Source organism: Hibiscus syriacus, unplaced genomic scaffold (genome assembly GCF_006381635.1).
Source record: "Hibiscus syriacus cultivar Baekdansim isolate YM2019G1 unplaced genomic scaffold, ASM638163v2 tig00111402_pilon, whole genome shotgun sequence".
Taxonomy (NCBI): domain Eukaryota; kingdom Viridiplantae; phylum Streptophyta; class Magnoliopsida; order Malvales; family Malvaceae; genus Hibiscus; species Hibiscus syriacus.
In genome coordinates, this window is record NW_024063082.1 from 6,395,742 (window position 1) to 6,504,304 (window position 108,563).

Below are 108,563 nucleotides of genomic sequence, written 5' to 3' on the forward strand. Positions count from 1 at the left end.
TCCTGCCAGATGAAGTAGTTAAATGCATTCCAAGAAATCTTCAATAAGGTGATGATAAGAGACTTCCCTCTCCAAGTAGTGCTAGCCCAAGACACCATATTTTCCCAAGTAAGAGGAATAAAAGTCATATCATTCAATTGCAAAACAGCTTTCCAAAGTCCAATAGCAAAAGGACATTGAGAAAAGAGATGATCCCTCGATTCTTGATCTTGGCAGCAGTTAACACATGTAGAATCAGAACATAAACCCAGTTTCTACAACTTGTCTCTAGTAGGTAACCGATTCAATAAGGCCATCAATGAAATCAAATTGTGTTTTAGAATATGCAAAGGGTACCATATAAGTTTGTGCCAACAAACCTTCATGCGTTGTATCCGAATCTTGTCCCAATCTTCCATGATCGGCTGAGGAGCAGCCGAGACAATAGGGAAAGCAATTGATCTCAACTTGAGAATTCGTCTAAAGCTCCAGCTAACGTTAGATCCAGCTAACGTTATATGTTATATTAGTACTAGGGTAAAGTACACAAATGGTCCTCAAACTATAGCATACTACTTTGTTGAGTTCATCGACTATTAAAAGTTACAAAATGGTCCCTCGATTATATGTTGTTGCTTTGTTGAGTCCCTCGAATATTAAAAGTTACAAAATGGTCACTCGACTATTCATTATGTTCCGAACTCGTCCTTCTCCGTTAAAAAATTAACTGTCTTTTGAGTTTGACGTTAACCTGCTGACTGAGATATGATAAAATCTGACCTCATAATCTCAAACGAGTATTGTATCTCAGTCAGCATGTTAACGTTCAACTCAGATTGCCGTCAATTTTTTAACGGAAAAGGAATAGTAGAGGGACTCAACAAAGCAATACCTTTATAATCAGGAGATCATTTTGTAACTTTTAATAGTCGATGAACTCAACAAATCAATATACTACAGTCAGTGGATCATTTGTGTACTTTACCCTTAATACAAACCTCTTATTTTACGGTATATTTATTAATATAATTTTCTTGAACTGAGATTCTAATTCTGTCATTGAATGAGATTAGTGAAATTAGTGAAGGAAAATGAAGAAAGAATCTTCACTGTTTGCGATACGGTGCGTGCTGCAGGAATCTGAAGACGTATCTGAAACTTGAACAAGAGGGATCTTAATTCTTTCGCAAATTTCGATGGTCGACCTTCCACACACCTGTACAAGGTTCATGTAAACAAAAGAATATGCGTTTTTTTCCTTCTCTTCTTTTGGTTCATAAACAAAACCATATGTTAATGTAAACAAAAGCACATCTTGTTTTGTTGAAGACAACGCCGGTTCTTATAAATTTTAGAGAAATTTAATAACAATCTCTTAAATTTTTGAAACATTAAATCAAAACTAACTTATAAATATTTTATAAAAAATCTCATTTTAAGCTGAAAACTTTAGTAAAACAGTCATATTTTCTTTAAAAAATATATGTATGTGGTATATGTCAGAAATATGTAATTATCATACTTTGTAAAACATTCAAATTTTATTGTTTTACCTTTAATTTTTATATTATGTTTCTTTTCCTTTTTGACTTTTTTGTATTTAATAATTTTATTTTTATGACATATTTTTCTCTTTTATATGAATTTTTTTTTCTATTTTTATAATACGTTTTCTTATCGTTTGGTGACTTGGCCGTTGTTTTAGTTTATTTTTTCTTGAAGGTTGGATTTGACATCCCTACAACTAATCAATATGAAATTTATTTGTTATCATGTTAATATTTTTTGCTTTGGACTATTAGATTAGCATTGGAATTGTGATTTACATTAGTGGATAGTTGTACGTTTCTCGACTTTGGTTAGTGGATATGTGGACTTGGTCATTGTTTTAGTTTTTTTTACGTTAGTGGATAGTTATCATCTTTTGTGGTTCATTTGTAGATATGATTAGATATGTTCGGATCTATCTTTTATTCAAATTTTTTGGTTAGATTTTTAACATTTTCATTGTATAGTCCTTAAGTGACTAATTTTTGTATTAATGATTATAAGAAAATGTACTAATTATATGTTTAGTTTACATTTATGATTATAAATTTTCATTATAATTTTAAATATTTCTTTTCAATAGTACGTATGCGAGAGACATTTTACATTGCTCAACAAGAAAGTGAAATTAAAGCTCTATAAACAATGTGGGATAACTAAACTCAACCTTTATATTTATAAAACAAACTAACTAACTAACAAACAATGAAAGTTGCTGTAGTGGTAATAATTTGGGTTATTGACTATATATATATTTCATGTAATAAAATATCATAAAAGTAACTAAATGGAAATCACTCACGTTAATATTATAACTCTCATTCTTCTGTAATAAAATATACGATGATGTTGACACGTTCAACGAGCACGGATGAGGACAGTTAATGATGATCACCATTAACTTAATTTATAAAATATTAAAGTATAAAGTACTAACCATATAATTAAAAATTAGTTAAAAATTTAAATGTAATTTAATTAAAATACAGTATTTAAAAAACTTTAGTTTTTAGGATAAACTTTACCATTTACAAACTAACTATTTACCCTTTTTACATTAACTGCCGATTTTTTAATTTTGTTCATCAGATCACCTAACTATTTAAATCTTATCAATCAAGCCATATATTATTAAATATTAATGGAGGAGATGATGTGGCAGTTAATAAAATTTGTATAATTATACATTTAGTTCTCGTTTCTTACCATTCTATTAATTGGTCATAACTTTTATTTAATTCAACAAATTTAATCCTCAATATGATGGTGATATGTGTCACTGTGTGATTGGATTTTTTTAATATTTCTATTTAATAAAATTTTCATCCAATCAAACGGTGTCTTGTGTCACCAATTAAATCAATAATATTTGTTGGGTGGGGTTTGAACCTAAGACTCAAGCAAAAAAAAAAAAATTGAGTGCCCATATCACTAAGCTAGACCACTAAATTTGTCTAGTATACAAAACATAATCTATATAATTTATAATATAGTTAATGGTAATAAATGACCTTATAAGGACTCAAGCATGAAATAATTGAATAGTATAAAATATAAAATAAATATAAACATATATTTAATTTATTAATAAATGAATATGTTTTATTTATATTTTAAATCACATTTAATGTAAAAATTAAAATAAAAGTGAATTTAATATGTTATAATTGAAATGTATCATTTTACATATTTTAAATCTATAAATTGTTTTCATTATTCTAATTTTATTGAACTAAAATGTATCATATCTTATATTTTAAAATATTATAATGTCGATATGATTTTAATCTTATTTAAAATTTCTATATTAAAATAGACTAATTCAATAAATTCAAGTTTCCCCTAAAATTTCTTCAAATATATAATGAATAAATAAAAAAATTCTTACTCCAACCAGGATATAAACAATTCAATGCATAAGTTAAAATGCTTACTACGATAAGTCTTAAACTATCAGGAAAATTCAAGTCAATGAAGCTCTTCGTTATATTTCAATTATAATATATTAAAATTATTTTTATTTTTTATTTTTTATTTAAATGATTTAAAATATAAATAAAATACATTCACATATTAACCAGCTATAATATTTCTGTGTGTATATATATATATATATATCATATTATCATATCATTCAATTATTCTATGTTGGGGTTCTTATTAGGTCATTTTTCCTTTTTTTATTGTCATTAACTATATTATGTTGTGATAGATTTTTCATTTGAATGATGTAGCCTATTGGTTGAGGCGTTTGTTTCCCCTTCACACACCACTAGCAGCGGGTTATTGATTCAATTTATTTTTTATTCATTCAATTGGTGACACGTGACACCATTTGATTGGATGAAAATTTATTAAATTAAATAAAAATATTAAGAAAAAATATTCAATCACATAGTGACACATGTCACCATCGGATTGAGGATTAAAATTATTGAATTAAATAAAAGTTATGACCAAATTAATAGAATGTGTAAGTAATGAAAGACTAAATGTGTAATTATACAAATTTTATTAACTGTCATGTCACCTCCTCCGATAATATTTAACGGCAGGTGGCTTGATTGACTAGATTTAAATAGTTAGGTGACCCGATTAACAAAATTGAAAAATAAGTGGTTAAAGTAAAAGGAGTAAATAGTTAGGTGATCAATGGTATAATTTATCCTAAAAACTAATGTTTTATTGATATTATATTTTAATTAAATTACACTTATATTTTTAACTAATTTATAATTTAACGTTTTATAAATTAATTTAACGATGTTCATCGTTAACTGTGCTCATCCATACGACGAGTATTGTAATTTTTTTCTAAATATATATATTAATATCTTTCGTAAGAAAAAAATTTATCATATTAATATAATAACTCTCGTTCTTAATATTATAATGTATATATAAATATATTTGTAATTCACATCTTGATCTCAAGAAATATATATTTAGTAGATGATTTTTTATCTTATGTGCTTGGTAAAACGAATCGAAGAGGTTTTGCAGCGAAAGATCAAAGAAGGAAACAGCTCTGTAGGGGAACTTGATTGAATAAAAGCATTTCTTGTTATATGACATAGTTCAATTGACCTATATATTCAATTTCCATTCACAAACTATAAACAACACAGGACAATTGGGTGCTAGGTAGAGCGGTGTAGAGGAAAAGCGAGTTCATATATGGTCGGAGTCAATTCTTCGCCTGCATGCTGATGATCTCTGATAAACGAGTTGCATGGAAATTGGCAAAGAAAGCTGAAGCTGTCCTGTCAATACCAGGCTCTGCAACCACCCTGAGAGTACTGTCTTCCTCACTTGGATACACCTTCCTTATGCCACAAGGATCTTCCTCCTGATCATAACCATTACGACCCTTCTTAGCTTTGAAGAAACCCAAGAAGAAGGATTTCTTGTGTTTGTTTCCTGCCATGGCTAGAGATTTGTGTTTGAGTTTGCAGCGCTGCAGTCTGATAGTATGGGTGGACCTGATGCCGGTTTTATAGGGGACGGGCAGCCAAGCATGTAGGAGGGAAGGAATCGATAATCATAATAGAGGACAAGTGTATGCGTTGGGGAGGCTAAACTTCTCATCCCCATGTGCTGTGGTCCGTTGCTTGCTTGGTTTGATTGACATCAGAAAAGCAATGGTGGAGAGGGAGTTTACTACCTCATTTCTTGGGTCTTTGCCTGCATTATTTTATTCCTTAGCTAAATCATTCACAAGGTTGCATGCAGAATACACCTTGCCTTGTCGATTTGTTGTTCAAAATAGAAATAAGAGTCATACAGATATTTTATAATATTAGAAGTGTATGTGTTTCAAATTTGGTTATAAAACAGATTTAAGGGACAGAGAAATCAGAGATAGGAGGAACAAAGGATGAATATTTGAGGGTTAAATATACAAAAAAAAATGTGTCTAACATATGTTCGTTTTTTTAGTTTAGCGTCTAACGTTTTTTTCGTTCTAGCTTGGTGCCTAACTTTACATTCCGTTACTCAAAATGGGTCACACTATGATGGACTGTTAGTTTTCTCCGTTAAGTGACACGTGTCACAATATGGTAATTTTAAAAATTTATTTTTAAAAATAAATATTAAAAATATTATTATATTTATAAAAAAAACTCTTATTTTTTTTAAACTACAAAAAAGCCCAAATCCTAACACCGATGCTTACCCACGGTAGCGGACAGCGAGAACGACGACTACGACGTGACCCACTGGTTGGGTTTTGAGCGGATGACGACGAGGAAGCTAAATATGGTGGCGATGAGGCGAACTGAGGTCTAAGGCGGTCAGAATCGTCCAAAATCCGAGGCGTCGGGTGGGTTTCCGACGAACGGCGACGGCTATCCATAAATTGTTTTGGGGGGCTTTGATCATGGCGGCGAGGCGCTTCGATTGGCCTGGGCAGTGATAGGCAAGGACGAGCGGCGGCGCGGCGGCGGTGGTCGGTGTGGGTTTAGGGGTTGAAATGAAGGTTTTCAAAGTTTTGTGGTTATTTCAAAATTAATGTGTGTATATATGTTCTTACATGTAATGATATATTGCATATGTGTTATAGGGATTTGTTACATGAATAAGGGTATGAGTGATAACAGTAATAGTTCATGCATGATTACAAGTTATAGTTACATTATATGTTTATTGCCTCACTAAGTCATAGACTTAGCGTGTGATTGTTTCACGCGTAGGTTACAGAAGCGAGAATAGAAGCGAAGAAGAGTAAAAAAAAACAGGTCAACATCTCCCTTACAAAGTTTCAGATCAGAAAAATAATGATTTAAATGCATTTGGTTATTAAAGATATAGTTGGCATGTACTAATTGATTGAGTTGAATATGCTCTGATCGATTTTGATTATTTTGGTCAATTTATATAAATAAACCACTTTTATTTTTAAATGAAAGTTTTAAATTTTCTTTGAATTTTGTCAAGAGTCAATGTGACACCTCAGACTCGTATTCAAGTCAGGTACGGGTTGGGGGTGTTACATTTCATGGTATGATAGCTAAGGTTTAGCCGATTCTAGGCTTAAAGTCAAATGAGGTTTAAAAATATGTATATGCCAACTAAAAGTGAAAATTTATGATATGATAGTGTAAGGAGTATGTTGTCTTGCTAATAGAATAAGATTTGTATGATATAGAAGAAATTTATTATAGACATTATCGAAGTGAATCGATAACTGACAAATTTGATGGTGATAGCAATTCACCTGCCCTGGTCAGGCAGGATGAAGAGCAGAAACCTCAGAAAGTGTCTTATAAGATTAAAGGTTGATTTCAGAAAGTTGAAATCATATTAGAATAGTGGTAAAAGGATTTCACTGTTTCGAATCGAAAAAGTGATATGGAGAAGTTTTGTTATAAAGTGAATAAGATAGAATATGGTGAGCAAGTGTCACCATAAAGACGTTAAGAGATCAAATGATTGGGTTAGAATTGCAAAAGAGTTTAAGGATAAGTGCATCAGTATAAGGTATATGAAGCCAGAGTTTATGAGTTTGATACAGAGGGAAAACGTACTGTATGGACAAGAGTACAGTTTGATGAGTAGAGTGAAAGGTTATGAACCTAATTTAAATGAAATTGATGCATGCAAGTGATGTGTAAAGGGTTGATGCCTAGATTAAAAGAGTGCTATAGGTGTTGAAATGGTTCCCTTTTCAAAAGTGGTTATTATGTTAAGGTTCTGGAGAGAACTCAGAATGATTAAGGGAACTAGAATTTCATAAATCAGCACAATCAAATAGAGATAGAGATTATGATTTTTAACTACAAACTTGGTTGGAATTGGTTGTATTCCAAGTTAAAAGATCAAATTTGAGGAATGACTTCAGAGTTTTGCTAGAATTATACAAAGTGAGGAATAAGAAGTCTTTTAAATGGATCAAGTGATGTAGATACTGTTTTGTATTCTAGAAGGAAAAAGTTAGCGTTGGCTAACAAGAATATGTGATGGGAATGTACTGGAAGTATAAGATTATAAGATATTGTCAGAATATGATAACCAAATCTGAAATGGATCTGGATACAGTTGTATATTTGAGTAAAGCTGAGGATTGATAAGAAGAATTTGAGAATGTGTATATCGATAATTAGTTTATAAGATAAAGGAAGTCATAATGTTGAGTTTGAACAATGGAAATTTTAGGATGCATGAGAATAGAGGTGAAATTGACAAGTTAAGTAAACGAATTTTGAGATAATTTCGATTGGGAATGATGTATATGATTGGTTGACTAGGGCTTGTGCCCTAGATTGGACAGATGTTATTGACTAGCTATCAGAGTAAAAGTGATAGAGTTATAAGATTGGAGGAAAAGATAAAGTTGAGTTGATCAATTATGATGTGAATCTGAATATAGTTGTGTATTCTGATCAGATAGCTATGATGTAGAAAAGGGGATAAGTATTTGCATAAAACCTTAAGGAAGAAAAAATACAAGTATAAGAAATGATAAAGAATGAAGTTCTGTATAAGAAATAGGTTATCAAAGTTATGAAGATTGATACATAGAGATGAGTATAGGTGATAAGACAAGAGTATATGAACATGAAAGGAAATATATGATTTATGTATAAGGAGATTTCAATTTGTAATGAATAAAGGAATAATGGAATAAAGAAATGAAAATGGATGTTACTGTCTATGTAATGAGTGACATTATATGGATTTTAGAAAGGTCAAAGGAAAATGCAGAATCGAATGAGAGAAAAGACATAGATGGATGGAGGTTATGGGTTACTGTGTATATGATAAGAGAGGGTATAATATATGTTCTTATTGATATGTTCAGTGAAAATTCGAGGATGAATTTTCTTTAAAGGATGGGAGATTTGTAACATCCTCAATATCGGGTTAGTGATCAAATTGTAAAGTTTCAGAATTTGGTGAATATAGTAGAACAATGGATTAGTTCAATGATTTATTTCCAAATAAATCATAAAAGTTGTTAGTAATTATTAGATGAATGGAAGGGCAAAATGGTCATTTGCAAGGAAAATAATTAAATATGGTTATATATACATGTGGGTGGCAGGGAGAAGACATCAAAAAGTTCCAGAGTTCTCTTATCTTCTCATCTTCCTTCTTCATGCGTAAAGGGCTTGAATAAAAGGTGAGTCTTCTATTTAGATAATTTCTGGTTAAATTTAAGGTCGGGTTATGATCATTAGATGATAACTAAGCTTAAGGAAAGCTTAGATTATCTTAAGACCATAAGATGAGGAGTACATGAGGGATTAAAGAAATGATATAGAAAAGTGAAATCTTGGAATAGAGTTCTTAACTAGAATTGGAAGTTAAATTTGACTTGTCATCAATCTAATTAAGAGATATGAAGTAATAAAATTTGATTTAGAACAAGCAGAAAATTTAGTATGATTCTTGGATTTCATATGAAAGATAAAATTTTGAGTTTAAAGAAGCGATTATGGAGTAGAAATGAGTTTAAGTATGTATATGAAAGTTAGGAATATTAAAGGAGGTGAAAGATGAAGAGTTAAGCTGAAAGAGAGTGGATTTCGTGCTTAAAATGTAAATTTTGGGTTGTGTGCACCGATGCATCTTGAATGTGTATCGATGCACTCTCAAATATTGAACATCGAATGCCAATAGTGCATCGATGCATAAGGAGTGCATCGATGCACCCGTTTAAAAGACAAACATCGAATAGGATTTGTGTATCGATGCATGGGTAGTGAATCGATGCACATGTTAAAGGATGCATCGATGCACTGTAGAATGCATCGATGCACTTCAAGGGGAAATTGAAATAGACATTTCTTTTGGTCTAAGAAATGATAGATTATAGTATATCAATGGGATACTGATAGTATAAATATATGATTGCGTAGATATCGAACATGAACAAGTTCCAGAACGATTATCAAGTTAAGATTCGATCGGAAGAGATGAAATCATAAAAATGGATTGGAACTTAGTGAGGCCAAGGTGAGTGCGTATTATTAGATTGTGCATATTATTATATGGAAATTAGACTTGCGATAAGTCTGTTTCCAATATTTTATATGTTTGCATGAATAGAAGCATGATCAAGTTTGTATTATGTGTATATGCTTTGTTCATATTATATGTTATGAGGTGTGAATTTATATGATATGGGTTATACGGAAACGAAATATGTAACTATATGTGAACCTTATGAGTTGTATGAATATGTGAAATAAGTTATAAGGTCACAAATCATGTATAATAGTAAATGTTGTATGTGATAATCATAGAAAGACAATAAGTTAAGTGATCATGAACATGTAAATATATGTTTAGATGAAGATATAATAGCAAAACATAAAGTACATGAGTCAAGTTTATGGAAACTATTATAATTTACTTATAGAATTAAATAAAAAGTGAGATAAACTAACTAGCATTGATTTATAGGATAATATGAAAATAGAATATCAATTAGGAGATTTGTACATAAATAATAATAATAATCATATGAGAGATAAGCTGTATGAGAAAGATTTATGTGCTTAGATGAGCTATGATATAGAAATTACATGGTAAAGATCTATGAAGTCATAGGAAAAGGTTATAAGAGTAATGTATATAAATGAATTAAGAGAATATAAGAAATTTGTATATAAATGAATTTATATAAGTGATATATGTTACTATGCTACAATATATGTTATAGGATCTATGTAAACATAAGAGAACAAAATATGAGCTAGGGGTTATGAATATAAATGATGATATGATTATGTACAATAAATTGGGGAATTATGATCTAAGTGTTTATATGTCTATAAAAAGATATAAGAACAATATATAAGCTATGAAATAGGAACTGTGGGATTTTAATGCTTTATAACATTATCTATGTGATTAAGTACAAATGTGATATCCATATATGACAATGAATTGTGAAATTGTATGAAAATGTGATATGATCTACGAGATAATAAATCATCATGTGAATTATATGGAAGTGATTTGTGTGTACATGTCTAAGATGTCTTACATGATATGTATGATTTCACAAGAAATGACATGAGCTATGTGATTACATGATTATAAGAGATCAGACATGCAATAAGAGATAAGTGTTATGAATGTGTGAATATGAAATGACATAGATAATAATGCCCATGTTATGTGTCATGAGAGCTAGGGGTATAGTTGGCATGCCAAGAGTCGAGGGTCTACGCGGTCCTTCGGGACATATATGTATTCCTTGGAACATGTGTGATGTCTTTTGAGACACATACTTGATCCTTTGTATATGTATATGATTCTTAAGGAATTTTCTACGTGGTCCTTAGGGACATTTTATATGACACTTCGGTGCAATTCTACGCGGCACTTCGGTGCAATTCTACATGGCACTTAGGTGCATTTATACGAGCTGTGGTGACAACATTTGTGCACAACCTCTATAGACTCATATATCTATAGTTCTCACATGTGTACATGGGCTAATAAAGAAATAACAACAAACATATTACATGTGATTTGTATGCTTTTGTGCTATGAATTATATTATATGATTTTATATGATGATATGTGGATTGTATGATTAAATAAGTCAAATGTGGGGTAAAATACTATGTATAAGAGGATATATACGTAGTGAGATAAATAATAATGATATTGATAATGAAATGAGGCTACTGATGGAAATGATGAGTATATGTGTGTATATATGTTCTTACATGTAATGATATATTGCATATGTGTTATAGGGATTTGTTACATGAATAAGGGTATGAGTGATAGCAGTAATAGTTCATGCATGAATACAAGTTATAGTTACATTATATGTTTATTGTCTCACTAAGTCATAGACTTAGCGTATGATTGTTTCACGCGTAGGTTACAGAAGCGAGAATAGAAGCGAAGAAGAGCAAAAACAAACAGGTCAGCATCTCCCTTACAAAGTTTCATATTAGAAAAATGATGATTTAAATGCATTTGGTTATTAAATATAGTTGGCATGTACTAATTGATTGAGTTGAATATGCTCTGATCGATTTTGATTATTTTGGTCAATTTATATAAATAAATCACTTTTATTTTTAAATGAAAGTTTTAAATTTTCTTTGAATTTTGTCAAGAGTCAATGTGACACCTCAGACTCGTATTTAGGTCGGGTACGGGTTGGGGGTGTTACAGGTCAGGTCAGGTTCGGGTTTAAGGTGAAAAAAATCCGACCCGAAAAAAATATATAATTTTACCCTATATTTTCAGGGATAATTATAATAATACCCCTCTATATATAATTTTTTTTCAATTAAGTCACTGTTTTTATTGAATAAAAATAATTTTTTTATTATTTCGGGTCGGGTCAGGTCGGGTTTCTATGTCATATATTCGGGTCGGGTCGGGTCGGGTGAAACCTTGTTTTGGTCGGGTCGGGTCTCGTGTGGAGGCTCTCTTGTTTTCGGGTCGGGTCGGGTAGACCAAAAACCCGACCCATGCACATCCCTAGGTGGGTCACGTCTAGGGGTGTAAACGAGCCGAGTCGAGCTCGAGTATTGATGAGCTCGACTCGACTCGAAAACTCTGAAATGGAGCTCGACTCGACCCAAAAACTCGAGAGCTTAAAATTTTTAAGCTCGACTCGAACTCGAAATCCTGAACTGAAGCTCGTGAGCAGCTCGAAAATGCTCGAAATAAAAAATCTTAAACTTAACAAGATTGAATCATCAAACTCAAACTCGAACCTGAATCTTAAATACATGAAAGCCTTATTGTATTTTTTAAAAAAATCAACACATAAATATATTATTAATAATTTATTTAAAAAAATAATTCTTAATATATTATATTTCGAGCTGCTCACGAGCTTTTCGAGTCGAGTATCAAGTAGCTCGTTTCTGCTCGTTAAGAATTCGAGTCGAGCTCGAGTTCGAGTCGAGTCCATTCGATCCGAGTATTTATCGAGCCTTGACCGAATCGATCTCGAGTAGCTCGCGATTTGTCTCGTCTCATTTACAGCCATAGTCACGTCGTAGTCGCCGTTCGTCATCGTGGGTAAGCTTCGGTGTTAGAATTTGAGTTTTTTTTGTAATTTAAAAGAAATAAGGGTTTTTTTATAAATATAATAATATTTTTAATATTTATTTTTAAAATTAAAATTTTAAAATTACCAGATTGTGACTTGTGTCACTTAACGGAAAAAACTAACGGTGCGTCAAGGCGTGGCCCATTTTGAGTAACTGAATGTAATGTTAGGCATCAAACTAGAACGAAAAAATATTAGACACTAAACTGAAAAAACGGACATACGTTAGGTACTTTTCGTATATTTAAGCCAATATTTGAATTAGTTGAATTCATTCGAGTTAGTAATGTTGATGAGACATTTTTTATCATTTTTTTATTTTTCTAATCGAGTTAATATTTCGAATCAAATTAAATTAAAATTTACTCATCCCTAATCATAAATAAAAAAATCAATATAATCAATAATAAGAGATTAAAAAAACCCCATAATACTCCTATAAGCCTCCAAGGTCTGAGAGACTTCACCTCCGCCACACAAAAAATTAATTTTAATTTGTTCATCAAGTGAGTCATACCATAAAATGTTTAAGTCAAACCAAATGAAATTCAAATAATATATATATATATATATATATATATATATATATATATCAAATTAGAAAATGAAGATGAATATTAAAAAGAGTTACGATACACTTAAACCTAGTGTAAAATTTTTAGTTTTATACTTTTTTAGGATCGTTGGATGAAGGGAAATCAAAAATTATTTTTTTTCCAGTGAATATCTTTACATTTCCAACTATTACTCTTAGACTTTGATAGTGGATCTTGTAGATGACATTATCACTGATACAAACATCAAAATAGAAAATTTAAAAGAGTAAAAAGACAATAACAAAAGAAACTCTTAACAACACAAAAATAAAATAAAATAAAATAAACAAAAATAGAAATTTCATGTCTTACTAACATATAAATAAAAGTGACAAAAATAAAGATTCTTTGCTTCACCGATCCATGAAGAACAAAAATAAAATGAGAACAATATAAATTTTTTTCTATTGACAGTGAAAGATCTAAAAATATTTTTTAGGGCGGACATGCATGTATTAATAATAGAAATTCTTTGTATGGAAAAGGCACAAATAAAATTTTAGGGTGGTCACCATCAACAAAACGAACAACGAACATAAAGAAATTTGGATTTCAAGATGTATACGTGTCCACCCTGAACTACATGTACGTTCGCCATTGTCTATAGAGGCATGAAAACAAAAACAAAATAACACAATAAAAATTCTCTTGTACATTACAAAAATAACAACATAATCCTTTATTAAAAAAAAACTCTACTTTCTTATAAAAAGATACAACTTAACAATGATTTTGACGTGTTACAATTATTATTAAAAAAATAATAAAATATCGTGTCAACGGTTATGTTAATTTTTTAGTGACATATACTAAATTAAAAATTAAACTAAACGTTAAGTGTGATTTAAAAAAAATCAAAGTGAAACAAAAATAATAATTTAATATGTTTACGGGAATATGGTTATGTAAGTGATTAACTTATTTCGACTTAAACCGGAGGAGACAGACGGATTAAGCAATATATAAACAAAGGAGGAATTTTAGGAAATTTTATTCACATATGAAAGAAACAAAATCCATTATTTTATTATTTACCTTATCCAACTAACTTAATTTCTCCTCTCTCTCCATGTAAATGTATAGATATGAACAATTTTCTTTTTCATTTTTCCTGACCCAGGAATTTCATCAAAAGGCTGCTTCAATGGAATCTCGTGCACAAATGGTAAACGGTTGCATCTTCTTCTTTTTAACTATATTTTCCATCACTTTGTCCTGAAACTAATTTGTTTTCTTCTTTTATTTCTTGCAGTCTTGTGTTTTGAAAGTGAACGTCAGTTGCGAGACATGCAAAAGTAAGGTGATGGATGTGTTGCAGAATCTCCATGGTAATTCATTTCCCATTCTTCAATGAATATTTCAGTAAAAAAAAAACTTTTTTTCCAGGAAAATGGTTTCCAAGAAAGTAATATCTTCCTTTTTGTTGTTGGATATAGATTTAGGGGTGTTTATATTCCGTTGTCATTGATGCAGAGAAAGGGACAATGAAAGTTTCAGGAAATGTAAATCCGTATATAATTATGAAGATCTTTGAAAAATATGGGAAACATGGAGCCAATGTGTCATCCCCACCATTTCTATTATGGGTTCATTCCTTATGGATCGGTTCATCCCTATCCACCTATGGGAGGGCCAGACCATAATTTTTTAGAGATATTAATTATTTCTAAAATTAATCCAACTATTTTCAATATTTTTATTTAAAATTTATAATAAAAAATAAAAATAAATAAACAAATGTTAATTCGCAACCAAACTTACACTTGACTCGTCATTGAGCAAAAGGATAAGCATGTCGCTCTATGGCCATGCCATGCACCCTGAGGCCCTCACTTCTATATCGTCTAGTTTTAAATATACCTCAATTAGAGTTAAAAATTTAATTTTTATTTAATTTGATTGAAAAAAACAGATTTAAAAAAATTTATCTCGACTCAAATTGATTTTAAGTTGTAATTTCATAATTTCGACTCAATTTTTTTTTAGTAATTAGTATATTATTTTTTAAGTTTGAATCGAGTACTTCGACTCTTATGATATATGTATATCTCATATAAAAAATATGAATATATATATATATATATATATATATATATATATATATATATATATATATATATATATATATATATATATATATTTACAATTAAATTTAAATATAAACTCGACTAAAAAAATTTAAAATCAAATTTAAATTATAAAATTAAACTCATCAATTCAAATTTTTTAATTCTACTTAATTTAACTCTATCTAAAACTCACCATTAATCCAATCAGTCGAAAACAAGTGTTCGTTGAAAACAATTTCTACATGTACGAGCAGCTATGTAGTCACACATTCGGCATCACTTCATCCTTGTTAATTTCCACTTCCTTCATCTTATCATTTCGCCATTTCAGTTCAAATATCATCGCCATGAACGCTACTTCTGCCCCCGCCGCTGCCCCTCCTCAACCCTTATTCATCACTCCGGCTGAAATCGTCTCTGAGTTCTCCCACCACACCCCTCTGTCGCTCGCATCAACAATGGCGGCTTTGGTAGATGTCCTTTTTCTCTTATTTCTTCCCAGCATCAAATCCAGCTACAGTGGCTACGACAGCCCGACGAATTCTTCTTCAACCAGCTCCAGCTCGGGATGCTCCGTTCCAGAAACGTTATCAAGGACCTTATCAACGCTGACCATGTTGATGAAGTCTCCATTGTCGACAACGCCACCACCGCGGTCTCCATCGTGCTTCAGCATATCGCATGGGGCTTCGCCGAGGGGAGATTCTACCCTGGCGATGCCACTGTCATGTTTCACTGTGCTTATGGAGCCGTCAAGAAGTCCGTTGAAGCATATTTCGTACGAACCGGAGGTTACGTGATCGAGGTCCCTTTGCCTTTCCCTCTTTATTCCGATGATGAAATAGTGCAAGAGTTTAGGCAGGCATTAGAGAAAGCCAAGCAAAACAACAGGAGGGTGAGATTAGCCATCATCGACCATGTTACATTCATGCCCACCGTGGTCATTCCAGTTAAACAAATCGTCAACATCTGTCGATCGGCAGGCGTCGACCACATCTTCATCGACGCAGCTCATGGAATCGGGTGTGTCGACGTCGATATGAAACAAATCGGAGCCGACTTCTACACTAGTAATCTGCATAAATGGTTGTTCTGCCCACCTTCCGCCACCTTCGATTCTTGTACTGTCGAAGGTCTAACGAAAGCTTTGCTTTGCATCATCCCGTTGTTTCCCACGAGTACGGGAATGGGTTGGCCACAGAAAGTAGTTGGATCGGGACTAGGGATTATAGTGCACAGTTGGTTGTTCCTAAAGTGTTGGAATTTGTCGATAGGTTCGAAGGCGGCATCGACGGAATCAAGAAAAGGAACCATGACGCGGTAGTCGAGATGGGGGAGATGTTGGCAAAAGCATGGGGAACTCATCTGGGCTGCCCTTCTGTGTTCGAGCATGGTTATGGTGGGTCTGCCTGCTTGTTTGGGAGTGTCGAGCGATCAACACACTTTGAAGTTACGAACATACTTGAGGGACAAGTTTGGTGTAGAAGTTTCGATATATTATCGAGCACCCAAGGAAGGGGAGGTCGGTCCATTTACGGGTACGCTCAAATATCTTATCAAGTTTACAACAAGGTTGAGGATTATTACAAGTTTAGGGACGCTATTAGTCAGCTCGTGCAGAATGCGTTCACTTGCGCATCTCTTCCCAACTCATAAGATTGATGTGTGCAGGTGCAGCTGGGCAATGAATGTGTGGTACTGGTAGGGATGAATCGAGGAACGGTTGAGGACAACAATGTCTCTTCAAAATACTAAATTATCATAATTTTTAAATATTTTTATTTCTTAAAATATTATAAGTTCACTCATCCTAAATTTTTCAAAAATTAAATGCTCAAACGTAAAACTTTACCAACGTACCGGTGCGTGATGCAATTCATGAATATGTTAATAAATTTGTTCATCATGTAGTATTTGCTTTTGTTTGACTTATCGAAATTCTCTCTCTCTCTGTATCCTCTCATTCATGTAAAACTGATGTCTAACAATCAATGATGTAAGAATCAGGGATTAGGGTAGAAATAATCAAGCTACCGGTTTTTACTCTTTAGTTTAACGATTATAAAATTAAAAGAAAAATAAGAAAATAGGAAATAGGAAATCCAGAAAATAAAAATAAACTCAACTCTCTACCATTTAAGCTATAAATCAGGGGGAAATAATAAAAAAAACATATCTTAAAATATTTTTGATCGATTTTCTTTATTTCAATCCTTGATTTTAATGGTAGAATGATGTAATGTAAAAAAATGATTTATATTTTACGTTGGTGTGATATTAACTCGATAAAAGGTTATATACCAACCTTTGTCCTGGGCGTGAAAACAAACATTTGCAGTGCTTTTGTGCAAGTTTAAAGAAAACCATCCCTTATTCATCACTCCGGCCGAAATCTTCTCTGAATTCTCCCACCACCACCCCTCCGTCGATCGCATCAACAATGACGGCTGTCCTCTTATTTCTTCCCAGAATCAAATACATCTGCAGTGGCTACGGCAGGCCGACGAATTCATTTTCAACCAGCTCCAGAAACGTTATCAAGGACGAATTGTTGCAGGGTGTTGTTTGAATTGATATGGAGGGATTACTTCCGGTTCGTTTCGATAAAACATGGGAATTCCCTTTTCCATTTACGTAAAGATCGAAATTATTCAAATTTCTTTAGGAGTGTATTACTAATATTTATGGTGACATTGTCACTGTTCCATTAGAAGGTCTGCAAGTAGGTTCTTTGATAGTATTAATAATTCTTCACAAACGTGGTTGAACCAATAGTCATATCATATCAATTGACAAATTTGGGTAATTAGGTGGTCCAAGAAAAGTGGAACAGAGGTGGCGTCAAGACCAAAAATCGTTTGAGGCCTGGAGAAATGGCTGCATTGGGTATACAGCAGATGCTTCGTTTCATTCATTTATATACTTTATCATGCATTTATGTGAATTTCACAAATTTGTAGCTACCCTCTAATTGATGCAAACATGAAGGAACTATCAGCCTCTGGATTTATGTCGAATCGAGGCTGGCAGGTAAACTTTTCATTTTTTTTCTTTCATGTAGAATATAATTATAATTGTTGCTTGCTTTCGAATCCTGCAAGCTGTTAAAACATGTTTTCAACATGATGAAATGGCATGCAGATTGTATGTTCCTTTCTTGTTCGAGACATGGGAATTGACTGGCGCATGGGTGCAGAATGGTTCGAGACATGCCTTCCAGATTACGACCCGTGTTCGAACTATGGAAACTGGACGTATGGTGCAGGTGAATTGTGAGCTCATTTGTTCAACCTTTGTTCTGGAATATGACAAGTCTTTACCTAACATGATATAACGTTTCTTCTTTTAAGGAGTTGGAAAATGATCCTCGAGAAGATCGGTATTTCAGCATCCCAAAGCAAGTAAGTGCACTAGGATACACTATGCATTTACACAAGTTTGTGAACATGAGACACTTTCAAGTAAAAACATGGCCGAGTAGCATGCAATATTGGTGTGGATGAACAATTTTTAAGGCGCGGACATATGATCCAGATGGGGAGTTCCGAGTACGTAGCATTTTGGTTGCCGGAGCTTGTTCCTCTCCCCAGAGAAAAAAGGATTTTTTTCCTGGAAAATCATATATTGAGCAAGTTGTACCTCTCAAATTTGGGAACACTTACAAGCCACAGACTCGAAGAAATAAATATGGTGGAAGACAATCCAGGCTACAGAGTAGATGAAAGAATTCAATTTAAGGGGTTTGCTTTAAATCTGATTCAATTGGGATAGCTTCTGCCTGCTTCTTCCATCCTATTTGTGCTACTTTTATTGGATAAAGTTACTAAATTAGTATCAGATTTTGTTTTTTATCAAACTAATAAATTTATGTTGAATCAACCAATTTGATTTGATTTTGATAACACTATGAACAATACGTTCTAACAACTTACCACATAAGAAAGGAGTTACCAAAAGAAATAGCCCAAAGTTATTATAAAAAATAAATGGAACAGCCCAAGCCCAATAAAGCGACAGTGCCAGCAAAAATAGATATAACGGTTGAGAGAAATAAACGGATCCACGCGGCAAGAATCCCTGGGCGAACACCAAATATTTGGATTTGCCGCGCTAGTCTTGCCTCGCTTAGGATTTTGTCATAATCACAACACAAAACACAGCTTAGGATTTTGTGATAGCCACAAAACCCCAGGTTCGGAAATCCCAACCAAGGCTAAATAAGTAATTAAATAATATCTCCCAAACTCAACATCAAACAAAACGTAAATAAATAAAAGTTTAAGTGAAAATAAATATTTAAACTCTAGTTTTTTATTTAGATATTTAACTTTTGAATCAAAATTTTTCTTTATCTTTTTACTTATTTATCTAAAAAATTAGAAGGAAAAAAAATAAATCGATATCACGTTTTATTTATGTATATATTAGATAAAAAGATTCAACAAACAATCTAAAAATAATTACGAAATAAAATATATATTTAGATTAAAAAATATATAATTAAATATTTATTTTTTAATTACGTCATAAATAAATAATATTAGGAAACAATCTGGATTCCATTAACAAATTCAAAGATCCAATCTCATCTCTTCCGATTTCTTCTCCACCATCTATCTTTTCAATTACTGAAAACAAAATCCACACGCAGATAACGACAAGCTTTTGCTTATTGTCAAATTCCCAGATTAAGCTCAGAGACATCTACAGAGAAGAAGTGAAGCTGCTGCCATGGCTTATTAGTTGGTAAACTCTCTTTCTCTCTATTCTGTTCTTTCTGATTCTCTTTTTTTGTCTCCCTTTCGTCTATTTGTTTTTCCTTAAAAAGTCAAAATATTTTCTTTTTATTCCTTTCTCTTTGGCTTTTTTCTCTCTTCTGGAGTTTGTTTTCAGTACGGCGTTTCAGTTTCTCTTTCTTTTCACTTTCCCTAGAAAATTCTCTTTCTATTTATTTTCAAATTAAAATAGAAGCTGTCTCTTTCTCTTTCTCTTTCTCTTTCTTTCTCTATGTCTTCATGAACAATTTACAAAGACTTTCATTATGGATAGTTATGGTTGTTGTTTATAGCACCTCTATATCTCCACCTGCTCTACTGCCATCTCATAGCCATTTAGCCTTCTCTTTGCTTTTACCAGATTCATTTCATCCATTTTCACTGCTTCCAGATTTCTCATCCTTCGTTTCAAATACCCTTTTCACTGTTTCAAAGTTACAAAATCCTTAAATCTTGCGAGTGGTATTATATTATATTATATTATATTATATTGTATTGTATTGTATTGTATTGTATTGTATTGTATTGTATTGTATTGTATTGTATTGTATTGTATTGTATTGTATTGTATTGTATTGTATTGTATTGTATTGTATTGTATTGTATTGTATTGTATTGTATTGTATTGTATTGTATTGTATTGTATTGTATTATATTGTATTGTATTATATTGTATTATATTGTATTGTATTATATTATATTATATATATATATATATATTTCAGACTTGTTTCTTTCTGTCCCACTTTAATTAAATGCACAACCACCATGTTCACATGCGGGTATCTCAGGGAAACACCTTCCATTTACTACATGCAAAGGCTACGAACCTGCCTCTAAGCCACTAGGTTTTTTTTATCTCCTTCAAAGCTCTTGCATTCACGATCAGATCTTTTAGCTACGCCTGCATATTCTCCTTCGGATCAAGAAGGTTATATACCTGATAGCTGTACTTACCGCTGGATCAAGAACGTGCAATCCTGATGTCATCCGTGTCGTCCTCATCGCCTAGGGATTTCGATCCTTTGTTGAAGGATTTGAATGAGAAGAAACAAAGTTTCCGGCGTAACGTGGTGTCGCTTGCGGCGGAGTTGAAGGAGGTAAGGAGCCGTTTGGCATCGCAAGAACAGTCATTTGCTCAAGAAACCCTAACGAGACAGGCATGCCTTCTTTTCCGTGTCTCTTTGTGTTTAACTTTCAGTTTTTAATTGAATATTTCTCCCTTTTTGGGTCTTTTGTTTGTGGGGTCAAATGGAACTTGTTTACTAATAGACTTGGTTTCTCTTTAAAACAAAAAATAAATTCAGGATGCAGAGACAAAGGCAAAGCACATGGAGGAGGAGATTTTTAAACTGCAGAAGAGGTTAGAGGAGAGAAATGGGGAGCTTCAAGCTTCAGCCTCTGCTTCTGAAAAGGTCCCGCCTAAATCCCGGTTCTTGAACTTTTATCATTTCTTTTGCATATTAATTAGCTTTATAATACAGTAATTATATTTCATTTTCATTTGTTAATGATAATTTAGAAAGAACCCATCATGCCCTTATTTTTTGCATCTTGACCTTTTAAAGTTATACGTCTCTAGGCTTTTCCTGTTTAGTTATTTCTTGGGGAGCCCATCAAAGGAAAGACGACCAAGTGTTTTTGATCTTATTTTAATGTCTCCTCTTTATTATAACTTGTAGAAGTTTGGAAATTTTTGTAAGAGCTTGGTTGGTCACAAAATTGAACTCTGTGCATGTTTTGCCAAGTTATAAATGTTCTTATTTCATGCATTATGGAGGAGTTGCTCTTCTTAACTTCTAATTTATTAGTTTAACTTGAGGAATGTTTATAATTATTCACAAAACATTATATTTACCATTTACGTAACTGATGGATTCTATTTATTATATATTTAAATGAATATGTTAAATCATTAAACCTTATGTTCCATATTGCACCAACTGTGACCTTTGCTGGTATCCATTCCCTGTACTAATTGCTGACATATTTATTGTTTCTGTATAGAAAGGCACCAATTAGACAGCAAATATATCGACGTCTTGATAATTTCCAACTTTAGAGAGATGTTTTTACTAGTGTGCTTTCAGATTATAATTGAATTTTCACTTGATCATTATTAAAGAAGCACAAGATGTCTGTCCATATTGAGAAGTATATGATCTTATGTAAAATGCAACTCTATGAATGAAGGGTAATGATGGTACCATTACCATGTTGCTTTCCACTTGGATGGTTATGAGGCTATCTTAGGCATGTGTTTATAATCTTGTTTCTAGTTCTTCATCTATTTTAGCATGTAAGGCGTGCCCTTTGGTGTTGCTGCTTCAATGATTTTTCCTTCTTTTTTCCATTATTTGGTTTAGCCAAACCCACTTGTAAGATTCTGATATGACTTTGTTATGTGCCTCTCAGTACCTTAGGGAATTGGATGATCTTAGATCGCAGCTTACAGCCACTCAAGCCACTGCTGATGCTAGTGCAGCATCAGCTCAGTCAGCCCAAGTACAGTTGTTAGCGTTGTTGAAAGAGTTGGACGAGAAGAATAGTTTATTGAAAGAGCATGAGGATCGTGTTACTAGGTTAGGAAAGCAACTAGATAATTTGCAGAAGGATCTTCAAGCAAGGGAATGCTCCCAAAAGCAGCTGCAAGATGAGGTTTTGAGAATTGAGCATGATATCATGCAAGCTGTTGCTAAGGCTGGAGCAAATAAGGACTGTGAGCTCAGGAAACTTTTGAATGGGGTTTCTCCCAACAATTTTGAAAAGATTAATAAACTTTTGACTGCCAAGGATGAAGAAATAGCCAAGCTGAAAGATGAAATCAGGATTATGTCAGCCCACTTCAAGCTCAAAACTAAAGAGTTGGAATCACAGGTACTTTTATGTATATGCATAAGTTGTCTTTGAAAAAACATCCTTTGAATTTTATTACCATTTCACCTTTTTTGTATATATATTATTTATAATTTTTTTATTTTTATGATTGTTTATCTGTTTTATGGAGCAGTTAGAGAAACAACGAAGGGCTGATCAGGAACTGAAAAAGAGAGTGTTGAAGTTGGAATTCTGTCTCCAGGAAGCTCGTTCTCAAACACGAAAACTCCAAAGGGTAATGTTAATATATTGCTTCATGCTTCATTCCTAAAGTATGGTTTTAGAGATTATCTGTTGCTGAAGTGCTGTTTCTAAATTATATGTTTGCTTTAGAACTGAAAATGTGCTCGGATTGCTAATTTGTTTAGATCACTTTTGAATTTGCACAAATTCTTGTGCTAAGCCAGTCATGATACGGAGCCAAGTTTTTTCACTATGGTGAGCTCATCCTTACTCATTTTGGCAGATGGGGGAGCGCAGGGACAAAGCACTAAAAGTGCTTAGAGATCAGCTGGCTGCAAAACAACAATCTGCAAGTGTTGGTACCGAGAAACAGAATTTCTGGGAAACCTCTTGTTTCAAGATTGTAGTCTCCATGTCGATGTTGATCTTGGTAGTGTTTTCAAAGCGGTGATTTCATTTAGCTGTGTAGGTAATGAGTATAATGAAAATACCTGAAGAGGATTTTAGGAAAGGCTATAGAACCATTGCCTTCGTGGAAAGAAAAGGCTTGTAGATGTAGTACATGAGTCTGTTTCCCAGAATCAGTCGAAATGCCCGTCCGTCCTCATTGTGAAGGAGATTTGAGGTGACATTAGTGTAATAGCAACATGCATCACAATTTTTTCTTCCTTTCCCATAATGGATTTTATTAGCTGTACCGAGCACCAAGATGACAAAACATTTACCAATTCTGTGTTGTCGACTTTACGTACAAGGATGGACCGAAGGGAACTGGCCTTTAAAATTTTAATTTTTTTTCTATATTGTAGATATTTTTTTGTAATTTTTATTAACAATATATTTTTATCATATATCTAAAATTTTATACGTCTGCCCTTGAAATATTTTAAGTTCTTCTAACATAAAATCATGCTTGTACATATTTACATACGAATTGTAGGAACTAACCCCCGAAATCTACCTTGATAAAATACCTCTAATATACATTATTTATCCTTTATGTTTGGTCACACAGCAGGGTAATATATACATGTTTTTATAGAACAGACCATAAGCTTGAAATTTTAGACGAGCACAGCTTAAATGGGCAGGTATGTAGTTGAGGCTAGTTTAGTTGGACAATCAAATCATTTTTTTAATAGTTTGTGTGATTGTAAGTAATATATGTTCAATTTTTTTTAACAAATTGACAATGTACACACCCTGCAAAAGTTACTATTCGAACCCAAGACTTCTAGGATGAATATTTCTTTTTATTTCTCATCTATTATTTAATTTTGATGAATCCAGCTGCACACATGGATGATAGTAGTAGCAATACTTATTATATAGCTGGGCATATATTAATACAATACATATGGACAATACATTTCCCATTACCAAGTAGCCTGCCTATCATGGCAGAGCAGTCGTGTGAGTTGAATGAAAGATTCAAAGCCTCATTAACTAATGCCCCAGGACCAGGCTATCCATTTCCCATTACAAACTAGTACCAAACACAATATTTGGAATCATCCCGTATATCCATATCCATCCTAAATTCGACTTCAAAAGCATTAATTATCCACAAGCAAATCGCCGAAGAAGCTATCGAAAATAGCTTCTTTAGCTGAATCATATTTGTCCAGACGCTTTTTCAGGGACCTCATGTCTCTTTCATTCTTTGAAGAACGTACCTGCCTCACAATTTTTGTTAAAAGAAACACAACCCATTATACAAGCCTTGATGGACAACTATATCTAATAATCAACCAAGTAAAAAGCAATGATCGGCAACATTTTTTGTAGAGTTATTATAGGACGAAAATCACTTACATATGTTTTCTTCAGCTGCAGTATATCCACCAAGTATATCAACCATAACACATTTGTTCTGGGAAAACTGTGCAACAACAACAATCAACTATGAGAAACATGTGGTTTAATGAAAGAGACCAAAACCTTTAAGACAGAAAAACTGACCAAAACAGAAAAGTAGAAATGCCTCAATTGTTTTTTTTTGGCAGCTTTGTGGATCTCATTCTTCCCTATTAATTTACTAGAACAATTACCAGTTAGGAACAAAATCACTACTACTACAGATAGCAACTGCAAAACCAAGAAATCGAACAAAGGTTTTACAAAAAGAACATGATCTAAGCAAAAATTTCAGTGCCGCAGTTGGATCCAGTTGATTAATATCAAGGTTCAATACATGAAGTTATAATAAGGTGGGTAGTAAGACAATTCAAGGCTTGAATTGATGAAACAGCAAAAGTGGCTCGTTCTCATATGTGAATAGATTGGAAAAGTACCTTCCTTCCCAGTGATCTTCTGTAACCTCCTTCATTTTTCTATATGTTTCTGACTGCATTTCATAATTAGTTTAGCAAGATTAGATGTGAATACGTTTTGTACGTAATTATGAACCAAAATTCACAGCTTGTTTCTGTTTCTTACTTGTTTATCTCCTTTTGGACCTTTAAAAAGATAAGGGTCCTGTGACAGATCCAGAAAGAGTATTTTTTTCTCCTGTATACCAAAGCCATTAGAAATTTTTTTCACATAAAATTTCTGACGTAGCAAAGTTTTGAAAAGGAATAAAAGAAAGAAGCAAACTTCACCAGTGTTTAATCTCGACAGTGTAAAATCAATTATTGACACTGATATCCCATATGTCCTGAAGGATATTTGTTTGCCCTCTAGCATAAACTTCATAGTGACAGAATCTTTTCGGCTCAAAAGTATGTTTCCCCTATAAAAAAAAGGAGAAAAAATTGATCAGCAATCATAATCAAGACACGAATTTACCATAAAAAAAGTGACAGCAAGCGGACCAATGCAAGTCACGGTGTTCAAACTCATATGCAGCTTCAGCCACAGCTAGGGCAGCCGTAACCTACACGACAATTGATAAGTTCACTCTGCGCTGGTAATAACAGAAAAAATAATCCATGAAACGAGACATGATCTTTTTAACTAGAAAATCACTTTTCAAATTTGTTTGAATAATTTTTTATCACAAGTCTCATTGATTTACCTGAACCAATAAACTTCGTGCTTCATCAAAATTCTCAATTACAAAGCTTTCAAGATCTTTACCACCATGTTGTAGAACAAATACGAGATAACGCTGAAGGCAAGTGCATCAGGATCAGCAAAAGAGTATTGGTAAACAAAAAGTATTTGTACTTTGGGAGTTTCCTTTACGTGCAGTATTCATAAAGTATATATTTATAACTTTCTTGCATACACATATTCATCAGGAAGAAGAGGGTACCTGTTTCTCTGGGAACTCTTTGGGGTGATCATTTTCTGAGCCATTCTTTTCATCCCATTTTTCCCAAGCTCTAACCAACGCCGCATCATACAAACCTTGGCAGACCTTTAAACTATCAAAGAAAGAGATCAATAAGAGATGATCTGAATAATAAGTCATCAGATAGGAAGAACAAATTTCGACCGGGTTACAAAACACGTAATTACAAAATTGAAAGTGCACAACCAGTCATACATTATTAGACACATTTCATGAACTGTGACTTTCTCTTGAGCATGACCCTAAAAAGCCAAGTAAGAATGAAAACTGCTTCTAATTTAAATGTTTGCTTATGGTTATCAGAAGTTAAGTTACAAAGAATGATACAGAAAATTGTGATGTGGAAAACATACTCAATTGTTTCTATAAAGGTCGTGCAAGCATTAAAATCATCTTTCTCAATTTCTCGTAAACTGTTAAGAGCTTTAGAAAGCACAGCCTCCTCAAGCAATTCTTCCGATTTCTGTAGCACAAAAAAGAATACTGATTAGTGATGAGACAAGCAAGTCATGAATTCATATTAAAAAAAAGTCTTCATGTAAAAGAATAATTTAACCAGCAAGCTACTTAAAGAAAAGTTAATTTCATTAGAATCAATACCTTTTGCACTTCTCCATTTACTGGGAAATCCCCATCAAACGGAACTATTTTGCACACCCTATTGCCTGCTCTGAAGGCTTCTCCGTAAGTACCTTCACCAACTTTAGCAATACTTTCTGGAGCACTGAATCAAGAAGATTTCACCATAATCAACCCGAGCAGTATACATTATCAACTATTTAGTGCAGAGAGGAATAGAAGAACAATGAAATGAGCTAAACACCATTGGAACTAACAGGTCCACGAAGATCACTGAAACCCTTGAACACAGAAATATGCATTCCTAATTTCTCAAAAAAAGAACAGCATATTTTATGATAACACAACAGAGTCAATACTAAATAGCAGATAAAGCAGGACGCTTCAGCAATGTGGTTAAGTCAGATGAACACAACCTATCATCGCAATGGCTCACCCTCCACTTGCACAGAAAACCACATAAATAAATTATGTGCAGTTTTCTTCAAGGGGAAAAAGAAAACAATTAATTCAAGAGAGACTAACCAATACTTAGAGAAAAAATCAAGAAACTGTAGCGGTGCTGACTGTTCACAGATTCCCAGTAAACCAGTAAATGGATCAATACGATCAAGATGTGATGATGTTGTTGTAGATGCCAAGGAAAATTTCCCAATGGAAGCATTTATATCTTCACAACCTTGGTCGCCATCACTTGCACTTATATCTTCACAAACTTGATCACCATCACTAATGGATATCGGACTGCACTTTTCAGGAGTTTTCACAATTGAAAAATCCATATCATCGGTATATATGTCATCTATTGGAGCAGCAGGAGTTTCCAATATTTTAGAAAAAGTGGAAGAAGGCCCACAACTGAAGTTTATCTTCTTCGACAAGAGCCACTTCTCTAATCTGGATGAAATATGTGGTATTGAATAAGGGACAGTTTGATTGCCCGTTGCCCATGTCCCAAAGTGTTTTGGTGATGGGCTCTCTTCCAATAACTCAAAGGCATCAACCTCTCTGGAGACACTAGATTGGTTTTGCACATTAGTAGTTGTGCAGCAACAGATGAAATGAAGGAAACAAAGTTAGACTTGAGATTGTATATGATGATATAGGCAATAGAAGGTCTGTCAGTCATACTTTGGGAACAGGTGGTTTTCCCCTTCTCCTGGGCTGCTTTTGTTGCGGTTCATTGGCCACGCAAGGAGCAACAGCAACGCTTGTCCTCCCTCTGAATGAAGCAGAAATATGAGATACATTAAAACCCAACATGACAAAGCAAATGAAAACGCATTTGAAGATTGTTGAGCAAACACCGAAACAAAAGAAAAGAGGGGGGGGGGGACCCGGATCATTAAACAAGCAGCATAAACAAGAAAACATTAAATTGTAGTACGGGCAGCAGCACAATAAGGCGTGATCTCTTATCCTATTCCTTGGTTATATAAAAATGGGGAAATGGAAAAGAAAGAAGGAACCTGGTGGAAAGCGAACGATTCCAACTGACCCGCTTGGTGTTAGCAGCGGCGACGAAACTGACGCGACTTCCGTTAGAGGGTTGCGGCAGCAGCTGGTGGTCTGAGTCAGTGGGGGTAGGGAGAGACGGTTGACGTCTTCTCTGATAGATGGGTTGGACTGTAGATTGCTGGTGTTGTTCCGGTGCCCCTGTGATTTCTGCCCACACATCAACGATCCCTCCCGCTCTTGTCCTTGCTTCTGCTTTGAGGTTCATCATTAAATCGTCTTAGTTAGATAAGCAGACTGAGATCGGTGAGAGAAGGAAAAGACACTGATTGATTTGAATATGCAGGGAGGCGGGAATGGGCCATGTCATTTGTACTATGGGCTTTGTTCCTGCGCAACCCAACGACTTTAAAGATAAAAAACAATGGCCCATATATTGTTTCTAATCTTAGGGTTTGTTTGATAAAAAAATATTTTAATTTTTTTATGTACTCTACCCAAGGATTTTTCGGGAAATTTGTCATCGAAGTGTTTTTCGAATATAATTAAAACTTTTATAATTATTATATATATTAAAATTCTTAGAATAAAAAGAAAAAAAATACATGACAAACAGGAAGTTTGGTATGAGATTTGAAGTGTTTGACATTGCTGTTAAGATGTATTTTTAAAATGATAAATGAGTATTTTAGATATATTGTTGAAAATTAAAAAAATAAATTTAAATGATATTTAAATTTTTAATATTTTAATATATATATATATATATCTAAATTGTGATATATTTTTTAATAAAAATAATTTATAATGATTTATTCATTATACGTGTTTCATGAAAGTATATAAAATTTAAAATAATTTTATCTAAAAAATTAGCACGAAAGCGTCATAAAACATTTAAACATATACATAACTTTTAATTATATAATGATGTCTTCCTGAAAAATTATAAATTTATAAACTATAAAAAATGGAAATTATATTTTTACTTTAAAAGTATATTGTTTGATAAAAAAGTTTAAAATTTCAAATTTTTATCTAAATTAAAAAATAGAGTATTTTAAATAATCAATGGAGACTATAAGATAATATATATTTAATTTTTTTAATTAATATATAAATTTAATTTAGTAAATTTAAAACTCTTTACGACAGTTACCAAAATTGTTCATTTTATGAGACAGTTCAGGAGTTACAAGCAAATAGACAGAATTTTTGGAGTAATGGTGGTGGTCTTCACAACCATCTTATCGCCTTTTGTTCTCATTTTTAGTTATTTCCTTTTACTTTTACTAATTTTCAATTTTAGTTTCATTGTTTAATATTAATGTTTTCTTGACCCTTTTTCTATTAAAGTGTATCTTGACTATCGTTATTTGTGGATTTTCAGTGCAGGTTTGTTTATTAGTTTTTCTTCTTGGTTTGTATTTCAACATAAATTTTTTTTAAGGGGAGGTCGTCTTCTCCGTTTGTTGTTTTTGATATTCTTCAAGTTTTTTTCTTCTATGGTTGGTGCTCGGAGCCGTTGGTACGATCAATTTATATACACCGTTGCTTCATTTCTTGATATTTTTTCTTATCAAACTATCATTACGCGATCATCGTAAGATTTATGATAATCTCGAGTGTGTTTGTTCAGTATGTGATTAACAATACGTTGTTGATACAGTTTTCGATAAATAAATATTTCCTTGTATCATTTTCAAAAAAAACTTTCTTAATTAATTAATAACATGTATCCTTTATTTCCCAAAAAAAAACACACATCCAACAAACATAGGTACTCGAACTTAAAATCACAACATTCCTTTTTATCATGGTCTCAATACGAGTATATTTAAGTTTTATGGTAAAATACACAGATGATATAATGACTATATGATAATGATTTGTTGAGTCCCTCAACTATTAAAAATTATAAGATAGTCATTTGATTATAGGAAGTTACTTTGTTGAGTCTCTTGACCTTTAAAAGTTACAAAATAGTCACCCCATTATTCATTGTGTTCCAAACTCATATTTTTTGTTAAAATTTTAACAACAGACTACATTAGATGTTAACTTACTTAATGAGATATAATAAAACTCGATCTCAATCTTAAATGACTATCATATCTCATTCAACATGTTAACGTCCAGCTTAAACAACCGTTAACTTTTAACAAAATGATAAGTTTGGTACATAATGAATAGTCGGGAGATCATTTTATAACTTTTCAACAAATCAACTCCATAAAACTAAAAGATTATTTTATAATTTTTAATAATCAAAGGATTCAACAAAACAATATCTTATAGTCGAAATCATTTTTATACTTTACCCTAAGTTTTAAATATATCTGTTTTGATATCGCTTTGTTTGTTTGATTAGATTAGATTAGATTAGATTAAATTTCAACAGTCAAAATCAAATAAAAATTATTAAAAATAAAATTAATTATAACTATAAAATTGAAGTAATTAAAAGAAAGAAAGAAAAAAACTAAGAGGCCAAATATTCTATCGTCATCATCACCATCACCACCATCATGTAACAATAAAGACTAATAATTTCCTGTACTTGTCTCTCCTTTTCTCTTTCTCCCTCATTAAACGCATTCGCCCTCGCGTCGCCTTCCGCCACCCATTTTTTCTTCTCTGTTATCTGTTTCTAAATATCGGTACATCATCTTCTTATTTTCCCTTTCTATTTTTCTAATGTACTTGTTGCCTTTCTGTCTTCATTCACCCCCCCCAAAAAAAAAAACTCGTTTGGGTCGGATGCCATCTTTTTTGGTGATCATCATCTGATTTTGATCTGCAGTTCCTTTTCTAATTATGTATATGAAGCATTAGATACCTCTCTGTCTGAATTTAACATTCGATATCTTTTTTTGGTAACTTTTTTAGAACACATTTTTCTTTTGATTATTGGTGAGGAGATGATTGAGAGATGGGTCTTTAATTATCTATCATTTATCCTGTATTTATAGGGATTAAGTATTTAAGTGGAAATAATTTTCTTCGTTGTTGATGTAAATTTTATTGTTAAGTCCTTGATGATGAAATGTATTCACACCTATAAATCATTTTATGCTTTTTTTATGGGGTCTTTTAGTTTGTTAAGCTGGGTTAGCTTCTTTTTACTTAATGAAGAACATTTTACACATTAAAGACATCAATAGCCTGGATATTGAGATTTCCTGCAATATAATATAAAATATCTGTGCTTTGATTGACTGAAATCTGTTGTTAGTTTCTTTTGCTTTTGTTTTTCAAAATAAAGAGTATCTGTTGATATTTTATTTTTTGGTTTTGAGTCTTTTGACTGGTTAAGAATTTTGCCAAGCTTGAACTGCTATATTTGTTTAAAGCGTTTAGTTTCCCTTGATTGTTTATAATGTAAGTTTGTTTGCAGTTAATACAGGTTGTAGAAAATTATGGAAATTGTTACCAATAATGTCTCATCGAGTTTATTAACATTTTTCTTTCCCTTTTTGTGTTGTAGATAATTGGTTGGCTTTTTAGTAGGAGGAAATAGGATTTGGACAATCTTTGTGCTGCAGATAGCGTCCATTGGCATGGCGCCTGCATCTGGTTAAAGAGAATCTAGTGCTGCTGGTGTTGACAAGTTACCGGAGGAGATGCATGACATGAAAATTAGAGAAGACAAAGTTAGCATTCCTTTGTTTGACTGTTTCTTTTTTACCATTACGGTTCCCTGCAGTTTGCATTTTTTTCCTCTTTGATTACTTTAACACCACCACATTTGCAACTAATTTCATTGAACAAAAGCAGCTGTAACTCATTGATCATCTTTAATTTGAAGGAAATGGAAGCAACATTTGTGGATGGTAATGGAACAGAGAAAGGGCATATAATTGTGACAACTATAGGTGGTAGAAATGGTCAGCCAAAACAGGTACATTCTTTTCTCTCTTGTGTGAGATTGTCATTGTTATGAGTGAGCCAGTACAAGTTTTTAGTATTTTTACCCCATTTTCTTCTAGTATAACACTATCTGTTCAAAATTCCAGACTATAAGTTACATGGTTGAACATGTGGTTGGACATGGATCCTTCGGAGTTGTTTTCCAGGTAAAAGCCCTCTTGTTCATTTGTTTCTGTAAGGTGGAAAAGAATTCTTATTTTTGTATATTTGTAAAATAAGTTCTTTTAAAATTTAGGCAAAGTGCTTAGAGACTGGTGAAAGTGTTGCTATAAAGAAGGTTCTTCAAGATAAGAGATACAAGAATCGTGAGTTACAAACAATGCGTCTTCTTGACCACCCAAATGTTGTAGCTTTGAAGCATTGTTTTTTTTTCAACAACTGAAAAGGATGAACTTTATCTTAATTTGGTACTCGAGTATGTACCTGAAACTGTTCATCGTGTGATCAAGCACTATAACAAGTTGAACCAAAGGATGCCATTGATATATGTGAAACTTTACACGTACCAGGTAAAGTGTTTGGTTTTTCAAAATTTGGTTCCTCCTGTGTTTTAAAAATGAAGCTTGGTTGAGATGCTAATAAAGGTCGATGCTTGCAGATATTTAGAGGACTGTCTTACATCCATCGCTGCATTGGTGTGTCATCGGGACATTAAACATCAAAACATTTTGGTATGTTAAAATATCTGTTTTGTCTGGGATATGATATCTCGTTGTTGGTCGAGTATAGTAGTACTGTTTCTTTATCTGCACCATGAATGAAACATGTCAAGTCTCTTTGTTATATCTCATACCTGCTAACTCAGTGATCCTATGGATGTGCTTTTGTTTCCTTTCTTCCTGCAGGTAAATCCACATACTCATCTGGTTAAACTATGTGATTTTGAAAGTGCAAAAGTCTTGGTAGGTTGGAATTTCTTTCAACTTTTACTTCTTTGTTAAAGTATCAATCTTTGATTTTTGTTTAGGTCTTACACTTTTAAACTTTCTTTTCTTGGCAACTGAAAGGGGAACCGAACATATCCTACATTTGCTCAAGGTATTATAGAGCACCTGAGCTAATTTTTGGGGCAACTGAGTACACTACAGCTATTGACATCTGGTCCGCTGGCTGTGTCCTTGCTGAGCTTTTACTTGGGCAGGTAAGAAGCTTGATCAAATGAGGTTCATTATTGTAGTTGTTGTATTGAATTGTCCTTGGTGTGTTGTACTAAGGCTTTTTCACTTGCCAGCCTTTGTTTCCCGGTGAGAGTGGAGTAGACCAGCTTGTAGAGATTATTAAGTTATTTTGATTCTGACTAATTTATTAGTTAGTACGATGCACGTATACGTATACATAGACATGTATGCACATAAGCATATATCTGTACCTTTTCAAGTGTCTTTTCTTTGTTGATTACATTGACGGGATGAAATTTATTTTTCTGCATGGAAATTGACATAGTTATCATTATTCCTACTAGTTCTTTTCTTAACCATAACATTATTAAGTCCATGTGTTCCTTTTGAATATGTTGTTTGTAGGTGTACTTGTGCTTTAAGAACTTTGGTTGTAGTTCTCTGTCATATATCATTATGGTATTAGAATAGCATGTTCTCCTCGTATTGAATGTCAAATTGACTATTTCTCTTTAACCGTTATGACTAATCATTGTTTTCCATAGGTATTGGGAACTCCAACACGAGAAGAAATTAAGTGCATGAACCCTAACTATACAGAGTTCAAATTCCCTCAGATTATGGCTCACCCATTGCACAAGGTATTAACAATCAGGAAAAAAAAGGGCGTGTCAATAATCTGTTGATTTGGTGTCAAGACTTTTGCAATATTCTCCTAATCTCGGTTGCAGTGCTGTGAGTTTATAAAATCTTTATATTTAAATATCTATTATGCTTTATCTTTTTCATTTAGTGCTTTTCCTTCAAGCTGCCCTGTGCATGATCTTGGGGTAAGCTTGAAGCTTGAGGTTCCTTCCTGATTAAAAAGTGGGAAATGAAAAATCTCTGTAGAAAACGAAGCTTATTATTTAAAAATTCAGTAACCATCTGGGTTGGTATTAAATAATGAAACAAAAAAGAGAAAGGTTAAAGTGTTTCTCTGTTGTTTACTTGTTTTGTTTTGGCGTGGGGAGATGGTAGAATAGAAGAGCTAAAACATTGTGGTCCTAAAAGTCTTCGGTTTGTTTCACACATCTCATGTCGTAAAATGGTATTGTGTTGCAGTTAGATGCCTTGGTCCATCCTTTCTTTGACGAGCTGCGTGATCCAGATGTCCGCTTGCTAAGGGTCGTTTCCTTCCGCCATCATTTAACTTTAAACCTCATGGTAAGAGCATTTTTGTTTATAACAGGGGTTATTGAATGTTGTAGAGATATAGAGGGATGGCTGGTTGTTTGTGTTGTCCACCAGAACTGAAGGGTGTTCAAGTAGAGGCTCTGGTGAAATTGATTCCGGAGCATGCAAGAAAGCAATGTCCAAATCTTGGTTTGTAATTGAATGCAAAATGTAACAGAGCAGCTGAGAAAGTGTATTATCATCTTATGTAAGCAATTTATTTTTTATGTATGTCTGTGTTATATGTAAAAGAAGAGATTTAGAAAATACTAATAATGTAAAAGCAGATGGTTTGGGAATTAAAATTTAGGAGTTTCTCTTTTTAATATTTTTTATTTAACTTAGATTTCATTTTCGTTTACATTGTAGCCCGATTATGATATTAAAAAAAATTATATTTTTTTAATAATATAAGATTATTATATGGTAGTATTTATTAAAAATTTATTTTAATTATTAATAACTCACGAATATTCGTAGACATTATTTAAACTCATAATATTACAATACTATTTTAATCGATGTGTGGGTGCGTCGGCAATTGTGAAAATAATTGAAGGTTTGGGATTGTGATAGCGAAGCCAAAGAGTGTTTGAAGCGATGCAAATATTTAATGATGAAATGATTAAAATATAAATAATTTAAAAGATTAATAATTAAATTGAAAATATTTAAATTTCACTTATCAAAATAAGAGTGAAGTTGTAATTGAGTGACGAAATTTTGCACTTCTCTTTAAGAAATATGTATGGATCTGCTAGATTGAAACAATGCAATGCAAGGTAAGAAGGGGAAGGCGAAAGCTTCTTTCTTCTTCTACCAAGGCTTCTTTGTAGCAGCGTCAGCAATCATCGGAGTGAAGAACATCCTACTATAAATAATAGCAGTATATTGAACAAGTGGTAGAAGAGAGAAGAAAAGGGAGAAAGGAATGCCGATAGGGAAGTACTACTGCGACTACTGCGATAAGCAGTTCCAAGACACCCCAGCTGCTCGAAAACGCCACCTGCAGGGCCTCCAACACCTCCGTGCCAAAGCCCAATGGTTCCACTCCCTCAACGCCCCCGGTAGGTACTCCTTTTACACTCTCTTTGTCTCTCTCTCTCTCTCTTTTCTCTTTTCCCTGCACTTTGTGAGTGCAGATCTCTATCAAAGTTCATCGCAACCCTTTTCAAAAGGCGTCTGCAATCGCTTCCTCAAAACGGTAATTAACCATCCCTCTCTTCTGGTAATTCCATTTTTTTGTTACTTCAATTATAATATCTAATTGCACTCGTTTCTTTTCCCCCTTCTTCTAGGGATTTTGCCATTTCGGAGATAACTGCAAATATTTCCATCCCAACAACGATTCCCGGGGACCTATTCCTCAACCTGCACCAGGTCTTTTCATTCTCAGGCCATATTTATTTGGGTGGACTACCTATTTAATCATTCACTAGTTTATGTTTTTGATGGTCTAATTATTATTTTTTTAAAAATTATATCTAATATTACTCTCGTCGCTAACTTTACGCACAACATTAGAAAATAATATAAAATATAATGTTAGCACGACCGTCAATTTTTCTAATGATATATTATATTATATTATATTATAGGTGGTGTGGAGGGGACTGGTAATGGCATGACAATGTCGTGGGGAAATCTGCCACCATCCTTGCAGCCTCCTCCGGAGTCTGGTTATCCATCGCTTCCCTTTGTGGATTGGGGTTAAAACTTAAAACTACTCTACATGCTATGTTTTTTAGACGCCAATTCTGTCGTATGCTGCTATATCTTCTTCATTGTTTAAGCTATAATGTCTTTGTTTTATGCCAATGTTAATACATGTTGAATAAAACACTCAGTTTCTGTTTCCTTTTATTTCTTTTTTTGCATCCCATTGGCCTTCTTTCTGTAATAGAAACAAAGCTGGAATCTATTCACGTATCAACATTCTAATTTTCAAGCATAAGAGGAACACGTATTTGGAAAAATAAGTTAAATGCATAAGATGTATCTGCCGAAATACAATTTCTTTCCATATGCATAAACGCGTCGTCTGTTTAATAAATAAGCATGCATCCATCCCTCACAACATGATCCATAACAGTACAACAGTGTCGATTCTTGGAAAAGAAGATGGGTTGATACACTATGTTACTAACAGAGTGAACCAAGTACCTCCAACAAGGAGGCTGCGAATTTCATTTGGGTCTCTTCGTCTATGATCAAGAAGAGAGGGACATGGACAAAGAGGGATTTGATCCCATTCTGCTCTGCAAAGTGAAGGGAGTGGTAATACACATAATTACACACAAACCGTCCGGCATCATCCGATGTCATCACCTCATATCCCTTCTTTGCTAATGCCTTCGTGATCTCTTCAACAGGAAGAGAAGTCTGCAGAAACGTAACAGAAGGAACTCTTTAATGATGATGGAAAATACTACAGTATCATATGAGATTTCCATGCCTTGCAAGAAAACTTATACTTTAGGGACAACAATACTACCTTACGTACACGTGAAATTCCACCATCTGCAGGCACAATGGGTACTCTCTGCAAACAATATAAAAGTTTAACAAAAGGATGAAAGTTTGAGGGAAAGAGGGAGAGGCATGACATATTGCATATGCACCATGAAAGGGGCAATGGGATATATCTAACCTGAGGTTTCCATCCCATCTCGTCAGGGCAACGGAAAGTAGCTTCATTTACAGCTTGATGCTCAATAGCAAATCTGCAGGCACCACTATTGACTCCAAAATGCACCTGAAGAAATATTGTCAGAATGGACAAGTAACATTAGGCTTGAATTTGTAAGGATTGCATCGAAGACAAGTTATCAAGATAAATGTCTGTTGGCAAACTCCCCTCATACACATTGCATCAAAATTGGGCCCGGTTATCTCAACTGAGCTCTCTTCATGCATTTAAGATGGAAAAGAAGATGGCAGTAAAAATGGTTGATCTCAGATTTATCAGATCGACTAATCACATGCTCCCGAACATGCAGTTTCAATGTGGATTCAAGATGGCACTTTAAATGAGATTTTACAGTTATTCGCTACATTTGCGGAGAATAAAGGGAATGCAGGGTAGCTTGTTAGAGTTATTGCATAGAGCAGTTAGTTAAAAAGGCCTCCTCCCTAGTTATCTAAAAGCCAGAAGAATTATTTGATGATTCATTTCTGCAAATGTGCTTGGAACAAGAGAATTCCAGCACCGTCACCGGGACGCACTTTCTTCTTTCCGGTTTTTACTAATGTAAACATGAAGTTGGTATGCATGCGTGAAACTAAGCAATTATAACATAGTAGAAAGTGAAAGCCGAGTAACTAACCCAAATAATTTTCTCAGAACATGAAGATTGAGAATCCTTCCCTGTTAAGGCAGATTGCAATGTCTGATACAGTGGAGTGAGAGCTCCTTGTCCAGCAGTCTCAAGAACACTACAACTGCCAAGGATAACGCCTTTCGGTAAACCTTTCTTTCTTGTATACTCTTTTAGATTACTAACAATGGTTTCGGTTGGGTTCTCGGAAACTCCATGAAATTTCTTAAAACCAGTCACATGGATGGTTACCGCTGCTGGCCCTTCGGAACCCATCAATCAACAATTCATATGATACTGACGAAGTCTTATCCCCCAAGAAAACCGATATAGTTATATAAGTACCTGCATGAAGCACAAGAGAAGTAAACCAACAAGCTCTACAAGGAACTTACAAAACCAGACGAAAGCAGAATATATGACCTCGTCCCGGTTTCAAGATCGAGAACATTCATGGTTAACAAATTTACACTTCATTACTCCTAACTTCGTGCAGATCCTATATAATTCTCAGTAAAGAGTATATTCTAATTACAAATTACCAAAGGATGGTACTGGTAAGGAAATGAGAGCCAGAGTTTTAGCTTCAAGAAGTTGAACCTATCAACTAGCTTCAAGATGTTGAACCTATCAACTAGCTTCAAGATGTTGAACCTATCAACTAGCCTTATAAACTATGAATACATTGAGACAATAAACTTCTGATGATTAATACATTCCTTTTAGTTTTCCAGAAGATAATACTTCATAAAAGCTTCAAAAACCGTACATATTTACAAAGACTTATAGCAATTAGATAAAAGAAGAAGAGAGACTTCATAAATCTGCAGAAAGGAAGCAGCTAAGAGACAAAGTTGTAAGATCAAATTGGGAGAGCTAAAGAACATAATGATCCAGTTTCCGAAACCATAAAATGAACAATCTAGAATCAGTTAATCTGATCTAAGACCAATCAAATTAAGAATCCCAGAAATAATCACAATCCATGCCAAAAAAGCGAAGCCAAGATAGAAATCAAATACCGAAAGTGACAAAGACGTGAAAAGAAAACCCAGAAATATACCTGGAAAGCTAAGGCAAGAAGAAGAACAAGAATAAGATTATATGCTTTGGTCACCTGTAGTGTTTGACGGGAAAAAGAAATGAGAAGTCACAGCCAAACAGTCTATCTAATCTAAAGTTGATTTAAACAAATACGAAAGCTAATCTGCTAATGATTCCCACAAAGAAGAAGAAAACAAGTTGCAGTGTTAATGTATATCATATTTGTATCTGTCAGTTTCGTTGAAGGTGGGTGGGGTTGGGACAGTGATGGACTTTGATAGTATTAAATTTTGAGAGATAAATTATAAAACTATAATAGATTTAATTTAATTATCAAATTTTAATTTTATTAATTAAAATTTTTAATTACTTAAATGATAATTGGGATATATGTCATTAATATTTGATAAATGATTTGATATGATAGTTAATAAAATTAGTATAATTATATATTTATAAATCTTATTAATTGTTTTAGTTTTTAATTCAATAATTTTTTATAAATTATTACGTAGATTTTGTACCGAATTCGTTCTAATTAATGTGGAGTTGGGTATAAGTTAGTGTTTAACGAGTGAGTGTAGATATAAAAAATCATACTCGTCATGAATAATAGATAGGTGATGAGTTTAAGACTTTACCTGTTTCGCATCTGTTCGTCCAGTGACTACACTCCATATAAAATTTAGACCATTATAAATTTAAATATAAATTCACAAACTATTTTGTAAATTATAAGAAACGACTTGTAATTTAACCAACTATCAAGCTTATGTAATATGTGAGGTTGGTGTTAGGTAAATACAAGAGGTACATAAAGGGTGGTGAGTATCTAGTCGGGTAGTAGGTGTGAATTTAAAAATTTTATTCATCGTGGGTAGTAGATAAATGATAGATACGAAAATATTATCTAACTCGCCTGTTTGTCATCTCTACTCATTTCATTATTATATAATATATATATATATATAATTCTACTATATTATCTATTTTTTTTATAAAATATCATTTATTTTTGTTTATAATTTATATTTCTTTTAATATTATAAAAATATAAATTTATTAAATAATTTTGATAATAAAATAAAATATTATTGTTTTTAAAAAATTAAATTTAAACAGTTACATCAAACATCTATATTACCAATAATTAAAATAAATAATATTAAAATATTATTATATTATTTCTTATTAATCGATCCATTGATTGGTTCTTGTTTAGTTTTAGGCAAATGAAAGGATGGGTCTAGTAATTTTAAGCCCAAGCCTCCGCTGGCCCTAACCTGAAATCTTCCTAATAAATCAAATCCCGTTGCTCTTATGTAATTATTCCCCTTCATTTGATTGCAGGTCTCTACACTTTTTCGTCAATCTATTGCCATGTACTGTACAAATCTCTTTCCTCTTCCTTTTGCTTCTGCATCTTATTTCCAATTTATCTGTTGTTTATCTGTTCCCTTTACATTTGCTTTTTTGTTTAGATTTATGTGTATCTATTAATAAAAGTCATTTTCACGTTGATTTCTGCTGATGGTTCTTTTGTTATTTTATCCCAGATCCAGATCTGGATCTGGGTTTTATTAGATCTACTTATATTTCCTCCCGGATCTTAATTTCTGTGAAATATAGTATGCTTCTACCATTAGATTTCATATTGAATCTACTTTTTTTTTTTGCTTAATTAGTGCTTTTTTCATTTCGTTTTACATGTTATTGTGTTCTAGTTGATTCGGATCATGTGTTGAAAATGTCCTTACCTCTTTAAATAAATTGTTCCTAATGTTATCCATCGATTCGATATAGGGCAATTACATACATCTGTCTTGTATAAATGGGGGATGGCTTATATTATATTTTACCAATTATATATCAAATGATTTTTTTTGTTCTTTTTTCCGTTGTACTAATTGATGAATAAGCTGGGGCGGACATTCTCTTATGTTCCTTTATTTTCCCTTCAGCCAGAATAGAAGGATGGGTCTTTCTTTTGCTAAGTTGTTCAGTCGCCTGTTTGCCAAGAAAGAGATGCGAATTCTTATGGTGGGTCTTGATGCTGCTGGTAAGACCACCATATTGTACAAGCTGAAGCTCGGGGAGATTGTCACCACCATTCCCACAATTGGTATCCTCTCATTGCTAACTCTTCTGCAAGTATTTTGCTATCGTCTGTTTATAGATATTGATGCTTATTGCTATCTCACCCAGGGTTTAATGTGGAGACTGTTGAATATAAGAACATTAGCTTCACTGTTTGGGATGTTGGTGGTCAGGACAAGGTAATGCAACCGGAACTAAAAAAATGTTGAAGATTCAACTACAAATAATTAGCGATTTACCATTTATTGTTTTCCTGGGTCTTACTGCTTGATGGAACATGATATTTTGCCATGTTATTCAACTGTACAATCATGTTGATGTTTCAACTGACGGATGTGTTTGTGGACAGTCTTATGCTGATGGCATAATCCATAACCAGCATATAAGATAACCGGAAGCCACATCTACTAATGACACCTTGTCTTTCTAGTTTTTCATTTGGTGGTATGAGAAGAGGCTTTCCATGTTGTGGCTGACACATTATTTGACTTCTTGCCTTTATTGTGATATCTTGATTTATTGAGCATATTCATACAAAGCTTTGGTTTTTTTCCCTTCATAAATATGTTGTTTGCTATAGCAGGTGCTTTATAATTGCAGATGATGAATTTGAGTGCTTATTGACGGTCTTGTGCTAGCTAGATGTTTCCCGTTAGCACATAACATTATCATAAGCTATATTTACCTGTGCTATCTTGTCTTTCAAGTTTTCCCTCTGGCTATAAGGGGAAGGCTATCTGCATCATGGCATATATAAAAAAATGTTTATGTAGTTTATATAAATTATTATCCGTATTCATTCAGACTTGTTTAGAACTAACAGCAGTGGTAATGAAAGTTCTTTTCTTTTTTAATTACCTGGTATTGACACTGTTGCTGATTTTCTGAACTGTGCAAATTGTGGTGAATGCCAAGTTAATTTGTCTTTTGCTTCAATTTTATATTCAATATATAGTGCAACCACCACTATTTCTTCAATGCAATTGAGTTTGATTTTTTTTCCTGAGAATTGTTGCTTGCTTTTCTGTGGTAGATGTGTTTACCCATTCTTCAAATTTAGAGTGAAATGTCTGGAGTTTGATGGCATGCTAATTTCTGGTCGCTTTTATGGCTACTTTCAGATCCGACCTTTGTGGAGGCACTACTTCCAAAATACCCAGGGGCTAATATTTGTTGTTGATAGCAATGATCGTGATCGTGTGGTCGAGGCCAGGGATGAGCTTCACCGTATGCTAAATGAGGTGCTGGTTTGCTTCTTTGCTCTCTTATTAGTTTTATTTTTTTTCTATTGAGTTGGAATTTTTATGTGTGTTTGGAAAGTCACCCAATAATTAGATTTTGTTCTAATCTATGTAGCACGGGTACGGCAAATAAGTGCCGTACCAAGTACCCGATACGTCCCCAACTTGGGTACAAGACGGGTACAGCTTGGGTATATATCCGAGACGTCTCATGTTTAAGGGGTACGACTGAAATTAATTGGGTGCATCAGATAGATTTTTGGGGACGTATCGGGGACGATATTTGATCTTCACTCGCGTACCTAGAATTATTTTTAAGATTTAAATAATAAAAAAAGGATATAGTTGAATTATGATATGATTTATTTTTTAATTAGGATTTAATTTCTCATACAATGAGGTATTCTTCGGATCCAAAAAGTTGATAACTAACTTCGATGCCGAAACTCCATTGCTCCAATCTTTGACTTTCAAAGTGCTTGAACAACCTACTTCATCCAGTTGTTGCGAAAGAAATTGGAGTAATTATTCCTTCGTCCACTCACTTAGGAGGAATAAGTTAAATCTAAGTTGTACTGAAGATTTGGTTTACATTAACTGCAATCTCAATCTTTTATCAAAGAATTCTAGTCACTATGAACTTTAATGAATATTTATGACTTTTTTTTAAAAAAAAAATTTAAGATTTATTTTATATTTAGCGTACTTGTACCTTATAATTTTTAAAATTATCGTTTCTTGTCCCTGTAACCATCCCTGTATTTGTCTCCATACCCATATCAGTGCAACCTAGGTTCTAATTATATAGTTGACAACTATCATAATTTGTGGGTCCGGTTTCAATTTTATAATAAATATTATTTTAAAATTTAAACTTACATAACTTTGTAATTACAATTTGTACTACCAAACATGACTACGGTTGTAATTGCAGTTATGTCCAAACATGTCATATCGAGACAAGGGATGAGAAAAATAATGGGACTCTGGTCTACATTAACTGCTTAAGCATGTTTAATTACTATTTTGTTCATAATGTTGCTTCTAATATGTGTAGGATGAGCTGAGGGATGCTGTGCTGCTTGTATTTGCAAACAAGCAAGATCTACCAAATGCTTTGAATGCTGCTGAGATCACTGATAAACTTGGCCTTCATTCCCTCCGTCAGCGCCACTGGTATTTTATAATCAACTTGTACCCTGCTCTTTTATGTCCATATCAGTCTGTTTGTTCTTAAGAACTTGTTTTTTTTATAGAATGTGATCATTTCTTTATTGGGAGTCACAGGTATATCCAGAGTACATGTGCTACCTCTGGTGAAGGGTTGTATGAGGGACTTGACTGGCTCTCCAACAACATAGCTAGCAAGGTAGGTTCAGACTGTTGTGTGAGCCCGTTGTAGATATTATTCTGTTCTAATTATTGCTTTTATTCATTGTGTTTTTTCTAGGCTTGAGAGGGTCGTCGATGATCAGCGACATTTACATCTGTGGCAGTAATCTTTGCAGAAGTCGAATTTGAATATGTATATTTTATTTTTTATTTCTGGTATTGGAATGCTTCTTTGGCTTGTTAACTTTTACAAGAAATGTACGAGGTTGTGTTAGATACGGGCAGTTTGACTGCCTGCCTGCTTTGTAGATGTAATTCATTGTTCTCAGAGTTTATTGAATTCATTGTCGACATTTCATAGTAATAAGTTGTGAAATTTCCGAGTATGATCGCAGATATGTTTATTAGTTAGGTCAGAAAGCTCCAGGTGAGCTGGCTGTTCTGGCTTGATAGGCTGGGAAGATTACCGGCAATTCATCTGGTTCATCTCTATTTTGCATGAATCGTCGGATCGGCTTCCTTTTGTTCCAAGGCTTGTAGCCCTTGATGGGTTTGATCTTTATCCATATACTATGCCTGTAGAAAAAGAAAGAAAGAACGCAACTGGTAAAAGAAATGCCATAAAAATGTATTATTACTTATCCTGATTAACCTTTCTTCTCTTCTTGCGCAGACCAAGTGTTTGATGCTAAACAAACCCCTCATAGATTTGGTAATTTATCCAAAGTTAAATGATTTCCAACCTCTGCAAAGGAAAAATTTGGATTCAATCCAACTTTTTTCTTTCATATTAGGTTTCACATACTTTTAATATACTCACCTTGTTTATTAGGATCTGGAACTTATTTAGAAAAGAAAGAAAAACTACAGAAAATATTCATTTTTATATTCAAAACGTTTACAAATAAATCTACAAATAGTCAAACTAAACAAAGAATCCGTAAGGACAGCATAATAGTTGCTTATGTTTTCCTGAGAAAATATCTGTCTGTTCCTTTTAATAAATATAAGGACACATCAAATACAAGTAGAAAGAAGAAAATAATAGATTTACAGAATTACACTCCCTACACAGCTTAGATGTATTGTATATATCATTATTAATAATTTATATCCCCGTCAGATTAAGGCCACGACAACTAAGCAGCCGATGGGGCTTTTAAATGATGAATAATCCCGGCCTCCGGAAATGATTCGAAAAATTGTTGCAGGCCAGCTTGGTCATCCTCATCAGCTTCTGTTTCGCCATTGGCCATAGCATTTTCGAAGTCAAGCGACTCATCCTTGTAGATATCCCACCATTTTCCCACCAGCATCTTAATGTCTTCTCTGTCCATGTTCTATTCTTTGCCGTATACCTCCAGGGTTTGGAGCCAGCAGCGCAGTAGTGAACAACTTTGGCCTTTTCGAGCTCAATGTTCTTAGGGTGGCGCCATAGCATGGCCATCACCAAGTTGTAAATTGGAGGAATGGGCCTGTAAATGTTCTTAAAGAACATGTTAAGATAATCCTGCTCAGCAAATGGGGTAGGAGGAGTAACTTTGAGAGTGGTCAACAGGTCCTCATACACAGAAAGACTGGGTTCGTACACAAACATGCCTGCGTTGAAGTAAAGAGGAGGCTTAGGACCCAGCGGAGAAGGCCACTGGACCTTGTTAGGGCACTGTTGGCAGTAGCCAATCTTGTACTGTGGGGTGTGGCTCCAGGTTTTCTCACAGAAGCAATCCATCACTGCATAAAAGTAACCATCTTCCATGTCGAACAAGTGGTCTATGTTGTCAAACACTTGGATGTCACCGTCCAAGTATATCATCTTGGAATACTCCACAAACTGTACAAAAAAGAAAGAAATTTTTTCATTTTGGAATCTGAAATTCCTAAACAGAAAATGCAAAGATATAATTAATATATATACCTCCCAGATACGAAGCTTGGAATAGTTGATGACATAGTAAGCCATGGCAAACTGGGTGTGGTTCTCGGGTGGATACACAGGCTCAATCTCCTTGAGTATGCAGCCTTGTTCTGTAAGTGTGTTCCTGTGATCCTCCGGCACGTCAGGCAAAAGAGCCACCACAAGTGGGTACTTGCTCTTAACCTTCCTGAGTCCCTTGGCTAACCCCACCACGCCCTTGACGTAGTCACCGTCCCCTGCCAAGAACGTAACGTATGCCCTTTTGGGATGGATTGCAGCTTTGGCGGTGACAGTGGCAGCTTTAGTGCTGGTGGCGTTAGGGGCCATGTTCGAAAAATGGTGTGGTTAAATGTTAAAAGAAAAAGGTAATGGGTGTTTTTAGCTTAGCATTTGATTTGAAGGAAAATAGAGATTGGTGATGCAAGAGAAAGGTCAGTTGCTGGTGTTGAGGAGGGATGTGGGAGGTGGTGTTTATATAGGCTATAAACAACGCGTTGGCCCATCAGGAACATAAAGGAAAATAGAAATAATATTTTATAATATCCTGGGTTAATTAACTATTTTTTTAAATTCCATTTTATTTACAGCTTAACTAACTCCAACTAACCGACATCACCAAACATACGTGGTCCATTGTCATATCGCCACGTTATCCATTGAGAGTCAAGTATTTTCCTCGTAGACTGTCGCCTGTTCATAGCTTAATATGAGTGGTAAACGTCGTCGTAGGGTCCAGTAAATCTACTGCTCCCAGTGGGACAATCAGACGCCATGTGTCAGCATCGTGAATAATGTCGGTGAATTTACTTGTCAGTTGCTTGAATCAAACGGTCCAACAGAACCGTTTCATTTATCCTTTTCATTTGTTTCTCTTTTTCAAAGTTTCTAGTTAAGTTGGTTATGACCCACAATCATTAAGATAACAAAACGTTTCAATGCATTAGGTTTATGGGATATAGTTTCTTTATTTAATGGACTAAACGACCAAATCTCCGAGGATAATTTTCTTAAACATATTTCTTTTTCATTGTCTTTCAACTTATCCAAAGTTTTACATCCAATTTTCGATTTTTTAACTTTTAAAACTGATGTTTTTGTAGTGCTATATTTAATATTGATTATTATTTCTGTGTGAACCTTTTAAATTTTATGTACGAACCAAGTAATCTTAATGGTTAAAGGGTGATTATCTTTACCAACAATCAGTTATTTAGGAGGATGAGGTATTGGGTCTCTTAAGCAAGGTCAGAGGTTATAATCTTGCGTTTAAGAATGGAGCAAATTGAGTTGGGAGGGTCGCCATCGCCTCTGCAGTATCCGATCTATATTAATCGGTCAATAGATCGGATACCAGTAATTAATTCAAAAAGAGTGATTATCTTTAGATGTCACGAGTTTGATCACAATGTCTGCAATAATAATTTTGCAATTTTGTACTCTTAAATTTTTAATATAACTTCTAAAAAGATTTTCACCCTGACATAAAATCTTACATTCATCTATGTTAGTAAGTGAACTAGATTACTCAAAATTAAATTAATCGAGCTTTTTAAATTGTTAACCATTTATCAAATAAAAAAATTCAAAGAAAACATTAATTAAACTGAACAAAATTTTGGATGATTCAATGTTTTTGAATTAGCTTAAATTTGTTAGAAGCTATGACATATAACTATTTTTTTTTTAATTTGGGTTTGGATATTTTCTTTACTTGTTAGAAAACTTATGATATATGTTTTATATTTGAATCCGAGACGGTTTTAAAATTTTAATAGGTTTGGACTTAAAATATATATAACATATTTAATATTGAATATTATAGGATAATTCAATTATTTAATCGATTTTAATTTGAATTAATCAATAATTAAACTTTAAAAAAATCCTTAATTATTCTGTGTAGGTGATAAACTGTTTAACCCAACTAATTTAAAACTTTTTTGATTAATTCAAAGCAAGAGGGGATAATTAAAGGATGAAAAAGAATGAAGGGCCAAGCTTGTCCAGATTTCTGGGAATGATTCCTTGAATCGGTCACCATTTTTAGCATGGTTAATGGATTTATATGACAACAAATATTTTTAAAAATTGAATTTAAAATTTAAAAGGTGGAAACCTACGTTTGCATTTCTTCTTTGGTCGTGTAAGATTACATAACATTAGATTAGACTTTGGGTTGCTTGTAACATATAAATTAACAAATGTCACCACCCATATCCACATTTACTAATTGGATAATGTAATATTTATTCTTTAAATTTAGAAATTCAGTTTAATTTAATATTCAAAAGTTTTTATTTTTTATGACGTAATTTTTTTAAAAATTAAATATTTTATTATATAATTTTAAAATATTGCATCATAAAATTAAAATTTTAATTCAAATATTAATTTGAAAACAAACAGAATATTAGGAAAAACATACTGCCAAGTTGAAGTTAATTCATTGGGGTACTAAAATGTCCACATTTACAAATGAGACTACAAATAATCAAATCATAGAAAATAGCCATAAGGATAACATAATCATAGTCCTAATCCTATTATTTTTCTGATAAAATATCTGTCCCTTTAAAAAAAATGTAAGGACGGATCAAATACAATTACAAAGAAGAAAATTACAACATTTAATGCCATCTGCACAATTTAGGTGTATTATATTGTAATGTATAGTATTAATAATCCATATCATCCACCAAATTACGCAGCGGATGGGGCTTTAATATGATGAACAATACCGGCCTCCGGCAATGCTGCGAAAAATTGTTGCAGTTGCAGGCCTGCTCCGTCATCCTCATCAGCTTCTGCTTCGCGAGAAGCTACAACAGTTTTGTAGTCAAGCGACTCATCTTTGTAAATATCCCACCATTTTCCCACCATCATCTTAATGTCTTCCCTGTCCATGTTCTCTTCTTTGCCTGTATACCGCCTGGGTTTGGAGTCAGCAGCACAGTAGTGAACAACCTTGGCCTTTTCGAGCTCAATGTTCTCCGGATGGCTCCATAGCATGGCCATCACCAGGTTGTAGATTGGAGGAATAGGCCTGTAAATGTCCCTAAAGAACATGTTCAGATAATCCTGGTCCGCGAATGGGGTAGGAGGAGTAATTTTGAGAGTGTTCAACAGGTCCTCAGAGAGGGAAACTATGGGTTCATACACAAACATGCCGGCGTTGAAGTAAAGAGGAGGCTTAGGACCTAGCTGAGAAGGCCACTGGACCTTGTTAGGGCACTGTTGGCAGTAGCCAATCTTGTACTGTGGGGTGTGGCTCCAGGTTTTTTCACAGAAACAATCCATCACTGCATAAAAGTAACCATCTTCCATGTCGAACAAGTGGTCTATGTTGTCGAACACTTGGATGTCACCGTCCAAGTATATCATCTTGGAATACTCAACAAACTGTACAAAAAAGAAAGAAATTTATTCATTTTGGAAACTGAAATTACTAAACAAAAAAATACAAAGATATAATTAATATATATACCTCCCAGATACGAAGCTTGGAATAGTTAATGACATAGTAAGCCATGGCAAACTGGGTGTGGTTCTCGGGTGGATACACAGGCTCGATCTCCTTGAGTATGCATCCTTGCTCTATAAGTATCTTCCTGTGATCCTCCGGCACGTCAGGCAAAAGAGCCACCACAAGTGGGTACTTGCTCTTAACCTTCCTGAGTCCCTTGGCTAACCCCACCACGCCCTTAACGTAGTCACCGTTCCCAGCCAAGAACGTAACGTATGCCCTTTTGGGAGGGATTGGAGCTTTAGCGGTGAGAGTGGCAGTTTTGTTACTGTTGATGTTAGGGGCCATGTTTGAGTACAAGGGTAAGGTACGAGTGTTTGGTTTGAAGGGAAATTGATGTTATGCTTTGGTATTTGGTATCATGCAGTAGAAATCTCAGCTGTTGGTGTTGTGCTGGGTGCGGTGAGGTGGTCGTGTTTATGTAGGAATAAACAAAATAATTTATTTTTTATAAATAAATTGTAAATCAATTTAAAATATTTATCATTTCATTAAAAATATAATTTTGAATTACTTGTATGAGCAAAAAATAATTAGCAGCACCAAACACACCTAGTGCACTGTTCAAGATGGGAGTCGGTAGGGGGTACTTAGATAGTGTAGGGTCCATTGTGATACGGCCACGTAATCCATTCAGAGCCACATGGCTTCCTTATAGATGGTTGTTATTAATATATTATGATTCTAAATTTTAGTGGCAAAGTCACCGTAGGGTCCACTGCATCTTTTGCGTGTCGACGCCTGGGGTACTACCAGCTGCCGCGTGTCACCACCATATTCAGAAGCCGGTGATCGACAATTGAGTTTTCTTGTTCGAGTCAACGGTCCAATTATAACAATCCCTTAATTTTCAAAGTTTCTAAGTTAGTTAGGACCCACAGCTGCATTAAGATGATGAAATGTTCTTTCATTTAATGGACTAACCGACCAAACTTTTACGATAATTTTTTAAAGACAGTAACTTAACTCACATCATGAATCATTAAAAGATATAATTCAAACAAGTCTCTTTACACGACACACTCAAAGGATGCTGAATGCTATTCATCATCATTAATTAATGTACTAATAGTTTTTAAAAAAGGGAACTGATATAGCTCAGAGCACCAGAAATTGGACTCCTTGAGGTCGATGTTCCAGGATCAGATGATAGGCAAGCATTCTAGCATCTTCTTGTTTCTTTAATCTTTGTCCATCAAACAAGGGTGGACGGTCCCAATGAGGAGGGTAAGTGTTAATCACAATGTGTTCAAGGTTTAAAGCAGTTTTAAACAATTAGTGCAATATCTGCTTTAGCCCCAACAAAGCCAACTATTTCCACCTCCTTCAAGTTCAGCATCTCCGGTCCTTTTCCGTCGTCGTTTATCATCGTCTTCACTTTGCCGATCACCCTCCCCACCGCTTCGCTTCCTTTCATCAGTCTAATTGCATAACCTTGTTCCAACTAATAATATATGATGTTTACTTAGATCATGCATGGGTATATAAATATACCAGCTAGAGTTGAGACAATTACGTACCTCAACTCTGAATTTATGCAACAGAGGCGCGGAATCCACCAGGAACAACAAATTTATAAGCCCTCCTTTTGATTGAAGCAATAAATCCCTAACTTTACATGTCAAACATCGAAGGCTCCGTAATTTCGGACACCCTCGGATCTTCAAATCGAATTAGGAAACAACCAACATTATTCAAACCATAAAATCAAATCAAAACAGGATATCTATCGATCTATCTATGAGGCTAATAGGATTAACTTACACTTATGTCGGCCTTGAACTGCAACGACAGATTCACCAATTGAGAAACACAGACCGATAGGCAGCTGGGAAAGGCTTGACAAAAGTTGAAGCCTTTTATAGAGTCCCATGGTGCCCCGTAAGGTATACCATAACATACATCATGAAGGTTGGGAACATATTTCAGACCTATAAGCAATCCTATAGATTCCTCTCCACTTTATTCAAAAGAAACCAAATTTGGTGCATGAACTTGAATGCTTTTGATCCCACTGCAGAAAGATATATTCAAGTGTTTCAGCCTCAGCGACGAGCCGCAAACATTCAGATACGTTAGCCATTCCGACAGCGAGTGCGAGACATGCAACATTTCAAGTAAGGGACAACCGGAAAGGAAAGTCCCCAGCACCCTACCGCTCACATCAACATGTTTGAAACAGAGACTAGTTAGGAACTTAATGTCGGATGAACCGCAAAATCGGTCTGCAAACATGTAATGTTCATTGTATCTCCAGTGAATCAATCTGCAGGGTGTGTTCAAGCCTTTTAACCCCCTTCATTAGTGCAATCTCGATCCATCGATCGATGTTATGACTATATTGCTGGGTTAAATCTAATGAAACTCTCAACTCAACTATAGTTGGAGCTTCATGTGAGTTCAGAACGTGAGTAACCCGTTCTACACAGTCATCCCTCTCTTTCTCTTCGGGATTCGGCTGTAACGTCTGTGAAGCCTCGAAGTTTAGACTACAAGTGACAAACTTCCATAAACCTCGCCATACTCCTGAAACAACGCCTGATCTTGCCGCTTCTTTTATGGATAGAGAACATAAAATACGAACAAGCAGTTCTTCAGGCAATTCAGTTATCCGATCCATCGATGCTTTCAAGTAAGAGCCAAGGTCTCAGTACTCAACTATATACGGTTTGACAAAGCAGGCACAGATCATGCGACAGGTCGAGAAATAACATAAAACATAACATCTATCGAACTAAACAATATATACAGTTAAGAGAATTCATGTTATAAAGAAACAAACTTTATGTCACCTTCTTTGGTATGTATTCAATGTTTGACAGCTCCATGTTACAAATATTTTCCATCTCCGGAGAAAAGTTTAAGCCTTGAGAGAACTTATTTATTAGGGTTTAGGATTTGATATTCTTAAAGTTGTAGAAAAGTTAGTCTGATGGAAGTTATTTGCTTATTATGGTCTAGAGTTTAATACTATTTACTGAAGGTTGATTGAGATTAAATTTGATATTAATTAGGATTACAATAATATTTTTTGATGTATTATTATAATTACAAAAATATTAAAAGTTTTGAGAGAAGAGTCATTGACTTATTGTAGTTTAGGATTTGTTCTCCTTTTTATTTATATTTATGATTAATATTTTATGTATAGTGTATAAATATAGGATTTGACTGATTTTTTAAATTAAAAAAAAAACCTTTTTTGACCTGCATCTACCAAGATTGCCATTTACCAAAACAGACATCAACGATTGTGCAATGAAAACGGTGGGAAGAGGCGACAGTATTACCAAGATTGGCATGATCCTGCTACAGGAGACAAAGCTCTTGTTTTTGATAAAACGCGAGGGTTGCTGTTGTCTTGGATAATTTTTCTTTGAGAAAATAACCCAGTAACCAAAAATGCCTTATAATATACGATTTTAACCAATTATTTTTAGGTTTGTCAAAATGACGAACAAAATCGCAATGCGAAATAAAAATCGCAACGCGATCTCCAGAATCGCAAATCAATTTCCAGATTCGCAACGCGATTCTGACTATCGCATTGCGATTTCCCAAATTCACGTTGCGATTTTCCTAATTCGCAATGCGAATACGTAATCGTATTGCGATTTACGTAATCGCAACGAGATTCTGACTATCACAATACTGAATTTCAAATTCGCAACTCGATTTCTGAATTCGCAACAGGTTTTAATTTCGCAACACAAATGTTTTGGATATATAACTACGCAGCAGCAGCAACTCATAACCTAAATCCCTAAATCGCAACTCATTCCATCTCCATCTATCACTCTCTTCGGCGACATCCGTTCCTATATCCAACGACATCCTTCCCCATCCGGCAACAGGTTTTAGTTTCGCAGCTCGTTTGTTTAGTAAATTAATTTACAATAATGAAATCATCTAATGTTGATCATGTTTGGATAGATTTGTGTTTTGGAGGGTCATGGGAGAATGTTCATGGTGTTTTACAATATATGCATTTACCCATGAATCTTCAACTAAAACTGTCATTAAAAAAGTTAACTTATGAAACTCTAATGTTATGTGTTGTAAATAAATTGAATTTAGAGCCCCTAAGTGGATTTAGGCTATCTTATCATAGAAATGATAAAGTTTATTTGTTAACCGACAATGAAGATGTTGAACGATTCATTGCTTACATTAGTGTTTCAAGTGATGATGTTACATTGTATGTTGTTAAACCTAGAAGTAGTGAAGTTGGGTCAGTAGCGGGTAGTAATCAACTAAGTTTTTCAACCCCAGTTTATGGTGCTCAAAATTTAATGGTTCCACCACAATTTCATCACCAAGCAAATATTGTTTCACCACATTTCCAATACCAAACACAATCTCAAAACCCACAACCTTTTCATAATCCAAATCCCAATCAACTTTCAGCACCAAATTTCGGTTTTCGTATTGACCAGTTAGACGATGATGAGCCAACAGAAAAAATTGTGAGTACTAGTCAGTATTCGAAATTTGATCTTGGTCAATACCCATACTTTGATCTTGGTCAATACTCGGATTTTGATGATTTTTCAGAAGAAGAAACATATCATGCGTGTAATGATTTTGATATTGGTCAATACCCGAATTTTGATGATGAAACAGCCGTTGCCGAGGAAGATGTTGTTGATGATAATGAGGAGGAAGTTACGATTGTAAATGAACATGTTGAACATCCATTCTGTAATTCATATAACACTGAAGAAGAAAAAGAAGAAGAAGAAATCCCCAAAGAAAAGTCCTCGAAGAAAATACCACGGGAGTATAACTAGAATATGCCAGAATTACTTCAGATACCGGAAGAAGAGTTGGTAAAGATAGCAGTTGATTGTTACACAAAAATTATTCGTATCAAGAAAGATGATTGTTTTGATACAAAGGAAGACTTGAAGATAGCTTTGTATACGAAATGTGTGGAAGATGACTATCAACTAAAAGTTAACAAATCAAGCAAAGATCGTTTCAAAACAAGGTGTATGATTGACAAAAACTGTATGTGGCGTATGATTGCAAAGAGGATAAAAGATTGCGAAATGTTTCAAGTTATGACTTTTATTGATAAACATACATGTTCAAGAACCAAAGTTTTTCCTCACCATAAACAGGCAAACAAAAAGGTGTTGGGTGGTTTTCTGGCTGAGTTAATGTTTTTGAATGGTAGGGTATATAGGAGACATGAAATTATGACTGACATGAATGCTCGGTTCAAGATTAGTATCTCATATTCTCAAGCTTGGAGAGCCAAATGTTATGCCTTGGAATTGTTGAGGGGGTCGCCAGAAGCATCGTTTGCCCAACTGTCGGCTTATTGTCATAATTTAAAGCTGAAAAATCCTGGGTCGGTAACTCATATCAAAACAGATAGAGATGGACGCTTTGAGTTGCTGTTTATCGCCATTGGTGATGCGGTTAGTAAATCAATATAATTTTGTTGACTCATTTTTGTTAGTTACATGCATTTCACATTTAAATGATTATATTTCTTGTGTATATGATTTTGTAGATTCGTTTGTTTATTAATTGCATACGCCCAGTTATTATAGTTGACGGAGCACATTTAAAAGGTCGATACCTTGGAGTAAACTTATTAGCAGTAGACATGGATGCTAACAATGGGATACTGCCAATAGCTTACGGGGTTGGCAAATCTGAAACCTCTGATTCATGGACATGGTTTATGGGGTATCTTAGGGATTGCATAGGTCCTATTAGCAATCTGACAATCATATCCGATAGGGCAAACTCAATTGACAACGCTGTTAGAAGGTGTTTCCCAGATGCTTTTCATGGACTTTGTGGTGTTCATTTGTATAGAAATCTAAAATCAAGGTCTGCTGGTATAAAAAATCACAAATGGACATACTGAAAGGCTGTAAAAGCTTATCGGGAAGTGGATTTTAATAAGCATATAAACTGTTTAAGACGTGTTTTGCCTCAGTGTGATCAAACACTAGAAGATGTCGGGTTTGAAAGATGGTCAAGAGTACATCAACTTGGAGCAAGATATGGTTTCATGACGTCTAATAGTGCAGAATCAATCAACGCTCTAAGTCGTCATTCCCGAAAATTACCAATTACTATGTTAATGGAGTTTTTTCGAGCCTCTATTCAACAGTGGTACTACAAGAAAAGAAACCATGCAGGTATTATTTCTTTAAATTCGTAACTTATCATATATTTTACTAAGTATTATTTATTTAAATTTACAGGAACATTGGAACATCGTGTTACACCATGGACAGAAAAAAAGATAACGAAACGTGTTGTGAAGTCAACGTCATGGAGAGTTGAACCATGTTCAAACACTTTGTTTGAAGTACTGGATAATAACTTAAATGGGCTTGTCGATCTAAATGCAAATACGTGTAGTTGTATGAAATGGCAAACATCTGGTTATCCGTGTGGCCATGTTATAAAAGTTTCTCTTCATCTAAACCAAGATGATTCAAGCGCATACGCTATGGATTGCTACACTACAAAAAGTATATCGACAGACTTATGGCGAGATTGTCTACCCTATTCCACATCCTTATGAGTGGGACATACCAGATGACTTACAAACAGTTTTGCCACCAGCCATGGACAGAAGGCTACCTGGCCGACCAAAAAGTCACGATCGTATACCGTCTAAGGGTGAAGAGAAGAAGAGATCGACATGTAGTCGGTGCAAGGAAAGTGGTCATACAAGGTTGACATGTGGATCACCAGTGCCATCACAATCATCTTTTCCTCTACCAAAATATGGATCCTCATCAAAATCCAAAGCTCATATGGTGTCAAGCAAAAGGCAATCAAAATCACAATCATCTTTAAAATCCCAATCACAGCCGGCTTCACCTTTTAGGACTGTTAACTTAGGTGATTTTTAAATGCAAACGTTGTATTATGTGGATTTTTATGTGTGAACTTTTAACATTTTTAGTTAGGCATGTATTAGTAACTTGAGTTTGAAAATTGCTATGATCTGTTCAGTTGTTATCACTTATTAGGCATTCATTTGACTATCGCAACACAGAAATGACGTTCGCAATCATCTTAATGTCTATCGCAACGCGGAAATTACTATCACAACGAGAGAATCGCAATGCGAAATGAAAATCGCAATGTGAAAATCGCAACGCGAAAATGACTATCGCAATGTGAAATGAAAATTGTAACGAGAGAATCGCAATGCGAAATGAAAATTGCAACGAGGGAATCGCAACGCGAATTTAGTTTCGCGTTGCGATTCTCATTTCGCATTGCGATTCTCTCGTTGCGATTTTCATTTCGCATTGCGATAGTCATTTTTGCCTTCAACATAATGCAGATTGAAATCAACAAAATCAATCATTACATTTCAATCAATTAAACAAGCACAAATAAGAATTATGTTCACATCAATTAAACAAATAAACTTTTACAAATCATCTTTTACAAATCAATTAAACAATCAAAAAATAAGCAATAATTCTTATTTCCTCATCTACTATTGAATCAACTTTTGCAGCCATACATCTTTTTCACGCAGCTCACTTCTGAGATTAACCTACAGAAACCAAACATTTGCTCAAACAACACTTTCTACACATCTAAAACCTACAAACAACAAATTATTAAATTCTAGGTACTTAACCAAACATTTTCAAACCAAAAGCCTATAAACTTACAAATTGTTTATGGACAATTTTATAACGCGGATGCAGGTAGGCAGTGTCTCGTATATATCGATCTAGCCATATAATGCCGAAACCACAAGCCTACTGCAGCTCTATCTCTATCGGTGGGAGGTAGATACTTTATACTTCATGTGATCAAACGCTCCAACGTCAAGCATAAGAGAGGACCACAATCCCCTCTGGCTCCTTCCGTTTGTTGGGGTGCGGTCTCGTCTCTGTTAACTGTAATATTGAGCTTCTTTGGCTTCTTGTTTCCAGAACGAGTCCAATAATTTATCGCATCCAAGAATTTAGCCAAATGAGAGCTCCATCCCTTAATAATATCTCTTAAATCAGCCAATGATATGTAATTTATCATGCTGTCATATACTATTGCCTTAAGGGATGGGAGCTGAAGCTCGACGAGAAGCCAATGTTTACGTTCCAAAACAGGGATAAACACCTGCAATCATAAGTAATAATTCATTCATTTGCGCACTTATTTATGAATACCTTTAAACTCAATCTAAAATAAATACTAACCTTATCGACCTCCCACCATGCAGGATAAAGTTTAGTTTGTCCATTGCCCAACGCAAATGATTCATCTCGTTGATTCTTCAAGTGAACGGCGTTAAAAGATGTCGGCATAATTGTATATCGTGTATTTCTTTTATTTTTCTTAAGTTTCCTAATTATTAGAAGACGTGACACCTATGCATCGATATGTTGTTTTACAAAAAAAGACATATATTAGTGACTTACATAAATTTAAAAAAAATAATAAATTGAAATATAAGAAAAATATAAGACTTACCCCTCCATCGAAATAGCCATTTTCTTCGACCCCTAATAATACGCCCCACCAATACCGATCAAGCAACAAATAGATATCATCGTTGAGCTTGTATATGTCAGTGAAACACCCCTGGCTCCGCTCATGTAGATAAAAATCAACTGCGGTCTTAGCCCAAAGGGTGTTATCCAGAATTATGTCCGGTAGTTGTCTCCTCTCCACTTCAGATACCGGAATGGTATTGGCCGGTAACTCATACGAGAGCCAACTCTCATCCATCATGTCCGGCACGTCAGAGGGTTTCTCAAGAATCTTACATATGACGCCATGTGAATCGGGCACTTGAATGGTGGGAGGGACCTCTTCAACGATGACAGTGGCCTCTTGAACGGTGGGAGGGGACTCTCGAGGAATGATAGGGGCCTCTTCAACGATAGGAGTGGACTCTTGAGGGATGACAGACGAGTCGGGCTTCTTCTTGCGGTGTCTTCGCACTATTGGGGTGTACGGAGACTTAATAGCACGTGTACGCCGTCTGATGCATGAACTCTGTCGTGCAAGAAAAACCCGACGTAAAGCATCCACCTTATCGGGCCGCTAAATAATTAAATACAAAAATCAGTAAATAAACAGACATGATATTTAAACAGTGAAAACAAAGACAAATATGTTTCAAACTTGCATTGTATTCACCCAAGTCATTATTCTATCATAGTTCACAAAATGCGATTTTAAGTTTCGTGTTGCGAAAGTAAACTATTTCTTCTTCTGCAAATTGAAACTTGAATGGATTGCATTACTTCAACCAAAAGACAAAACAAAGACAAATACTAACTTCAGAGTATTAAAGAATACACAGTTTAACAGAATTGGCAGCAACCGAACAAATTTACTTTCAACCAAAAGACAAAACAAAGACAAATATTAACTTCACAGTGTTAAAGAATACACAGTTTAGCAGAATTGGCATCAACCGAACAAATTTACTTTCAACCAAAAGACAAAACAAAGACAAATACTAACTTCACAGTGTTAAAGAATACACAGTTTAGCATAATTGACAGCAACTGAATAAATTTACTTCAACCAAAAGACAAAACAAAAGACAAATACTAACTTCACAGTGTTAAAGAATAAACAGTTTAGCAGTATTGGCAGCAACCGAATAAATTTACTAAGCAATCTAAGTGAAATGGTTAATCTAAGTGAAATTACGAGTAAATTTATCATCAAGTTAAATATGGAAAATCTTAAACTTACCTCGTTGCGTAGAGTATGAACCTCATTCAGCAACGATACTACCATCTCACGTAGAGCGACAACCTCACCACGTAAAGTAGACACCTCCACACGCCATGCGCCATCGTTATCGCGTAGAGTACTGATCTCCTCACGCAAGGCATTGACCTCATCATGTAACTCCCTTGACTCATCCCGTGGAGGTGGAGGTGGAGAACAGGGAGATAGAAGTGTGGCATCTTTGTCGGTCGCCTATCATGAGGTGATGGTGGAGAAAAGACTCGATGATGTGACGGGATAGGTGATGGCTCTCGTTGTAGAGGTGTATAGTCGGGTCGATCAGGTGATGGCTCTGGGTGAGGTGATGGCTCTCGAAGTGGAGAAAGTGGAGGCTGCTCATCATTAGTGCCATCAAAAAAATGCTGACTAGCTTGCTACCAATCAGTGGCAAGCTCAGCCTCCGTGGGTGTCAGTCTCTGTAATGGAGTGTTGGCCTCCTAAAAATATAAAAACTCAAACAAAGTTAAACGTCTACTATTAATAACTTGTTTATATATGATAGTATTTGTGTTAACTTACATTATTTATTGTCGCATATGGTATTAAGTCTTCCCAATCCAACAGACGTTTCCTCTTCCAGGAAATAGCCCTAGGAATATCATTTGAAGTTTAATGCATATGTCCGAATGCTGGGGAAAGCCTCGAATATCCAAATCTACAAACAATATAATAACAAACATTAGTAATTGTTAAATAATTAATTATAATTTTGAAAACATTATATAGAAATTCTTACCTTAAAGGCCCAAACAAAGCCTGACAAAGTGTATTTCGACCCATCGCCACGCAAACTTTTGCGGTCATCAAAGGCAAACGACAACTTAGTTCAGGTAGTTTTCCATATATACGAACCCCACGGAAACAGATTCCATGCATTTAGGTCCTCTACCAATAATATTAGCTCCTGAGGAATAGGTTGTCTGGCCTCTCTGCCTAAAAAGCCGGCATACAAAAGTACTAGAAGGCATACTCGGACAACATCGACGTCATTCATCCGAGTAAAACCATCTTTCTTATTAAACAATTTCTTCAGGTCGTCGACGTGTAAGTTCGGCTTCTCTATTGACTCATCAGGAAAAACCCAAGATAACCATGATGGGCGGGTGCTATGACGAGTGTACCGGCCTACATCATCGTGTCCAAATCGTAGACCAGTGATTAAGCAGAACTCCTTCCGCCCAAAACAAGTATACGCCGGTGGAAAATGAAATCATATCTCTTCCTCACCACGTTGTATACTGTCGGGTAGATCGCTAGTCATGGTCTGAAGCCACAAATGGGTCAAATTAGCATCTCCACCCGGATGTTGTACTCTCAGCCATGGCCCGAAGCAGGTTTCCTCAAACAATTTTCTTTGTGCATGTGAAAGCTTCGAAGCAATTGTAGTGGCTAGGCTAACTTTATTCCTTAATGTCAATGAAGTCGAAAAAAATTTCTACTAAAACAATAAACATACCAAGTTAGATATACCAAAAACTACACTGTGAAGATATACCAAAAACAATAAACATAAAGAGTAGTAATTTATTCTTGAAACTAAAATTTGCAACATTGTTTTGTCTTTTGGTTGAAATGAAAATCGCAACGAGAGAATCGCAACGCGAAATGAAAATCGCAACGCGAAATGAAAATCGCAATGCGATTTTTATTTCGCGTTGCGATTCTCTCGTTGCGATTTTCATTTCTCTCGTTGCGATAGTCATTTTCGTGTTGCGATTTTCATTTTTCATGTTGCGATTTTAAGTTTAGAAACTATTCTTCTTCTGCAAATTGAAACTTTAATGGATTGCATTACTTCAACCAAAAGACAAAACAAAGACAAATACTAACTTCACAGGGTTAAAGACTAAACAATTTAGCAGTATTGGCAGCAATCGAATGAATTTAATAAGAAATCTAAGTGAAATGGTTAATCTATTATTGAAATTACCAGTAAACTTATCATCAATTTCAATATGAAAAACCTAAAATAATGCAAAAATTTCAAAATAAAAATAATTAAAAAAACTAACCCTCGGAGGTTGATTTTCCATTTCTGAATGATTGTGAGGGATTTCTGACCGTGAATGGTTGTGAGGGATTTCGCCGGAGATGGGGACGGATTTCGCCGTAGAGAGTGAGAGATGGAGATGGGACTGAGTTGTGATTTTAGGTTTTAGGTTATGAGTTGCGATTACGGGATATACTGTGGACGGTTCAGTGTTCCGATAATTAATATTCGTGTTTGGAATTTGAAAATAAAATACGCGTAACGATTGTAATGGCGCTTTAAAAATTGCGTTGCGATTTACGGATACGCGTTGCGATTTTACGTATTGTCGTTGCGATTTACGGATACGTATTGCGATTTACGTATTCTCGTTGCGATTTACACATACGCGTTGCGATTTACGTATTCTCGTTGCAATTTACGGATACGCGTTGCGATTTTACGTATTGTCGTTGCGATTTACGGATACGCGTTGCGATTTTACAGATACTCGTTGCGATAGTCAGAATCGCGTTGCGATTTATATGTTTGCGTTGCGATTTTCATATTCGCGTTGCGATTCTGGAAAATAGCAATGCGAATTTGTACTATCGCATTGCATTCACATTGCGATTCTTCATAATCGCGTTGCGATTTACGTAATCGCGTTGCGATTTACGTATTCGCATTGCGAATTAGGAAAATCGCAACGCGAATTTGGGAAATCGTAATGCGATAGTCAAAATCGCGTTGCGAATCTGGAAACTGATTTGGGATTATGGAGATCGCATTGCAATTTTGTTGGTCATTTTGGTAAATCCAAAAAAATTTGATTAAAATCGTATATTATAAGACATTTTTTATCATGAGGTTATTTTCTCTTTTTCTTTTATTGCTCTGCAATCATAAAAAGTTTAATGGTACTTGGTACCAGAAAAAGCGATTCAACCAGATACGAATTCCACCCAAAACAAAACACAACCCACGCCCTAAGGAACAGCGCCTCAGCAAACCAAATATCCAAACATTAGATGTACAGACAAGAGTCTGTTGGTAATGCTAAAATATGGGTAGTTATGCTGTGCGACAAAAAGTTATGCAAATTTGTAATATTTTTAATTGCAATCAGAAAGCTACATTGTGGAGATTTAGGACCCTTGATAAGATTTTCAGCTGTAAACGATTTGTATTTTTTTTAGTCTTATATTAACAAAGAAGTGTTTTGTAGATGGTTCTATAAAAAAAATCCTTGTTTTGTTGAAAGTAAAATGAAGGCTCTTGCATGAAGGGCATTGTATCAAGCCCCACTCGCAGTCAGCAGAACCAAAGTAGATGATTCCAGGGACAAAATAGACGTTTCTCACACCCTATGCTCACAATCATTTTTAATATCAGAAGCACAGAGCAACTTAAGATACCATATCCATATATGCAAGACAAAACTCAAAACTTGAAGAACAAGCAAACCCCTTTGTGAATTTAAACAAGTTACATATACTACTAATGGACTGGAAACAGAGGAAGAACACGCAACACTTGGGGAGTCAAAGTTTTGGGAAGAGAAAGAAGTGAGGGTGATAAGAGGAATCCAGTGTGAGCACATTTGTGAAGGGACATTTCATACTAAGAGACGAGAGCTCAAGTTTTCTGATATTCAATTAACAAACACGAGGTAAATAGCTGCCATGGGGCAAAGACAAACAAGGAAACAATCATAAAATACGAAAATAAAGGCTGAATAGGAATCAATACATTTCATCACGTTGCACCATAAGATGGTAACAGATTTTATACTACTACAACTGGCCTGGCAAGGACACCACCTCTGTTTTACAACAGGACATGCCCTACATCAATGCCTATGCTATAGTGGTGCAAGAAAAGCATTAATGCTAATTTCAGACTTTATAACTATCACATGCAATATTTCAGATGGAATGTAGGAAGAAAAATAGAAATACAATAATATTTAAAACCCTTTCAAGCATTCGCGCCACTCCCAAAAAAGCAAAACACCATGCGTCTATGCACCAGAACAAAAACCCCGACTCTTTGGCAGCAATGAAAATGCAAACACAAGTCCAGAAATTTCACTGCAAGGAAAGTAGTAAGCCCTACAAAATTATAGCCATTCCAAAACTAAACACTTCAACCAAATTTGAAGCCCCCGGGTGGAATGCTGGCCTGATTAGCTCCAAAATTAAAGCCTTGCTGGTTTTCATCCCCGCCATCTTGGAGATGCTGTTCATCCTCTTCTTCAGCCCAGTATCTCTCCAAGATCTTCACAGCCTTCTCATAAATCTCATGGTTGTCATGAGTTTGAAGGTTCTCAATTTTATCCAACCCGTCACATTCATCAATCATTTGTGCAAATAGATTGATTCCATCATTCATTCCCATTTCCTTATCAGCCTCACCAACCTTCAGGATGTTCTCCAGCCCTTCAAGGCACACGGTCACAATTCGTGGATCTGGACAAATTAAGAGATCACATAGGGGCTTAATGCAACCTTGGTTCACCAGGAATCTGCAGAATAACAGATCATGTAACTCTCATTGTACCAAGTGAATATGATCAACTGAAATGGTTAAGAGCAATTATTATGCAATGCATGCCCCAAAAAATTATATTGTATTTTCATCATATTTATGACAAGCAATTGGAGGCGAGAGAAAAATAAAAACATCGACTACACTTATAATTGTTAACGAGCTTAATTTAGTTCAGTACGCCAACAGCTCCGGACCTATCAGTATCCAAGTATACATGTATGCATCATGGTTCTAGCTTCTAATCTTGCATCTGGAAAAAAATATCAGCATATATTCTCCAGTGAATCTATGGTGGAGGTTTGATGTGTCTTTTGCAAACATGCTTGGATGTCTGATCCAATAAAGGAAAAAAACTGAAATGTAAACAAAAAAGTAGTAGGAGATACTTAATTTGCTCATGAGATCCTCCAGAGGTTGCATTTGAGATGGCCCATGCAGCCTCCTTCTTAATATCAAACTCTGCATGTTGGAGAAGGTGTACCAGAGGAAGAATAATATTTGCCTCTATAACTGCCTGTGCAACAGGAAATCAAACAAATAATCAACAACAGTGTGAGTGCCTTTAAAGTGATATATACTACACGAGAACTAGTACTAATTGCAGTCACAGATTAAGTAAGCAAAGCAATGCTTCAGTTACTATGAACTAAAGTTTGCGACAAGCTATTGACACCTTCGAAATAATCAGTAAACATAAAAGCCGCATTGGCACAGATTAAATAATTATAACTTTTGGTTCCTGCATACATTGAGGCAATAGAATCTTCAAGAAGGGGCAGAGAGAAACTATACCTGTATTTGAGCTCTATTCCCAGCAGTTATATTAGAGATTGTCCAACAAGCTTCTTTCTTGATGTTTTTTTTGTGATTTTGTACGAGAAGTTGATAGAGATGAGGGAGCACCTTGTTGTCAATGACAAACTGAAAAATATACCCGGAGTTATTTTGCCTCTTTTAAAGAAAACAGAGAAAAATCTTCACAACAATTGTTTATCTTTGTGTAATCAACAACAATAGAACTTTGAAATACTGTTTCTATTTAAAAGATTTAGTTTGTTTACTATATCCTTACAATTAGATTATGCTTCATGAACAATCCAAATGAAGCAAATAAACTCCATTCAGTAAACAACAGAAAAGAAGATAAACCAGAATCAAAGAAGAACACTATTGATGTGAAGACCGCTGTGAACATGCATAAATGTACTTCATACCTGAGTCTGACTATCATCACCAGTGACGATGTTTCCCATGGTCCGAAGAGCAGGTATAAGAACAGTGGGTGATGGATGACTGTCATAAATGAACTTTAGTCAGAACCAGTAGTCAAAATATTGCAACAAGTATATAGGGGGGAAAATCAACAAGTATAAATGACAGAAAATATATAGACATATAAACCTTGTAAAGCTTACCCTAGAAGTTCCACCAGTTGTGGGCAGACCCCAGCTTCAATCACAGACTGAATTTTGTCATTAGGGCCATCTGAAAGATAAGAAAGTGCCCAGCAAGCATCTGTCAGAACTTCTTCATCATTCAAGTGGATAAGTTCCCGTAGAATTGGTAGAGCAGGCTTCACCTGAAAAGAAAACAAGGTTGCTATCAAGAACACCACAAACAAATTATAAAAATGTATTGTGCCAAAATACAATAATAAGCAAACTATAAATGGGAACACTGCTCTTATACAAAATTCAAGAGGAGCCTCCCAAAGTCTCAACCTGCTCAAATGGTGTTGGTGGCTTGCCACGACAGAAGTTAGATAATGTCCATGTAGCATTCCTCAGCATTGATAATTTTGATCGCTCATTTAACTGAGCTAACAATGGCATAAGTGCACCAATGCCAAGAACTAGATCTCTACAACTTGGTGAATCACCTGCGACATTACCTAATGCCCATACAGCCTAAACAGAAAATAGGGTGAGGATAGTAATTAGAGGCAATGTACACAGATAAAATGATGATTGACAAAGAAAAGACAAAAAGAGCAGACAAGTAAATATAGCATGTGGAAATTAATTCCAGTATAAACTATAAGTGGGAGCAAACAAAGCAACATAGGACAGGATATAAAATATATGAAGTGACAGATAAAGTACATCTAGGAAATGTTGAACTAAAAACGGTAATGACCAGACATTCATCGAAAGTAAGAGAATTTTTTTCATTCTTCAGTCAAATACAGAAGATATAGATGAGTTATTAAAACAAAAACTGACCTGCTCTCTAACATCATCACTAGCAGAACTAAGCAGCTGCACAAACATTGGGACAGCACCATGTTCAATAACAACCCGTGTATGCTCAGATGTGCCAGAGGCAACATTGGTCAAAGCCCAGGCAGCCTCAAACTAAAATAAAATGGAAGTTAGTCTCAATGATAATGATCAGTCTCAGTGATAATAGTATTTCTTATACAAATTATTTCAATTTAAACAAAAGAAACAAAACATTGTACTTGTAATTGAGGCAAATCCTGCCTTCCGAGAAACTCAACAAACCGAGGAACAACTCCAGTTTTAATTACTTCATCAATTGGAGGGCTGCGCTCTACAAGTAAGCAGATGAAAATTAATAATGTAAATTGACCTATTCCTTGACAAAGAAACCGCTTTAAGTGTAGGAATTAGGATATAGAAGTAGGACTAACCTATCGACAACAGTTTCCTAAACTGTGTTGTGGCTTCCAACTGGGTGGCAGGATCATCGGACCACACCCCTTGTACCATCAAAGGAATACTTTCCAACTGTTAGGAGTCATCAGGAATACCATGTTCAGGATCCAAATAATAAAAAGCTTAAAATTCAGAAGGATCAGAACCACATCAAAATCCCTCCCTACACATTCTGAACATTTGAACAGGATTGAAGTTTGGATATTCTAACTTCAAAAACAGAATATGAATGACATTTAACCTTTTTCCATCCCCTGCATGACGAAAGAGATGAGATCTAAAATGCTAAGCCCTTTCTTAACTAAATCCATTTTATAAGAAACAAAACCGAACAGCCAATCATTATTGGTAGAAAACAATCCTACAAATACTTCTCTGAAAAGCTGCTAGCTAGATCATAGAATATGAGAATACTGTCATGTGTCATCCTAAATCCTAAATCCATAACCTCAAACCTCTTATTTCCCCTACTTTAAGTATGCATAAAAATTAATAACCCAAATCTCCATGAACCTATTCATTTCTTTCTGATCTTAATAGAATAAAAAAGTCCAATTGAATAATAACAGCAATAATATCTTGACAAAAGTAACACTGCAATACACTCAGTTGAATCAAGATCTCAACTTTCACCAGCAATCAAAAACTCAAAAAGAAAAATCAGAACGAAATATTTGAAACCCAAAACCAATAAAAAAAGGTACCCTTTTTTCAATAGCGGCATTTTGGGAGGTATCGACCAAGGGAGGCTGGACTGAAGAAGGCCTTCTCTCCGCTTTTTAAGGAGATTGTCTTCGCGCTTGTTCTTCCGGATCTCAACCAAATTGTCCGGAAAAGAAATGAAAGGGGATCGTCGAAGGCGGGTAGTGGTGGAGCCGTGGAGGGCAGAGAGTAGAGACTAGAAAAAGATTTGTGAAGTGATAAATGGTTTTTTTTTTAATATTATGGGTAAAGTACACTTGGTACCCCAATTATAGACTGTGCTTTATTAAGTCTCTCAACTATTCAAAGTTATAAAATAGTCATCTTATTATTTATATGTTCCAAGTCCTTTCCCGTTAAAAAATTAACGACCGCATGAGCTGACATTAATTTGTTGACTATGATAGGATAAAATTTAATCCCAAAACTGTTTAAGCTATATTTTATGGATCGATTCTCCATTTACATTATATCGTCGAGCCAGTGATTAAAAACAATGGTGGTCATAGTCATTCAAATATAATTTTATCATATCTCAGTTAGTTGGTTAAGTCCAGCTCAAATGGTAGTTAATTTTTCTAATAAAAAAGGGCGAGTTTAAAACATATAAATAGTTTAATGATCATTTTATAACTTTTATAGTATAAGAACTTAACAAAATAACATCCTATAATTAATGGATCCAGTAGCGAAAACACAATTAAGTGAGAGTGGACATGTGCTCACCATGCAATCCGAATTTTCTTCGATTAATTACTTGTTTTACTGATGGTATCTACACTGAAATTTTATTTATGTCCAACTTGTTCAATAATTTTGTTCTTCATAAATATTTTTGAATCTACTATTGAATATATTATTATATAATTTTTAATAGTAGACTATTATCATCTAAAAGTAATTAGATTTTTTTTTGACAAACTCACTGAAAGCAAATGGTTGGTGGGCTGTTATTGTGGATGAATTATATTATATGGTCACTATAGTTTGAAATATTTTTATTTTGATCACTAATATTATCGATAAATAATAAAATAATCACTCAGACGTTAATAATAATGTTTGATATAATTTAACCACTAAAATATAGATAAAGCATAAATTTGCTCTTTAACGACATTTTCTAACTCTAAAATATTTATGGGGGGAAAACTTAATTTCTCAGTATTTCCTTTCTTAATAGCTCTCTTTCATAAGTTTTGATTATTTCTTGTAGATTCTTTCTTTTGACAAGTTAATCTGTAAATTCTAACATTCTCTGATCTTTCACATTGTTTATTGAATTTGATCTAGAACCTCATGGGGTTCAATATGATAATGACTGACTAATAAAAACACAGAAATTCAATTGTTTTTCTTTTCTTTTAACCACTCGACGTGAAGACTTTAGGTGTGCATATATAACACTTCTCTTGTTCTCTTTTTGCCTGTTGGGTGGGCGAGGACTGCTATATTATTTTGAAATGAGCAACTTTCTATTGGACTGCTTGCAATTCCTATTACTCTAATACTCTACCAGAATGAGCCGACATCTGTTGTTTTTAGAGATGGATAGAGAGATGCCGAAGGACAAGATTGTATCGTCTAAATTTAAATTCTCCTATAATTTAAATATTTTATTTATATTTTTTTATTAATAATTTAATTTCACCTCTTAAAACTTTGTAATTTTACACTCAAAATTTATACTATAACTTTTTAAGTTTGCATCCCCCAACATAGATATTTGCTTCTGTTCATGTCTATTACAATATCCGAAAGTAGACAACTTGACATGCATGATTGTCATGCAGTTCAAATATAGAATAAAAGCGAGTCTAAGGACTATCTTTTGGTTACTCATGTTTAACATAGAGACGCTCTCTCGTATCGTATAGCTTAATGGGATAACGGAACAAAGTCGGATGATTGATCATTTGCTTTCGAATAAGGTAGAACGTAGAATTTTCTTAATATTTTGAGTATCTCTGAGTGTCGTATGTAGAGTGTAGTATGATTATAGTTTTGTCTCATATAATTTAATTGAATTATCCTTTAGAATTGATGATAACTTTTTTCCTGATGTAAATATGTTATATAAGTAATCATGTGTTTTTGTCGAGGAAGATGAAGTTTTTCTTTTTAAAAAAATAGAGTTAGAAAATGTTGTTAAGGACCAAATTGATGTTTATTATAATTAGGATTCAAATTAATATTAACCATTGTTATTAATTTGTCCGAGTGATCATTTTATTATTTATCGAAACTTTTAGTCACCAAAATAAAACAAATAGAACTTTAGTGACCATAGTTTGTAGTTTTATTCTATTTTTTTCAAGGAAAAACACCGAAGTTCTGGCCTAAATAAAATAGGGAGTTCGTTTTCCCCTCGAAATAACCCAACAATCTGTTCACAACAAAACAAAAAACCTAACCTTGGCATTGATGCAAGTTCTTAACAGCACAAAGGCAATTCCTTTTTCAAATCCACATGGTTCTCAAGGTTCTTCTCCAAGTCAAGTTTATTTTTGGTAATGTCTTCACTTTCCTTCTTAAACGATAGCAAGAACATTAAAAACGAAATATCCCCATAGTTCCGTTTGGTTCCTGGGAAACCAATAGAATCTTATTTGTGTTAGTTTCGTTGGTTGTGCTTCTTTAAGCTTTTTTCAGGATTCTGGTATTGTTCAGAATAATGAGTATTTTAGGAAAAAAGTTCAGATATTTTTTTCTCAGTCCAATGAGCTTGAACGATTAGCTAAATCCTAAATGGGCTTTTCAATTCATTTTTTAGATTATTAGGATTCTTGAGAAATATCTTTTAGAATAGCTACATAGACTTTAACATGATGTTGTCCTTTTTCATGTCTACAAGCTAAGTTAGTATCACAAGGAGAATTTATTTTCCCAAAAGCAATTATAATCATTTTGATAATTCTAACCTTGAAATGATGAAAATTGAATTTGATAAGTGACCTTGTTATTGTTGCAGAAAAGGTTGGAATACCAGAATTTCTGAATGGAGTAGGGAATGGGGTTGAAACTCATGTAGCAAAGCTGGAGTCCGAGATTGGTGACTTTCAGAAACTGCTCGTCGCCCGCACTCTTAAGCTCAAGAAACTTGGAATTCCTTGCAAACATGTAATGATTCCCGACTCGCACTCTGGAACACAAATTTTGTTTAATATGCATGCCTATGTTGAGCAACTGCATGCATTTGTGCAGTTTTGATTATCTAGTTATGCAGCATTGTTGATAGTATTTGTGTATACTACTTTTTTAATGCTCCCACTATGCTGCCCCTAGTTTACGATATAAACTCCTAGCATGTCGTTTATCAAACTGGAATTGCAGCTGACTGAACTATTACTATTCTGTTCTTTTATGGCCTTAGTCTAAAGCTGTGTGTTTATTATTTGTTTAAATTAGTTTTAGTAGTTCATTAGACCTTGCCACTTAGGATCTTCCAAAGCTTAAGTTTACAAATATGGGAGGTTACAAATAGTTTGAAAGAACAGGATAGAATAGAATGGTTTTAGCAGCCATAATTTAGGCTTTGCTTGGTATGAAGGAAGGAAATGAATGAGGATGTGAAATTTTTTAATCAAATGTTTAAGATTCATGACCACTTTCTTACTTTGTAGCTTAACCATTAGATTAACAAATTTTCCGCTCCCAATGTTTTCTGTTGTTTATAGCAAGCAAAGCCTGAAAGTGTATTCTCATGTTTCTCAAAGGACGTTGGCATGAGCACAGATAATTCTGCACTTTTTAATGTGTTGTAGACAAGAAGCTTCTTGCATTAGCTATATAGCATGCAATATACTGATTTATCATCAACCTAATGGGTTAGATCCATCAACTAAGATTACTAATTATCTGATTGTTATAAAGAGTAGAATGTCAGCTGAGTTGAGTGAGATTTTGCTGTATTGTGGTAGTTTTATCTGTGATGCCTATGCGCTCTCGTTATCCTATGAAAGTGTTTTGTTTTTTTAGGGTGTAAAAAGCTTTTCTATTTAAGTACATATATTTGTAGAACTGCCATTTCATTTCTACTGGGATTGAGTTAGCTACTCATGGTTTTTTGTGTCGGTCCTGCAGAGAAAGCTGATACTGAAATATACACACAAATATAGGTTGGGTTTGTGGAGGCCGAGGGCTGAACCATCCAAGGCCTAGTTTATCAGTCTAGTTCTTTGGGGGCTATAAAAAGATGTTGCTGCTAGAGCCCTTTCTTTTATTTTCTGCCTCGAGAACGAGTACTGAGAGTCGACATTCTAATCAAATTTATGAGTATGCAATTGCAGTTTGCAACTCTAGTTTCTCAAGAAATGTTGACCGTTGGTAATAGTACAAACTGCCCCCGGAGAAACTAATCATATACAGTCTGACAGTCATTTGAGAACTTCATCGATATCCAGGACCTTGTGTATCCCATTGCCCAAAAAAAAGTCTATTCTTCCATAACTAGTTATAAGTACTTACTGTAATTCTCCACCAGTTGCAGTAAGGATGCCTCAACAATAAAAAGGGTAAACTACACTAGTGATCCCATTTGTTTTTGGTCGGTCTTATTTTGGTCACTGTTTTTTAAAAAAGTTACATTTTGGTCACTTTTGTTTCAATATGGGATTTGTGCATGTTTTTCCATGTGCAGCTCCTATGGCCTTTACAAAAGATGAAGGGTCACAGTCGAAGCCACCAAGGATCCATCCACGTGTGGGAAGATGTCCCCAGCAGATGCTTATCAGATGTTGAAACGTGAGTCAGAACTTTGTTTTGTCACAAAATAAAGGAGTCGTAATTAGGACAATGGTTGCGTGCCTGAGAATGAGGCCACGACTTTCATTTATAGTGCAGCAATAACACAGCACCGCCCCCTTTTAACTCTACATGTGCCCAAACGGCCAAGGAGCCCACGCTTCCCTCTCTTGTTTGTTTGACATACATTTTGTCCTCTTCCTTCCTACCTTTTTTTCTAGGTCCCCCAACCCCCCTTTGTTGGGTCCTCCCTCCCCTAATCCTTATGGCTGTTGGCCCCTTTGACAACTCAAAAGTGATGTCTTGTTTCCTCCTTTATTGCTCCCTCCATCTTTGTTTGTTAAACTTTTTTAATTGATTATTGATATTTGATTTACCAACCGACTAATTTAGATTGAATTTTGGAGTGATCCTGAGGTAAAGAGACAAGGAATTCCATGTTTCAACTTTGAAGCTTGTTAACCCAAACCAATGAAGCAATTCGGGTTAATTGCATCAAAAGTCTTTAAACTAAGTTAAATTAGTCTCAAACTTCAAAGCATTTTATTTGTGTCTTCAAAGTATCGTTATTGTATCCAGGGATTGATCATGGGGAGTTGCTTGAAAATTTAAAATTATTATATATTTTAGATTTTTTTTCTATAAATATTTTCAATAGAAAATATAATTTTGCCCCTTGCCAATTTTTACAAGTTTATCCTCCCTTAAAATTTTAAAAATTTGCTCACGAACATAAAATTTTGCTCTGTCCCTGATTGTATCCTTCATATTCTTTCAACAATCTGGACATTAGATTAGGTGTTAAATACCATCTTAATTTGTGCCCGTACAATTGTATATGTAAGTAAAACTTTAGATTTTAATAATGACATAATTAAACCTAAGTTGTGACATATTTAGAATTTGATCTATTTGTTTTAAACATTAATAATTTAAGAATTTAATTAAAAAGTTTTGAAGTTTAAAAACTAATTTAAAATAAGGATAATAATTTAGAGGCATTTGGTATATTTAACCGAGATAATTGTAGTACACATACATCCTCAATCTATGATTCTTATTTTAATTTGGTCTCTAAACTTTTTAATATTTTAATTTCATCCCAAAAGATTACTCTCATTCTAAGTTAGTCCTCATACTTTTGAAAATTCAAAATTCATCCCCAAAATATGACCATCATTCTATATTGGTCCCCAAACTTTTGAATATTTTTGGTGACGTCATTGGAATGTTTAAAGGTTTGGAAACCAATTTAAAATGAGGATCGTAGCTTAAGGAATAATTTTGAATGTTTAAAAATTTGGAGATCAATTCATAATGAGAGTCGAAGTTTGTGGGATTTGTGGTGCATTTAACTCTATTAACCCCTAGTATAAATATAAGCTGTGTGGGTAATGACAAGAAATAGTTGTAAGAGAAAAAATGAGGGTGGGATCGGCAGTTGTCGTATGCACAACCATAGTCATTCATTTGCAGAATAATGCAATGGGAGAAGGACACCTGGCACAACTACACATACACAACGTCACCATCAGGGCACCACTAAAGATAGTGAAATGTGGCATGCCACGTTGGAAGGACATACGTGTCACAAAACTTTTAACAAGGGAAAAGATAACAACTACTCGAGATGATGAAATTTCTTTTGCCCCGCCACCTGACCACCTTCTGCCCTTTGTTCCTTCCTTTGTTTTCTTTTGTAGCTCCATCCATCCAATATCTACACGCACACGCTTGTATTCATATTGATGGGCACGGTCACATTTCTTAAAAAATTCAAATTTTAATATATTTAAATGTTTTTTTATAATTTTTTATATTTTTCAATAGTTTTTTAAACAACCTACAAAATGTTCTTTTCTGATACACAATCAATAAAACAGTTTTAGACATAAGAACAAGAAGTCAAATAATAAATTAAAATATAAATAATAAATATGGTTCCAAAAAAGAGGGGGCCTGGCTCAGGCTCTCTCACCTGTCTCATGCAATGCAAGTTGGGTCAGCGTCATGTACAGCCACCACAAAATCAACACCACCTTCAAGCAAACCCCAAAATAAAAGGGGAAAGAAAGAGAGCAAAACCTAAACATATTAAGCTAACGTGATCTCCTTGGAGAAGTTGAAACAATTGTGAGGTAGCAAAAGGAGAAAAGCGGGAAGATTAAGGGCTCCATTGAGTGTATCCCAAAATGTAGTGAATTTATAATCACCTGAATAAAGGTAATGTTGGAGAAATCCCGATCCATCAATTCCTCAAGTATAAGCAGAATGGACTGACAAGACATCATCTTGTTTTGCAAAGACCCGTAGTTTTCAATCCATGCATGTTCATTTAGTTTACCGGTTTGAGTATTTTGAATACAAAAAATAACGATTCTGTTTGTACATATCATTCTATTAATATTTATGATTTTGGTTCGGACATATAGCTGCAGTCGGTGAATAGCTGATCCTTGATCGATGTTATAGAGTAACTATGACTATTTGTAGGTTAACATGTTAAATAAATTTGATTGTTAGATATTTTAATTTCATTATATTAGATCACATTGATCAGTCAGATATCTTATTTATACATTGTAGGTAATATAGAAGGTTGTTATACACCTATACCAGATAAGTAAGTATTTCTTAATAGTTTTGATAAACAAAGTGATCTATCTGAACATCTTCTTGACGAAAATTAAATTGCCCCCAAAAATGACATTCGAGGATATATTAATACTCTCATCGAAAAGAGGATATATTAATATTAGTATTAGTATTAATATTAATATTAATATTTTTAATAGATATAATAAATTAATTTTAAAATAATCAAATATTTATTTTTGATAAAAATTTAAATATTTGTTTTTATCAAAATATTTATTTTAGGGCAAACTACGTCAATGGTCACTAATGTTTAGGTTAATTATCGTTTTCACTATTGATGTTTAAAAAGGTACAAATCGATCACTAACATTGTCGTTTGTTATAAAATAATCGCTAGAAATTTACCGTCACATAATACTGACTTGACACCCGCTGACTCAGTACGTTTGACTAGCCCTTTGACCTTTCTTCTTCTTCTCTTCTTATTTTTTTTTAAAACTGAGTTTAGGTTAAAAGTTTCACATTCTTATCACCTCGAAATCACAAGGAGGATCATTATCAAATACACCAGAAAACTAAGGGTCTTCCCTGTAAAAAATACAAACATCTTTCCCATGAGGTGGCATTTTGGGAATCCACGACATTTTTAGCAACCTTTTTTGGTTTCCTGGAGAAATTTATTGTGTTCTTGGAGATGGGAAACGACTATTGCAGACGAAGAAAATGTTTTTCTAAGCTGACTCGTAAAGATAAACTTTTTCTCAGCTCCTTTTTATCAAGTTGGTAGGGTCTTCCCTGTAAAAAATACAAACATCTTTCCCATGAGGTGGCATTTTGGGAATCCACGACATTTTTAGCAACCTTTTTTGGTTTCCTGGAGAAATTTATTGTGTTCTTGGAGATGGAAAACGACACTATTGCAGACGAAGAAAATGTTTTCTAAGCTGAACTCGTAAAAGATAAACTTTTTCTCAGCTCCTTTTTATCAAGTTGGTGTTGACATTGGTTCCATGCGATGTGAGCGAGACGGAGGTGCGGAAAGAATTGGAAGTTTTCGGGGAAGTACGCGGGGTTCAGATGGAAAGGGTCCGAGAAGGGACCGTGACCGTCCATTTCTACGACCTGAGACATGCTGAGAGAGCGTTGAAGGATATAAGAGAGCAGCACCTTTCCCTTCATTTCTCGACCTTTAATCTTTTTCTGTAAAAAGGGTTCCGATTAGAGTTAAGTTTCCATGTTTAGTTCGGTTTTTGGTCTGTTGAACTAAGCAGTCTCTTGCTTTGTTTAAAATTTGGAACTTTGTTGTTTTTCTAAGGAAAATGGATGAATCACATTTGGGGTTTGTTGTTCTTCTGGAGAAATTGGATGAATCACAAGTTATGAAGGTAACATTTTTCTTGTTCTTATGGGAAAGTGGATGAATCACATTTGAATGCAAAACATGGCCTTAAAGAGAATGAGAATGGGGTGACTTTTTTGGGGTTTATGTAGTGATGGATCTATAAATTTATAAATAAAATTTAAAATTTTAATTTTTTTCTTAAAAATAATAGGGGTATAAAAAAAATTCTTCTATTTTTTTAACATATTATATTAAATTTCACTTTAATTCCTAAATAATAGGGATACACTTGACCTCAAGGGGCTTTGTACAGCCGCCCCTGATTTATCGTATGCTTGAAAATAAAGAGAGAAGTGATTGAAGAGGAGTCATAAATGTGTAAGAAGCGATAAAATTAGTGATTGATTTATAATTTTTAAAACATCAATAGTGAAAATAATTAATAATTCAAACATTAATGACCATTGACGTAGTTTACCATTTATTTTAAAATGAATATTTCTCTTTAGGTTTAATTATGGAGGGATAAAAGGGATGATACTGATTCAAAACACGGGCGCCGATTACTTGAGGTAATTGCAAAAGAGACACGTGTTAGTTGGAGAAGAAAAAGTAGGTTGTGGCATGTTTTTTGTTTGGTTGCTTTCACATTGTTTTTGTTTAATGAAGTCACATGGCTGCATGTGAAAATATGCTGAATTGGGCAATACACGGAAGGAAAAAACATAAAAAAATATTAATAAATAATATGAATGGTTGAATTAAGAAATATACAAAAACGAACTATCACGTAGTTTTCGTGATTAAAGATAATATTAATTTTCGTAAATTTAAATAGTTATATTTATAATAAAAATTATAAATAAATATTATGTTTTAATAACTCTTAATATATAAATATACAAAAAAAAAACACTCCACAAAAGAACAAGGCCATGTGGTCCTTTGATTGATAATAACATATTACAAAAATTGCAAAATGGGGCTTCCTCTAAACTTCTCATGACCAGCATCCCACATGTCCCAATCCCAAAATCAGATAGCTTGGCTTGCATGTTACCACACGTGTTAGCCCTTAAACGTGAAAAAGGAGATTCCTCTCCTTTGAGTATTCATTTGCTCTTTGGTAAATGATAACGTGAATAAGTCTTAATATATGATTAAAAAAAGTGTTATTATTATTTTTTATTTAAATAATAAAATTAAAAAAAATTACTAAAAATATTATTATTTTTATCAATTTTATTATTATTGGGCGTTTTTATTTTTATATCGGTTTTGCTATTGTTAGGTACTTTACTGAAAATGTTAAAAAATATTGATGTTTTAGGTAAAAATAATAATTTTTATCGATTTTATAATTTAAATAATAATAATAAAACCGATAACGTCTTTTTTTAACTGTATATTAAAGGTGTTACATTGTAGAACTTTCCTTGCTCTATTTATGAGATAATAATAGTAATAGTAAGGTTTCTTTACTTAATCATCTAAAAAAATATAATTTTCAAGCAATACTTATTGTTATCTAATTATCGAATTGGTATATTTTTTAAAAAGATGTGCTATGTTAAATACGTTTTTCATAAAATATTTATGGTAAATAAGATCTTTTGTTGATGGGATAGAAACTAATCAAAATTTTAAAGGTTTGAGTTATATTGAAAGGAATAAAAAGGGATCAAGAATATAAAAAAGTAAATAAATTGTCTAAAAAGAATAAATATATGTAATGTGTGTCTAACACATTGGATTTACATTAGTATGATTCGCACTTTTCGTACATGTCAGGATATTCGAAGACGCGAATTATTATTTGTGTCTTCTCCTTACGTGATGACAACTCGGGCAAAATTCGTAAGATGTGGATGACAAACCGCACTTTATTATTATCGTGTCAAAAAAATGATAGATCAATAATATTTAGAAAAATAATACCTAACATGTAATTATTAAGTATAGGGGGTGATATTTCGATACAAGAGCCACTTAATCAAGGTCACATGTTGTGAGGATTTTTGCTCATAAAAACACTGATCCTATATACATATCCATACAAATACATTGCAATATGAAAATAAAAGGAATTGCATGCATTCAATTTATCAACCACCAAAAGTTATTGCGTGATATCAAAATTTTTGTTTTTTTTAATTTAAATTTAAATAATTTTGTCTATTAAATATATATTATCAAATTAAAAGGAAATCAACAACGAAATTAAATTTTATTTTTTTAATTAGGGATTGTATCTTGCAAATCTCTCCCAAAACTTGCACCCATGTGACAAATCTCTGTGGCAAACTAGATTATTGGCCCGACCCTTTTGCCGACAAATTTTGTTGTTCCTTTGGTTCCACTCCAAAGAATTAAACCAAAATGAGGGCCAAAGAAGTGATTAGTTAGGCTTGTAGGGGGGAAGGGGGTTATCAGCTTCAATTATTCCACTAAAACCAAGAATTAGCTGGCACTGGTATGTTCTATTTTATGATTAATCAATTAAATGAATGGTGTTTTGCTTCGCTTAACAAACAAAATAATAATAATAAATAAAATGAAATAAACATCAACTGGAAGCGACGTTGCCATACGAATTGTTTGTAGAGTCACCTCGGTACATAACGTAAAAAGTTGTTGATGAATGTATACCTATTAAACTTGATGAGATTGCACCATGATGTGAATTTTCTATTAACGAGTTAAAATCATTACACATTACTTGAGTTGGGCTGTCAACTTGATCAGCTTGTTGAGTTAGCTCATAGTAGGAGCATAATGATATACCACGAACCGTAGACACTTGAAAAAAATACCGCATAAATATGTGTATCGGCGTCTGAATATTGATTCTGAGAATCGTCATCGTTGGAGAGTTCGAACGCTGTATAAGATAACGAAAATACCACAGTTGGAAATCTGAACTAGAGTGAGGACAATCTTCTAGTAATTTCAACATGAAATTTTAGTATTTCCTTAAAATTTTAGTGATCAACTCCTCAAGAGTAATGTTTTTCTTGAAGGATATTCTGACAATGATTTGATGTGAAGACAACGTCGTTTCATATTCTCGAATTTCTTTATCATAGTAAACAATTACTAAAATACGCGTCATTTTGAGACTTTGAAAGATAGTCTTATATCTGGAATACGCATAATTAAATAAATAATATATGAATTAAAATATAAATTAATCCAAAAAATTAAAAAAAATCACAATAATTTAAACAACACAATTTCATATTGTTACTGTATCGGCAAAATGTCTCGAGGTATAATCCCGCTTTCCAATTTTACAATCGCAAAAAATAATATAAAATAATTAGTACAATAAAATTTGTTCAAATAAATAAATATAATATAATCAAAAATAATTTTACTTTATAAAAATAATAACAAAATATACTTAGCTTGATAGAAGGAATTGATAGAGGTAAGAATAAACAATTAATTTTAGTGTGGTGATGTTTGCATCCCAAGGAGTTGTTATTTATAAGGGATATGAGTGTTTAAAAACCGAGTTTTCATGCTCGGATAATAATGAAGTACCAATAATTCAATGTGTATAATGATCCGCGCCTTTCATACATGTCAGAACCCTTGAAGGTGTTGATAGTTATCTGCGCCTTCCCCTTACGTGATGCCAGTTCGGGCATAGCTCGCAAAGACAGAGATGACGAACTACACTTTATTACCATCATATAAAAAAGGTGATAGAACAAAAATATTTGAAGAAATGATGCTTAATATATAATTATTACGTGTAAAAGTTATATTTCGGTAAAAACTCCACTTAATCAAGGGCACATGTTGTGAGGATACTTTGCTCATAAAAACACTGATCCTATATACATATTCACACAAATACATTGCAATATGAAAATAAAAGGAATTACATGTATTCAATTTATCAACCACCGAAAGTTATAGCGTGGTATAAAAAAAATTATTTTTTTAAAAAAATTTAAATTTAAACAATTACATATATGAAATATATATTATTAATGATTAAAAGAAAATCAACGACGAAATTAAATTTTAATTTTTTTATTAGGGTTTATATCTTGCAAATCTCTCCCATAACTTGGCATCCATGTGACAAGTATTTGTGGCAAACTAGATTATTGGTCCGACCCTTTTGCCGACAAATTTTGATGTTCCTTTGGTTCCACTCCAAAGAATTAAACCAACAACATGAGGGCCAAAGAAGTGATTAGTTAGGGTTGTAGAGGTGTGGGGGGGGGGGTGTTATCAGCTTCAATTATTCGACTAAAACCAAGAATTAGCTGGCACTGGTATGTTCTATTTTATGATTAATCAATTAAATGAATGATTTTTGCTTCTCTTAACAAACCAAAAAATAATAATAAATAAAATGAAATAAACATCAAGTGGAGTTAAAAAGAAGGGGGAAAAATCATGTATACACAATAAAATACAGGAATTTAAGAATCTCACCCAAAACAGTTTCCAAAAATAATAATAATCATAATGAACATCTTTTCAAGAGTTGACATTAGAAGCAAGCCGGTCAGCCGGCGGCTGCCGTCCACCGCCGGCGATAAATTCGGTGATAGCCGTCATGGCTCGAACTTGCATCTCGAGGGCCGCTATGTAATCGCTAGTTTCTTCTAGGAGGTTCGAGAATGATAGTTTCCGGCAACCGGGAACGAGACGTCCCAAAACCTTCAACTTCCTCTGAACGGAAGGCGTTTTTCTCTTCTCCCTGTTAACCGCCGGCTTCCTCAACCTCGTATTGGCGGCGACCTTGGCTTTCTTATGTCTGACCATCTTGCGAGCGCTGAGGATCGCTCTGCCCCAACGCGTGGTTCCCTTGGCCAAAGAGGCGAGTACTCTGTCCGCCGTCTCGTGGACTTCCTCGGAGGCGGAGGAGGAAGTTGAGGTGAGCCGAGAACGGCGGAGTGCCTGGATGAACTTGGAAGAGTAGATGTGTTGCTCGCGTTGCGTTCGCCATCGCTTAATTCTTTGGTGACGTTGATGATAATGAGAATATGCAAGCTTTTCGTCTGTTATCCTTCGTTTCCGCCGTTTGAACTCGGGACATGTGTCGGGGGCGAGTTCGAGGTTTGGTATGAAGGAAGCCATGGAAAGTTGGGAATAATTGCAGAAAGAAGTGGAGAAGAAATGAAATGAGAGGAAAAAGAAACACCACGTCCACGTCCACGTCCACGTTCTAGTTCTTGAATGATATATGTTTGTGTAATTGACTTGGATTTGAGTTTGTGAAATAGAAAGAGGGGCTTGAAATGACTTTATAAAAGCGATTCAACCCCTCCCACCAACAAAAAACACACACACACACGCGGGTTCCAGGTTCTGTGCTGTGCTGTCTCTCTCCCTTTTTTATTATAATTTATTTTTTTCACACATTTTATATGTACTTTTATTTATTTTTAATTTAAAGTTAAACACTTTCAAAAACAGGAAAATGAAATTCTAATTAATTTAATTTTAAAAATAAGTAAATAATGAAAATCTCAAATCCTACAGGATATATATTATCTTTTACAAATTAAAATTTTATACGAATAACTAGCAATGAACTAATAAATAAAATGGTAACTTACATGTATTTTAATTTTGTTTTAGTCATTTAGTTAATTTTTATTTCAAAATCATTGGTTTTATCTTTCTTAAGTATTATTAACGCACACATATAACTGTAAATATTGTTTGAACTCAAAATCTATAATAAAAACAACTTATCTTTTAATTAAAAGACTACTCCGATGATTCAACATCTTTCTTTAGCTTACCTCTATAGTCCAAACACTTATCTTACCTACTTTAGTTAAGCATCATATTCCTCTGAAATCATGAATAACAAACCAGGAAGGCCTTTTCCTCTTGATTGTCTGGACAACTTAATTTCCCAATTTTATTATATTTATGTTTAATTCCTACAACAACTATCAAATTAATTTTGTATTATAAATTCACATTAATCATATATAAACTCAAATTAAAATATATTTGAATAACATTCACGTCTACTCTAATTTAAATCATAATAAACATTAAAATAATTTATATAGTTAAACTTGAATTTAAAATCTCAAAATTCTTAAATGCCAATCTTGCCATTAAACTAAAATTTCATCCGCTTTTGTTTTTTATGTGGGGCTAATGCTATTTGTTTTTATTCTCGGCAATGATTAGTGGGTGATGCACAAATAAAGTATTAATAATATTGCTCTATTATTAATAAATGGATAGACAAAAAGAGAAGACATGTGATTGTTTTCATGCCACTTGTCTTTTTCTTTTTTTACATATTAATATATATTAATAGAAAAATACAATGTTTTTAAAGATAATTTAATTAAATTTGGGAGTTATTCGATAGTTGTTCTGAATCCTTTTTTTGCTCACGTTGTGGACAGGTTTGATCCACATCGCCTGCTCCGTGCTCACGCACGATGCGCTAAAAGCCTGCAATTTCCTTCCTATATTAATATTTGACGGTACGATGATATATTAATATCACAGTTAACTTTTAACAGTAAATAATTAGAATAAAATTAAAATATATTACATATAATTTTAAAGAAAAATAGTTAAATGATTAAAATAAAATCATGAAAATACGTGAATGATTAAATATGTAAATTACTTTTTCTTTTATTTTCATTTTCTTCTATTTGTTCGATAAAATACATTAAGCTTGAATGTGTATAAATATATTTAAAATTAATAAAACCTTCAAATATAACTATAAAAACAATAAATTTAATTTATCTATGAGACTGAAAACAATGTAGCCATGTTATGTATAAGAGTTGATTTCGAAGGAAAGTAGTAATAAGTGGTGAGTTTTAAAGTGGAATTAAATTAGTGATTGAGAATGAAATTTACCCATAAAAGAATGAGTTGATTGTTTGTTTGTATGTGAGATGCGGAGCAGAAAAATTAGATAGGATGGGTGGGAAAATCTTGAAGAGAATCAGAAGAGGACCATCACATTATAGTATTATACCACTTGCCAGACTCCCTGCCCCCTCCTCTGAGACAAACCCCGTTTCAATAAAAACAAAAGTAAAGTCAGCCAGTAATCCAAATTCCTTAATCTCAATTTTAAACTAATCTTTCAATTTACACAACGTAAATAATAATTGAAGGAAGGGGTTGATTAAGGTTGTTGCCAAAATTCATGGCCCAGTTTGATTCTTTCTTATCCATTTGAATTTATGAAAGACGAGCCAATTAGGCCACGTTGCCGCGTCATCCAGAAATTTACGAAATATTCTAATTAATGAATTGAATTAATTGAGAACCCGTGATCTTGTATAAGACAACACGCAACACAAGGTTAGTTTCTTCTTTTTTATTGCTAACTTGATCCTTATCCCTTACAGAACATGGGTTCTCGGCCTATTAAACATAGCAAAATGTTTTATACTAATGCTACCAGTTAGGTTATATATAGTGGAAAGTGACAGCAAATCAATTGAAACTGGAGATTCAGCTCCAATTAGGGATGAAGTTGTGGTAGAACTATGAAATATAAGTTATTTGATTTTAAAATAAACAATGTCTAAAAATAATTAAAACATAAAAATTAAGAGATTAAATGTTTAATTTTATTTTAAAACTCAAGGGTCTTAAAAATTAATTAAACTGAATATATTTGAGGTCAAGATTTAATTTCATTAATTTTAAAACTGACAGTGTCCTAAGTAATAATTATACCAAAAAAATTTGAGGGAGACAAGAACTTGATTATAATAGTTTCAAAACTACCAATGACTTAAAAAGTAACTGTACCATCAAAGTCGGGAGATATTGCCCTTCCCCACTCATAAATGTCCGTCCCTAACTCCAACTAAAATAGTAGAAGATAAAGACGGATAGAGATTATCAGTACAATCGTGTTTTTTGAAAATTTAAATATATAATTTAATAATATTTTTAAAATTTGTATCCGTCCCAATAGAGAATATCAATTTAAGAAATCTGAGTCCGTGAATTAATAATACAAAACAAGGACCTAAGTCACAGGTGAAAGCAGCTTAAATTAGTCAAAAGTATTTGATTAGTGTTTTAATTTGATAATAATTTTATGACTGCAAATTGGCTTGATTATATGGTGACTGACATCCAATCGTCTTTGTTCATCAACAAACCAAAATTTTATGTTTCATACCACCATCATTTTACCAATTTAATACAAGTTTGCACGGATGTGTCCCTGCCTTGCTCCCCAAGCTATCTCTATCTATCTGGGTTAATTGTACAAATATTCCCAGATTATAGCCTAATTTTAAATTGGTTTATAAACCTTCAAAGCATTCTAATTTGACTCTCGCATTATACTAATCAAGTCATTTCAGCAATCTAATTTTGTTGTTTTAAGCATCAAATGTCAGTTTGATTTTAAGGCTGAGTATATTTAAAACACATTTACCTATTGCATGTATATTTATAATTTGAGTCTGATTATTTTTTAACACATCGTATTCAAATTAACAATACAATAATTGCACATATGTTTACAATTTGCTATATGTGTTCACATATACTTGTCGTCAAACTTAAGTCATCATTTAAAGCCCAAGCTGATGACAATATTAGTGGTTATAATGTCCTTTCTTTAAGGACACAATTAGAAAATTTTAAAGTTCAAGGATCAATTTGTATTTGAAACATAATTTGAGAACGTACGATAAACTAATTTTTTTAGCCACAATCAATGATCACAGCAACATTTATTTTTACATAGTAACATGGAACCATAATAACGGCAGCAGAGCATTACATAAATTAAGGATGTTCAAATCAATAGGGAGAGGATTTTGTTGTAGTCTTTTACAATACTGTTTATTGCTAAATTTATGTACCAAGTAAAACTATATTGGTATGAATACAAAGAAGAATTACATTCATACATACATACATAAATATATTTTTAAAGTATACACATACATATTTATATGAGCATCTTAGGAGGCAATTTGGTTGAAGCTTGGGGCTTCACATCATAGGCATGTTTGATTTCTGCAGGCTTAGATTCTAGATCTTCCTCTTGGAATGTTACCTTAAATAAGAGTGATTGGTATAATTACACTTCATCTTTGCAATAATACACCTGCAAGGTCAAGAACCAAACAGTCTGACCCAAATGATTTGATTTGATTTTCAAAGTTGTTCTATGATTTATCTTTAACGTAAATTACAAAGTACTAATCTTACAAAGATGGTCCAAGGATCCGGGGGCAGACATTGAATAACTAACAACTATTTAGACAACAATAACACATGCACGCAGCAGCATGCGCGCCGACACACATATACATCTCCTAAAACTGTAAAAAGGACCTTGCAATTAATCATCCCTGAAAAAGCTGAAGAAGCGGATCTTCAGAAATGAACTTTGGCGGATCCCCCTGGACTAAGCTTTCCATCCAAGGGATCAATAGTCAAAGCATTTTCGGGTTCTATGGCGCCAGTGAATTTACTCCGTGCTTCCTGCAATTGGTTTAGGAATGAAAATATTAAGGAATATTCTTAGATGGCAATGCTACTGTTTTAAAGCGACAAAGTTAGGAGAAGATAAAGGTAAAGAAGGGGTAAGACCCTTCAGTGAGTCATGTGTGCATCACTTTGGTGTAACTATGGTGGAGAGACCTTGGAGAAATGATACTCTTCTGGTAATGTATTTTGACATGCAAGTCCCCCTCACTGGATGAACCGCTGTTAATAACAATGGTCTGTGTGTCGGCCGATCAGCCTCCTAAGGCATCTCAAAGATTTGGATTTTGGTGTAGGAAGATGAACTCCTTTCAGTTCTAAAGTAAGGATTTCAGCATTTTCTTTGTTCAAGTCTAGATATGAGATATCTGAACAGACTGTAGTATGTATCAGCAATAAAAAGTTTTCCAACAAATCAATAGGAAATGAGAACTTTACACTGAATTCCAGTGCTAATCACGCCATGAGATCTTCATATGAAGGAGAATGCATCAATTCATGCGACGTACAGCTCAACCCTAGAACTAAATAAACATTAAGAAAACTACCTCCGCGAAATTAAACATATTTCAAATTCCATACCTGTGTATTGAAGTTCCATTTAAAAATAATAATAAGGTTAAAAAGATAAGTTGCATACAAGGAAGGGCATCACCATTTTCTGCTTCAATGATCCCTGATTCAGAAAGCTGCAAAACCATAAGAACAGCTCAAATGTTTTTATTAGAATTTTATATGCCAAAATCTATATGCCCTAGTAATTACTCAGGAAAAGAATGGGTAGAAGCGTATTCAATGCCGCTTCGTTTAAAGGTGAGCACTTTCCTTGTTAGTGCACAAGGATGGACTTTATCAATAGAACTGAAAATTTCCCAGTACATAGGATCCCGTTAAAAGAGAGTGTATCTTAAAAAACAGAACACTAAAAAGCATCACCGTTTTACAACGTCGGTAGTACAAAATGACATTTGCAGCACATTCTCAGGATTACAGACTATAACCACCTAAGTCACCACCAAGAATGTCATCAAGCGAAACATTCCCTATATCATTTCTGATAAATGATGGACCGACAGCTTTTAGAGCCTCTTCTCTCAAAGTAGTTGTCACAGCTATGCATCTGCAGCCAGTGGAGAATGATCATAATTTACTATAAACTTCCTCCATTTATGTATGATGAGAGAAGAAAATGGTTGAAAACACAACCTGAAAGACCAATTTAGCATGTTAAGAAAAGGGAAAGCGGATGGTTTTGATAAAACGTACTAATCATGTATGCAAATCATTTCCTTCACCTAAGTTGAAAATGTTTTAAAAAAAGGCATATGTAAATTGAAACAAACATGCATACATGATCATTTACCTCATATTTGCTGCATTAGCCGCCTGTACTCCAGCCACAGCATCTTCAATAACAATACACTGGCAAATGATAGATTGATGTCATATTCATCAGTAGATAAACTAAAGTGTCATTTTAAAGAACAAAGAGTTCTAACAACTGAAGCTCTGCGGTATTATTATAGCAAGTATATGAAATTCTCCAGCCAAGTAATAAAGCTGTCAAAATTCTACAGTGGTACCACCCATGAGAGAAATGGGAAGTATGATAAGAGCATGAAACATGGCAACGTCAGTAAGTATTTAATACTTTTTAGCACATAAAGAAGAAAAATGCATTCTCTTTCACAGAAATACACATAAAATTTGCAAATGTATACAGCAGAATCACCATTCTCATGCAGAGCAAGCTACTCTTTGGTAAATGAGTAGGAAGAAAGTTGATTCAATTAGTAGAGGTGAGAGAATTAGGTATACCTCTTCAGGGGAAACATCTAATATCTTTGATGCAGCTAAGAAAATATCTGGAGCAGGTTTCAGATTCTCGAAAGCATCTGTTGACACAACAGCATCAAACCTGGTATAAAAGGAAAAAAAACAAAAATTGATGTTGCAAAGCTAAAAATTGAAAACAAACCACCGATATATGCGTCCAAACAACTCCATTAAGTTGGCTTACATTAATATTGGCAATCCGGCTGCAGCTAAGTTAGCATCAACCTTGACACGATCAGCACTTGATGCAACAGCGACTTTTAAACCCTTGTTTTTACACTGTCAAACAGAATATTATTCTATCATAAGGCCATATATATGAGGTGACATCATTATCTCACTTGTGATAATTGGCTTATGTACCTGAGTAATGAGCTCAAGAGCACCTGGGAATCCTATTCCAGAATTTGGTTTTGCATACTACGAGAAGGAGATAACATGTTTGAAATTTTGTTCATCGAAAACAACGAAAGTCGGCATTGTAAGATTATCCATTCATAAGAAGAGACTATAAATCTGAATATAAAAACTAAGGCTAAATTACCTTATCCAGATATATCTCAAAGAATCTCTTTTTTGCCGCCTCGGTGTCAAATTCTTTAACACCCTTAACAGAAGCAACGCCTCCTAAAAGTTTGCTTCACCTGGTATATCAGTGAAGTAGAAAAATGCAGGTAAGATCGCAGATTTACATATTTACAAAGAACGTTTTCAAATACCTTTGCTTTTTTTTTTAATAAGCACCACACAATTAATCACCTACCTTCACCAAAATTCACACTTTTCTCGAATTTAAGTAATACTATCCATAACAGAAGAAACTTAAAGCAATAACAAGGGATCAAGCTAAAATTTTTACCCATTCCAGTGAAAGGAGCAAAGTCCTCCGCAGTGCATTGGACACCCATTTCTGCAAAAACATCAACAGCTGCCTTCCTAGAAGGGTTCTCACTATTGCACAGCACACCATCCATGTCAAAAAGCACTGCCGACACCTTGCCCCATTCCTGTTTACCAGTTTCTTTCACATTCGCTTCCTCCACCTTTACACATGCCGTAACCACCATTTTCCTCGTGAAAACTCTGCACGGGGGTCTCGATTCAAAGAAGGAGCTTGTTCTTGAGATGGGTTTTGGCGATGAAATGAAGAAGAGCTTTGTTGGGTGAGATAGAGCAGTTGGAGTTGACAGCAGTCTCATGGCCATAGGTCAAACTCAGTTTTCTGTAATTAAACTAGACATTTGGTTAGTGGTTTCAAGTTGGGTTTTTTCTTTCTTCTTTTTTTGTCCTTGTAGTGCACTGAAAATGACAGGATGGAGTTTAAAAATACAAGTGGTGGAGAGAAAAAAACACTGCCTTCTGCTGTGTTTTCATTTAGGCCCTGAATAACTGGTGCTTTAACCACTTAGAGGGAAGGAGAGGCTATCACTGTTTTCATTTAGGTTAAATTATATATTTCATCACTCAATTTTACTCTCATTCCTATTGATCACTAAATGTTTCAATTTAATTATTCAGTTTCATTGAGTGATCATGAATATAGTTTACCTAGAATAATTAACTAAACCAATGACGTTTAGGTTATATCTATCGCTGTCATCCAGCAATTTCCATGCTAGTAGAAGATTAAGTTGTTCAACCTTATACTGCAAACATAACCGAGCTGCATTAAGAAAGATAATGCCATATAAAACCTCATCCAATTACTAGAAATGTCAGTTTGAAATATGAATGTTTCAACATTCATGTATGGATAACCACTGGTAATTGTGATTACTCCAATAATCACTACAGCTTTTCCCTCCTAATCATGATTAAGCACAGTTTTTTCAGGCTATAAATGCTACCCTGAAAGCATTTGCAGGAGGAATATAAGGGTATTGTCTAGTTTCATTGATAAACCAGTTTTTGTTCAAGTAAACCTTACATGATCCTTTACTTATTGCAGCATAGGGTAACCATGAAGGCAGTTATCCTGCTGGTTCTGCTCCTGGGATTGTTAGTGTAGTATTGTCAAGTAACGGATTTAAAAATATTTTTAAGGTTGTACACATATATTAAATAACATAAAATTTTGTACATAAAGAGTACAATAATAAAATAAATAAATATTAAAAAAATAGATTGCATCTCACGGTACGCCTGATAATGAACTGGTAAGTTCAGCACCGATGGGAAACCGGTTAAGGCTTCCAGACCGACGGTATATGCGAAAAGTGACAGTAAAACTGGCAGCAACAGCAACGAAGAGGAGAAGAACAACAGCTATAAAAGTTATGAAAATCCATCACGGTCATCTACAGAGACATACCGCTATTAAAAGTGACCTCCAGCCGGCAAAGGGAACTAATTTGATCTGTTCAACTAATTTGTTCTGAACAATTCTTACTTAGGAGACAAGAAAGTGAATTATATTCTTAATAATAATATTACCGCATAACTTAGAAAAGAAATGTGTCAATTTAGATCTATTAACTTTTTTAAAGATTACTAACAATTAATTCAATTATTTTTTAATAGTTTAGATGATTACAATATAGTAACCCATGATAATATTTTTTAACTTTGACAACATATATATTCTATTGATGCAGTCATTCGCATTCTTTAACAACTTGAACTCAAAATCTCAAAAAACAATACTCTTTTAACTATCAAAACTACTCAATAATTTATCAATTCAACTAATCAAATCATCATTTTAATAATAATTGAATAAACAGTAAAAAGTTAATAAAAATATATTAAAGAGTTGAAAATCTATTCAACCGTAAATTTAATGTTTTTCAATGTTTTCTTAACAGTTCACAACCTTTTACATATTTTTTTTAATTTATTTTATCCTAATCCAACCACTAAATTATTGACTTAACACGATCCAGTTCCAATGAACTTAAAACAGAACACTAGAAAAAAATAAATGGTTTTAGTCTTAGTTGTTATAAGTGTATATTTCTAGAGATTGATTTTTGAAAATTATCAAGCTTTTGTTAGATATGACTTGTGGAAGTTATTAGCTCTAAATTGATTAAGATTTTAAAATAAATCTCTATATTTACCGGAGCTATCAAGAAATTCACATTCTTTGTGCACAAGTTTCCAAATCTTATAACGTATAAATAAGTCTTACATGACTTATCATAATAATTTAAATCCGACGATTAAATCTATTTAGTTTGTTAACTACAAATAATTATAATAATTATGTCTGGCACCATCAACTAGACTATAAATAGCTAACAATTATAATTAATAGAAGATCCTAGCCTCCACGATCTCTACTTACAATTCCTTGCTTTTTTTTTTTCTAATGATCAATTCTCTCCCACATATTTGAATATCGACTAACCTACAATAGTTCTATTTCTGACACTATAAACACTATAAATACTTAACTACTACAAATGAGAGAAAATTGACTTCCATGATCTCTACTTATAATTTTTTATTTCTCCCTTATGACCAACTCTTTTTATAGAGAGAAATCTGTCCGTAATTGTTTCCTCAAATCGTATTCAAATAAAAAAGGATGAATTATCAATGGTTGATTAGACGATATTTGTTTCATAAACAAATACATGAGATTATAAAAAATGGGTAAATAATTTATTTAGTCACTCATTAATTATTGATTGAAAAAATTAAAAAATATGATAATGTAACATAATATAATAAAATATTTTTAATTTAATCTTAATTTAAAATAATTCAATAAATTAAGTGTTAATTGTTTTAGGTTGTTTACCAAAAAAAAAAACCTCCGAAGGTTTGGCTGCTAAATGTGGGAATTTAAATCGAAAGGCAACTTGGCTTGCCATCTTTACGCCGAGTGCTGTTGGGCAAAGGAAAAATGGAAACTTGGCAAAAAAAGCAATAAAGAATCTAGCTTTGTAATGGACCCACATCCACAAGCCTGGCGCCACCCATCAAATCTAATGGCCACACAATCTTCCCCGCCTTTCCCTTACGCCTCTCCGCTGACCGCCGGACTCTTACACAGAAATTCATACCCTCGTAGGATAAGCCTCCACGTTCTTCAACAACTCCGCTTTCCCAAACCCTTCTTTATGCTTCACGAATAATAAAGAATCCAAAGGCTATACCTTTACCAGATTTTTTTTTGTTATCTAGAAACTGAACCAGTTCAAAGCTTCCACTTTTTCTTTGGGGGAAAACAAACAATTTGCTATAAACCCAGATAGCATTTTTTGTATCTCAAAAACTGAAGAATTTCAACTTCAAGTTTTGTTTCTTTTTAACTCGTTTGAACCCAGATAGCATTTGCTATCTAACTGAACCCAAATTTGCTACTTAGTGTGATTCTCGATTTGTTTCCTTCAAAGCTGCATGAGTTTAGAAGAAATCAAAATTGATTATCGGTGCTTTAAATTCTGGAGTGATAAGAAGTTAAATAAGCAACAGCCAGGGCTAGCATGGCAATGGTGGCAGTCACAAACTCTCAGCTTTCTTTCAATTTGTTTACCTTCTCTGTTTCCAGAAGAGAAGCCTTTATATCGAGACAAGCTGCTTGTGGAATTCGCCATCGCTTCTTTTCTAGCCGATGGTTGAATCTCAACTCCCCTTCCACTTCTACTCATAGGTAACTAGTTAATTGGTTTCTCTAAGTTTAATTTGGCAATTGTAATTTTGATGCAATGTCTTATTGCTTTAAGGACCTGTGGTTCAAGGTTGAATTAGTCTGCAATTTGTTCTGAAAAAGCTGTTTAATGAGGCAGCTAGCATTTTTTTTTGGTTTAGTCATAGTTTTGACAGCTTCAAATCGAGATGTTCAATAATAAATACTGATGTACACTTCAACCATGTGGCTACCGAGGATGAGGATTTATCTGCAAAAAGTAGTGATTGTTCTTGTACAAGTACAACTCCAATAGTTCAGCTTAAATCTGATGTTCTTCAGACTGAATCTTTGAACATACTAACAGGGGATACTTACGTAGATAGTCTCTTGACAACAATCCCGGCATGTTCCTCTTGGTTTACCAGTTTAATATCCTCTTAACGTTTTCCTCTTGTTCTATTCTCTTTCTTATTTAGGTATTATCAGAGGAGGAACAGAAAGCTCTTGCTGGAACTCCAGCTCACCCAGAGGCATTATATGGTATGACATTCTATTTTCATTTTATAGCACAGTAGAATAGCTCTTATACTCTTAAAGACATAAACTGATTCTATTTTGTTCTTTAAGCCATAAGAATATAACATCGTGTTAAGTAGTTTAGTTGTTGTACCCATCCACAATCCTTGTGGTTTTGGGATTGAGTTTCTTTCAAGTTGTCATTTAGAGCATAATTAACCTATTTCCCCCCTAGATTGTATATCTTCAAGTTCTGGAAAGTTGCTACACTGTTTCATTTCAACGCATTATCTTAAATGAGTCAAATTTGTTTATATCAACTATAATGTCTTGTACTTTTGTATCTTGTTCTATCGTTTCACTAAATTGGTATTACCGGCTGCTAACTTTAAAGACATTCATGTTTCAGCATTTTATGCAAGTTGCCTGGCTGGAAATGTAGTGGAACAGCTTTGGAATTTTGCTTGGCCTTCTGCTATCGCGTTGCTTCATCGGAGCCTTCTACCGGTGGCTGTCATGGGATTCTTCACTAAGGTATAGATTAGTCTAACAACATGAATTCACAATATATAGCAAGAATAATGGAATACTTTCTAACTGAATTTATGTTAATAGCTTGTTATCATCATTGGAGGCCCATTGGTTGGCAAACTTATGGATCATTCTCCAAGAGTACCTTCATATATCTTTTTGAATGTTATTCAGGTACAAAAAATAACATTTTTTTGTTCAAGATTAATGTATACTTAACACTGTCCTAATTTGTTTTCTAAATTTATTGGATCTACAAGGCTTCTGCTCAGTTGTTGTCGGCGGCGATGATAATTCATGCTCATACAGTTTCTTCTACTTCTGCCTCATCTATTCTTCTACGTCCTTGGTTTGCTGTGCTACTGTTAGCAGGAGCTATTGAGAGGCTATCTGGAGTGGCACTGGGGGTTGCCATGGAGCGCGACTGGGTTGTGCTGGTAATACCAGTCCGTGCATTTTGGTTGTTTTCTTCTCAGGAAACATTGGTCATCTATCTCTAGGAAAATGGACCCTGAATTGAACTAAAGTTATTGTGTTTACAGTTAGCTGGAATAAATAGACCAATTGCCCTGGCAGAAGCAAATGCTGTTCTCAATCGAATTGACCTGCTCTGTGAGGTATTTGATAAATCTGAAGCTCTTTAATATTCTGTTAACATTGGACCTTGACGTTATCTTTCTTGGTTCAAGCCATCATAATTCTTGGTTTGCTTGTAATCCATAGAGTTTGAATCCTAAATAAATGCTGGAAATTTTATAAGCTTGCAGTTATCTTGGCAATCAAGTTACACAAGAAATTTCTGAACGAGAGATTCATTATCATGCATAATTGCAGATAGTTGGCACTTCATTATTTGGAATTCTTCTCTCTAAATATGATCCAGTAAACTGCTTAAAGTTTGCTGCTGGGTTGATGATGTGGTCATTACCTGTTATGGTAATTGCTTATACTCTTGTTCTGATTATCTATATTATTTGGAGAAAGGATGTACTTCCTCTTCTAATTTCTATCAACTTTCTTCAGATTGCTCTGACATGGTTAACAAACAAACTTTCTACTGGAGTTCTTGACCGTGCTAAGTGTTCACAATCCTGTTGCATATCATCTGACGAGGGTCTGCTTCCAGATTCTGATAACTTTGGTAAAACTTGTTCATCTGATTACTATACAAATTCAAACTTTCCTTCTTGCTCTATTTAGCGGTTGCACCTTTCCCGAAAATTGATTTATGCTTGCTATATTAAGTGATTCTGTTTTGTGGATGACCAGTTAATACTGGTTTGGGAGCTATCAAGCACGGATTGAGAGAATACATACATCAGCCAGTCCTTCCTGCAAGCCTAGCTTATGTGCTCCTCTACTTCAATGTTGTTCTTACTCCTGGAAGTTTAATGACGGCGTTTTTAACTCAGTGTGGTATTTTTCTATCTATTTTGATGCAAATCTCCTGATTGTTTATAGTTTGGTCCCAGTCTTGAGGAGAACTTCAGAAAGATAACCAACGGAAAAAAATTATTACAGCGAATGAGGCTTAAAATAATCATTATTCTAAGAACATGCTAATAGAGTGTCTAAATTTGATATTTAAAGTATTGTATGCACTGATATGCCTGAAGTCGCTTCATATTGTGTAGTTGATTGTAAATTACTGTATTTTTTTCTTCATTTGCTAGATTACTTCTGGTTCCTTGAATAGATTTTATATTTAAGGTGAGGAAAGTAACCTTTTATTATTGCAGATTTTTTTTTGACTCCAAAGTGCTATGTGGGTTTGTTTAACAGGTTTAAATCCATCTATTATTGGGGGGGTTTAGTGGATTATGTGCTTTTATGGGTGTTGCAGCAACCTTCAATCTTCAACTTTGGTCAAGAGATTCGGCATCTTAAAGGTTGGTTCTTGTGTTGGTTTTGTCTGCTGAAATTTTCTATTTTGGGGCTGATTGGCCATTTTCCCTTCGAACAGGCTGGAGCAGTTGGATTAATTTTTCAGGCTTCACTTCTCACCATAGCTGTAGCTGTTTACCAGCGTGGATCTCTTGCCCACAGGAGTCCCCTTCTTGTCTTCTTATGTTTGATTGTAAGAACATCTTTAGACTTTCATGTTTCTGCATCAACTACATTACTTTAGTATAACCCGAACTGCCTCGGGAAACTAGGAATCTAAAAAGAGCACAACCGGAATTGCCTCAGGAAACTAGGAATCTAACAAGTTATCCACTAATAGCACCAGGAAGAGACGAATAGATCCCTAAAGGTCTCAAACAAGTTATCGGTTGCTCTACTGAAGGCCGGGAGATCTGACATCATTTTAGGAAATTCTTGTAGCAATTTATAACATGGTCGTCTAAAATATGAAGAGTGAAGAAAACACGACGATCGGTTTAACATATGCATGATACCTGAATCATCCTCACCTTGTGTGCAGGTATTATCAAGGTTGGGTCATATGTCGTATGATATTGTTGTGGCCCAGATACTGCAGACAGGAATCCCCTCATCCAAAGCGAATCTTATTGGAACAACAGAGATTTCTGTTGCAAGTTTAGCCGAGTCACTGATGTTGGGGGTTGCCATAATCGCAAATGATGCTTCACATTTCGGTTTTCTAGCAATGCTGTCGTTGTTATCAGTAGTTGCAGCTGCATGGATGTTCTGCCGATGGTTGTTGAATCCTACAGAGGAACAAAGAAGCCTTTTCTCTTTTGACCCTCGATTTTAGTTCAAATGCTAGTGCATTTCCATTTGTAAGTGGGCATATTCCTATGGTTTACATATCCATTCAATTTATTCTCTCACGTTTTTCTAAAGTTAACAACAGAAAATTATATGATATATTACAATATAAAACATTGTCCATATCCATTTTACGGACTCGGATGCCTAATGTATAGTTTGATCCGGCATGGTTCTTTGATTTTATTATCAGAAGATGAGCAGCAGTTTCTGATCTTTTAGATTGCTAACGATAGTATTTGATCGATTGGAATTTTAATTCACAAAAGCCATTAATTCATCATTAATGGTAACAGCACTCGGAGGTTAAGAAATCAGAACAGTAAAGTGAAAAAAAAGCATAACTGTCGCATTAATCAAATGATAATCATCTTCAAACTCATAAGTTTCAACCAGACATAAAACATGCAATAAATTCTCTGTTTAGTGTTTCTCTTGTTATGATCGCATAGTTTCTGAAAGGGATGAAATGTTCGCCACATCTATCATGATCCCACAGCACCCTGTGCAGGGTTTGCGAAAGCAGAGAATTCCCAGTAGGTCTTCAATGAATATGGCTGGGAAATTGTCGAGCCTTCTTCAGTGATCTTAGCTATCTGCAATCAATGAAACATCAATATCAAAGTTTTGCCTCAGATTGTCAAGTAAAGATCGATCGACAAATAGACTTGATTAACAGCCAGCCTGAGAAATACATCAAACTAAGTTGCATACATTAAAATCGAACAGGATGCGATAAATGCCAGTTAGTCTATAAGAATAGCAATATCCATTGGATAGACTGTTGACCAACAGAAAAGTGCAGAAGACCATGCACATTTTTCTAGAAATTGCTTCAAATAGCATGGATTATTTGTTATTTTATTTTTATGAAAATGGAGTTCAGAAGTTAAAAGTGGAGATCAAACCTGAAGCTTGTTAATGGCTGATCTATCACGGTAGAGCAGAACACGCATGCACTTCTCCAGTAGTCTAACACCATCTTCGAAGCTCAAGTTCTCATGCCACTCTTGACGAAGAATTGGTCGTGCAAGGTGATTTCCAAACCCAGTTGCAACATGATTGTCCTCAAAGTTCACACCAATCATACTCACCTGATGAATCATACTTATAAAAATGGTCAGTTACAATCTTAAAACTGCAAGTAGCTCATTTCTGAACACTAGATGGTGAAACTTTGAACCTACTGTTCCAAGATACTTTTGTCCATTTTTAACTCCACCGAGTACAAGGGAGTTCCACAATGGATTGAACTTGTTACGTCTGTTATACATGACTCGAGTCAAGTAATTGTGCACCTCTTTAGGCCCCAAAGAGTTTCCATCATCCCACATATTGTCATACAAGCTACAATAATCAAACATCAAAATGCAACAATTTTATGTCAGAATTTTCCCAATAAAACCCAGATGAAAGTTCAGGGGGGTAATGGAATAAGATAACTCATGAAAGAATAACCAAAACAAAAGTGCTAATAATCTTAGTGACTCGGTCAATTCTTACATAAGCTCATCAAGATAATGCAAAATCTCTTGGAAATCACTGATTTCACCACTTGCACCCAGAAGAGAATGCTTTCCAATAGGTTTCATTCGCTCCACGCTCTTGTACCTCAGTGTGGACCCATAAGAACCTGAAAATTAACAGGATTCAAACATAAAACAAGCGCATTCATGGGTGTATTTAAAGCAGGGACCAATCAGTTGGGCAATAAGTATCAAATGAGAGCATATCAGCTTTAGAGAAACGCTAGGATACTTGAAACAGCAGACTTCCAGCAGAAAACAAGAGAACATGGAAGAGGAAGGAGAATGAAAACCAAAAGGTAGAAAGCATGCATGGAAAGTGAACCATAAGCAAAATGTATTTCCCTCGCAATTGCATAACTTGTTTTAGGAGAAACCACAATAAATAAGGAATAAGGACTTCAATGTGAAAGAGCATGACATTGACAAGTACAGAGAGCCTTAAACAACTTCCAACTCCATTTCTCTCTATAATAATCTAGCAATAATGCAAAATGCCTCAACAAGACCTCTTTAATCCCTCCCCATGAGGAGAATTATGTTACTCGCTTTGCACAATAGAGTTGACAGCATAAGAAATCTAAAATGAAATCCTAATTATACAAATGACGTTACAATTAAACAAACATATGGATCCTATATAAAGTAATGATCATTTAGAGAATACCATCAAACAAGCATTGTATCAAATGCTGTGTATGTTAAATACTATGACCAGATTTTGAACATAAATGTTTTCCATCACAAGTTACAACAGGTTGAAAAAGGGTTAAACACTAAAGTTGTTAAGGTACTTAGAAGTACTAAAATACTATGTTAAATGCTAAAATTCTTAAGCTACTTGGCAATACCCATCCTCTAATCAAAACCAACTTTGTTGTTTTTTAAGGAAAATAAAAACATTACATAAAGCATCAAAGGGTTGAAAAAGGATCATTCCATAATTCAAATTCATATCACAATCCAAAAAGTTAAAAGGAAAAGACTTCGGATCAAGGTTGCTTCTAGTTGATATCTTTTAAATAGGGCCATAACTTTTTTTTTCTTCCACTTGCATGCCTTTTCAAGAGCATTATCTACTTCAAATAACAAAACCAACTCCAACAAACAAAAATCCAGAAGAAAAAGAAAATTTCTTATGGAAGTGATGAGCTAACCTCCCATATCAGCAGCCATCAAAATCCCATCTTTATACTTTAAAGCCACAACTGATGTTCCAGTCACATATGGGTACCTATCAATTAAAAAAAGAGAGGGAATTTTCAAATACCCAACATCAAAAGAAAACCCTAGTTCAGCTGAAATCAGATAAATAACATACAGAGTCCTTTGAGAGTCAGATTCGGGGCCGAGCAAGCTATTTTCAGGTTGCTTTGAAGCCATGAACTGCATTAGGGAAAAACATCAACAATGAAGATGGAAAAAAAAGTAAAAAGAAAAATGTGCTATTTTTTAAAGTAGAAAGTGCTAGAGTAAGAACACAATAGTGGGTATTTAAAGATAATTAACGGAATAACTTACATTCATTCTGATTCAAGGGTATAGATCGATCAATTGAAGAAGAAGAAGAAGAAGAAGTAGAAAAACGGAAGTAATGATCCGATGCTATATAAAAGTTTCAAGTTTTCGTTTTCCCTTTACTCAAGAAACTCCCTTTTCGAAAACGGCCCCCCTCCATTTGTTATCGGGTTAGGAGTGCAGGCCCAGGCCTCTCCATTTGTTATTCTAGGCCCATCCCCCATTCACCTAAAAGACCTATTTTCTTATTAAAGACAATAAAATATACCTTTATATTAATGTCGGGATCTTTTCTAGTCAAAAGATCACAAGATTTGTAAAAATGGACACAACGATGTATCTTTCCGTTAACATTGATAACCACGTATACTTTAAGAATTTTAAAATTTTATGAGATGAAAGTAGCTTATTAATAAAAATATATAATAATAATTTTAATTTTTTTGAAAGAACAATTGTTTTTATTTGTTTTTCTATCCGTCCCTGAACAAGAGAGATTATGTAGCATCCATCGGGTGGCATCACTACTTTGACCAACTTCAGTAGCAGTTCCCTCAGCATTCATGCCCTCGACTTACTTTTCAGGCTGATGTTCATCATTTGAGTTGGGAGAAAGAGGAGGCTCCCTGCCAGGCTGCCACAAACACTCTTTCCACTGTTTCACTTATTTACTTTCCTAACCCATTGATGCTCAGAATTATGCACGATTTCATTAAATATCTAAAAATTTAAATATGCACATAAAATTTTAATATTCTTTTATGTAAACTTTTCTCCCTCCTAAACATGTTAAATTAAATTTATCTTTTCTTTTTTTAAAAAAAAAAAACAAGTACACACTGTTATCTTAAGGAATTTAGTGCATTCACCCCTATTATGAACCATCAACTATCATTCTATTACACAACAATTTCCCTTTTCATCAAATGCATAACAGCCTCAAATCAATATTGTTCATTAAAGTGGTTCTTGAGCAGGAACGGTAATTTAACTCCAAATTAATAGATTCTAACTTAATTCGATAGGGTTAATTTTTTTTTATAAAAAAATTAGGTTTGGGTTGATTTTTATATAGGATGAGGTCAGGTCAGGTGAAGGGTGAACAATCTTCGATCCGAACCAATCTGATGATAATAGTATAATTTTTATATAAATTATGGATAATTACTATAATACTATTTCTCTTTAAATTTTTTAATTAAATTTTTATTTTATTCAAAATCGTATCAAGTTTATACTCTAAAAAAATAAATTAAATCAAATTCAGATAAAAAAATACTCTTCAAATCGGATCATGTCAAATGTACACTATATATTTTCAAGTCGGTTGAGTTCATCGTTATTGAGCTCAAAATGCCGTGTAAAATGTCTCCACGCTTGTTTGCTTAACAAAGTCCTATTCATTACCTATGTTTGCCTCATTGCTAATCTTCCCTACTATATTAGTTCACAAAGCAGATCACATGTTGATTGGGTATGCACTGCTGAGATGGCAGCCACTGGATAAACTTAAGGTACATGAAGAAAAAATCTTCGATTTTTTTTAAAAAAATTAAAAATTAATTTTTTTTGTATAAATTGAACCGTAAATTATAATATTACCGAAGCTAAGACCAAGGCACACCAAGTACTGTCATCATGAGCTTTAAAAGCTACTACAATTTGGGACTCAATCCGGGAGAAGAAACCTAAGGTCCCCCAGCAGAAACTTTTATGGTTTCCCTTGTATATTCCCAAGCATAGTTGATAGCTTGATGATTTTTTTGATAGGCTCCCGACAAAGGAAATGCTTCAAAAAATGGACTTATCAACGAAAGTCTTTGCGTCCTCTGCAATTCTGAAATGGAAACAAGGGAGCATCTTTTTCTAAAATGTCCAACTGCAGTCTTCATTAGGAAAACTGTTTTCTCACTTTCTGGTTTGCATTTTACTGCTTGCCCATGGGAAACATTCACAGCGTGGGCTTGCTCAACATGAAAAGGCAAATCCTTGTTAACTATGGTCATGAAGATCGTACTCAATGCACTCATCTACGTAATTTGGGAAGAAAGAAACAAAAGGGTGTTCCAAGGTCGATCCAGATCTGCTGAAGAAATTTTTAAGGCAATTAAGGATATTGTAAGTTTACAAATTAGGGGTAGGAATATCAATAGAGTTGATAGTGTTAATATTACACTCTGTAATCATTGAGATATAGTTGATCATTTATTCTTTTTGTATGTAAATCGTTTTTGTTCTGAACCCTGATTATTTTTTGTCACAAATTATGCTCTTTGGATAATAAAAGCTGAATTATCCAAAAAAAATATAATATTAAATTATTTAAATACTAAATAAAAATTGAAATAATTAAATTATTTGATTAATTTTAAGCGTTAAATCTAGAAATATAATTGTCACATAAATTGTGATTCTGCAACGTGAAATTTAAAGATTTTTTAAATAAATTTTGAAAATTATTGAAATTCTAAAATAATACTTAAGAAAATCTAAATTTTCATTAAAAATAATAAATTTGTGAAAATGCTACTGGACAATATCATGATGCGACATTTGACACCAATTAATCTAAAAAACTATTAGACTTAATAAGCAATATTGGTTAAAGGGGGTGAATTGATAAAAATTTAAATTATAGAGTTAATTTGGTTTAATAAAAATTTAAGGACTTAATTATTTTTTTAAAAAAATTGAGGACTTTTGACACCCTTAAGTATTTTAATTATTATTATTATTATATTCAATTTCAATTTAAAAAATGTAAAATTTTATCTTTATATTTAACTATATAGCATCAATTTTCTATTCAAAATTTTTAACTTTATAAAAAACTACAAGTTAAGTGTATCACATGTCCTCAAAGTATGTTCTTCATTTTAAATTGGTCCCTACATTTTTAAATATTTTAGTTTCATTCCTAAACAATAACTTCCATTCTAAATTAGTCCTCAAACTTTTAAACAATTAAATTTAGTCTCCAAACTATGACCTACATTCTAAATTGGTCCCCAAACTTTTTGAACATTTCAATTTCATCCCAAACTATATGTATATACTAATCACAACCCTTGTTAATGAATCGTTAAGCTTATTACATGTTTCAAAAAAATAATAAAATTTAGGTTAACTATGATTGAAACTAATTACATATTTGGATGAATTAGGGGATGAAATTGGAATATTCAAAAGTTTGGGGACCAATTTAGAAAGAGGATCATAATTTAGGAATGAAATTAGAATGTTCAAAAGTTTAAGGACTAATTTAAAATGAGATTCATATTTTAGGGATGAAATTATAATATTCAAAAGCTTAAGGATCAATTTAAAATGAGGGTTATAGTTTGGGGACATATGATGAAATTAATTCAAAAAATAATTTTAAATTTCATATAAGTTGAGTCTAAGTTATCTACAATTGTTTAAACCAATTCAAATTTCATAAAAGATAATATTTTTTTAATTTAAACGATTTTGATCATAATTTTATATAAACATTTTTAATTAAATACATGAAAAATGTATATAATTATATCAAATAAATAAAACTGCAAATATTAGGCTACCTAACGGCTCGTCTATTTGACTATTCTTTGATCTTCAATACGACTAGTTCTGTGTGTCTACAGGGACGGACGCGAAATATTATGTTAGAGGGGGCCAATTTATAAATTTTAAAGGATTGTCGAACTTATAAAATTTTATAGGAGCTTCAACAAAAAATACAAAGAAAATATCTAAAATATATAATGATTTGAAATTTTTAGGGGGACGACCGCTCCAACCCGCCCCTCTAGGTCCATCCCTGTGTGTCTGTATTCTACTGATCATAATTTGTGAAGTAAAAATGTGGAATTTGTCAAAGCCAGTATCTTGTAAAAGGAAGCAATGCCGTGGCAGTTTAATTTATTTGAATTTTTTTAATTATGTCAAAATTCAATGGCGATACATTCAACATAAATTTTCTAAATTTATGATGAATTAAATATTTTAACGGTTTTCCTTGTTCGTTGTAATATTTTATTTTTGTTTAGCCGGAGAGTTGCAGTTTAAATTTCCAAATGAATGACGGTCAAAAGTTGAAGCAACGTGAAGCTTCACGCAAAAGGAAAGGGAAAGTATTCTTCTGCATGTTCGTTTAATTTTGTAGTAAAATGTAGATGGAGGAATGCAGTTTCCAAAGCATATTTACACTGCTAAGCTTTTAAATATATGCAACTTCGTGGTTAAGCAAAGGAGATGTTATTATAAATACTCAAAACAAATTTTAAGATTTCGTCTTTCATTAACTCTACTTCATATTTTTTTTATATTAACGAGGAAGAAATCTAATATATAATAATTTTTAATACTTAAATTTCTAAATTCAATTAACAACTAAGAAAAATCATATACAAATTGAGTGTACGACAAGTTCTATTAAATAGGAAGAAATGTCGAAATTATGATAATTTACTTGAATCTGACGAGTTTCAAGTGGATACGACATTATCATTTTTTCTAAATCAAGTTTGGGTCAAATTGATTTTGGTGTTGTGAAAGACAAGGTCATGTCGGGTTCGAATCTAAGGTGAGAAATCTCTAACCCGACTTGATCCAGGATAATAATATAATTTTATTCTATATATTTAGAGACAATTATTATACTATCTTTCTCTATTTTTTTCCAGTTAGATACCTATTTTGCTGATTTTTTTATGTTGGAATTCTAAAATTCATATTGAATGATAACTGTTGGTTTTTTGGTAAGTTTTGAATCCCACATTGGTTTTGTATAAAGGAGGAGGGGAAATTATTTTGTTATAAATAGAGCCATCCTCTCCTTAGTTTAGCATCCCACAAATATAAACTTTCTTCTATATTAAAGACTATTTGTAATCTTTCTCTCTCTTTGTAATATTTTCTCTATTAGTGAAATATTATTTTAGCAGTGTTTGAGGACATAGGTTTAATTTTGGCCTAACCTCGTTAAATTTTGGTGTTCTCTTTTATGTCTATTTAATAGTTGTTAATTATTATTCTATTAAAATTACTTGTTTTGGTAGTTCTGTCTAAGGAGAGTGAGTTTTAATAGGGATCATTGTGACCCCTCCACTCTTTCCTGGGAATTTACCTTGGGGTGATTTTTAGTACAATCGTTTTCACACTAGTCACCTAGATAATAGTTTTCAAGGCGAATTTTTTATTATTGGTGGAAATTAACCCGAATTCCCCAACAATTGACATCAAAGCTCTTGGTTTATTTTGGTATGCTTTGTGGTTGTGGCTTAGGCTGATATTCCACATCAGAAAAAATATTTCTTGGGCTAATTGACATTCCGCATTGACAACTATTAAATAGAATTTGTAGCAGAAATGACAGACGACACAAAAACATCCATATCGTCGTCAATAGTTTCTTCATCTTTAATTTTGGCAAGAAATACTGTGACAAATGTTAGATTTGCAGTGGATATTTTTTATGGCACTGGTCATTTCGGCATGTGGCAAAGTGAGGTTCTAGATGCCCTATTTCAGCAGGGTCTAGACATTGCTATTGAAGGAGAGAAACCATATGATGTTGAGGAGAAATAATGGAGGAGGATCAATAGATTGACATATGATACTATTCGATCGTATCTTTCTAGAGAGCAGAAGTACTAAGGAAACTTCTGCAAGTAAATTGTAGAAGGCACTGGAGGAGAAATATTTGAAGAAAAGCAGTCAGAACAAGCTCTACATGAAAAAGAGATTGTTCCGCTTCAACTATGTACCAGTACCACTATGAATGATCACATTACTAGCTTTAATCAGCTGGTGACTGATCTGATGATATGGATGTGACTTTTGAAGACGAAGATCTGGCTCTGATGTTGATGGGATCACTTCCTGATGAGTTTGAGTATCTTGAAACTACTCTACTTCATGGGAAGGTTGATGTGTCTCTCAGTGAAGTAACAATTGCCTTGTATAGTTATGAATTGAGAAAGAAAGACAAACAAGAAAACACAAGTGTCAAAGCAGAAACTCTTGTCGTTAGAGGTCGTTCGAAGAGTCAGAATAAATGAAAGAGAGAGAGATCGAAGTCAAAGTCCAGATTGAGCAAAGATGAATGTGCCTTTTGTTGAGAAAAATGGCACTAGAAGAAAGAATGTCCCAGGCTAAAGAATAAAGGCAAACCTGAAAAGGGAAAGGATGTCTCAGAATCAAATATGGTCGAGTATGATGATGCAGATTCAGATTTCGCATTCGCTGCTACGCCATCAACCAGCTGTTCCAGTTCATGGCTGTTAGATTCAGCTTGTAGCCACCATATGACCCCCAATAGAGAATGGTTCTTTGATTTTAAAGAACTAAAAGGTGGAATTATCTACACAACAAATAATTCCCCTCTTGACATACTTGGGATTGGTTTAATTCGCTTGAGAATCAGGATGGATCAATCAGAACCTTAATAGGTGTCCATTATGTACCAGATTTAATAAGAAATCTCATCTATGTGGGAACCTTAGAGTTAAAAGGTTTAGAAGTGAGGACAAAAGATGGGATTATGAGGATTATCTCTGGTGCATTGGTGATAATGAAGGGAATCCGGAAAAGAAATAATGTATATTACTTTCTGGGTAGTACAATGTTGGGACAACAGTAGTGACAGCTTCTACTGATGAACAGGAGTCAGAAGCAACCAGATTATGGCATATGCGCTTGGGGCATGTTGGTGAAAAATCCTTGAAATTGCTGATAGATCAAGGATTATTGAAGGGTGCTCGGGCTTGCAAATTAGTTTTTTGTGAGCATTGCATCAAAGGTAAGAAGACGAGGGTGAAATTTGGAACAACAATCCATGATACTAAAGGTATTTTGGATTATGTTCATTCAGATGTATGGGGGCATTCCAAGACAACTTCATTGGGAGGAACACACTATTATGTCACATTTGTTGATGATTTTTCCTAGAGAGTTTGGGTGTATACAATGAAGACAAAGGATGAGGTGCTAGGTTTTTTCCTTAAAAGGAAAAAGATGGTGGAGACTCAAATAGGCAAAAAAATCAAACGTCTCCGCACAGACAATGGTGGAGAGTACAAAAATGATCCATTTCTAAAAGTCTGTGAAGAATAAGGTATTATCAGCACTTACTGTCAGATATACACCACAACAGAATGGGGTGGCAGAGCGTATGAATCGGACATTAGTGGAGAAGGTTCAGTGTATGTTGTCTAATGATGGGTTAGGCAAAGAATTTTGGGTTGATACTTTGGTCTATGCTTGTCACATTGTCAACCGCTTACCATCGACTGCTATTGGTGGTAAAACACCATTAGAGAAATGGTTTGGAGAACTGCTACAGATTATGATTCCTTACATGTGTTTGGTTCCACTGCATACTACCATGTTAAGGAGTCAAAGCTGGATCCAAGAGAAAAAAGGCGATCTTTATGGGGATCACCTATGGTGTGAAAGGCTATCATCATTGGTGTCCAGAAATAAAGAAAATAATCTTCAGCAGGGATGTTACCTTTGATGAATCTACCATGTTGAGAAAGGTGACTTCAGAAAAATTAGAGCAGACAGATGGAACTCCCAAACAGGTGGAGTTTGAAGGAAGCAGAATTATCCCAGCCAGTAAAGAAACTGGTGTTGACTCTCCTATGGTAGAAGAAGAGTCAGATGAAGAAGAGGTTCAGACCCAAGAACCTCCACAACAACATGAATCAATTGCACTCAGAAAGGGAAAGAGAACCATTAGACAACCTGCTCGTTATGCTGATATGGTCTCTTTTGCATTACCAATTGCAATTGATGACGTTCCTGTCACTTTTAATGAAGCAATCCAAAGTTCAGAACATAAAAAGTGGAGGATCGCCATGAATGAAGAAATGCAATCCCTTCAAAAGAATCAGACGTGGAAACTAGCTAGTCTTCCGAATGGAAAGAAGGCAATTGAGTGCAAGTGGGTATATGCAAAGAAAGATGGATTTCTTGACAAGAATAACATCTGCTACAAAGCAAGGTTGATGGCTAAAGGCTACGCTCAAACGGAGGGAGTTGATTATAATGAAGTATTTTTTCCAGTTGTAAAACATTCCTCCATCAGAATTTTGTTGGCTTTGGTAGCGCAGTTGGATTTGGAACTAGTTCAGATGGATGTAAAAACTACATTTTTACATGGAGACTTAGATGAGGAAATCTACATGACTCAGCCAGATGGATTCAAAGTTGCTGAAAAAGAAGAGATGGTGTGCAAATTAGAAAAATACATATTGAAGCAATCTCCAAGGCAGTGGTAAAAGCGATTTGACAAGTTTATGATAGGGCAGAAGTACACAAGAAGTAAATATGATTATTGTGTGTATTTACGCAAGCTACAAGACGGATCCTATGTATATCTTCTTCTTTATGTTGATGATATACTGATAGCTTCCAGGTGTCAGACAGAAATTGTGAAACTAAAGACTCAATTGAACAGGGAGCTTGAGATGAAGGATCTTGGTGAAGCGAAGAAGATTCTAGGCATGGAGATATCAAGGGATAAGAAATTGGGGAGGCTTTGTTTGTCTCAGAAAGAATATCTGAGGAAGGTACTAAAACGTTTTGGAATGAATGAGAAGTCAAAACCAGTTAATACACCTCTTGCTCCTCATTTCAAGCTCGGTGCATCCATGTCACCTAAGGATGATGCAGAATGGGAATACATGTCAAAGGTTCCATATGCAAGTGCTGTTGGTAGCTTGATGTATGCAATAGTGTGTACGAGACCTGATATTTCACAGGCAGTTGGGGTTGTGAGCAGGTATATGCATGATCTTGGAAAGTAGCATTAGCAAGCTGTGAAATGGATTCTGCGGTATATTCTAAACACCGTAGATGTTGGTTTGGTCTTTCAGCAGGACAAACAAGATGGTCAGTGTGTAGTTGGGTATTGTGATTCAGACTATGCAGGTGATTTGGACAAGCGTCGATCAACTACTGGTTATGTGTTTACATTTGCAAAAGCACCAGTCAGTTGGAAGTCCACCTTACAGTCAACAGTGGCTTTGTCTACTATAGAGGCAGAGTATATGGCAGTTACAGAGGTTGTGAAGGAGGCAATTTGGCTTCAAGGGTTGCTTGGTGAATTGGGAATGGAACAGAAGCACATCAAAGTGCATTGTGAAAGTCAAAGTGCTATTTAATTAATAAAAAAAAGGTTTACCATGCAAGGACGAAGCACATCGATGTTCGATATCACTTTGTACGAGAGATTCTAGAAGAAGGTGAAGTCATAATCCAGAAGATTCGGACCACTGAGAATCCTGCTAATATGTTGACAAAAGTGGTAATTGCGGTTAAGTTTAAACATTGTTTAGACTTGGTCAACATTGTTACAAATTGAAAGATGAGTTTAGACACTACTGAAGATTGGATTTTTGAGAGATGTGTGTGGAATTTGCCAATGTGGAGATTTGTTGATTTTTTGGCAAATTTTGAATCCCACATTGGTTTTGTATAAGGAGAAGGAAATTCTTTTATTAGAAATAGAGCCCTCCTCCTTCTTAATTTAGCATCCCACAAATATAAGTTTTCTTCTATATTAAAGGCTATTTGTACTCTTTCTCTCTCTTTGTAATATTTCCTCTATTAGTGAAATATTATTTTAGTAGTGTTCGAGGACGTAGGTTTAATTTTGGCCTAACCTCGTTAAATTTTGGTGTTATCTTTTATGTCTATTTAATAGATATTGTCGGGTATAGTTGTTGTTAATTATTGTTCTATTAAAATTACTTGTCTTAGTAGTTCTGTCTAATGAGAGTGGGTTTTAAGAGGGACCATTGTGACCCCTCCACTCTTTCCTGGGAATCTACATTGGGGTGATTTTTAGTACAATCGTTTTCACACTAGTCACCTAGATAATAGTTTTCAAGGTGAATTTGTTATTATTGGTGGAAATTAACCCGAATTCCTCAACAATAACTCCATTATAAAGAGTATGTTTCTCGAGTTAGATTGATCGAAAATCTGACCCATTGCTATCACTAGTCAAAGCCCACATATGACTTGTTTCCTTTTTGCCAATGTATTTGTTTTATTAAATGAATTATACTGGATTTTACGAATTAAATCAAAATAAAATTCAAATCACACTTTAATTATACAAATTCGTGGATGTTAGGTATGTCTCATAAATTTACCGATATAGGATTATTTTGTAAATATGTACCAGTGTTTATTTATTATAAAAAGAGATGTAACAAAAACCTATGAAACATTGAATAAAAATTCTAGCACCGCCAAGGGCACCGAGGACGTAAGCACATTGCTGAACCTCGTTAAAATTATTGTGTTCTTTCCGTTTTCTTTACCCGATTTTTCAACAGTAGAGAAAATATTTTTTTCTTCTTGTATAAACTATCTTGA

The 108,563-nt window shown here is 34.0% G+C and overlaps 9 protein-coding genes and 8 pseudogenes across 10 annotated transcripts; 8 read left to right on the forward strand and 9 right to left on the reverse strand.

Annotated features, from left to right (window-relative positions):
* Positions 1-11,388: 11,388 nt before the first annotated feature.
* Positions 11,389-14,831, forward strand: LOC120162016 (heavy metal-associated isoprenylated plant protein 32-like). The gene is made up of 4 exons (XM_039172209.1): positions 11,389-11,418; positions 14,282-14,326; positions 14,414-14,489; positions 14,635-14,831. Exons 2-4 carry the CDS (start codon positions 14,306-14,308, stop codon positions 14,802-14,804), a joined length of 267 nt encoding a protein of 88 aa, XP_039028140.1. The 5' UTR covers positions 11,389-11,418; positions 14,282-14,305; the 3' UTR covers positions 14,805-14,831.
* Positions 14,832-15,540: 709 nt separating this feature from the next.
* On the forward strand, positions 15,541-16,900 carry LOC120161884 (annotated as a pseudogene).
* An 18-nt stretch (positions 16,901-16,918) lies between these two features.
* LOC120161476 lies at positions 16,919-18,989 on the forward strand (annotated as a pseudogene).
* A 1,979-nt stretch (positions 18,990-20,968) lies between these two features.
* On the forward strand, positions 20,969-23,741 carry LOC120161562 (nuclear envelope-associated protein 2-like). Its single transcript, XM_039171789.1, has 5 exons — positions 20,969-21,165; positions 21,313-21,420; positions 22,421-22,882; positions 23,016-23,117; positions 23,349-23,741. Exons 1-5 carry the CDS (start codon positions 20,989-20,991, stop codon positions 23,514-23,516), a joined length of 1,017 nt encoding a protein of 338 aa, XP_039027720.1. The 5' UTR covers positions 20,969-20,988; the 3' UTR covers positions 23,517-23,741.
* Positions 23,742-24,524: 783 nt separating this feature from the next.
* Positions 24,525-44,708, reverse strand: LOC120162530 (serine/threonine-protein kinase haspin homolog; the record flags this gene model as incomplete). The annotated part of the gene is made up of 12 exons (XM_039172669.1): positions 24,525-24,741; positions 24,881-24,947; positions 25,360-25,412; positions 25,505-25,573; positions 25,664-25,799; positions 25,882-25,943; positions 26,085-26,177; positions 26,325-26,436; positions 26,717-26,826; positions 26,964-27,087; positions 27,468-27,950; positions 44,560-44,708. Coding segments are annotated over 12 exons (1,578 nt in total), but the record flags the coding sequence as incomplete, so codon positions are not given.
* On the forward strand, positions 30,943-34,951 carry LOC120162525 (annotated as a pseudogene).
* On the forward strand, positions 35,395-36,522 carry LOC120162529 (zinc finger CCCH domain-containing protein 3-like). The gene is made up of 4 exons (XM_039172668.1): positions 35,395-35,727; positions 35,803-35,864; positions 35,959-36,040; positions 36,259-36,522. The coding sequence occupies exons 1-4, from the start codon at positions 35,592-35,594 to the stop codon at positions 36,372-36,374; spliced, it is 396 nt and encodes a 131-aa protein (XP_039028599.1). The 5' UTR covers positions 35,395-35,591; the 3' UTR covers positions 36,375-36,522.
* Positions 36,557-39,142, reverse strand: LOC120162523 (pyrrolidone-carboxylate peptidase-like). Its single transcript, XM_039172665.1, has 5 exons — positions 39,041-39,142; positions 37,987-38,322; positions 37,311-37,415; positions 37,155-37,202; positions 36,557-37,042 (listed from the first exon to the last, which is right to left on the reverse strand). The coding sequence occupies exons 2-5, from the start codon at positions 38,251-38,253 to the stop codon at positions 36,803-36,805; spliced, it is 660 nt and encodes a 219-aa protein (XP_039028596.1). The 5' UTR covers positions 38,254-38,322; positions 39,041-39,142; the 3' UTR covers positions 36,557-36,802.
* Positions 40,332-44,085, forward strand: LOC120162527 (ADP-ribosylation factor 2-B-like). Its single transcript, XM_039172667.1, has 7 exons — positions 40,332-40,403; positions 40,983-41,143; positions 41,227-41,297; positions 42,240-42,359; positions 43,417-43,535; positions 43,647-43,728; positions 43,810-44,085. The coding sequence occupies exons 2-7, from the start codon at positions 40,996-40,998 to the stop codon at positions 43,813-43,815; spliced, it is 546 nt and encodes a 181-aa protein (XP_039028598.1). The 5' UTR covers positions 40,332-40,403; positions 40,983-40,995; the 3' UTR covers positions 43,816-44,085.
* Positions 44,557-45,956, reverse strand: LOC120162519 (annotated as a pseudogene).
* Positions 45,957-48,048: 2,092 nt separating this feature from the next.
* Positions 48,049-70,404, reverse strand: LOC120162522 (galactinol synthase 2-like). 2 transcript variants are annotated; one of them, XM_039172664.1, is made up of 4 exons: positions 70,398-70,404; positions 63,146-63,149; positions 49,091-49,423; positions 48,049-49,005 (listed from the first exon to the last, which is right to left on the reverse strand). In XM_039172664.1, the coding sequence occupies exons 3-4, from the start codon at positions 49,415-49,417 to the stop codon at positions 48,307-48,309; spliced, it is 1,026 nt and encodes a 341-aa protein (XP_039028595.1). In that variant the 5' UTR covers positions 49,418-49,423; positions 63,146-63,149; positions 70,398-70,404; the 3' UTR covers positions 48,049-48,306. The 2 variants fall into 2 exon arrangements, with proteins under 2 accessions (XP_039028595.1, XP_039028594.1); XM_039172663.1 differs by lacking the exons at positions 49,091-49,423; positions 63,146-63,149; positions 70,398-70,404 and adding an exon at positions 56,643-56,653 and having other exon boundaries at positions 48,049-49,042.
* Positions 62,740-68,313, reverse strand: LOC120161477 (annotated as a pseudogene).
* A 9,469-nt stretch (positions 70,405-79,873) lies between the features above and the next one.
* LOC120162526 (transcription factor bHLH149-like) lies at positions 79,874-107,863 on the reverse strand. The gene is made up of 5 exons (XM_039172666.1): positions 107,848-107,863; positions 107,555-107,564; positions 104,169-104,177; positions 103,811-103,822; positions 79,874-80,624 (listed from the first exon to the last, which is right to left on the reverse strand). Exon 5 carries the CDS (start codon positions 80,565-80,567, stop codon positions 79,965-79,967), a length of 603 nt encoding a protein of 200 aa, XP_039028597.1. The 5' UTR covers positions 80,568-80,624; positions 103,811-103,822; positions 104,169-104,177; positions 107,555-107,564; positions 107,848-107,863; the 3' UTR covers positions 79,874-79,964.
* Positions 84,271-85,651, reverse strand: LOC120161478 (annotated as a pseudogene).
* LOC120162520 lies at positions 85,782-88,030 on the reverse strand (annotated as a pseudogene).
* Positions 91,039-95,171, forward strand: LOC120162518 (annotated as a pseudogene).
* Positions 95,474-98,301, reverse strand: LOC120162521 (proteasome subunit beta type-4-like). The gene is made up of 7 exons (XM_039172662.1): positions 98,193-98,301; positions 97,993-98,057; positions 97,829-97,905; positions 96,649-96,778; positions 96,333-96,492; positions 96,054-96,239; positions 95,474-95,741 (listed from the first exon to the last, which is right to left on the reverse strand). The coding sequence occupies exons 1-7, from the start codon at positions 98,196-98,198 to the stop codon at positions 95,631-95,633; spliced, it is 735 nt and encodes a 244-aa protein (XP_039028593.1). The 5' UTR covers positions 98,199-98,301; the 3' UTR covers positions 95,474-95,630.
* Positions 107,864-108,563: the final 700 nt, after the last annotated feature.

What these genes read in the sequence shown, in the direction of transcription:
- LOC120162016 (XM_039172209.1), top strand. Translation starts at nt 14,306, where the DNA reads ATGGAATCTCGTGCACAAATG. An exon ending in TGGAATCTCGTGCACAAATG is followed by an intron (nt 14,327 to 14,413) that starts GTAAACGGTTGC and finishes TATTTCTTGCAG; the next exon opens with TCTTGTGTTTTGAAAGTGAA. An exon ending in TGTGTTGCAGAATCTCCATG is followed by an intron (nt 14,490 to 14,634) that starts GTAATTCATTTC and finishes TCATTGATGCAG; the next exon opens with AGAAAGGGACAATGAAAGTT.
- LOC120161562 (XM_039171789.1), top strand. Translation starts at nt 20,989, where the DNA reads ATGTCATCCGTGTCGTCCTCATCGCCTAGGGATTTCGATCCTTTGTTG. An exon ending in AAGAAACCCTAACGAGACAG is followed by an intron (nt 21,166 to 21,312) that starts GCATGCCTTCTT and finishes AAATAAATTCAG; the next exon opens with GATGCAGAGACAAAGGCAAA. An exon ending in CTAAAGAGTTGGAATCACAG is followed by an intron (nt 22,883 to 23,015) that starts GTACTTTTATGT and finishes TTTATGGAGCAG; the next exon opens with TTAGAGAAACAACGAAGGGC.
- LOC120162529 (XM_039172668.1), top strand. Translation starts at nt 35,592, where the DNA reads ATGCCGATAGGGAAGTACTACTGCGACTACTGCGATAAGCAGTTCCAA. An exon ending in CCACTCCCTCAACGCCCCCG is followed by an intron (nt 35,728 to 35,802) that starts GTAGGTACTCCT and finishes TTGTGAGTGCAG; the next exon opens with ATCTCTATCAAAGTTCATCG. An exon ending in GCAATCGCTTCCTCAAAACG is followed by an intron (nt 35,865 to 35,958) that starts GTAATTAACCAT and finishes CCCTTCTTCTAG; the next exon opens with GGATTTTGCCATTTCGGAGA.
- LOC120162523 (XM_039172665.1), bottom strand. Translation starts at nt 38,253, where the DNA reads ATGGGTTCCGAAGGGCCAGCAGCGGTAACCATCCATGTGACTGGTTTT. An exon ending in GTTCTGAGAAAATTATTTGG is followed by an intron (nt 37,416 to 37,986) that starts GTTAGTTACTCG and finishes ATATTTCTTCAG; the next exon opens with GTGCATTTTGGAGTCAATAG. An exon ending in GAATTTCACGTGTACGTAAG is followed by an intron (nt 37,043 to 37,154) that starts GTAGTATTGTTG and finishes ACGTTTCTGCAG; the next exon opens with ACTTCTCTTCCTGTTGAAGA.
- LOC120162527 (XM_039172667.1), top strand. Translation starts at nt 40,996, where the DNA reads ATGGGTCTTTCTTTTGCTAAGTTGTTCAGTCGCCTGTTTGCCAAGAAA. An exon ending in CACCACCATTCCCACAATTG is followed by an intron (nt 41,144 to 41,226) that starts GTATCCTCTCAT and finishes TATCTCACCCAG; the next exon opens with GGTTTAATGTGGAGACTGTT. An exon ending in TCCCTCCGTCAGCGCCACTG is followed by an intron (nt 43,536 to 43,646) that starts GTATTTTATAAT and finishes TGGGAGTCACAG; the next exon opens with GTATATCCAGAGTACATGTG.
- LOC120162522 (XM_039172664.1), bottom strand. Translation starts at nt 49,417, where the DNA reads ATGGCCCCTAACATCAACAGTAACAAAACTGCCACTCTCACCGCTAAA. An exon ending in CCAAGCTTCGTATCTGGGAG is followed by an intron (nt 49,006 to 49,090) that starts GTATATATATTA and finishes TTTTTTGTACAG; the next exon opens with TTTGTTGAGTATTCCAAGAT.
- LOC120162526 (XM_039172666.1), bottom strand. Translation starts at nt 80,567, where the DNA reads ATGGCTTCCTTCATACCAAACCTCGAACTCGCCCCCGACACATGTCCC.
- LOC120162521 (XM_039172662.1), bottom strand. An exon ending in GATGGCTGCTGATATGGGAG is followed by an intron (nt 96,779 to 97,828) that starts GTTAGCTCATCA and finishes GTTAATTTTCAG; the next exon opens with GTTCTTATGGGTCCACACTG. An exon ending in CATTATCTTGATGAGCTTAT is followed by an intron (nt 96,493 to 96,648) that starts GTAAGAATTGAC and finishes TGATTATTGTAG; the next exon opens with CTTGTATGACAATATGTGGG.